The sequence below is a fragment of the Saccostrea echinata genome, unplaced genomic scaffold, assembly GCF_033153115.1.
Source record: "Saccostrea echinata isolate AGI-Se365-2 ecotype Australia unplaced genomic scaffold, CSIRO_AGI_Sech_v1 ptg000002l, whole genome shotgun sequence".
Taxonomy (NCBI): Eukaryota; Metazoa; Mollusca; class Bivalvia; order Ostreida; family Ostreidae; genus Saccostrea; species Saccostrea echinata.
The window spans coordinates 3,342,583-3,464,478 of NW_026889751.1; the positions used below are offsets into that span (position 1 = coordinate 3,342,583).

At 34.2% G+C, this 121,896-nt stretch overlaps 5 protein-coding genes across 15 annotated transcripts; 3 read left to right on the top strand and 2 right to left on the bottom strand.

Annotated features, from left to right (window-relative positions):
* Positions 1–12,773: 12,773 nt before the first annotated feature.
* On the bottom strand, positions 12,774–17,082 carry LOC133205256 (epididymal secretory glutathione peroxidase-like). The gene is made up of 3 exons (XM_061341029.1): positions 16,840–17,082; positions 15,793–16,028; positions 12,774–13,578 (listed from the first exon to the last, which is right to left on the bottom strand). The coding sequence occupies exons 1-3, from the start codon at positions 17,039–17,041 to the stop codon at positions 13,318–13,320; spliced, it is 699 nt and encodes a 232-aa protein (XP_061197013.1). The 5' UTR covers positions 17,042–17,082; the 3' UTR covers positions 12,774–13,317.
* A 12,658-nt stretch (positions 17,083–29,740) lies between these two features.
* On the top strand, positions 29,741–31,328 carry LOC133203680 (uncharacterized). The gene is made up of 4 exons (XM_061339452.1): positions 29,741–29,978; positions 30,139–30,180; positions 30,299–30,376; positions 30,891–31,328. Exons 1-4 carry the CDS (start codon positions 29,741–29,743, stop codon positions 30,929–30,931), a joined length of 399 nt encoding a protein of 132 aa, XP_061195436.1. The 3' UTR covers positions 30,932–31,328.
* A 5,858-nt stretch (positions 31,329–37,186) lies between these two features.
* LOC133205327 (protein transport protein Sec24A-like) lies at positions 37,187–51,445 on the top strand. 5 transcript variants are annotated; one of them, XM_061341133.1, is made up of 24 exons: positions 37,187–37,480; positions 37,800–38,312; positions 38,563–38,655; positions 39,880–39,975; positions 40,717–40,938; positions 40,996–41,702; positions 41,874–42,104; positions 42,218–42,327; positions 42,505–42,607; positions 43,266–43,392; positions 43,872–43,981; positions 44,344–44,410; positions 44,526–44,690; positions 44,879–45,036; positions 45,225–45,326; positions 45,504–45,627; positions 45,908–46,066; positions 46,214–46,387; positions 46,632–46,742; positions 47,728–47,906; positions 48,627–48,764; positions 48,954–49,151; positions 49,282–49,385; positions 50,204–51,445. In XM_061341133.1, the coding sequence occupies exons 1-24, from the start codon at positions 37,390–37,392 to the stop codon at positions 50,316–50,318; spliced, it is 4,197 nt and encodes a 1,398-aa protein (XP_061197117.1). In that variant the 5' UTR covers positions 37,187–37,389; the 3' UTR covers positions 50,319–51,445. The 5 variants fall into 5 exon arrangements, with proteins under 5 accessions (XP_061197117.1, XP_061197125.1, XP_061197102.1 ...); XM_061341141.1 differs by having other exon boundaries at positions 40,720–40,938; XM_061341118.1 differs by having other exon boundaries at positions 40,717–41,702.
* On the bottom strand, positions 51,393–82,618 carry LOC133205358 (meiosis inhibitor protein 1-like). Its single transcript, XM_061341160.1, has 29 exons — positions 82,369–82,618; positions 81,860–81,907; positions 79,485–79,558; positions 79,287–79,392; positions 76,242–76,442; positions 70,154–70,363; positions 69,905–69,950; positions 69,476–69,546; positions 69,283–69,386; positions 68,595–68,725; positions 67,543–67,743; positions 66,192–66,336; positions 65,858–66,012; positions 65,507–65,631; positions 65,326–65,425; positions 65,118–65,229; positions 64,897–64,942; positions 62,001–62,125; positions 58,592–58,720; positions 58,343–58,414; positions 58,160–58,262; positions 57,956–58,051; positions 54,650–54,760; positions 54,394–54,530; positions 54,016–54,261; positions 53,846–53,927; positions 53,608–53,717; positions 53,312–53,452; positions 51,393–51,582 (listed from the first exon to the last, which is right to left on the bottom strand). Exons 1-29 carry the CDS (start codon positions 82,604–82,606, stop codon positions 51,505–51,507), a joined length of 3,543 nt encoding a protein of 1,180 aa, XP_061197144.1. The 5' UTR covers positions 82,607–82,618; the 3' UTR covers positions 51,393–51,504.
* A 13,528-nt stretch (positions 82,619–96,146) lies between these two features.
* On the top strand, positions 96,147–121,539 carry LOC133205264 (myosin heavy chain, striated muscle-like). Of its 7 annotated transcripts, none has more exons than XM_061341078.1 (39): positions 96,147–96,297; positions 97,718–98,015; positions 98,282–98,425; positions 100,182–100,338; positions 100,658–100,685; positions 102,550–102,667; positions 103,482–103,577; positions 104,785–104,848; positions 105,686–105,784; positions 105,969–106,072; positions 106,184–106,322; positions 106,429–106,547; positions 106,637–106,786; positions 106,903–107,073; positions 107,184–107,366; positions 107,474–107,600; positions 108,418–108,485; positions 108,603–108,690; positions 108,775–108,892; positions 109,445–109,702; positions 109,826–109,907; positions 110,012–110,395; positions 110,667–110,876; positions 110,965–111,110; positions 111,274–111,364; positions 114,402–114,458; positions 114,627–114,713; positions 114,821–114,987; positions 115,698–115,776; positions 116,904–117,346; positions 117,462–117,811; positions 117,911–118,151; positions 118,238–118,430; positions 118,518–118,778; positions 118,887–119,126; positions 119,227–119,427; positions 119,557–119,721; positions 119,890–119,972; positions 121,104–121,539. In XM_061341078.1, exons 2-38 carry the CDS (start codon positions 97,806–97,808, stop codon positions 119,950–119,952), a joined length of 5,901 nt encoding a protein of 1,966 aa, XP_061197062.1. In that variant the 5' UTR covers positions 96,147–96,297; positions 97,718–97,805; the 3' UTR covers positions 119,953–119,972; positions 121,104–121,539. The 7 variants fall into 7 exon arrangements, with proteins under 7 accessions (XP_061197062.1, XP_061197070.1, XP_061197039.1 ...); XM_061341086.1 differs by lacking the exon at positions 119,890–119,972 and adding an exon at positions 120,617–120,639; XM_061341055.1 differs by lacking the exons at positions 102,550–102,667; positions 103,482–103,577; positions 115,698–115,776; positions 119,890–119,972 and adding exons at positions 102,123–102,243; positions 104,147–104,239; positions 115,936–116,014.
* The last annotated feature ends 357 nt before the right edge of the window (positions 121,540–121,896 follow it).

A 121,896-nucleotide genomic window follows, 5' to 3' on the forward strand; every position in this document is an offset into this window, starting at 1 on the left:
ATTAAAAATTGTGACAAAGTAAAAGTTTCGAATTACTTAGAAAATGAATTAAGTGACCCTTCTCCACTCACAAAAAGTCATTTTTCTGGCATTAAAAATCTAACGAACAATAAAATTATTTTGACGTCTTAAGCTTTTACTAAACTTAAGCAGAATGACCAAAGTAATCTTATATATTCAGAAAAGAAATATATAAGTTTGGGTCTATGATGTTATTTGTTAGATACATGTATTACTAAAAGAATTTTTTTTAAATTGGGGCTATTTGGGGGGGGGGGGGGGGATTTAACAATATATTTGTTATATTATTAACAATTTGATGATAGAATTCATAATAGTTAATTTAATATATAATTCGTGACCAGCATAATACAGTTCACTGCACTAAATTACTACAAGTGCAGTCTGCATGGAAAAATAGGAATCCAAACTAAACAGTACTGTAACAATTCGAAAGAGAAAAAAATATCATTTTCTTATTTAAAAAAAACTTCTGCCGCAAAATATAGTTCATCACTTCATCTTTATTTATGGAATGCGTGTTTTGTTTAGTGAATATAGTTGAATTGTCAAATAGAATCCATATTTATTGTAAGAACTAAAACGTGATGTACAATTTTAGAAATAAGGGTCCAGAAAACAATCTGCTCTAAAGCTCAGGATCGAACCCCTTGAACATCAACTTATTTTCCGTTGTGTGTTTTGGTTTAAAAATTGATTGTACTCAAAGTACTCTAGAGTATCGAATCAAGTAGTAGATATTTTCTTTCCCTAAAAACCGCTTCAGTAAATCTCATACCACTTAGAGGATATAGAGATACTCATGAAGTAAGCACTATGAATGACTAGAATCGATTAAAAATCAACATTTCAGTTTACCAACTCATATATATATATATATATATATATATATATATATATATATATATATATATATATATATATATATATGAATTAAGGTTTGAAAAGGATTTTTCTAATCGACAGACGAGACAGTGAAGACATCTGTTAGTTCTCAACTCCCTGGAGCATTGCTTCACTTTCGGTAATATTTTTACTTCCGTTCAATAATTTTATTTTGTGAAATATATGTCCAAAGAATGGTTTACATATATATCTTTCACGATAAACAGGCAGAAAAGTTATTTGATTCATAATTCAATCCTAATATACAGTTTTGGGACATTCACGGCTAATTGTAGTTTCTAAATTGTGCCTCTTCAATATTCATTAATTTGATGCTGTTCCTAGCTGGTTTACACGATCATTATACTATTGGCTGGCACATTCTAAATTTACTTTGTAAAACGTCATCAGATGAATTTATTTCTGTCGAAAATGTATTTTATCTGCGGAAATTCGTTTGGTAAGAAAAGAAAAATATTCTATATTCATCAGTGGCTAACTGATCAATAGTAGTGATGAAGCACTTTTTACACGCGCGTTTCAGGTATGCTGTTCTATTTCAGAGGCTTTCAGCTTTGATTACCGCAAGTAACATTAATTGTTAAGCCAGGTCTATCATTCCCCCCATCTCTCCATACACAATTCATCACCTTAATTGTTGTTTTATGTCCAAAGAAATTTTACCTTTGGAAGGTGTGAACTACAAAACGCGTCCTGTTTTAAAATTGCAGTTCATCTTCACAAAATGTTACTGACGTGTCCCGCATTTCCGTTCTTGGATATCAAATACAAAATGACAGTCGACAGCTTCCTTATTGTTATCTGTTGAAAATATTCAATAAAAAATTGAGAAGAGGAATGGACAGTAACAACAATGACGTATAAATGCATTTATAACCTTAAATTCACGTCAGCTTTCTGATTGCCGAACGCTGTAACATGACTGTCAGGCAATTTAATGGTCATCTCGAATCGAAGAAGTGTATGGCAAAGACATGCTGAATTCTAATGATATAGGGTTATTTCTATGACTGTAATGATACTTTGTGGATATCGTTGACATTTACCAGCCCAATCGTTAAGCAATAATGATCAAGACTCTCTGTATATACTATAAATGAAAAAAAAATATTTTATAGACATTAAAAAGGGTACAATTTATAAGATTGTAAATGATGAGTTTATCGTTTTCCTTTCCATGGGGCACCAGGAATATGTACGCAGAAAATTGTTCAAAAACAATGAAATATCGATCAACAGATATTTCTGTTGATTTCTTAAAAGGGGAAAATACATGCAAGTAAAGTGATTATAAATGAAACTTGGCCCAACAAAATTACAGATTGAGTAGTACATTTTAAATCCATTTTATTTCAGATTCTGGGCAGATCAATCTAACTTCATGAATGTAACACTTAAGTGTAAAGAGGTTCATTACAGGAAACGTAGAGCACTGAAATGAAATATCCCAAAATTTAAGACAAAACCTGGATAACTGTTTATTAATGAACATTAATACTTAACTTATAAAATAAATATGTATAGTTTTGTTAAAATGGTTTAAAAGACAGTTGTTCATTTTTCAAATTTTCTCAAAACCATTTCTTTACACATTAAAATATAAATATGTACATATTTTACCCTGGTAGTACATATTTTTGTTACAGAAAAATTATATATCTGCTTTCGCCTTGTTCTATTACGTGCATACGTGTGTAGAATTGCTTGTTTTGGAACAACGAATAAAATAAGTTCTCTTGGAACTACATGTAAATGGTATCAGCTGAGTTTCCCAATACATGCATGCTTCTTTGTTGTCTTAAAAGCAGTTGGATCGTGTTTAAATACGAAGCAAAATCCTGCAGAAGGTTAGGAGGGAGATAATATCCCAATCAATACATTTGTATGTTGAGCCACAACCTTTCTTTTTTTTAATATCCGGATGTTTTGAATTTTAACATATTTTAGCCCAGTTGTCTATATATGATGATACGTGTGATTATTGAAGAGTCTTCATATTTCAACGCTTGTTCTATTTCAAGGAAGGTTTTTCAAAGCACCAATGTTATCAGTGAACTGTTCTTTCGGGCGTTTAGTCATCGTTCCGGAAGACGACAAAAGTAATGTCCATATGAATGCAGTAATTTAACAAACGAGAACACTCATGAAAGCGTTTCAGTAAACAGAGCAATTTCGATGTCATAAAAATACTATTGTTTTGGCTTTGTAAAAACAAAACTGTACAAGATAATGCAGGATGCGATATATGTGACATAACTATGCATCCTCATTTTATTCTTCTTTCTTTCTTCTTTTTACAGCAGACGTCAAATTAATTCTATGCAAATTATGACGTTAATTTTTAGCGACGTTTTTTTCGATTATGACGTTATTCCAATAAGGGCCTTTTTCGCAAGGGACGGCTCATTTGATATTAAAAAAAACTAGATGAAATCCCGCGAAAGCGCGGGGAATTGAATTTATACCACTACCGACAGAAAATATATTGTAGTTTCTACCGACAGCCTACAGGCTTATAGCAGGAAGAAATACTTTGTTCAAATCCCGCATGAAGTAGATGTGCGTCTCCTTCCCCCCAAGCCTTTTTTGTAAAAACTTGAAAAATAACAATTTCATTAAATGACGTTTATTCTGAAACCAGTTATACTAGTTTATGGATATTGTACTTCAGATGCTCTTATTTCATTTCCGTCAAGGATAAAAGTATGTTGCGAATATGCACATTTTACTGATAAATTGATTTTTTTTTTGGGGGGGGGGGGGCTAAAAATTCACAGGTACTTGGGTCTTGGCTTATAAATATATATGTACCTTATTGATTTGTAAAAAATGTATTTTACTTTTTTACAAATCAATAAGGTACATACATATTTATGAACCAAATCCCAAGTATAGGGCCTGTGTTAGCTTTTAACGCCCTATGAATAGGCCGAGTATTTGATACAAAAGACTATATTCAGGAAAAAAACCCTGAAATGTATTGATTAGAGTACAAAATTTTACAGCTTTAATTATATTTGAACAATACCTTATTCATTAATTTTCTCTTTTCGTGTAAATAAGTTTATTACGAAGTACAAATTGTACTTCGGGTTCGTTGCCACGATGCTCTCAGTAGGGAATATATATACAAATTTTACCGAAAAATTTATTGGGAAAACCTTATATATATATATATATATATATATATATATATATATATATATATATATATATATATATATATATATACATATATATATATATATATATATATATATATATATATATATATATATATATATATATATATTCACAACTTATAGTGTTAACAATAATTTACCATTATATCAATGACCATTCACACAAAAGCTTTTTTTGTATGTTCATGCAGCTATTATTGCCTCGTTTTTCTTTTTAACATATTGAGCTCGATGCTATATGATGTTCTAGAAGCTTCTGTCAATATTAAGATCAATGAATGACGAAAATAATTTGCACATTTCCCTTTTTAATCGGTTATCACAACTTATTTCTTTTATATGATTTAAATCAAGTTTTTTATTGAATAATGCAGTGATGATGTTTTATGAAATAAATAAGCAATTGTTTGTTGACAGTTTCATTAATAATAAGCATTCTGAGAGTATTGCATTAGCAATACTAGTCCCCTACCGGCAAGTGTAATCTGGTTCCCGTTGAAAAGGTCGTAATTCCGTCAAAAATCGTAGAAGCGGAACGAAATGCAAACTTGATCTGTAACTCGTCAAGATACACTCACATACCAAAAATCAGCTCAATATCTGCAAGCATTTAGAAAAAAAAAGTGCAGAAAACCAAGTGGGACAGACTGACAGAGGGACAGCCAGACAGACAGACGGACAGACTCAGAGGAAACTATAGTCCCCTCCGGTTTCACCGGTAGCGGGATCAGTAACTTAGATCCGCCAACCGGAAACGCCACCGTAACCGGAATCGCCACCGTACTCACGTTTTTGCTATTCCATGGCTGTTTGTAGACAAAGAAAGTAGACTTTTAATTTAATGTACGATACTTACTATGCGAGTGAAATATAAATATAGTTTACGGACATCATCTTGTATATAGTATATTGTTAGAGGAGTAAGTAAGAACTCCTTTCGGGGTTTATTTGCAAAGGACAAGGTATGGTAAAGGCCCATTCTAGCCCCTTATTTGATGTAAAAATCAGAAAACAGTTAAAATTGTGATCGTTTGTAGTTAAGAACTTAAATGATGCTTGTTTTAAAACCAGCACTAATTTTGACTCAAAGCTTACACGGAGGCCACAAGAGGTTGCAGAAGTAGGACATTTTCCCGAATTTTATCAATTTTGGTGAAATTTCATCAAATTTGAGATACTTTTCACATAGAGCACAAGCTTGCCTATCTGAGATTTTTATACATAAGATGCATCTGATACTAGTATATGAAATATATCAATTTGGTAGATAGGCAAACTTGTGCTCTATGTTTTCTGAAACAAAATGTGCTGTAAAATTGATGAAAATTTGCATAAAAATGAAAAAATTCTGAAATTGACATATTTTCTGACCTCCCTGTGACCTCTGTGTAACCCATAACTTAGAACAAACACTCATTTTGTGGCAGGGGTAGCAACAGGTTTCTATTGATAAACTGTAGCATCATTCTAAAAGACACCCCAAACCAGGGGCCAAAAAAGGGTCTTAGCCTATCTTGTCCTTTATTAACTTATAAGTATAGATGTTTACTTACACCTTCATTAAGAAGCCTTTAATCTGTAATTTTGACTGATGAAAGTATTACATTTAAAATAACCATTGTTTTCTCAATAGAACCCTCTTAGGATTGTTAAAACAAAACCTTTTAACTTTCAATTATAATTTTACTACTAATTAGGTAATTCCATAAATTCTGTGGCTGTGTGTCCTCGTTTCTCTTTTTTTTTTTTTAATAGAAAAATACGTGAGTTATCTTTTGTTCAATGGGAAACATTCTTGGACATATGGGGTTAACTAGATGAGTTTTTTTTATATCCCCGCCACGAAATGGCCAGGCACAGTGTTGCTCCTTTCCACCCGTCATTCCGCCATAGTTTCCGAACTTTTTTGCTATATGCTAGTAGACAATGAGCTGATTTTTGGTAAGTATCTTGATATTGATGACTTGCAGATTCATGTTTTTGACATATTTTTATGACTCTAAGACTTTTAAAATTTCTAATAATTCCACAGTTTTCCGGACCTTTTTGCTATGTTCGTAGATAATGATTTTTGGGGGGTATGTCTCTTGATACTGATATCTTACAGATCAAATAGGAGTGTTGTGATGATTGGCCCACTTTTAGATCAGTCACCTAAGACAACGGTAAACTTTTCACAATATCATCTTCTTCTCCAGAACCACTGGACAAATTTCAACCAATCTTAATCAAAAGCATCCATGGGTGAAAGATATTCAAATTTGTTCAAACGAAGGGCTCTGCTTTCTTTCAAGGAGAGATAATTAAGAATTAGTCTAAATTTAATGGCATCTTGCAAAATGTTCTTCTCGGGAACCACTAGGCCAGACAAAACGAAACATATGAAAGCTTGATCACAGTGCTACTAGATTCAAGTTTGTTCATGACCCCGGGTTTAGGTCTAGGCCACAACAGGGGATCAACGTTATATACTATTTGAGGAATATATAGGAAATATCTTTGAAAATCTTCTTATGACCAGCGAAGTCACTGTTAGTCATATTAATATGGAAGCATCTTCAGTTTACAATAGAAGATAAAACACAGAAAATATATAGGGAAAAAGCCTGTAAAAATCTTTTAAAGCCATGATTAGTCTAATAAATAAATATGGAAGCATCTTCAGTTAGTATAGATTCACGTTTGTTCATCTCATGCATTTTCCTCTGCTCCCCCGTGGGTGGGGAGGGGGTAGGGGACCAAAGATATATTTAAATTTTTTTTTACACTGAACTGATCTCTGCTTTTCTCTAGCCAAAGTGTTCAGGTGAGCAATGTGGCACATTGAACTCATCTTTGAAATCACTTAGAGTTTCTAATTATACACTGTTTTCCGGACTTTTTTTGTCTGTGCTTGTAATGAGATAATTTCTGTTAAGTGGCTTTATATAATTGACTTTGATAAAGTTAAAGTTTCATGTTGTCATAAAAGAACTTTCTTTCTGAACGAGAAAATTGAATACGTTTTTGTTTCTATATCGGTGAGACCGGAGTGGACTAAAGGTTTCCTCCCTGTCTGTCCGTCAGTCTGTCCATCTGTCTGTCCCTCTATCTGTCAGTCTTTCCTACTTGGTTTTCTGCACCTTTTTCTGAACGCTTGCAGATATTGCGCTAATTTTTGGTATGTGAGTGTACCTCGATGAGTTACAGGTCAAGTTTGCATTTTGTTCCGCTTCAATGATTTTTGACGGAATTACTTTTTTTTAATTTCCATGGGAAACCAGATTACACTTAGTTGTAGGGGTGTGCAATGTATAATTTGCTTGTCCCAGTATTTTTTAAAATAATAAAAAAAAAAACTGTGGTTCATTCAATGTCACGTTGTAGATTAACCTAAAACGCATGTAAACAAGAATAGACCAGCATAGTTGCTATTTATTTAAAGGATTGACATCTGTTTTTGGTACGAGTAAAAACCACCGTGCTATATATAGAAAATAATGTACTGATATACATGGTATTTAGAAGAAACAGACTACTGCAATACCTAGACCTGTTGAATCTTCATGGTACGTAAAAGAAACAGACTATAACAATCTAATACAAAAACAGACACTCACAAGTGTCATATCTGAGTAACTTCATGTCCTAGATTCAAACAGCATATCTGAAATCTGAAACATTAAAAAACATTAAACTTCACTCTGTCCTATACCTCAAACTCAGAGGTCGCATTATGCTGATGAGATTGATTGTATGTTGTTTGAAGTCCCATTCGAGAATTTTTCACTCATATAGAGACGTCACCATATACCGGTGAAGGGCTTCAAATTTTGACCTTTACTCGGCACTTAGGGCCTTTGAGCAGTGAAGGATCCGAAGGACCCGCAACTTTCACTTCAAAGTGCCGAACGCCTGGCGAAGGGACAGTTGCTACTTATTTTTAGCTCTACTGGTCAGAGACCAGAAGAGCTTATGCGATAGTAAGGTGTCCGTCGTCCGTCCGTCTGTCTGTCTGTCTGTCTGTCTGTCTGTCCGTCTGTCTGTAAACAATTTTTCAAAACGCTACTCCTCCTACAGTTTTGGTCCGATTTCAATATAACTTGGCACACAAGTAGACTACACTAAGATACATAATCTAGTGCATCGGTTTTTGATTTCGATGGACGGTGTTGCCATGGTTACTAAAAATAGAAATTTCTGTGAAATTCCTTTAAAACGCTACTCCTCCTACAGTTTTGGTCTGATTTCAATATAACTTGGCACACAAGTAGACTACACTAAGATACATAATCTAGTGCATCGGTTTTTGATTTCGATGGACGGTGTTGCCATGGTTACTAAAAATAGAAATTTCTGTGAAATTCCTTTAAAACGCTACTCCTCCTACAGTTTTGGTCCGATTTCAATATAACTTGGCACACAAGTAGACTACACTAAGATACATAATCTAGTGCATCGGTTTTTGATTTCGATGGACGGTGTTGCCATGGTTACTAAAAATAGAAATTTCTGTGAAATTCCTTTAAAACGCTACTCCTCCTACAGTTTTGGTCCGATTTCAATATAACTTGGCACACAAGTAGACTACACTAAGATACATAATCTAGTGCATCGGTTTTTGATTTCGATGGATGGTGTTGCCATGGTTACTAAAAATAGAAATTTCTGTGAAATTCCTTTAAAACGCTACTCCTCCTACAGTTTTGGTCCGATTTCAATATAACTTGGCACACAAGTAGACTACACTAAGATACATAATCTAGTGCATCGGTTTTTGATTTCGATGGATGGTGTTGCCATGGTTACTAAAAATAGAAATTTCTGTGAAATTCCTTTAAAACGCTACTCCTCCTACAGTTTTGGTCCGATTTCAATATAACTTGGCACACAAGTAGACTACACTAAGATACATAATTTAGTGCATCGGTTTTTGATTTCGATGGACGGTGTTGCCATGGTTACTAAAAATAGAAATTTCTGTGAAATTCCTTTAAAACGATACTCCTCCTACAGTTTTGGTCCGATTTCAGTATAACTTGGCACACAAGTAGACTACACTAAGATACATAATTTAGTGCATCGGTTTTTGATTTCGATGGACGGTGTTGCCATGGTTACTAAAAATAGAAATTTCTGTGAAATTCCTTTAAAACGCTACTCCTCCTACAGTTTTGGTCCGATTTCAATATAACTTGGCACACAAGTAGACTACACTAAGATACATAATGTATTGCATCGGTTTTTGAATTCGATGGACGGTGTTGCCATGGTTACTAAAAATAGAAATTTCTGTGAAATTCCTTTAAAACGCTACTCCTCCTACAGTTTTGGTCCGATTTCAATATAACTTGGCACACAAGTAGACTACACTAAGATACATAATTTATTGCATCGGTTTTTGAATTCGATGGACGGTGTTGCCATGGTTACTAAAAATAGAAATTTCTGTGAAATTCCTTTAAAACACTACTCCTGCTACAGTTTTAGTCTGCTTCTAATATAATTAGGCATACAAGAAGACTACACTAAGATACATAATTTATTGCATTGGTTTTTGAATTCGATGAACAGTGTTGCCATGGTTACTTAAAATAGAAATTTCTTTGAAATTCCTTTAAAACGTTACTCCTCCTACAGTTTTGGTCTGATTTCAATCTAATTTGGCACACAGTTAGAATACACTACGATACATAATATGTATTTCTGTTTTTTTTTTTATTTGGATGAATGGTGTTGTCATGGTTACTAAAAATAGAAATTTCCATAAAATTCTTTCAAAACGCTACTACTCCTAGTTTTCATTTGATTTCAATATAACTTGTCACAAAAGTAGACTACATTAAGATACATAATTCTATTTATTGTTGCATGTTGCAATGTTTCAAATCCAAGTGCTACTTTTCTTTTGTTATACAAACAGACCAGTAGAGCTACAGTCTCATCAGAGACTTCTGGTTTATCGACTTAGGTCAGTCGCGCCCGAGATTTGAACTCACGGCCTTCCGATCACGGAGCGAGCTCTCTAGTGACTGAGCTACCGTGACGGCTCTATGCTGATGAGAAAGAATGTTTAGGATAAAGGGAACACTTATTGGTACCTTGAAGAATGATATCACCTATCAAGTTTTAGAATTGCTTGCATTGCTAGTCAAAAAAGTGACAGACGGAATTGAAACACGCACCATCATTAATCCTATTCTACTTCAATTGAACGAAATGATTTTTTTCAATGTCAAAGACAAACAAAAACGTCTCCATTACGAGAAAACAGTTTCCAGATCGTCTATACTGGGCATGCACTGTCCATAAAATCCAAAGACAATCTTGATGCCAGGTGTTTGTTTCATCTGATGGCAGATTCTCTGAAGGGCAAGCCTGTGTTGCATTAAGCGCATCTTGATCATTACCAAGCCTCCTTCTGCACAACTTTGACTAAAACTTTTTAAAAAAGGTCAAGTAACTTATTTAATGAAAACAGGAATGCAGCGTTTAAGGGGTACATCATGTCTGTTCTACCTTCTATATGACTTCTTAAATTATGATGAATATCTTCATTACTTTTCTGAATGCAAGATCGACAAGAACACAAAGACATTACGTTATTCACGATCCTGCAATTCTGTTTGCTCCTGTAATTTGCGTTTCTGAATCCTATATCAGACATAATGATCATCACCAACTTGATGAATACCAGTATAACTGCAGCCAACTTTTTATGAACAAGATCACCAAGACTCATAGACTTCTTAATTATACATAATCTACAATTCAAACAGATGCAAAAAGATCACTAAAGAATGAACTGACTCTGACAAGGGATACAACACCGTTTAACAATGTTGTGTTTTAAAGGTTTTCTTCCTCAGTCATCTCTACATTTACTGAAAACCAGTCTTCTTTTTTTTAAATCCGACATCAAATATTTCAACTATTAGTAGTTGGAGACTTCAATATCAACCAAATAACCATGTCGGCTGTAAAAGGACTTATAGACCACTCTTAACACTACCCATTGATACCCATGTCTCTGAACCTATTACATGTATTCAGATCACTCCGCAATAGTTATAAAGAGAAAGCTTTAAGGTTATTTCATTAAAATATCATATTTATTCTACTACAGAGATACTATGGCACACTTAACTCTAGAAAACTGCTGTGTTCAAACATCCATTGTCATTGTTAGGCCATTCCAAGTGTTTTCTCTGTTTAGCGTCCACCCATCTTTTCAAAAACCTACCTACCTATTTGCAAAAAAACACACAAGACAAAAAATAAAACACAGACTTTACAGTAATAAAAATGACATCATTCAAAGAATTTGATTTCATGAATCTATTTTTCTCATAGAAATATCTTTTGTTTTGTAAAATCAAGGTAATAAATGCTTAAAATATACATAATATGACACACTAGAGAGAAATATTTAAAGAACTTGACAAATTTTAGAGATTTTGACCAAAATAACCAATTTTAGGACTCCTGATTTTGTTTTTTTTTTTCTGAAATGGGGTGCCAAAAACCAAGGCGCACGCGGACGCTAAACATAGAAAAAAAACCTTGGAATGGCCTTATGACTATTTTAACGGAGTATATGGAATATGTATCATGAATTCAATTTGTCATTGTCTCTTGGTCATTATTTTCTAATAAGTCATTGTGTACTTTTCTGCATCCAATCAACATTGTTTATTGTGATACTCAGTTACTTAGAAGTATACAAGTATATAAGACCACTTCTCTGTTTTCGGAAAACCATACAATTCAGTTCTCTGCATAACTAATTGAAGAAAAGAAAGTAGAATGTGGTTTATCGTTTTTGTATCAAGTTGCACCAAATGTTATTTTCACAGCCTTGAAATTTTGCATATCTTGAATCTTAGCGGGGGCCTTCGTGACGTATTGGCAAATCTAGTTTAAAGTTTTTTCTTACTTGAATGTATGAAAAAGAAAATGACTTCAGCTTTTCTCTCATCAAATTTCCTTATTTATGTAGTAATATTCCGCTATCACCTGCATATGGTGTTCACGTCTCCCAGCTTATTTGATACTCTAGAGCATGCTCTGAGAACGATCTATTTTTAAACCAAGGCAGCTACAGGCAGATAAATTGATGTTACAAGGATTTCAACAGCCTTGTTTAAAGTAAGCATTTCGTAAGCTCTGTGGTCCTTATAATGACATTGTCAGCAAACCTGTTATTGGACTGTATTTCATACCAATTGTTAGTTTGTTGTTTTTATACTAAATCTGACTACGAAACATTCTGTCTACCTGATCAAAACATAGGGCTCAAGGTGGGTGTAACCGGTCGACAGGGGGTATTTACTCCTCCTAGGCACCTGATCCCACCTCTGGAATTTCCGGCGATCCGTGTTCTATGCCCTGTTTACAGATCTGTATAGTTTGCAGATTTTTTTTTTTTTGAGATCGATCTCTGTTTCCTTATCTTCACCTTTTTCATTTAAATAAAGTTTAAATGAAGGTACAACTTTTATCTATTACATCAAAATATAATAAAATGCAGTAAATATTATGGGACTTTTAGTCCAGTACTGAGCACGTTAAACGTTGGTGAAAGCATAGAATATCATAAGTGGCCTCTTTAAAGTTTTACAATGACTTTGTACAATTTACAAAATGATAGTAGTTTCAGTCATATATAATGAACTCAAAACGTGGTTTGTTTCAAGGGTTTTTATTCTCATTTAAATCAATGATGTTTGATATTCTCTAACTTTATGCTACGTCTAGCTCTGACGGTACACATTTTCATCTATGAATGCACAAGTAGATGAAAAGGTACGCTATCAAAGTACCTTCCTCCGAGTTTTGAAGATACTTGTCATGGATCAGATCATGACGTGAAAGTTAGAGAATTAAAACATTATCCTTTTTTAAACAGCACAACCAAGATATGATCTTTTTGTATAAGCATACTGTCTGATGGGATTCTATCACAATTATTTTGTTCTAGAATTAAAATATGTATATAATATGCATGTGTTCTTTAATTACTGGACACAATGTGTCTTATCATAAAATTGTTTACTAAATTGTTACAGTATAAATAAATATGCGGAAATTTATTCTACAAGTAGGTTGTCGAAAAAAAGACCACCCATCCCGACATTTAAAACACTGCCAAACACCTTATCCGATCACACGGTACACTCGTTAATGAAGATCATACCGGTATGCTGCTATATAAAACAAACGTGGCTTTTTATTTCTTTGGATATTTTGATTCCAGTTTGTATAACTCATTTTCTACACAGGAACTGTTACAGGAACTGGGATAAAGGAGAGCAGTAGAGATGTTAAGAATGTCCATGGGTTCAACATCAGACAGAAATCGGTAGATAGGAATGCCATTTCTATCTACAAGGAATTTTTCGAAGTTCCATGCAACATCTCGTGTCTTGAATTTAGACCAGAAACATTCGTGTGGAGAAAATTTTGCTTCATCTGGAAGACGACATCGTTCCTGCAGGGAAAAATGTATATTTGATCAAGTGACATTTTAAAGAGCAAGTGTACATTTTATTGAAAACGAATCTTATCTCGGGATGATGAAGATGACAGAAAATTGAGACGAATAAAATAATCTAATTTTTTTCAATTTTCTTGACTCAAGTCAGCATGCGAAAATCTAACAGAAAGAATCAATGATACAAGCTTATATGCATTAAAAGACAGATCATGTTTCCCGATCATGACAAGGAGCACACGGCGGGTGTGACCGGTCGGCAGGGGATGCTCACTCCTCCATGGTACCTGATCCCACCTCTATATTTTGAGGTCCATGTTTTGCTCTGCTCCAGATTTGTATCGTTTCATTGGACTTTCGAGATTGAATACTGTTCGTTATCTTCATATTTCATCTAAGCGGCACTTAAGTCCCATGAAATTAAAGATGTCTTTATTTGACCATGACATGGCATTAAACTATGGATAACCTTTAATTTGGTCCGATATGAAAAAAAAATTGTCTTACATAACTTCAAAAATTTTATGCCCCCGGATCGAAAGATCCCGGGGGTATATTGTTTTTGTCCTGTCTGTCTGTTTATCTGTTTGTCTGTTTATCTGTTTGTTTGTCTGTCTGTTGTCAACTTTAACCTTGCCCATAACTTTTGATTGGTTGGAGCTATGACTTTCATACTTCACATGTGTATTCCTTGTGACAAGACCTTTCTTTGGATACCATCATATTTGACCTTGACCTTGAAGTTTGACCCACTTTTGCAAAATTTTATGAGACCTTGGCCATAACTTCTGAACAGTTGGTGCTTGGGGTTTCAAACTTCACACGTGTATTCTTTAAGACAAGGCCTTCCTTTGGATACTAACAACTTTGACCTTGACCTTGGAGTTTGACCTACTTTTGAAAACTTTAACCTTGGCCATAACTTTTGAATGGTTAGAGCTAGGGCTTTCATACTTCACATATGTAATCCTTGTGACAAGACCTTCTTTTGGATACCAACCACTTTGACCTTTTGACCTTGGAGTTTGACCTACTTTTGAAAACTTTAACCTTGGCCATAACTTTTGAACAGTTGGTGCTTGTGGTTTCAAACTTCACATGTGCATTCCTTGTGACAAGACCTTCCTCTGGATATCAACCTCTTTGACTTTGACCTACTTTTGAAAAACTTTAACCTTGGCCATAACTTTTGAATGGTTAGAGCTAGGGCTTTCATACTTCACATATGTAATCCTTGTGACAAAACCTTCTTTTAGATACCAACCACTTTGACCTTTTGACCTTGACCTAGGAGTTTGACCTACTTTTGAAAAACTTTAACCTTGGCCATAACTTTTGAATGGTTGGTGCTAGGGCTTTCATACTTTACATATGTAATCCTTGTGACAAGACCTTCCTTTGGATACCAACCACTTTGACCCTTTGACCTTGACCTAGGAGTTTGACCTACTTTTGAAAAACTTTAACCTTGGCCATAACTTTTGAATGGTTGGTGGTAGGGCTTTCATACTTTACATATGTAATCCTTGTGACAAGACCTTCCTTTGGATACCAACAACTTTGACCTTGATGTTTTACTTACTTTTACAAAACTTTAACCTTCGCCATAACTTTTGAACAGTTGCAGCTAGGGCTTTCAAATTTAACATTTTTTTATCTTTTGGCCTGGATTTTGACTTGCATTTGAGAAACTTTAACCTTCGCCATAAGCTGCCATACGGGAGCATCAGTGTTTCACAAACACATCTTGTTGAACATTTTTTTTGGTGGACAACCTTAAATCCAATTATATTTCTCGCTCTTATCATGGTGTATAAAATCACCTGATCTAACGTTTCATTGTATAAATGTGAATGAAGACTACAATTCGAACAAAAAATAGACATTTTTTTCTAATTGTTTTTTCTCGCCAGCAAGAGGTTGCATTGTATATGTGTATTAAGACAACCATTTGAAGATATAGTACACTAAACACAGACAGCGTTATTTCTAAGTAGCAATTCAAACCAACATGAGATAGCTATTACTTTTATCGTATGGAGTTGTCGCCGCCATCGCTAGTATCTCTATCATTTCCGTCTGCGGTTTACTTTGAAGAGCTTCTGATTCTGTGTTCATTTCCCCAGGAAACGCAAACAGGAAATTATTTTTACATTTCAATTAACAGTCTGATTTAAACGATAATGTTTAAGTTACTGATATATTTTATACCTTTAAATACGTATAAACTGATGACTCCTTTTCTCCATTTATGTCCCCCTTTCCCATTATATCAAAAGCAGGGGTAAATCCGCTGCCGGGACGAACAAATTTCAAGCCATTTAAAAGTTCGGTTTTATTGTCCGCTGGTTCTTGGTGACCAAACTGGTTACAAGGAAATCCTAGGACTTTGAGATCGCTGTTAAAGTTGACATATGCATTCAGTTGGTGATACTGATAGGTAAACCCTGAAATGTATGCAGATATAGGCTTAATGACAGAGACATTTTACATTGCATAATCAGAAAGGTCGTGAAATTGCGCACATTGTATATTGAGTAATCCAGAGTTGTAGTTCGATAAACACACTATCGATCGTACACCTGCAGACAATAAAAAGTTTCCGCTAAAACGATCTTTTAATGTAGAGAAGGATCACTTTTGTTGCAAAAATATGATATGATAATTACTTTACACAAAGGCATTCTCTAATGAATCGTAATGAGTTAAACTGTGTGAATCTGTCCTGTGTCAGCTTGAGGGTTACAGGTTAGCGCCATCTTTCAGGTTCTTTTGTGCTATGCATTTTTTTTTTCAAATTAAATTTACAAAAAAAAAATTGATTGTATTTTTGTTAACAAATCAATATATGCGAGAATCGTATTTATAAGTAAATACGTCTACGCATTTGTAGAAGGAATCGTCATTTTTAATCTTCTGATGATACATGAATGAAGTCCTCATCCACATACAACAACATAGGCCATTGACATTTTCGTATTAGGAAGCAAGGAAATAACGGACATAGACTTTCTTCTACGTTGTCTTAATAAAACGGATTAAGTTTTTACACTCTATTTATATGCAAAGAAGAAAAGAGAACTGTATTTTTTTTTTTTTTTTTTTTTGCAAATGACGAATTAATCGAAACTATTCCGCTGTTTTGTATTGAAGTGTATCTAAAATAGGTTATTTTCCACAAAAAAGACGAACGATTTCCCGCATTGATATAATCTAAGCGAAAACTGCTTCCATTATATGTGTTGAATTACAAATTACCTCAGAAAGTAGCTAAATTTACCACCAAGGTTACATTCCCTGCAAACTCCTGCAGTGTCCGATTATTTCCCTCCAGGTCTACAGTCTGCAAGTCATAGAAACTTTCGTCGTTTGGAAGTCTGTCGCATACTGTATGCCACTTTGCACATTGTGCAGGTAAAAGGAAAGTCAGAGATAACAAGTGAAGAAGAAGAGGATTCATTTTTGTACTAAACCATGCTTCACAGATAACATCAACCGGTACAGTGAATATATACTAACATCTGTTGTCATCCGTCATTGTTTGCAATGGGGTTCAACAGAGGCTATATTGTCTATTTGTTACGTTGCTAGGTCTGTTTTCCTACATTCTGGCCCCTGGACTACTGTTTGTCGTTAATCGTTCATTATCTGAAATGTCACTTGAAGGCGCAAGCTGCCGGAGGGTTATTTAGATTTTGTTACACAATTTGTTTACGCGAACATCGTCATATGCACGTTGAAATTTGCTACAAAGGATCAGACGACTTGTACAACAAACAGAACAGAACTAACAAAATGACCTTTGTAAACATTAAATAAATTGGTATCTTTCTTCAAAGTTTAGAAAAAAAAAATGTGTTGAATATTAGGTTTTGTCAATCTGTGAATAGAATAATTGTGAATATATGTATCGTACCACTGAGACGGTATTATTACTCACAGCACACAGTTACATCGCATGAAGAACAGTTCACAATAATAGCTGAGTTTTCCTTCAAGTTGATTTTATATTTCTGCATTGACATCTTTTAACAGGTTTGTTTAACATCATGGAGGAAACAATCTCTCGGAGTGAGACTATTCTTAAACTTAGACGTTTCATATTTTTTGAATAATGTAATCGTCTGAATTCGTTTTATTTTAGGCTTTATTAGATTGATGTTATTCCATAGTGTAAAAATGCAAACTTTTTCCCCATTTTATTTTTACTTTTTTGCGAATATGTATTCTTTCATTTCCTCCGCTCCCAAAACAAAAGAATACGAAATCGACCTTGTAATGTTAGCTATGGCACTCTAATAAGGATAAAAAAAAAAAAACTCCATTGACAGAAAATCGGTTATCAATATTTGACTTCTGAATTAGCTTCTGGGAATTTTGATAACAATAAACTTCTACATGGCACATGATGACAATCTTAATTACAGGCATTCAAATTCAAAATATGATCTTTCCCATCACAATCGCTTTTCATTACTGGTCGAAATTAAAACCTACAATCATATGTACATGTATAAACAGACCACTGCAGACACATGACAAATGGAAACAAAGTGGTGTCAGGAATTTTAATTTGACATTGAACTTGTCCAAATTACTTTTGGTCATTATTTTGACAGAACTCCAAGTCACAAGCAATCCTTGTATTAAATTTATTCGTCTGTTTTTTTTTCTCACTTTCTTCTATAATCATGAACCAAATATATAAATATATGTATATATTTAGAGAGAGAGAGAGAGAGACAGACACAGACAGACAGAGGGGAGGAGGATTTCTATGGAGACCCCCTTTTTCCATGGTGCAGGGACATTGAGTTAGTTATCTGGATGTTAAACGAATTATCTTTTCCTCTTTATAAGTTTTAGTTCGCAATTTTTTTGTTTTATTTTTATTTTATCATAGAAATATATTAATTTTACGTATAGGTGTTGAGCTCTTCACTAAGTGGCCATGAATTTCTCAAAGTATTGGAAGGGGTCCGTGGCCTCTTACGTAACAACAGCAAATCTATTTTGTCACTTTAAGATTTAGTGCATTAATTTTTCATATAAATCTTAGACTCAAGGCCACTATGGAGCCTGAAACCTCCTATAAAAATGGAAATATGAATTTCGCAACGTGGTATATATTATATATACATCAGGCCCGTAGCAACGGTTACAAAGGGGCGGGGGGCAACTTCCCAAAAAATATGACAAACCAAAAAAAAAAAAGGGGGAAGAAAAAAAGAAACGAAAATTACAGTCCAAATCCTGGAACTTGCCAGTACTCGACCTAACCGTAACAAAGGAGGGGGAAGGGGGGGGGGTACAAGCATATAAAGGAAAATTTACCATAGCAAAATACACTGTACTATACTCAGAAACCCCCCCCCCCGCGTTCTGCGGGCCTGTACACTTTTCCTTACAAACAATATCTCTTCTTGATATTTGGTTGCACTTTCAACAAGAAGTACTTTCAGCTTTTTCCCATTATTGGGGTTGAAATAAATAGGGTAAGTTAACCATGGATCGGACACATACCTTGCTTCGGACAACTTCAGGCAATAAACTTTCTTTAAATCTGAGTGTTCCCGTGTTTTTACTTGTTTCTGTCTTGAAGCTGAAGATTTCAACTTTTTATTGATGCCGATTTTTATTGTCATGTTGCGATAAAAATACCCGAGAATGGCCTTGAAGTTACGTCATATTTTACATCATCGAGGGGGAGTAACCAGAATTTTATGATTTTGCAAATTTTGGCATGCTCTGTGAAGAACAAGCAGGGTTTAGAAAGGGCTATAGCACAACAGATCATATATTTAATCTTAAATGTTTAATTGATTTGTATTTACATAGAGGTAGAAAATTGTATTGTGCTTTTGTTGATTATCGTAAAGCATTTGACACTGTACGAAGGGCTTATTTATGGAAAAAAAATGTTGAAACATCCTATAGATGGAAATATGTTAAAAATAATACAAAATATATACAGTAATGCAAAGTCTTGTGTAAGGCAAGGCAGTTCTTGTTCCAATTTTTTTATTTCAAATATTGGTGTACGTCAAGGTGAAAATGTATCACCTGTTCTGTTTGCCATTTTCCTTAATGATTTGGTTGAATTTATGTCACATGCCTATAATGGTCTTGTAGATATGAACACGGCAGCTCACTTATTAGATACTGACGAGATAACTGTTTATTTACGTTTGTATTTGTTGTTGTATGCTGATGATACATGCAGTTATTTTAGCAGAGTCAGCTGCTGAATTGCAAGCTTCTTTAAATGCAATGTACTTGTACTGGCAAACTTGGAAGATGCAAGTTAATTCTCTTAAAACAAAAGTTGTTATTTTTTCTCGCTCTAACATAAACACTGATAATTTACATTTTACTTATAATGGTGATAGACTAGAAATTGTTAGAAACTTTCAATAGCTTGGAATAATTTTTTCTAGTAAAGGTACTTTTAATGACGCAAAGTCACATCTGGTACAACAAGCCAGAAAAGCTATGTATATTGTTCTTAGAAAATCCAGGAAATTAAATTTACCTATTCATATGCAACTGCAACTTTTTGACACCATGGTTGTACCTATATTGTTGTATGGTGTAGAAGTATGGGGTTTTGAAAACTGCAGCATTTTAGAATTCTTTCATATGGAATTTTGTAAGAAAATTTTGAAAGTTAAAAAAACTACTCCTCATTGTATTGTTTATAGAGAGCTGGGTAGAATACCACTTAGTATATTAGTAAAGTCTAGAATGGCTGGTTTCTGGCAAAGGATTTTGTGTGGTAAAAATGAGAAAATTTCCTTCACATTGTACTCAATTTTGTTTCAATTAGCTCAAAAGGTTTTTACCATTCAAAATGGCTCATGGAAATTAAGAATATTTTACATGATTGTAATTTGGATCTAATGTGGAATGCTCAGTATGTTGATAAATCATGCAAAATTGTTGTGTTGGTTAAGAATACTTTAAGAAATAGTTTTATCCAAGACTGGAATGTAAATGTATTAAATTTTCCAAAATGCCTTAATTATAGAATGTACAAGTGTGATTTTGGTTTTGAAAATTATCTAAACATGTTACCAAATGATCTTAGATTATATTTATGTAAATTTCGTTGTGTCAGTCATAACTTGCCAATTGAAGCTGGTAGATTTTATAGTATTGATAGATCTGAGAGACACTGTAACCTCTGCAATAACAATGAACTTGGTGATGAGTTTCATTATTTATTTAAGTGTCCTTTTTTTAAGAATGAAAGACAGAAATTTATACCTAGCAATATTTACACAAATCCAAACACAGTATCTTTTTATAATTTGATGAATACTTCTGATATATATGAACTAATAGGTTTAGCTAAGTTTTGTAAAACTGTTCTTAAATTATTTCATGCCTGAACTTCCTACAATGTAAACATTAAACGATTTTTTTTATATACAACCGTCAGTACTGTCCATATCAAAGTTCTTTTTGTGGTTCATTATGTTAACTGTTCACATGTTGATTTGTTCAATTGTTAAACTCTTATTTTACTAACATACCCCATGTGGGGGCTTTAGTGAAAATAAAAGTTTCAAAGTTTTTCATAGAGTTTTCGTTCTCTAATTAGACTTCAACGGAACGAGTCGGACTTGGTTGAAATTTGTCAATGATTGGTAATTTTACAGAACTTTTAAAGAAATTTCACTTCCATGTTTGTATATTTTTTTAGAGTTGTTTTTTTTTACTAGTATGTTCATTTCACCGTACATCGGACACAAATTAACCATGCATCGGACACTTTCCGATGCATGGGTAATCACTTCCATTTTCATACAGAACCCAACTGACATCCGTTTTTTGCGGAAATAGAAATTAAAATCTCTTATTTTTTTGTGAATATACATGTTATCGATATATGACGTCTAGAAATGGACTCAGTTTATTTTTACAAACCATAGTATGATAACCCATGAGACAAAGGTACAAGTTGACATATAAATAGCATTGTAAAGCCTTTCTAACCTGATGTGATGGAACTAAAAACTCTTCTCATTTGTGGATCGATGTAGTCATTCAAATTTAACTAGAAGGTTATATTTTAAATAAAAGATAAAAATATTTCAAGATCACCAATTTGGTCTTTTATAATGTTACTTCACTCATTATGATTTTTTACCACAATGTTTTATATATATACAATGTTTACGGCATTACATTTTATGTTTTCTATACCCTCCCATATGCTTTGCTTTTGTACAGGAATCTTCATTTGAGAATAAACATGAGTAAATCAACTCATTCTTGATAATCAATGTTAAATATTAACAACCTATATAATGTATATTGTTTTTGGTATAATTCATATATTTTCAAGGGATTTCATGTATCATATTTGCCGATTTTAGCGACATCTGCTTTAAACTGGATCTCCGCGCGTTTTTCACCGTTTAAGAGGACCAGTTTAGATGATGATAAAGAAGTTACCATTGCATAACATGAAACGACTAAGCATATAAAGAATTGACCACTTCATATAACGAATTAACAACGACATATAATTATTAACCACCTCATATAAAGATGTTACCACTGCATAGCATGATTTTAGAATATATATAATGATTTTACTACATAATATAATGATGTTAGTACTGCACATAATAATTTTTTTCAATTCATGTAAAGGTGTCGCACTGAATGAAATGAACTTGGCACTGCACATGCAGCGTGTTTCATTTAGTGTAATGATTGCACTCTCACACAAACTATGTTTATAAATGTATATATTGAACTTATCACATCATAGAAAGATTTCATTAATGTATATAATGGAGTAAACACTGCATATAATGATTTTACAGCATAATGTAACGGTGCTATCACTTCATTACATTATTTAACCACTACATATAATGACGTTGCCACTGTATATAATGATAAAACTACTGCATATAATAAAGTTATCACTGGATATAATGATTTTACCACTATATATAATGACTTCACCACTTCATATAAAGGTTATACAACCTCATATAATATGAAAGTGACCTTCAGGCAGCTATGGCGTTCCATAAATTGCTGTTATGCTTGTTATATGGTCACAAAACAAGCTTTATTGCTAGCGCTCTCGAGCGCTAGCAACTACGTTAGTCTATATTTCTGGAATACGCATGCTCGACTTCACGGTCGGGCATTCTGGGAAAATTACTGAAGACAGACTGTACGATGATAATTTCGTTTTATCATAAAAAATTGATATGATCCGAATTCTGAATTTCTTAATTTATTGTCTAACCTATGATTAAAAGTACAAGACAATTTGGGTCATATAATGCCAAGATTGTAGAGATCAACTGGTAAAACCTAGCTTTCCTTAAAGCTAACCATGTACATGTATACTACCTTCCTAGATGATTCCGGCAAGCTCAGAACCCCCCCCCCCCCCCCAGGAAATCTTTCAGAGTTTGTCGGAAAGACACGAGAAGCGATTGATACAATGCAGTAGCACTGATATAATTGTTATTCTTTAATTTTTCATTTTTTCTTTTTTGACGGAAAAGCCCGACTAATGATCCAATTGTTATTGCTAGCGCTCTCGAGCGCTAGCAACTACGTTAGTCTTTTTTACTGGAATACGTATGCTCGACTTCATGGTAGGGCATTCTGGGAATACTACTGTAGATAACTGTACCATGTCAATTTCGTTTTTTAATCTGAAAATACATATGATCTGAAGTTTCGCGTTTTGTTGTCTAACCTTAAATAAATGTACAAAAGGTAACAGTAAATGCCAAAACTGTACAGATCAGTTATAATTTCTAAAATTATAATTAAAAAAAACTAGCTATTTTTTAACTATCTTCATGGATCTTTCTGGCAATTTCGGAATAACAACCTCGGATATGTTTTTTTATAAATAGTCTGATGAATATTCTGTATTAAACACTGGATAGCTGATACATTCACCATTCTGAATTACGACACATCCCCCAACACTACCTCCACTGTACCACTGTGTCTTCCTATTAATAATTAGGGACGACCATTCGATTCTGAAGGGGGGGGGGCAGATTTTGGAAATAAATAATCTGTCCTCAAAAAAGTTGAAAATAAATAACTGTCTTTCCACGACCGGCAAGAAAATAAATAATCTGTCATTGACTATTGCTACTTAACCCCCCCCCCCTCCGGTCCCTCTTTGAACTTTGTTTTTGTTTTTGTTTTTGTCAAACTTTTCTGTGAAGAGTTCCTTGATCATCTTGAAAATAAATAATCTGTCCTTGACTGGCATGAAAATAAATAATCTGACTCGAACGATTTTGCCAGACCCCCCCCCCCTCCTCAGAATCAAATGGTCGTCCCCTTAATCGATTCAGAAAATTAATCGAATAATTCAGATATCTAATTATGTGGTTTATGATAGCTACAGCGCTAGCTCACCTATCTTTTTAAAAGTTAAGCTTGTATATAGTTTAAAATAGAAAAAATTCTGCTGGGTTAATCATTTGATTATTTCAACCTACGTGCAAAGAACAATAACTCGCTAAGGTCACACAACAGCATAACGATGGTTAAGTATGATCCGATGTAAAAATAAACAAGCATTCTGAGAGTATTGCATTAGCAATACTAGTCCCCTACCGGCAAGTGTAATCTGGTTCCGTTCCCGTTAAGAATTGAAAATGCCATAATTCCGTCAAGAATTAATGAAGCGGGACGAAATGCAAACTTGATCTGTAACTAATCAAGGTAAAGCCACATACCAAAAATCAGCTCAATATCTACAAGCGTTTAGAAGAAAATTGCGGAAAACCTGTAAAAATTGAAAAGACCGTAATTCCGTCAAAAATCAATGAAGCGGAACGAAATGCAAACTTGATCTGTAAATCATCAAAATACACTCGCATACCAAAAATCAGCTCAATATCTGCAAGCGTTTAGGAAAAAAGTGCGGAAAACCAAGTGGGACAGACTGACAGACAGACAGAGGGACAGACAGACAGACAGACGGACAGACAGACAGACAGACGGACGGACAGACTCAGAGGAAACCTATAGTCCCCTCCGGTTTCACCGGTAGGGGACTAATAAATAAAACATTTTAAAAGATTAAAAACAGAGATTTTAATATTTCCTTGATTTTTTAAAGTAGTGGAATAGTTATAAAAAAATTAATACTGATTTAGGTCGGAGCAGTCTTTAAATAAAACATGACAAAAATTGTCTGCCATTGAAATAACGGGGTGATCTTACTTTCCTATATAAATAGTCAAACATTTTTAATTGGTACCTATCTTTTACCAGGACTAATTTCCAAAATTTGCCTTTCTTTTACATGTATCATGTAAAAGATTTTTAACAAATTTTAACAATTTCAATGCGAAATTTAATGCGCCACATAGAACATTTTTTTTTATTTTTGAAACACCTTTTATTAGTCCCCTACCGGTGAAACCGGACGGGACTATAGGTTTCCTGTGAGTCTGTCCGTCCGTCTGTCTGTCTGGCTGTCCGTCCGTCCGTCCGTCTGTCTGTCTGTCCCTCTGTCTGCCTGTCAGTCTGTCCCACTTGGTTTTCCGCACTTTTTTCCTAAACGCTTGCAGATATAGAGCTGATTTTTGGTATGTGAGTGTATCTTGATGAGTTACAGATCAAGTTTGCATTTCGTTCCGCTTCATCGATTTTTGACGGAATTACGGGTTTTCCACAATTTTCTTCTAAACGGTTTTAGATATTGAGCTGATTTTTAAAATGTGACTTTACCTTGATTAGTTATAGATCAAATTTGCATTTCGTCCCGCTTCATTGGTTTTTGACGGAATTATGGCATTTTCAATTCTTATTGGGAACCAGATTACACTTGCCGGTAGGGGACTAGTATTGCTAATGCAATACTCTCAGAATGCTTGTTTAATAATCTGTTTTTTTGGGGGGGTGGGGGGTGGGGGATGGGGGTGGGGGTCATATATTCCCGAAGAATGATTCCCTGGTTAAAATCATCTACCTCATACTGCGTAAAACAACCTTTGCATGGGTCTTTATACATTTTGATACCTTTTAAATTTCCTGTTTACAGTCATAATGTTTACCTGCTTCCTTTCAAACAAGAAAGGATTATAACATAAATAGATATCCCGATTTTGTTTATGTACACGTGTACTACAAGTGATTTGGACATACTTGTATGAAATTATTAAAGACAACATTAAGCACATTTTTGGACTTCTAGAAGAGCCCTTAAAAATTAACTATTTCTCTTGATGACTGTACATGTTACACGTGTCAGATAATTATTTCCTATTTCTGTTTTAAGAAAGAAAGACTCGGGTAGATATAAATATACGTAATTGTAATATCTCGTGACATGTAAAATTTTCCTTCCTCAACAATATTTTGTCAGCGTAAAAGGTAAGAACAATTGTCAAAAGTGATGATTTGTTGTAAACTACATGAACATGATTTATTACATCGATTAAATTATTATATACATATATATATATATATATATCATGCATGTATGTTCTTATCGGTATTTTGACAAAATATTTTAGGCTTGTGACTTCATAAGTATATAAAAACAGCATTTAAAGGGTGTTAAATATCGGTGGTCGGCGCACAGCAATTTTTTTTTACTTTTACAAGTAGCATTGTCAATGAAGTTTTCTTTATTACCAGGCTATACGGAAATATAATGTCACAAAATTTACCTCCATAAATACTCTTTGACCTGGTGTACTCGTGTATAAAAATTCATTAATTTTACATCATGAATGACAAATATATGACTTTATATGCCAAAACACTTTTAATTAGATATTGTCAAAAATGGTGACGTTTTGCGATAATGTGGAGCACCAAATTATTAAGCAGTACTGTGTTGAGCAGAATATGACTCCTATCCATACAGTAAAAAAGATGTTAACGATGGAAAACAGAAATATAAGGTTTATCCCTAGTTGAAGAGGTTTGAGGATGGCTTGACGATATCCGATAGAAAAGGCGTTTTGTAGACCAACAAAATGAAGACAGACTAAAAGTCAGGAGCTGGACGTCATAGGCCTAAGTGAAGGCCGCCGTTAAACAATGCGAAGGTTTATTACCGGGATTGAGAAATTGTCTATACTTTACTTACTTATCCTCTTCGCCCCCTATGGGACATAAGGCTTCAACAAGCTGTCTCCATCTTCCTCTAGCCTTTGCCACGTACTGTGCCTGTCCCCACGAGTAGCCCATTTCCTCTAGCTCTGATGTTATAGTTCTTCTCCACGTTGTTCGTGGTCTACCTCCTTTCCTCTTTCCAGATGGTGTCCAATGTAGGGCTGTTTTAGGTATTCTACTCTGGGGCATTCTCATCACATGTCCCAGCAATCTCAATCTTCTTTGCTTGATTTCAGTTGTTATGTTCCTGCTTTTGCTTTTCTTGTGCAGATCTCTGTTAGAGATCTTGTTCGGCCAGAAGATACGGTGGATTTTTCGGAGACAGTTGTTGTGGAATACCTATATTTTTCTCATGTCGCTTTCAACAACACGCCAGCATTCAGACCCATACAGGAGAACTGATTTAACATTGCTGTTATAAAGTTGGAGTTTGGTTCTCAGACTGTAGTTGTTTGACTTCCAGATGGGCTGAGGTTTGGCAAATGCTGTTCGTGTTTTATTGAGCCGTGATTTTATGTCTTTCCAGTACCGTTGTCCTTACTTAGGATGCTGCCAAGGTAGGTAAAGTCCTCAACTTCCTCTAGTGGCTCTCCATTTAATGTGACAGGTTCTACTGGTGCATTGATTGTCATTACCTTGGTCTTCTTGGCATTGATGTTAAGCCCAGTTTGTTTGAGAAAGGAGTTTAATTTATCAGTCTTTTCTTGTAAGTGGGTGATGTTTCCTGATACTTCTGCCAGATCGTCTGCAAAGTCCAGGTCTTCTAGGTGACTGAACATTGTCCATTAAATACCCCTCTTTTTGTCATCTGTGGTGTTTCTTTGCATCCAATCAATGACCATAAGGAAGAGAATTGGTGATAATATGCATCCTTGCCTTACTCCAGATTTTACACTAAATGAGTCCGATATTCCATTTTCCAGGATGACACTACATTCGAAGTTTGAGTAAAATGTTTTCATGATATTGCAGATCTTTTCTAATATTCCATAAGATCTTACAATTTTCCAGAGTGTTTCTCTTTGCACACTGTCGAAAGCTTTCTTAAAATCAATAAAGTTGATGCACAGTGGCATTTGCCATTCTATACACTGTTCTATAATGTTACGAATGGTAAACATTTGGTCTATACACCCTCTTCCTCTTCTAAAACCAGCTTGTTCCTCTCTCAGTTTCTTTTCAATCACTTTGTCTATTCTGTACAGCAGTATTTTACAGAACACCTTGCTGGGGACTGAGAGCAGTGTTATGCCTCTCCAGTTGTCACAAATTTGGAGATCTCTCTTCTTTGGAGGGTTTACAATGAGTCCTTTACTCCAGTCATGTGGTATTGTTTCATTTTCCCAGATGTGTACGAATAGGTCTAATAGCGTTTTTGATGATGTTGTAATATCCGTTTTCAGCATTTCAGCATGTATGCAGTCATTACCTGGGGATTTACCATTCTTTAATGATTTAATACAGTTTTGGACTTCTTCCAGGGTCGGTGGTTCTAAGTTTATTTCTAAGTCTTCAACTGCGGGGTCTGGACTTGCTGGTTCATCGGGTTCTGGGCAATTTAGTATCTCCTGGAAATATTGTACCCAACGGTTGGCTTGTTCATGTTCTGTTGCCAGTGTGTGACCATCTTTATCTTTCAAAAGAGCAGATCGGGCTGTAGTGCGACCACATAGTTTTTTCGTTATTTTGAAAACGGTGCTCATTTCTCCATGTGAAGCTGCTCGTTCAGCTTCTTGTGCCAGACTGTCAACATACATTCGTCTATCCCTCCTAGCACTTCGCTTGACATCTTTATCCTTTTCTTTATAGGAAGCTTGTAGTTGTTCTTATAATCTTGCAGACTTGGTACCGATGATTTTCTGCTTTATGTTCTTTCTTTCACCTATTTTTTCCCCACGTACCAGGTGTTAGCCATTCTTTGTTCTTCTTGGTTCGGTAGCCTATAAAACTATTAAAAAAAGAAAAAAAAAGAAAACTATAAAAACTATATATCAAACAAAACAAAAAACAAAAAAAAACTATAGAAATTGTCTATGAAAAGAATTAATTCCGCAATCTTTTGGTAACACTAGTATTTGAGATGTATAACTTGGTAAATAAAAAAAATAAATACAGTGCCGAATTTATGCTTAAACGAATTTTATCAGATGCACATTTCCAGAACTTCACAAACGCCACGATTTACGTTTTGACGTCATCAGTGTTGCGCCGACAACTGATTTGTAGGATTCGTTTACCTGAGAGAAAAATTTTATTTATGGAGATATTTCATTGAAATTTTTAGGCATTATTCAAAAAATGTTGATTATGATGTATGCCAATTTTTAACTTTATAGTGTTAGTGAAACAAAAGATATTGAAAATGTTCGCGTATTTCTGGGACAACCCTCGTATTGACAATATTTGTAACGTGATTTCAACACTAACATCTTCTTGCCCTCTGACCTTCACAATATAACCGTAGGTCAAGGTCATGCCTTTAGGTCATGGACACACAACACTTTCATATGTACTAGTACCAGTTATTTACCATTACGCTTGAAATATCACTGTCTAAAGACCTTGACATGAGAGTTATGTTGACACAAAGGTCATGGACAACAACATACTGAAGCTTTAAATTATCACAATCAAGACTTCAATTCGAAAACATTTAACGTATTAATGAAATACATGTATACTGGACAACTCAGTACCTATAGACTTTTCGGGTACCACTTTGTTTCAAATGCTGTGCTGATATTCCGTCATACTTTACCTGATGATAGATTTATATGACCTTTTATAGGAAACACATGTTGTCCTTGAAAAAAATGTTTGTTTCAAAATGGTTATAAAGTATCAAGATCTAGGACTTTGCGACATATGTCTGTGTAAAGCGATTGAACATGAAAAGATCAAGTAGTAGAATTGCTAATAAAATGATAAATTCTTATATTGAATATTAATAATTCTTTGCAACAATTGCAAGTTTTATCTTATACTTGCTTTAACGAATTTATATGTCTTTTCTAGGTCAAGTATGGCGAACTATGACCTAAGTCAAAAGTATAAAGAAATTCTAAAACTAAAGGAAGATGTACGAGAAACCAATGCCAGAATTCAGAATTCTGTAGATAAGAAAGAATTTAGATTATGTAAAAAATGTGCAGAAACATATACAGAGGAATCAGAAAGACTAATTAAAGAACTGAAGAAAACAGAGAGATTCTGCAATGAACACGGATTCACAGAGGAATACGCATGCGCACACATTCATGGTAGCTTCAGTATTACTTGATTTGAAAAAAAAATGCTTCGGTATAGTGTGGGACAAAGTTCAGGGAATAATGGTTTTCGTGTTTTTTTTTTTTTAATTTATCAGTCTTCTTTATTGTTATATCTTGAAATTGAGATTAATTGAAAACATTGCGTTTTTAGCAGATGGTTCCAACATACTTCGGGCTATCAGCAGCAGAGGGCGTAAGTATTTTTTTAAGTGCGCATATATTAATTTCGTTGCTAATTAAACAAAAGGATTAAATCACAAAAATAAAATTCCATTATATATATTTAATATATAATATTATGCTTTTGTCAGGGAAAAACGGCGAACCATTTGTCTGCCAAGTATCGGATAGCGCCTACGTTAGCATGAATTCACAGGAATTAAGTCGAGGTTCGTTAAGGACGCTCTGAACACTAAGAAAAAGTGTTTTTGTTTTGTCTTTTTTTTTGTTTGGACTTGGAGAAAAATAAAAATATAAAGATGTGCATATTAAGACTATTTACCTTATTTTCAACATAGGGTACCTGTCTTATTTCCACAGGAAAAAAATGTTCAAATATAATGGACTATTCGTGAACAGAAATCACTGTTGTTTACTTACATTGAGAAAATTAATGGAAATAATGAATTCATTTTTTTTTATTCTTGTTCTAATATGATGCTAAGAATATTTTAATCTATTATAAACTGTAAATAGCCATTTTTCTATCTTACTTCTAAGGGCAGATCACTCTAACTGCATAAAACTACCCTACAAGTAGAACTCTTTAGTGTGCAGTGTTTAGAGCTGCCTGAATTGTTATCTTTAAACTTATTTCTGTTAAACTATTTAAAAATATACTGAGAATTTTTTTCAACTAGATTAATTTCCAACAGCGCTTAGATATCTATTTATATGTTGTAGACCGCGCTGGTATCCCGGAGAGTGGAGAGACAACTCATTAGAACAGTGTACTTCGGTCATGGAATGATGATCGGAATTGTGGAAAACTGCAGATAAAATGTCTTTTGAATATTAATTCTGGATAGTGCTAAAAAACTGTAGAATGCTTTATAATGAAGACCACTGTCTGGGTATCGTCGTAATAGAGATGCTGTGTCTTTTATCATGATTTTTTGGCACCAAAATGCATTGTTTACACTTGGAACGTAGATAATATCGGGTATTCCATTGACCACTTTGATTTGTAGCATTTAACTGAATCCCTTTTATAGCTCATACTAAACTTCACATTTCAATGGGTGCTGTTTTGCATGGACAAGTGGAGTTCGATTGTTAATCTTTTCATTTATTTTTGGAAACTAACTGAACCCATCTCACTAGAATGAATGAACATGTATGATACTACATATACATGTATGCTGGATTTAGGTGTATAATCGCATATTGCAATTATACAGGTTTGAACGTGATCATTGCATTGTATATATCTTGCAGACTTGTTATAAACAGATAAAATTTATTACATCTAAAAGTTTAGTGATGATGTTTTATGCTGACCCGAGAAAGGCTAAAAAGGGTGTATTTATGTGCAAAGTTAACTTTTGGCTCCTGATGTTTGCTATTTCCTATTGTTGGGGTCGTAACTTGAACAATGTTGAAAATGCGTCAAATATTTATGATGATAAAAGGATTTGCAATATTGCCTGACGCCACGTGCGTCAGGCAGTACAAGGATTAATTTTTCCAAGATCCGGAACTAAGCGATCATTCTTAATGAACTAGATTTTCTGGAAGCTGATTTACACTGGATTTTGTTACCTGCATTTAAACAAATACAGTTTGCAGAAGAAAGAATCATATTACTGATGCAAAATAATAATGTGTTTAATTCCTTCAAATTTTTTGCATGCACATATTTATTCTTTGCGATTTTTTGTACGGGCATGTCCGTGTAACATTTTTTCTGCGTTTCTAAACTACTGGATTAGTCCATTTGCCTTCCACAATCATTTCGCGCCAAATGTCACATGTAAATTATCTTCGCGCCTTTTTCTTGGATTGTTCTATTGAATGGGTGTGGTAACTTCTATGGAAATAAATAACGTTTATTCTTTTAACCTGATTCTTAAGCTTCAGATTTTTTATTAACAGTAAATTTTATCTCATTCTTAAAAGAACACATTGTATATGGGCAGGCAACACTAAAGCAATTTGCTGATTATTCTTACTATTTATCCCATAAGTGAACTTCTCCAATCATAAACAAACTCCCTCGACCTAGTAAATGGGACATCCCTTCTTGATTCAGTCTGTTTTCCACCTTTTCTCTCAATATTACATTTATTAATGATGTACGTTACAAGGTTAGGTTTTTTAAAAAGCTTAGAAAGTACAGCCAGTAGCTTATTATTTCATGCTTTGTGATGAACAAGGATAGTGAGTGAGTGACAAGAGTGTAGGTCAGTACCCATGGAGGAATGGGCTTAACTCCCGTAAGGTTCTAAGCAAAGAATCGGCAAAATGAAGAAGACATCATGATCTCTACTAGTTTTCATTTCATATAAAAGCACGTTATTATAATTATGAGAAAGGCCCTGAAATCGATTGAAAAGGAAAACTAAACAATTTTAAAACTGTACATAAAGATGTATTTTAAACTCATTTATAATACATGTACATTTATATGCTAAGACCATCAGCGCGTGAGTTTCGTCCGGTTGGGGGGGGGGGAGGGGGTGTTATTAGTATCTTGTTTTGCTCTAGCTATAATGTGTACAGTCCATTAACTTTGTATTCTAGAGCAGCATTGAAGCAGTTTTGTCTCAAACACTTCAAGACAAGGCAGTTAAAACTGTTCATAATTTACTTCGTCGTCGAGAACGACGGAAAACAGACCAGTCTATAAAAAGAGACCGTCTCATCAATCTGCATGTATCACTGACCAGAGAGTGTGCATGAAGAAGCGCGCCCTCTAGTAAGAGAGTACATGTAATATGAATTTCTTTAAAACGAATCATCGAACTGTTTTTCCAAAAAAGAGCCATAGCGCATTTGATAGGCATTTTCGCCTACTCTACTAGTGATTTCTTAAATTCATTGTTTAACCAAAATTTTGTCATACAATCTTAGTTTATACATGCGTAAAACCAAACCACACAATAATGATATTTCAATATTAATAGTTCCCTCATATGATAAATATAAAAATTATCCAGTTTGTATGGAGTATATAGTAAATATTGAGGTATCCACCTAAATATGACAAACTGTTGCCAAAGACCACCCTTAACCAGAAAAACAACTTTTGAATAATTTTATTTGGATATGACTGCACTTCATTACATTTAGATAATTCTGGTTAAAGGTGGTCTTCATATTGAAAATGATGAAAATATATAGGCCTATTCAATTTTTCTTCTCATATTATCGTAAGATTTAGCAATCTGTCTTAAATTTATCCATTCGACGTCATTGACTTCGTTGGCGCAGTGGTATGATTGCTGGAATGTAAATATGCTGATTGCGAGTTCGAGCCCCACATCTTTTCCATTTATGCTTTTTAAATGTTTTTTCTTTGTGTATCTTTTCTACGTTTTTCTTTATTACGTTTTATAAAATACACAATTTCAGAAAGTTACAATATACACATGACACTTTGAAAGTATCTCGGGAAAAGACAGTCCTAAACTATTTTACTAAAGTTTGCAAATTCATAGCTACTTGTTTTACTTTTATTGATTTTCTAAATCTTTTGTCTCAGAATTAGAGAATTGAACAAATTAAATGATTCTCATTTGACATACTTGCAACTATGAAAATATAACACTCGTCCTCAAATCATATTACATATAGTTTGATGGTATATCTATAAATAGAAACAGGTGATTTCCTTTTAAATTCTTTGAGTCGGTCGTGTTGTCGGAAAGGCAGCTATGGCTCTTATAATCTACTCTAGCGCACTTACAGTTTCATCCCAACGTAACTTGTCAGCCCGTGGGCTAACTAATAAATGATTAAATAGTGGCATGTCTTAGATATTCGTTAATCTGTAGTATTTGGTTATGAGATTTTCAAGAGAAAGTCAATTGTACATCTCGTGTAATGAATGCAACTATGTCGCTCCTTGCTGACGGACCTCTAGCACCTCTCTTGCTTATAAGTTCCATAGATATTGATTGGTTAGTCAAGCAAGCTTTTTGAAAAGCTATTACTTGTGATTGTAAAGTACTCTAGACGTGTTCTAGGCTTGTAGCTCCTATGAATTCACACAAATAAAATCTCAGATGAACACATATGAAATCTTAGATAACGCATATAGAACTTAAAGCAGATGAACACCTCCACCTCTGCTAAGAGAGATAACTCTACCATGCAGATTTGTTACATTTGCCACCAAAAAAGAAATGACCTCTTAGAGATCCCATATATTCCTTAACACTTAGTATCCATGTTACTGAGTTACTCCATGTTATGTTTGTAGCTATCACAGAGAGAAAACTGTCTTAATTTCATATACATATCTTTTTTTTCTTGCATTTGTTATTTAAGATCTTAGGAGGGGTCCACTTTTCCTGAGAAAGGGGGTGGGGTGCATGGGGCTAAGTAATTCAAGTTTGATTTGTAAGTTTAATAACACTGAAAATCGGGGGGGGGGGTTCTAACCCTCTTCTAGACTCCTCGCCCTTTTACATATTTTGGGTTTAACTTTGAAGACCTATGGAAGCCAATTTACTGTCCTTTCGACCCCTCGAAGATCGAAATGTTTATAACAATATTTAATTGCAGGGACTGTATCTTTGTAGTTCTATTACAGAAAAATTAATATTATTTGTATATTGTTCTATAAACCTGTTAACTTCTGTATGGAGAGTATCCACTAAGCTCTAGGGCTATTTGGAAAACAAATCTTCACTACTGATTCAGAACAATCTTTATGTTTCACAATTTTTCTGTGGAACCAAACTTCCTTTTCCATTTCTATTTCTTAAATAAGTGCCTATCCTTGAACAAAGGATGCTTTTTTTCATTTACACGGCTAGTGTATGTATATTTGCATAGGCTGTTCTACAGCTTAGAAATTTGTAAATAATTATAAAATCTTATTAGTATTGTAAGTTTCTCTCGATCCGAAAAGAGAGGGGTACAGAAACCTCATATATCTTGCTTGGTCAGAGTATGTTACTTTCTGGTAATGTGGTGATGAAATCTTTTATCAATTCATGTGAATAAAATTGTTACATTTAAAATTACTGTACTTGATCTACTCATCGAATTAAGAAGATAAATTTGCGAACTATACAGTTATATACATTTTAACAATTTCATAAAGTGACCAGAAAAAGGGGAGAACGCTGTCAATATTACAAATGATATATTAAACTTTATTTGAAATTGAAATGAGAATGTTCCATTGCATTAGGAACGTTTACTTATTGTGAATAAATTCAGAAATAAATAACAAATCATGAATATGCCTCACAATATTTCTATTTTTAACATTTATTTTTTGGGACATTTTCCTTTTGATTTTGATGGGCAATAGGTAACCTACAGTGTATTCTCTCTCGGTACAAAATCTGAAAAGTAATATACTCCCCTCCGTTTTTTTTTCTAAATTAATAGAACCTTCTCAGAGTTGTACATGTTTGGTAAAAATTTACCCCCCCCCCCTTAAAATAATATTGTATTGCAACTTGTAATAAACAACTAAATTTACATTACAAATGTAATGTATCTACATTTTTTATATAATGTATTCTAGTTTTCACGTTTTATGTTGCATTTTCAAAAAAACAACAACAAAAAACAAAAAACAAGGAATATTTTAAATCAAAATGGTATTCTTAGTCGTTATTTCTGTTCGTTTGATTTTAATGGTGCATGGAAAATTGGTCCAGATTTCTCTGAAATTATATATATGGTTATCAAACAATAGCCTGCATGATGTGTTGGGTTGATTAATATGTAGGAAAATTTGAAAGCACCTTCACAAATACAGACTTGCTAATATTGCTTATGCGTAAAAGATTTTAAACCCAGAAATTGATATAAATAAGAACCTAACAAGAGCAAAATAAAAATCTTTACATGCCAAGTCCAATTGAAAAAGCACGGAGGCCCATTTACATTTAGGACCTACCAAAAAATTTTTAATTCGATATAACAAACTGTCGAATTGTTAAAAAAAAATGTGATTCAATATACTGTAACTACTTTCTGAATTTGCGATGACGAGGTTAATTCTTTATAAGAAATTTGCTGAATTCATTATAGCGAATTTAAAAATATATATATTATATCGAATTAAATTCGTTTAATCGAATTCGACATTTATATAATTGCCCCTAAGAACTTGTCATTAAAGTTTAACTTCCTAAACAAGTTTCCTCACTAAAATTTGAGATGCCTTACCAGGCATTTGCGCAAGAAACCAGAGGGTGATATTTCTTCTATAATCCTTATGGGTACACTATCTTTTGAATTGCCAATGTCACAATTTTTGGTGTACTTATTTTTTTTTTTTTAAACATATTGAAAACAATTTAGAAATCACAAGAAAATGACAATTATGAATGATTTTTGATATAATACCAAGGTATACAAAATATATATTTGAGGAACGTGTCGTCTGACCTTAACCGTAATATAACAAATTTAAGAACTCGATTCAACGAATTAAATTCGGGAATTTGATCATGATATCGAATTCAAAACATTTTCGACAGATCCTAGATGGGCTTCCGTAAAAAATAATATACCCCGCCCGGAAGATTATTGTAGGAATGAAAAATTGTCCAGATTTAACGTTATATGAATAATTCAATTCACTTTATTGACAATTACCATGTCGGCATACAGTCATCAGTCATGTCATAAAACAAATTAACAAGAATAATACATACATATACAAAGTGACAAATGTGAGGTAAACAAAATAATGTAGAGTATATTCATATATTTCAAAGTATTCATTGCTGACTTTAATAATAATAAAATAATATTGCCGAAAGGAATGCCTGATTTTGAGCGGAATACATGAAAAATAAGAGATCATCTCTCTCTCTCTCTCTCTTTGCATAAGCTGATAAGAGGGAATGTGTATTCGAGTTAGTAGATCATATTCAATATTGTATAGATTCTAAACTTTTACTACAACAGAGACCGCATGATTGTTCTAAACAGAACGAAAGAGTTTCACAAAGGGAAATAATTCTTCTTGCCACGTTAGATAGCGCTGAGCGCATGACTGTCACAAAGCAACTTCCGGATCAGAAAATGGACTCGTCAAACAGCTAGGGACAACGAAAAAATTCTGTTCAGGAGGCTTATCTTGTTAAAATTTGAGATTCTTTTGTACAGATGTTGATTGGAGAATGTGATGAGAGAAAGAACAGCATACGAAACACAGTTTGCTTTGTAAAATGTTGAAATCGAAAGATATTTTATAATAGTGCGGAATATGGCGGATCAACATTCTCATTATAACAGCAGTCCAAATGGACCTCATAATTTTAATTCTTACGCACAACCAACACGCACTGGTCCCCCTGGTGAGTACATATTGAATATTCACCAACGAATAGATTGATTTGTTATCTCTTCACAAGTCAAGTGAAGAAAATGTTAACCCGGCGTATGTTGACATTATTTAAAATGACGTTTGGAAGAACACGTTGCGGGTGTTATGTCAGAGTGTCAAATATAGAACCAATATGTTTTCATTCATATACGGTAGATTTAACTTAGAGTCTCGAATACCAGCTGTACTAGAAGTTAGTTGTTTTCATCTTTTACAGCTGTAATGATTCAGCTTTTACTTATTGAAAGTGTTCAAAATTTTGAGATAAAATTTCATTTATGTCTTTTAAGGTGGAATGCAGAACAAAAACTTAGCAGGACAGATAATGAATAGACCTCCCATGAGTACCTCAGGCAATGTGTTACATACTATGCCTCCTGCGGGTTACAATGCTTCATTGAATGGACATGGCACTCCTCCTCTTAGTAAACCACCCATGCAGAGAATGCAGCCCCCAATGGGATTACCTTCAAACAGATTCCAACCTCCAATGATGAATGTGTCTGCCCCATCCCAGGCATTTATGAATGGCCCAGTAAATAGGCCTTCAAATCCAAATTCAATTCAGAAGCAGTCTCAGGCTCAAAATATGCCTGTATCTTCTATTTCATCATCTGGAAGTTTACCCACTGGGATTTCTTCAGCACCTGTTCCAGGAATGCCTTATTCAAGTTCTGCTTCTGCAGTGGACAGTTTCAATGCTGTCCAGACTTCATCTCATTCAAACAGTCCAGTTCCCCTAAATTTTTCTGCTCAACCGCCAGGCGGTTTACCAGATCAGAGAACAGATACACCACCAACAGGTTCAAATATTTGTTAATTTTTTTGTTGATGCAGTTGTAGTTTTGTTACTTAAGTATGCAATTTGCATGCAGTACAGAAAAGCATTGATTTTGTATATTTCTTTTTACAAATCATTAATTTAAAAGCTTTTTGCATGATTTGGTTTTTGTCAGCTTTACACTGTGTTCTGAAAAATCACATCAGCTTATTAGGCCACAATATTTACATTTGTAACTTTCCCTTGTATGTAAAATGTTTGTAATTTTCTAGAGGGAGGTTTGCCTGTACCTTTTCATGGACAAGGCCAATATTCTCACCAAGTGGGCATGTCACTAACTCCTGGATTAACTCCTAACAATTCAGGTATATCAGATTAGTTAACATTCAGGTGTTATTTAACTGCATTCATCTGCCATTTTAGTTTTGTATTTTGTTTTGCCTGTTATCCCTGTGCTATTTTCTGCAGCTATTTCGTATTTGTGATGTATAAAATGTTTCATCAGCAATTTTTAACACTGCCTTTTACCCAGTTATAGTATGTTGTACAAGACACCTTCTAAGTAGTACAGTTCTGATACCAAATTGGCAAAACATTCATTCTAGACATTGTCTTGAATTGTATGTATAATTTATAAAGTTCCAAATTTGCTGATAAAATTTGACTATTGAATGTAATATAACTACTTGAATAATTGGGATCTTCTAGACTTTTGATATCCAAAACTCCTAGATTTTTTAAAGACATGGAGAAGACACAGTATTCATGCATGTACTCTCATTTTCAAGTTTGTTGGTGCTCATTATGTGCATTCCTGTTTTTTGTGTTTGTTTGTTTGTGTTTTTTTTTTTTTTTTTTTTTTTGATGTTGCAATAAACAATTTAAATTGAGCCCAAACAAAAAAATATGTGTGGTTCCGGTTACACTTCCAAAAAAATCAGGGTAGGTAGGTAGGGATTTTTTTTTTTTTTTTTTTAACAAAATGATTTTCTTAATTTTTTCTAAATAATACCTATCACTGCTTTGCAAATGGCATTTGATGTGGTGTGATAATATACTAGTCAATATTGGTAGGGGACACCTACATGTACATGCTAGCTTGCTTTGGATTTAACACTATTAAACACTTGCACTATGTTTTGCAAGGAGGCCGTCATTGCTGAAACTAAAACTTAAACTGGAGCCATTGATGGAAATCGGGGGAAATTCCGGAAAAAATATGAAAATTGCCAAAAAAAAAGTTTAGGGTCGGGGGTATAAAATAGGGAAGGTCGGGTAACCGGAACCACACATATTTTTTTATTTGGCCTGACCATTTCGTATGTAATAATATTTTTTGAAAGCATGTAATGTGTTTTTAATTTATATGTTACCTAAAGTTATATAAACTACATGCATTTACAGAATTCTGCATATTATAGATGCTGTAAGGCTTTTAGTGAATAAATAACAGAAATTTTGATTTACTCCCTTCAATCTTAAGCTTGATCATTTCACCACAAATTGATGAAGAAAGTAATCTGAGTTTGCATGTTTCTTAGTTAATATTGATTGATAATTAATAATACTTTTTTGATATTGATTGACAGAACCAACATCCCGTAAATCATCCAGAGCCCCATCTCCATTGGAAACACAGTCTTATGAGGCATTAGAAGGAGGAGATTTATCCACTAAAACTGAAAGTAAGAAAGAATATCACTGAATAACTCCGTTACAAGCTTTGAAGTTTTATGTGACCAAGAGCAAAGATAAGAATACATAGGTTTTGTTAGTTTATTTTTGATGCAGCTTAAATTAATAATATAGAGATTTGTGATAAATTGAAATTGATATATGTGTTTTCTCAGTTTTAAGAAAATTTAAAGTTGTACATGTATGTAAGCATTGAATGTTTACAGTGTTTCCCTTTATTTCAAACGTAAAGGGTTAGAGATCAGTGGGTTGAGGTTTAGGAATAAAATCTTTGTGGACCTTACAACAATTATTTTTTAAATTTCTGATTTCTAAGAGGCATTTTTATGAAATGAAAGGGAATAATTTGGCCGGTAACTGGTTCTTAGGGAAAACAAGGGTTATATTTTGCACTAATTGTTGGATAAATCATACATGAATGCCAAAAAAATGTACCGATGCATATTATTCAATATGCTGAAAGTTGGATTTATGGAAGAAAGTGCTGAAAATGGTCATGCTATCTGATACTTATATTTGAGTATTAAGTGTTGTATAATCTTTTTAGAATCTATTTCCTTAACTGAGTTAGTTAACACATTTTATCACTGATGTCAAATTGCATTTCATTGACACACAAAATGTAAGAAGCTTAGGAAGCAAGAAACAGAAATGTTAATTTATTTTTATACATGTAATTTACACCTGAATGTGTTTAGAACTGAGGATTTTTTTCTGTGTTTTCCCTATAGAAGAGAGTTTCCCAGGATCAGGGGATGATAAACAGGATCAACAGATTCAAAGCCTTCCTGGTGTTAGTAATACATTCAGCCAAGGAAACAGAAATAGAGGGTCACCAGTCACTCAAGTTAATCCTTCAACTGCCATTGGAGGTCCACCTTCCACACACAGACCAAGTCCAGCAATGGGACAAGGTCCACCTAATCCTTACCAAAGCAAACCTGGACCTCAAGGTCCAATGATGGGACAACCGGGAATATCCCATATAGGAACTCCCCAGAGAACTCAAGGTCCAACGATGGGACAACCAGGAATATCCCATGCAGGAACTCCCCAGAGAACAGGGACGCCTACATCGTACAGTGGTCAGCAACCAAGACAACCTGGTCCACCTCAAACAGGATATGGACAACAAGGAATGGGGGTCCCAAGAAGTAATGTACCACCTACAGGTGTACAAAGACCCATTAGTGCACCAAGACCCCCTATGAGTGCTCAACCTAACCCATATGGATCCCCATCTTTGGGAGGCCCCACTCCAGCTGTGGGTGGTTATATGCCACCAACTTCATTTAGCGGCCAGCAACCTCAAGGGGTAATGGCACCATCATCAATGCAAGGATCATTTCCTCCCACATCTTATAGTGGTCAGCAGCCTCCAGTAGGTGGCCCCCCATCATCAGTAGCTGGAGGAATGTATAATAATCAAGGTCCTCCGTCAGGACCCACTGGTATTCCACCAATGAGAGCTCCGATGCCCCCAGTCCCAACAAGTGTACCCTCTCCTGGGATGCCACCAGTGTCGAGACCTGGGCCACCAACAGGTGGACCTCCCACGACAGGAGGTTTTCTTCATCAACCTGGAATGTCACCTGTAACTTCTGGTGCACCACCAACATCTTATGGTACAACTCAGCCACCTCCAACAGGATTTCCTCTTCAGATGCAACCAGGGCATATTGGCAGTACTCCCTCCCGACCTAAGTATCCACAAATGGTATGCCATTACTTAATAATTCTTTTGTTACTAAACTGGATTTTTTTGGATGTAGAATATTTTGTTGTTTGCTTGATCTAAAGTACATTTGTATGAAAAAATCGAAGATGTAGTTATATTTTTTGAATCCTGATGTTTGTATTGTATATGTGTTGGTCTTCACATTCGTAGCCTACTTCACCTCCAACAACTTGGCAACCACAGAGCCAAAACCCTCCACAATTTTCCCAGCCAGGTAGCTATCAGCCAAATGTACAACCTGGGGTCTACTCCCCGGGACAGCAGGGGTCAAACCAGCCAGGGGGAGGACAAGGTGGAATACCACCATCAGCCCCAGGGGGGTTCCCTACATCCTCCCAGCCAGGGAACCTTAGTGCCAGTTTTAGTTCTATGTCAGTACAGGTAGGGATTTTAAAGCTTTTTACATGCAAATGAAATAAAAGAAAATTTGTTAAATATTTTGAAATCAGGAAGTGATTACTTTAAAATCAAGACATTAACTGCTATTTTATCAGGACAGAGTAGTAAACTTATTGAACGAGAAAAACCTGCTTCCACCAGAGGGGCTAGAAGTGGTGAAACCAAGATTAAATAACGAGTACAAAAAGGTCAACTGTCAAGCAGAGTAAGTCACAATTTTTAATAATCATTATTTTATCAAAAATGTGTTGTTTGGTTTGTTTTTGTTTTTCTACCTGAAACTTAATTATAATCAAAGAAGAGATCATGTGATGTGAATGTGTTGGGAAAAATCTCTGTTTTATATCCACAGGTATATCTATGTATAGTTTGTTTGTTTCAGTGTTTTCCGATGTACATTAACTGCAATACCTCAGACTTCAAATTTACTGAACAAAGCGAGGCTGCCTTTAGGAATTCTGATTCACCCATTTAAAGATTTGTCAGTAAGTAAGATAAACATCACGGAAAATTCTCAGGTTTACATGCATTATAAGTGTATTTTTATGCTGATATAAAGAGCTTTATTACCAACTAAATCTTGGTTGCCCTCTACCCCTTCAGAATGAAGATGAGGTAATGATTTTGTTTATCGATGTACATGTAATACTCAGTTTGCTGAAATGCATGCTTTCCTTTTGGTGTATATTACTAGCAAAAAATCCAAAGCTGTTCTTAAAAATAGGAACAGTGGAATTTGGATTTTCCATTCTTTGTTGGGATATGGCTTATTGCTAGGATATTTTTTGTAACGATCTAATGGAAAGGTGTAGTTTTGAAATGCAACAAAAAGAAACATAGATTGTATTAGATAAAGATTTCCACATACAATATGATGAAAAAAACATATGTTCATATGTTGTAAAATTCTTTAGTCCTAGAGTTTAACACTATTATAATGATAAAAATATATTAATTGGGTGATATTGACCCCAAACTCATATGTCTGCCTGCTTTGTACTTTCACCTTATTAAACCTGTATCTCACAAGGAAATCTCATTGAATTTTAGAAAGAATAAACATTTTAAATTTAATTTGGTATTCTATTGTATTCTATTGCTGGATATTACAGTCCAATAAATTGAAAATTTTGTTCATTGTAGCAACTTCCTGTAATACAGTCCAGTGTGATAGTGCGTTGTCGATCCTGTAGAACGTATATCAACCCCTTCGTTTTCTTCGTGGATTCTCGGCGATGGAAATGTAACCTCTGCTACAGAGTGAATGAATGTGAGTAGTATCTCCTCTTATGAGCCATAAGTCTTCATCTACTAAAAAGAAATTAAAGTATTCTCTTCATTGGAGTAATCTTAGAGAAGAGTCAAAAGTAATTAATAATCTCTTGTAAGGAAAGAGATGGGTGGATCAATCAATATCACAATTTTTAAGAATTTAAATACTAGTATTGAATTGATCGTTTAAAACTGTTAATTATTTTTACATTAAATATTGAAGCTTAACAAGTTGTACAAAAATTAAACAAATACTGATGATTTTAACAACATTTAACACCTACATTAACAGTGAGTATGACATAGTCAATTGAGTCATGTGAGGTGTCCCATCTCCCCTTAAGGAAAAATACATTTGTTTTATCATACCTAACAAAATGATTTAAAAAAAAATCCTTGCATATTTTGTCATGTACTTGAATTTTAAAGATACCCTTTTCCCATAGTGAAAATTAATGAATTTCTGCTTGCTTACAGTGCCAGATGAATTTTCCTATGACCCAGTCAGTAAAACCTATGGTGAACCACAGAGAAGACCAGAAATCAAGTCATCTACTATAGAATTCATTGCACCCTCAGATTATATGGTAAATTCTTCTCCGATACACAGAAATGTTACATCAGATGCCAGTATTGACTGAGGGCATCTTGTATACATTATGTCAAACAACTTCTGAATTAAACTATGCTAGACTTCTTTTTTTCATTTATTTATATATTTTTGGGGAGGAGCACACAATACCGGTAATATGATACCTAATACAATATTAGCGACAAAATGCACAATTTAAACTATGAGATTTTTTCAGTGAAATTCATTTACTTTCAGTGTACACTCCTATTGAGAGTAACTGATAAATGATATGCCACATAATATGTCTGATATTTTCCCTAATTTCTCTGATTTGATTTGTTTTATAAATATTTACACAGTACCTCTCTCTTTCAGCTGCGCCCCCCTCAGCCAGCACTCTATCTATTTCTACTGGATGTCTCCTTTAATGCTGTAGAAACTGGTATGCTTATGTATGCTATAAATGACTGCAAAAATATGACTGTAAATTAGGAAATCAATATAAGGTAGGTCTCCGGGGTAATATTTTTCAAAATTTGGATGTTTTCATTTTACAGGGTATTTAAGCATTTTCTGCCAACTGTTGCTGGAAGAAATTGACAAGTTACCAAGAGATTCTAGGACCCAGATTGGATTTATTGCGTATGATAGGGCATTACACTTTTTTAACCTCGCAGAGGGACTATCCCAGCCACAGATGTTAACGGTGTCAGATATTGATGGTATGTCTTTACATGATATGTTTGTTTGTGTGTGAACATAAAAAAAATTAGTTATTGTAATTTTATTTTTTGGTAATTATGCAGTCATAAAATATGTGGAACAATTGAAAGTTTTAAAAAGATTATAATTAGTGCAGATAATGAAATTTAAGTAAATGTATACTTATATTCATTGATTTATTTTGTAGACATTTTCCTGCCGTGTCCTGATAATCTTCTAGTCAATTTAAATGAGTGCAAGGACCTGGTACTGGATTTACTGAATATGATGCCTTCTCTCTTTGAAGGAAATCTAGAGACAGGAAGTGCTCTAGGTGCAGCACTCCAGGCTGCTCACAAACTAGTGGTAATCATTCAGTAGTGTTAAAATATTTTGATGCCATTTGAAGTCTTACGCTGAATATGATGTATGGATCACTCTGGAAATATTATTAGGCATACTAATTTAAAGATTTTTTTCTCTCAGTAAACATGTTATCCTATTTACTATCTCATGGATATGTTGCTATCACTTTATTTAATTGCCTTTTGTAGAGCCCTGTTGGAGGTCGAGTTACTGTCATGCAGACAGTGCTGCCCACAGCTGGACCAGGGTCTCTACAGTCCAGAGAGGACCCCAGCCTGAGATCTGGCAAGGTAAGCCTGACACCTCCTAGTACAGTCTAGCTGGTAGAAATTCTGTAGGACTTCAATTTTACAATGCTGATACATCATGCAATGTTGTCAATGCTGAGGAGTGTTTTGTTTAAAATATTTCATGTCATAAATTTTTGATATGCTGTATGTTATATTATATGAACCCTAAAATTTCAGAATGTAACGAATCTTGGTCCAGCAACAGATTTTTACAAGAAACTGGCTCTGGATTGCTCGGCTCAACAAGTAGCAGTAGATTTGTTTATGTTAAATGGACAGTACGCTGATATAGCATCAATATGTAAGTAAATGAAAGGCTTTCATCCATAAACATTGCAAACATCTTGTGTAAAACCGCCTGATCTACGATTTTTATCTATATTTGATCATTAATGACAGTATTGATACAATGACATATAATGTAGTGCACATGCTCACTTTTTCCTCCCATTTGAAGATTGCTCAGTCTAGTGTTTCTTGATATTTAAATCTTATATGAGAAATGGGGCCATTAAAATAATGATTTACATGTAACTTATGGTACATGCATTAACATTCATTCTTCTTTTATTTTTTTTCAGCTTGTATATCTAAGTATTCAGGTGGGTGTGTCTATCAGTACCCATCATTCCATGCTGTGAAAAATCCATCATTAACAGAGAAGTTTGAAGCAGACCTGAGGCGTTATCTGACAAGGAAGATTGGATTTGAAGCTGTAATGAGAATTAGATGTACCAAAGGTACAATTTTGCAACTAATTAATCATATTGAAAAAATATATTCTCAGATTTTCTATGATATATGTAGTGAGATATATCCACAACAATCATATTCTGTATCCAATACCAGAGTTTATAAGTCATGTGACTTGTATATATGGATTACAGGTTTAAGTATCCACACGTTCCATGGCAACTTCTTTGTTCGTTCCACTGACTTGCTCTCGTTACCCAATGTTAATCCTGATGCTGGCTTTGGAATGCAAATGTCTATAGAAGATTCTTTAGTTGATACAAATACAGTGTGTTTCCAAGCAGCTTTGCTCTACACATCAAGCAAAGGTAAACATCTTAGTTTATTGAATATTTGAAATTACAAGTATGTTTTGGGACACATTATAAGGGACAGTCCATACTTGGTTAAGGTAATATTGATCAATGTAAGCTAGATTATCTGCATTTAGTAATTTACTCTGTAGAGATGAAAGTCTCTTATTTATCCATGCTATGGATGCATTGATATTTAAATGTCTCTTTTTTAATGTTTGTGAAAAAATATATACAGTGTGATATCCCTTCTCTGTAGGGGAGCGTAGAATACGAGTCCACACACTTTGTTTACCAGTGACAAATCAGCTGTCTGAAATCTACGCCGGGGCTGATCAGCAGGCTATAGTAGGACTTCTGGCCAAAATGGGTAAGAACTAAGCAATGAACTTAGCTCACCTGAGCTGAAGGCTCAAATGAGCTTTTCTGATCACATTTTGTCTGGTGTCCATCTGTTAACTTTTTCATATTTCCAACTTCTTCTCAAGAACCACTGGGCCACAAAAGATGAAACTTATGTGGAAGCATCCTCAGGTAGTTTAGATTCAAGAAAGTTTGTTTAAATCATGATCTCCCCCCATTTCTCCCAGATGTAGGTTGGGGCCAAAATGGGTGATCAAAGTTTTATATTTCCTATGTAAAACTTTGATTGCCCATTGTGGCCCCACCCTCCTCCAGGGGGACATGATATGAATAAACTTGAATCTACATTATATTGAGAATGGTTCCATATCACTGTGACTAATCATGCTAGCAAAGGTCATGTGGATGTGCTGGGATGGGGCCACAGAAGAGGATCAACATTTACTTGGAAGTATATAGGAAGAAACCTTTTAAAATCTTCTCAAGAACAGGAGGGCTATGATTGATCATTTTAATAAGGAAGCATCTTCAATTACTGCAGATTCAAGTTTGTGCAAATCATGGCCCCCAGGATTAGGATGGGGCCACAATAGGTGATCAGTTTTACATAGGAATATAGAAGAAAAATCTAAGAACTTTTTCAAGAACAGCAAAGCCATGATTAATCAAATTTTTATGGAAGCATCTACCGCTAGTGTAGATTCAAGTTTGTTCAAATCATGACCCCCTGGAAATAGGGAGAAATATATTTGTACTATTCTGGTGGTGCAAGACTTTATGCCGTAAATCAAGTGAAAACAAAACTGTTGGGGGATATATGTATACTAACATGGAGTGATGCAGGACCTCCAGTCCTAGTGGTTTGTTGCAAAGTACAGTATTGCGCAAGCTCTCGAGTAATATGTGTTAGTATTAGTTTCTAAATATGTTTGTAAAACATTCCTTGTTTATACATTTGAATGTTATATACATGTGCATGTACATTTTGACAGCTGTGGACAGAAGTGTGACCTCTTCATTAACTGATGCCAGGGAAGCCCTGATCAATGCTGCCATGGACTCTCTAGCATCCTTTGGAAGCACAATTCCTCCAGCTCAGAGAATAGGAAGCCTACCCATCTGTTACTCCCTCAGAATGTTACCAACATTTATTTTGGCTCTTCTAAAATCAGTAAGTTTTTAACTTCAATTCTTTCAAAGTAGAAGTACATGTGCAAGTATATAATTGCACATTATTTCATTTTTTTTTGGCAGGAATCTTTTTTCATACAACATAAACTATAGATGTAATGTATATACTTTACTTTTAGCTGACCTGAGTGAAAGACTCAGGTGAGCTTTTCTGATCAAAATTTGACTGTTGTCCATTCTTTTCAAGGGGCCAGAAAAGATGAAACTTGGGTGATAGTTTTATTTCATAGTGTACAATTAATTTTTTTCAAATCATGACTTCAAGGGGTAGGATGGGGTCACAAGAGATGATCGATATTTTACATAGGAATATATAGGGAATTTTAAAATTATCTCCAAGAATAGCAATGTCATCAAAGTAGTCTTATTAATAAAGAAGAATCATAAGGTGATGTAGATCCAAGTTCAGATCATAACACCCCGGATAGGGCAGGGCCAGGGAAAAAAAAATCTCCACAACTACGTTGATGGCATTGATATTAAAACTTCCAATGCTGTGTGGACTCGACTTCGATTAAATCATAGCTCACTTAGGGTTTGAGGTTGGTCCATGATATGGAGTCAAAACCTTTGTGATATTAAAGAGGGAAATATAAAAAACAAAATCCACTGATGAAGAACAGCTGGGTCAAAGTGACTCAGCAAGGTGAGTGTTGTGGCTCATGGGCCTCTTTTTATCTACAAATATGAAATTTTGCAGAAAGCTTTCCGTGTAGGCCTGAACACGCCCTTAGATGAACGCGTGTTTGCCATGCAGCAGTGCAAAAGTCTGCCAGTAGGACAGCTTCTGAAGACACTGTCTCCAGATTTATATCCAGTCCACAGCATCGAAAAATATGTAAGCTTATAGAACTGTACACAATACCTGTATAAATATAGCCTCTTCTTTTCCCAATGGTCTTCAGGTTTAGATAGTTTGGGGACAAATACCAAAAGCTTTATATGTGGTTTTGAAGAATTACATACATACCAGATCAAGGAATACATTGTATTTATCAAGTCCTTTTCTTCTCTTTGCTACTTTTAGAATACAGAAAAGAAAGGGGATATACTTGTGCCAAAGCCGCCATTACTTCACTTGTCATCTGCTAACATTGACCGTACAGGAGTTTATGTGATGGACACACTGGACACTATTTACTTGTATGTTGGCAGTGCTGCACCACAAATATTTATACAGGAGGTGTTGGATGCACCCAACTTTATGTCCATTCCTGAAGGCTTGGTAAGCAGTATATACTCACAAGTGTGATCAAAACTTTCAGTAATAAAAGTACCAAGTTGCTAGTTAGATGTTCAGATGAATTAAAAGCAGTTTTGTATGAATACTCAAGTAAATCTCTTTCAATTGACAGATTGACCTACCAGAACTTGACAATGAGAGATCAGAGCTAATGAGAAATTTCATCACTGACTTATTAGACAACAGACCAGGAGGATCTTGTTTCTATGTCATCAGGTAAACAAATTTTATTAAGGGATTCCTACAATACAGGAACATTTTTTCTCCAGCATTTATCCTAATTTTCTTGAATGCTTATGCCTACTGATACTTGCTGATAAAAAATGCTATGCATGCCGATATGCATATCCTCAATCAGCTGATTTATTTGAGTCAATGCTATTGAAGAGGCACTTATGCTAGAATTGAATTTTTAGCATTACAATTTGAGCATTTTAACTCTGGCATTGTACATGTAAATTGAAAGTAGTTTTCTGCATTATTGTATTAAAACAGAATTCCCTGTATCTGAAACAACTGATATCTCTAAAACAGCAAATATTGATATAAATGCTTGTAACGCAAGCTACTAGTATGCTGGTTGTTTATGATTTATGATTTTATTACTAGCTCAAATATTCTGATGCTGGTAATTTTTTTTTGTACCAAATGATGTTAGATATTGGCCCCTGCACTGGATCAGCCATCAGAAGTCTTCATAGATAGTTTTACTATATATTCAACACTACCTAAGCCCAATGATTTATCAGATTTTGGTTTACATTCACTATTACTGGATCTGACAGCTCTCAGGATCAAATTAAAGTTGCTGTACATTGGCAAATAATCACGATGGTTTTAATTTCACTAATTTCGCGATTCTTCATTTTTCTGCGAAATTAAACCCATAGTGAATGCTATCACTAGTTTTTAAAAACATTTAAATGCTTATACGAAATTTAAACCATCGCATTTGGTACTTTTTGAGAAATCGTGAAATTTTAACACCATGGAATTGAAATGACTTACAGTATTTATTTTGTATTAATTTTCAGAGATGATGGTAAGAGACGAATGGAGTTCTTTGAGCGGATGGTGGAGGACAGATCAGAATCCTCCATGTCTCTGTACGAGTTCCTACAGCATTTACAGAAGCAAATCAAGAGTTGATGTTTGTCTAGAGGGGACCTTCAGCCAAAATGTGTTGTGTTGATGTGATACAATTTTATACAAGGAGTAAAAAATAGGGATGTATATTTGACTGCTTACTTACTGTGTCAAAGGTCATGTAGTGTACAACTACCAAGTAGTCAAACTGTGATGGTATAAACAGATAGGTGTATTTCTGGACATTATAAAAATATCAACGTATGTTTCTACATGTGTAATCATGTACTTATATATTTGAGCTTTCAAAGCATGTGCTGGATTGAAAAATTAGAAACGTAACAATTTTTGTTGATGTGATTTTTGTCTTTCAACAAATACACATTTTATGTAGTTTAGTTGTCATCTATTAAGGTTGAGTGTATGAATGAGGGAGAAAAGGTTGTTCCAACTACAATATGATTGATAGAGAAGTCTGTCTTCTTAAATTATAGAAACCAAGTGCTTCTTGAACCCTCAAGTCTTCTGAGTTAAAGGGCACTTGCTATTCATACTACTGCTCTCTACTGTGCATAGAAACATGATGTTACAAATTATGTATGTTGCTACTATATTTATTAAATTTATAAAAATTATGATTTTTTAGATATCCGAGTGAGAGAAATTAATGTATGTATTCATGACATAATTTATCTTGTGTGTATTGTACACCTGTATTTTGAAGTTTAGACTATTCACATTTAAAACTTGCTTTGTGCAATTACAGATAGACAACTATACATTCAATTTTTTTTTAATTTGTTTAAAAAAATCTTCAGTATAACAAATTCTGCAGAATTTAAAAAAAATTGATTTTAAAACATGACTTGTTGGATTTACAAAGTGCAGAATGAGTGCAATTGCATTAAAGCTTTGTTAGGTAGCTTTGTTCTACTGATACATGGTTGGTCTTCTGCATGAGCCACATTGTGTTTGCAAGATTATTGAATGGTGTACGTCTCTGGTGCTTTTTCATGTGTATTGAATACCCTTCATTGTTGATATTCCATTTGCTTTTATGATTGGTGGAGATCTCTTAATGTAAATATTCAAGTTTACTGTATTTGACAAATGCAATCTGTGTCATGTAATTTTTTAGGGAAGAATAAATCTAATATAAAAGCCCAAAATAATAAAATAGTTCAAAAGTTTGCAGTTGTTGATTTATTTTGTAATGCAGTACCAACATACATAATAGTTAAATGATTCCTCATCTCTCTGGTTCAGTCTTGGACTCCAAGGTGACAATGATCTGTTGCTTGTACTGGACAGGAACCACTTTTAGAAACTGTAATAGTAAAGAAAGATAGCTAATTTTATTCAGTTGTGGAAGAGGTGAGCAAGGTATCTAAAGTTCCAGGATGTGTGGTTTTTTTTATCAATACAAATGTGAATGCAATAACTTGAGTGGTTTTAGGAGACCCCCTTTCATTTTGGTGTCGCTTGTCTAAAGATCATGATTATTAACGAGCCTACAGTGCTAAATTTACATGACAGGTATTAAACATCATTCAGTTTAAGGTCAGGTTAAATTATTTTCTACATTAATTTTTGGAACAAACACTAGCAAATATTTGAACCTACAAATGCCAAATTAACTCATTGCTTTTGTTGTTTGTTTAACATCCCTTTGAGATTTTTGACTCGTATTGAGATTTCACTACTTGCTGGTGGATGGTGGTCTCATCCAAAGGACCAGTCTCTGTGTCACATACTGGATTTGAAGCCTCCAGATTAACTCGTAACTCCATGACTCTAGAACAAATGCTCTAACCACTGTGCCACAACTACATGTACATTGATAACGTAATTCAAAGGCCGCTTTATCAAAATATGATCATAATTAACTATAAAATAATTAGATATGGAAGTTAGAGAGCAACAAAAGAGATCAGAGGCAAAAAGGCCCATATGTCATAGTTGAAATGACCCTTATACAATTATGTGACAAGGTTTTCATAAATCTGAACTATGTTTGACAATAGATCTGTAGAGATTTTGATATTGTTCAGTCAAGGTTTTAAAACATTTTTCCCACTTTTTTTTTTCAAAAAACCCACAAAAACTCAAGTATACTACAATCTACAAATACATTTTCCACACAGAAAAAAAAATGTTCGAAAGATTATGAAGTCTTTTGGTGAAAGGTCAAGGATTTTTAATACAACTACACAGCATGCTCTTGTGTGACTGTTTTCTACCCATCCCATTTATTATTTTAAAGAGTGCCACACACAGAAAATATGTATGCAATTAAAATTATGTGAGGCCCATGGGCTACAATGCTCATCTGAGTCACTATTGCCTTGCTCAAGTTGCTGTTCTACATCAGATTTTTTACTATATATTCCTATGTAAAACTTTTATCTCTATTGTGGCCCTACCTTATTCCCCGGGGGTCATAATTTGAACTAACTTAAAATTTGATCGACTATTTTGGCCCCACCCTATCCCCAGGGTCATGATTTAAAAAACTTGTAATGAAGCTTCCACGTTTCAACTTTTACTGGTCCAGAGGTTCTTGAGAAGATTTTTATGTATTTCTATGTAAAACTGATTGCCTATTGTGGTCCCACCCTACCCTCAAGGGTCATGATTTGAAAAAAAAACTTGAATCTACACTATGTAATGAAGCTTTCACATAAATTTTAACTTCTCTGGCTCAGAGGTTCTTGAGAAGATTTTTAAAAGCCATTGAATTTTCACCAATTCTTAATTATCTCCACTTGAAAGAGAGCATGGTCCTTCACTTGAACAATTTTAAATTCCCTTCACCCAAGGATGCTTTGTGGCAAATTTGGTTGAAATTGGCCCGTTTGTTCTGGAAAAGTAGATGAAAATGTGAAAAGTTTACGATGACAGACAATGGGCAAATTTTGATCAGAAAAGCTAACTTGAGCTTCAGTTCAGGTGAGCTAATAATAAAACATGCAGTGATTATTCTTGCAGTAGGCATGACTTGCAGTTCATAACTTTGTTGACCTGAAGTAAACATTTTACAGCCTTTACATGTATACCTTTTCAATGAGATCTAAACATTGATTCTTCAGAGGTTCTACAAGTGAATTTGCTTTCTGCTCTCTCAGGAACTGAGCAACAATCTCTATCACCTCAAATGATTCCATCACTATCCTGTTTCCAAGTTTTTCACACAAAATCTGCAATCATAATATATTTTTACTTACTGAAAACAACATATTCTCTTGCAAAGATGTGGTTCACTATAAAACAGTATAAAAAAAAATCAAAGTATTTGCTAAATGCAAAACATTTACATGTTAAAAAAAAATTGTTCTTTCTCTTTTCGACTCACAAAATGTAACATGTCAAAGGTTGTCGCTATTGCTACTGTGTCATCATCTGTCATCTGGACCATGACCTCCAACATGGCAGTGTTCCATGGATGAGTGAGCAGTTCCTCATCTTGACAAGTGAAATACAACTTAATGAAAAGGTTAAATTGTATGCAATAATGCTTTGAAGTTTTCATCAAAACCTGGTAATTAGAATACCAATATGGTGACCTATTACCTAATATGGTCTGTACTTACACAACAGAAGATCAACACTGGAAAGATAAGTCACTAATGCCTGTAGACAGTGAAGGGCAATCTGTCTAGTCTTCAAACATTCCTTTAAAAATTATACATATAATGAATAATCTGATTCATATGAATAAATGTGATAAATGGCAATACTGCAATACATATATGTGATGTACCTGTACCATAAACTGCTGAAGGTAACAAAATAGACATGTGATATCAGATGATATCAGAGGACACCTGCAATCTGGGGGGTATCTTCCTTCATTTGAAAATTCGATGATGTTATTAATAAACTTATGCTGGAAAGAAGTGGCCAGAAACTGGAGGAAGCACTGTTGCATGGTGGTAGAGCTGGTCTTCAGCCTTTTTTCCAGGGGATACAGTGGAACTTTTATCTTCACAACTGATTGTGATGATGTCTTCAAAGAAAAAAGTTTAAAGTGCATGACATGTATGTTTATATAAGTGATAAAGAAAATGAAAAAAAAAATAATGATATCAAAATCAAACATTTTTAAAAATCATTTTATAATTCGATCAAACATATATACCTGTAAATTTTGAGCAGAAAATTCCATAATGTAGGAGAGGATACAGTGAGTCAACCCAGACAAACTTTCATTCTCTGATACTATCAATCCCTCCAATGTCTTTAACAGCATTATATTTTGCATTATCATGGGCAAGACTAAAGAAGATAGTTAGATTGTAATTATGCCAATCAGCCACAAAAGATAGCAAATATTTCCATTTTTATATTTTACCTTTAAGCCAAGCTAAATTATCAAATTAATGAACTGCTTTTACCACTACTATGAAGGGAATCTGATGCCTCAATGTACTGGATAACTAGTCTCAAAATCATCTCTGTCAACTCTGAACACTTCTCTTCTGAAGACTCACACAGCCATTTAGACACTGCAATAACAACATCTCTTATTTTTAAACATAAAGAAGAGAACTATGAAAATTTAATTTAAAAAACTCCTAGAAATATGTCCATAGGAAATGAATGCTCCACCCAAGGTTCATTTGTATTGCAACAGTAACAAGATGTGTTTGTGAAACACTGATGCCCCCATATGGCAGCTCATGCCAAAAGTTAAAGGTTTCTTAATTGCAAGTGAAACTCCAAGGTCAAGAGATCAAAAATGTTGGTTCCCAAAGAAAGGTCTTGTCACAAGTATTATACCCGTGAAATTTGAAAGCCTGTTCAAAAGTTATGGCCAAGGTTAAAGTTTTATACCCGTGAAATTTGAAAGCCTGTTCAAAAGTTATGGCCAAGGTTAAAGTTTTTTAAAGTAGGTCAAAGTCCAAGGTCAAGGTGAGAATGTCAGAAATATTTGTACCAAAGTAAAGGTCTTTATCACTAGGAATACACATGTGAAGTATGAACTCTTCAAAAGTTATTGCCAAGGTTAAAGTTTGGTAAAATTTGTCAAAAGTGGGTCAAACTGCAAGATCAAGAGGTCAAACATGTTGGTACCAAGAGAAAGGTCTTGTCACAAGAATTACACATGTGAAATATGAAAGCCATAGCTCCAACCAATCAAAAGTTATGGGCAAGGTTAAAGTTTGTGCAGACAGACAGACGGCCAGTGCAAAAACTATATACACAGGAATCTTCGATTACAGGGGCATAAAAAGAAATGTACCTTCCTTCTATGGTCTGAGATTGATTCATCCCGCCTAATTTATATAACAGCTAAATAAAGTCTAATTGTTTCAAGTTCATTATATCATATTTTGCAAATTTAAATATTTCTCAAGTATGTATGATAAAAATGTTCTAACAAAGACATGCCATTGTATGGAGTTTTCTTAAGTAATCCTTAATAGACTTAAATATAAATGATGTAAGAGCAAAATAAGGAAAAAATGTGAAATAGGGAAGGTCAAGGTCAAAGAATTTTTGACACACTTTAAATGCTCTCACCAATTTGTATCAATTTACAAGTTGAAAGTTTGATGAAAAATATCTTAAACACTTTTATTAAACTTAGGTAACTGCAAAATGAAGGAAACATGAGGTCAAAATCATTAGGAAAGGTCAAGGTAAGAAATAATGACAGTTGAATTGCATTCACCAAATAAGTATCTTAGAATGTGAGGTTTGATTAAAAAATCCCCAAAAGTGAAAGTCAAATGAAATTACAATTGTAGTTGAAGAGCTCTCGTCAATTTGTATTAATGTATGAAGTTTGATGAAAATAATAGAAACAGTTTCTTCTCAATTGTGCTGATTGCAAATCAATAAATAGTGAGATCAAGGTCATATGGAAGGTCAAAGACATTTTTTTGACATGCTCAAGCAATTTGTATCTTTGTAAAAAGTTTGATGGAATATCTTGAACAGTTTCTTTGAAACTACAATAAATGCAAAATGAAGAAGTCTGGTCAAGATCATAGTAAGGTCAAAGTCAAAAATTTTTGACACTGACACAGTTGAATTACTCTCTTTGTATGAAGCTTGATAAAAAATATCTTGAACTGTTTCTTTTTAACTATGATAAATGCAAAATGACAAAAAGTGGGTTCAAGGTCATAGGTTAGGGCAAGGTCAAAAAAATATGATACAGTTGAATAATCCTCACTAATATGTATCAGTGTATGAAATTTGATGAATATATGACCAGTTCCCTTTAAACTGTGCTAAAAGCAAAGTAAGTATTAGTGAGGTAAAGGTCAAAGTGAAGGTTTAAGTCAAAAAATTATGAACAGTTGGATAGCTCAAACAAAAATGTTTCAGTGTATGAGTTTTAATAAAAATATCTAGAATGGTTACTTTAAAACTGAACTAAACACAAAATTGTGATTAGAAACCTGGAGTTCACAGGGAAGGCCAAGGTCAGAAAATTATGCTGAAATTAAATAGCCCTCATCAATATCTATCACTGTATGAATTTTGATAAAAGTATCTTGAATAGTTACTTTAAAACTGAGCTAAATACAAAACAAGAGGTGCAAGGGTTTTAACAGTCAACTGAGTTTAATACAACACTGTAAAGGATCCATAGAAGTATAAAATAAAACAAACAGATAGATGAAGCTATGTTGCCCAAAAGCAAGAGAAGTAGGATGATTATTGAGTCTAGTACTCAGTAACAAATCTTAATGTAGATCTATTTACTTGCCTGTACTTACCCCATTTGTCACTATCAAAATAATAGTGCTTGAGCATATTAGTAAACACATTTCATTCCCTCTAACATTATCCTCTCTTGGTCTTTGAAGAACATTTATTGTACAAAAATAAGGTATTTTTGTCTCATTTTTATTTATCCATTATTTACAAGTCTACCTGCCCATTAAAAACTATGAAAGTACTTACTAACTATGCACTTAGTTTATCTGCTAAATACCCAGGAGCAGAGAAAATTTCAAAGAATTAATGCACTTTCACTATATAATCAATAGAGCCCTGCCCTAACACCCAAGCCCCCAACCTAGGGGCAATTCACAATTCTAAAAGAGGCACCTTTGCTCATCATAACTATTTCACTTAGTTTGTTTGCTAAATACCCAGGGACAAAGAAAGATTTTCAAAGAATTAATGTATTTTCACTATAATTATATTCAATATAGCCTCATCCTAACACCAAATCTCCTGACCCTGGGACTATAAATTTCATAATTTTGAAAGATGCACCCTTGCTCATGCTAAATACACAGGGAGAGAGAGAGGGAGGTTCTTAAAGAATTTATGCATTTTCGAGGTATGTTCATTATAGCCCTGCCCTAACTCCAGAACTCCTGACCCTAGGGCAATGAATTTCAAATTTTGGTAGAGGATTCAATTTTAATTACAATCATTCCAAAAGTCTGACTGCTCGATGTCGAAGAGTTAAGAAAAAAGATTTTTAAAGATAGTACTAACTTTGATGGTTTTACCCCTTAGGCTCCAGGGGACAGGGACCATGAAAATCAAAATTTTTGTATTCCTTTACTTATTGATGCTATATGCCAAAATTGATTGAAACTGGTTCAGTGGCTCAAGACAAGAAGCTGAAAATGTTCAAAAGTTTACGACCAACACATGATGACAGACAAAAACTGATACATGTAGCAATAGGTCAACTGAGTGACTCTGGTAAATACTTCATTATTAATTACCATGATATAAAAGCTTCAGATCCTGACCATCAATAGTTACAGGAAAAGTATTGAAAGTTATCATCAGAATAGACAAAATGTTCTTCAAGTGGTCATCTAAAACAAAAAACATCAAGGTACAACATTTATATCATTAAAGTATTCATATTTTCCCCTTTATTCTGGTCATATGCTGAATGTCCTTATTATGTTACTCTGATGTACCCTTCAGACTTTTGTCCTCTCTGAGAAACACCTCCTGCAGGAGTTGTCTACCTTTGCCTCTTACACACAATATGAAGTTTTCTGACATGTCTGTCTCCAAAATCTGCATGGAAAAAAAATAAATACAATATATGACAATACAATTATTCATCTTGGATATATTTTTAGAAAGCACTGAGCTACCTTTGCGAGAAAATTCTTCAATATTGAACAAGACAAGGATGCAGTTTCCCTTGAGAAAGAAACCAATGTCATCTGAAATACAAAGTTTAAAATCTCTATAAAAATGTTACAACTTTTTTTTTCTACAAATTAAGTAAAAATTTTCTATTTCCCTGTTACATATACTTCTGCCAATACACTATTATAAACTGTTTTGTGCAACTGTACATTGTACAGTTTTCTTTTTTTTTGGATATGTACATTACGCACCATAAATGCCTCAGTAAACTCTGCATTAGCAAACATTTCATACAAGTGGTGGACGTCTTCCAAGTTTTCTATAAAATCATCAGAATCATCTTCTTGGGCATTAACAATGCCATTCAGCCAGCAATCAATCTGAAACAATTTAGAGACCTAGAACATTATACAATATCACACTGAAAATAGGCATTTAAACAGTTTGATTTTTAACTGTTTATGAATTGTGCACTGTTTTCTTTTTTTTGCTGAATACTTAAATATATTGTATTTAGTAGTATATGCATATATGTACATGTATCCTGATTCAAGTATTCTAAATTTACAAGCCTTCTGACAGAATTGCAAAGCAATACATGTCTTGCTTAAAAAAAAAACTACAAATATGTCCATAGGATATGATTGCCCCATCCAAGGTTCATTAGTAATGTAACATGAAAATTTGTATTAGGGTATGAAGTTTGATGAAAATAATTTGAATAGTTTCTTTGAAACTGAGCATAGCACAAATTTTTGAAAAGGTCATGGTTATAGGAAAGGTCAAGGTCAAAAAATATTGATGAAGCTGAATTGCTCTTGTCAATATGTATCAGCATAAGAAGTTTGACAAAAATATCTCGAATACTTTCTTTGAAACCAAGCCAAACAAAGCGTGATGGAAGGACAGAAGTTAAGGATGGACAGGACAAATACTATATATAGCCCTCAGGTCATGGCAGGGCATTAAACAAGAGGCCCATGGGCCACATCGCTCACCTGAGTAACTTTGGCCATGCTGTTCTTTACCAGATTCTCCTCCTTTTAATATACCTATTGTGGCTCCGCCCTACCCCCGAAGGTCATGATCTGAACAATTTAGAATCTGCACTACCCCAGGATGCTTCCAAATAAGTTTCAGCTTTATTGGTCCAGTGGTTCTTGTCAAGAAGATTTTTAAAGATTTTTCTTATATATTTCAATGTAAAACTTGGATTCCCTATTGTGGCCCCGCCCTACCCCCGGGGGTCATGATTTTTACAATTTAGAATCTACACTACCCCAAGATGCTTTCATAAAAGTTTCAGCTTTTCTGGCCCAATGGTTCTTGAGAAGAAGATTTTTAAAGATTTTTCTTATGTATTTCAATGTAAAACTTGGATTCCCTATTGTGGCCCCGCCCTACCCCCAGGGGTCATGATTTGAAAAATTTAGAATCTACACTACCCCAGGATGCTTTCATAAAAGTTTCAGCTTTTCTGGCCCAGTGGTTCTTGAGAAGAAGATTTTTAAAGATTTTTCTTATGTATTTCAATGTAAAACTTGGATTCCCTATTGTGGCCCCACCCTGCCCCCGGGGGTCATGATTTGAACAATATAGAATCTACACTACCCCAGGATGCTTCCATATAAGTTTCAGCTTTTCTGGCCCAGTGGTTCTTGAGAAGAAGATTTTTAAAAAATTTTCCTATATATTTCAATGTAAAACTCCAATTCCCTATTGTGGCCCCGCCCTACCCCCGGGGGTCATGATTTTTACAATTTAGAATCTACACTACCCCAGGATGCCTTCATAAAAGTTTCAGCTTTTCTGGCCCAGTGGTTCTTGAGAAGATTTTTAAAGATTTTTCTTATGTATTTCAATGTAAAACTTGGATTCCCTATTGTGGCCTCGCCCTGCCCCCGGGGGTTATGATTTGAACAATATAGAATCTACACTACCCCAGGATGCTTCCATAAAAGTTTCAGCTTTTCTGGCCCAGTGGTTCTTGAGAAGAAGATTTTTAAAGATTTTTCTTATGTATTTCAATGTAAAACTTGGATTCCCTATTGTGGCCCCGCCCTACCCCCGGGGGTCATGATTTTTACAATTTAGAATCTACACTACCCCAGGATGCTTCCATAAAAGTTTCAGCTTTTCTGGCCCAGTGGGTCTTGAGAAGAAGATTTTTAAAGATTTTTCTTATATATTTCAATGTAAAACTTGGATTCCCTATTGTGGCCCCGCCCTACCCCCGGGGGTCATGATTTTTACAATTTAGAATCTACACTATCCCAGGATGCTTCCACATAAGTTTCAGCTTTTCTGGCCCAGTGGTTCTTGAGAAGAAGATTTTTTAATGACCCCACCCTATTTTTGTCTTTTCTTGATTATCTCCCCTTTGAAGGGGACTTGGCCCTTTATTTTAACAATTTACACTCCCCTTCACCCAAGAATACTTTGTACCAAGTTTGGTTAAAATTGGCCCAGTGGTTCTTGAGAAGAAGTTGAAAATGTGAAAAGTTTACAGACGGACGGACAGACGGACAGACGGACGGACGGACGGACGGACAGACGGACAGACGGACGGACGACGGACAACGGGTGATCAGAAAAGCTCACTTGAGCTTTCAGCTCAGGTGAGCTAAAAATAGAAGATTTTTGTTTCTTTAAATCAATTTTCAGTGACAAAGATTAATACATGTACTCTTACAAGGAAGGTGAAATTCAAAGAAAACCAATTTTAATCTGCATCTTTAAGTTACCAGTAGTGTATGAAATCTTATCTCTCTGCTTGAAAAAGTGAATATGAAAAATGGAGATACAGTGAAATCTGTCTTATTCAACATGCTGAGGGAAATAAAATCAATGTAAGATTAGACAGTGTGTCATATTACCCAGTGTTGAATATTTATGAACACTATTAGTTTCAGATGACTTCAAACAAAAAAAAAATTTAACTAGGTTTAGAGTACAAAAGTATTCAATTGTCAAAGTGTTCACATAATTGTGTTTTTCTTTGTTGTGTAAACACATGTACATCTTTGGATGATTAGCATTTCTTTGAAAAACAGTGTTTGTGATAGCATTAATAAACTCTGTAGTAATATACGATGATTTTTTTTAAATGGACAAAACAGATGGAATTGCCGATCGCTTTGAGATGTTTCAATTTATTTTAGATTTTACTTACTGATAGTACATATTTGAGTAAATATTTTGTCTACCTTCTCTACACAGTGCTATTTTTTGCTAAATTAAGTTTTGACAAAATTTGCCTTTCATTTAGTTTTATTTGCAAAATAATTGTTTCTTCTACTGAAGAATATTATTATCTTCAAAAATCTCTTGCTTTTGGTTTTTTCATTTTTTAACACACAGTCCTTCAAAATGACACCTTAGTTCCAATCATCCAACTCTTAATTTGTGGAAAAAATGCATTATAAACTGAACAAATTTATCCTTAATTTTGTTTTGCACAGTAGTAACTAGATCTGAATTCAATAAAAGTTTAATAAAAAAAAAAACCCTCAGGAAATCAGAACTTTAATTTTTAGCCAATAAAGAGTCATGTAATGCAAGATATTTAAGGATGCAAATGTAATAACATGAGTGCACCTTTCAAATGAAGCACTATAAACCTAACATTAACATGTTACATAAAACAAAACTATAGCTTACAATTTGAGGCCCAGCTTTGTTGCAGATTTCCAAGTCCAGGAAAACCCAGTACAGAAATGCAGAGTGGTGAGTGAACCATAAACTGGGAGACTCTTCACAAACAGTTCTTAACACAAGGTCACCAGCTTAAGAACAAAACATACTCAATTTAAAACAAGAGCCCCATGGACTACACTGCTCACCTTTGTTAATTTTTACAATATGTAGGAATGCAGGCATACATGTTCATTTAATAGAGAGATTTAGCAAACTCACCTGTACATCAAAGTACTTGTAAACTACAAGTTATTAGAATTACATGTATACGTTTACATTATTTTTCTTGTTTAGCAATGTATAACCTGTACGTGTACTTGTGTTTGAAATGTAGAAGTCCTTATCATTAGAGAGGTTTAGCAAACCAACGTGTACGTGTACATGTACTGTGATGTAGAAGGGGATTCCCCGAAGATTTAATGCAAATGCCCATATAAAGAACAAAACATCTACCATAAAAACATTTTCAGAAAGTATTTTCTATATGTTCTCCTGATAAACTTTGATTTCCATTAGTTGTCAAAAAAAACAAAAAAAAAAACAAAACAGCAAGGCTTTGTAATTAAAGAGGTTTAGCAAACCAACTTGTAGGTGTATGTATAGCAGGGGATTCCCCCTGGAAATCTGTGCATTACGTCATCAGTTTTGCATCATTGGAAACCCACGATTGATTACGCTTCATTCCTCTCTCCATCATGGTGAGGGAGAGAGGATCGAAGCATAATCAGTCGTGGGTTTCCAACGACACAGTTTTGCAACTGACAAATTTCTACATGCATCCACTTCCGTGTAGATGGCTGAGTACGTATAAGTCCAAACTTGTAGCTTAAACAGTGAATTAAGCCTCATTTATCTAAACACTTAAGTTCCCAGTCAAAATTGTCCAGATAGGTGAAGCATCCGGATACCTGAATTGCCTTGATTTTAGTTATATGGCCTACCATTGGCAATAGTGAAAAATTCTGCTTTATATCAATATGTTTTATTGTTTAAATACTTTAATATAGATTAGCACTACTAAATAACACCTGTTTAAATAAAATAACAAGAGGCCCAGGGGCCACATCGCTCATCTGAGCACTGTGGCTAGGAAAAAAGCAAAAATCAGTTTAGTATTGCAATGCTTAAATGCATAAGTGGTTCTGACCTACCCCTAAAAGGGAGGGGGTATGATTTGAACAAATTGAACCTACACTAACTAAGGATGCTTACATATTTTTTTTGACTAACTGTGACTTTTTTCCTACAAGTTTAAACTTTCATTGTGGCCCCTACCTACCCCTGAGGGTCATGATTTGATCAAACTTGAATGTACACTATCTGAGGATGCTTCCATATAAATATGACCAATCATGGCTTTGCTGTTCTTGAGAAGAAGATTTTTTAAGATTTCTCCTATATATTCATATGTAAAACTTTGATTGTCCATTGTGGCCCCACCCTACCCCGGGGATCATGATTTGATCAAATTTTAATCTACACCACCTGAGGATGCTTCCATATAAATATGACCAATCATAGCTTTGTTATTCTTGAGAGAATTTTTTGCAATTTTTCTTATATACTCCTATGTAAATCTTTGATCGCCCACTGTGACCCCACCCTACCCCCAGGAGTCATGATTTGAACAAACTTGAATCTACACTACCTGAGGATGCTTCCATATAAATATGACCAATCATGGCTTTGTTGTTCTTGAGAAGAAGGTTTTTTAAAGATGTTCCCTATGTTTTCCTATGTAAAACTTTGATCGCCCACTGTGGCCCCACCCTACCCATGGGGGTCATTATTTGAACAAACTTGAATCTACATTACCTCAGGATGCTTCCATGTAAATATGACCAATCAAGGTTTTGCTGTTCTTGAGAAGGTTTTTAAAGATGCTCCCTATGTATTCCTTTGTAAAACATTGATTGCCCACTGTGGCCCCACCCTACCCCCTGGGGTCATGATTTGAACAAACTTAAATCTTCACTACCTGAGGATGCTTCCATATAAATATGACCAATCAAGGCTTTGCTGTTCTTGAGTAGAAGATTTTTAAAGATGTTCCCTATGTACTCCTATGTAAAACTTTGATTGCCCACTGTGGCCCCTACCTACCCCTGAGGGTCATGATTTAATCAAACTTGAATCTACACTACCTGAGGATGCTTCCACATAAGTTTCATATTTTCTAACACAGTGGTTCTTGAGAAGAAGATTTTTGAAAGATGCCATAAATTTTTCATGAATTCGCAATTATCTCCCCTTGGAAGAAGGCTTGAGCCTTTGGCTCAGGTGAGCTAAAAAGTACATTGGATGTAACGTTGTTTACATGGCCATATTAATTATTTCTGCTACTAAGTTTCTAATGAATGAACTTCCCCTAGCAAACTGCAAAAGTAAAGGACAATGTTTGAATGTAATAGTGCATCAATGGGGAATATGATAACCTGACAAGAACTATACAATGCTATTTATACATCTTTTTATGTATATATTCATAGTCACAAGCTGTGACCCTGTCATTTGTACCTATACACTGGAATACTTTCTGAGTTTTGACACACCTTCCTTCCAAAATGCATCAACTGACAAGGTTTGATGGTCCTAGCCTCACAGTGTACATGATATGATGCAGACATGATTTGACTACTAAAGCCATAAAATTCTGAAATGAGGTCCTGGCACAGTGACCTAATGTTGGTTTGTAAGACATCCTCTTCCTGACAAGGGTTGATGGTACCTCACATAGTGCAAGATATAAGATATGAAAAAGCTTACAGAACTACAGACAGAAGGATGGACAGGAAAGCCTATACTTCAAAAGGACTCATCATATGATTGGCAAATAAAAAGTATAAGAACAAATAATTACCTAGATTATGTTTCTCAATGTTGTTTTGGAGAAGGGACACTGAAAACTAAATGTCAAAACTACAGGTTATGTTCTAACTGAAATAGTTAACACTGTAAATAATAAGGTGACTGTTTATAGGAAAACATTATCTATTCAAATGAATTTCATGAAGGTTAAGTGATATTTAAAGGGGGCTCATTATTTTTTTCCCCAATATATTTTAAACTTGTCAAACTCACAGCCCACAAAAAGACTAGCTGCTTCTTCTCCAGGGGGGATAACTGCATCTGACTATAAATACTCTCTACATAACCATTGGTAATAGTTAGAATTTCTTGTCCACTTAAAGGTCTGAAAGTACATAACTTACTTTATATGGTTGAAATTTAGAATATCACACAAATATTTAGCTATATATTCTTCTTTGCTATAAAACTGCATACTTACATATCATCTAATTTGCACATATGGTAAATGAGGAAAAGGTAGAGATTTCTTGTTGCATCACTCATATGCTGCAGTGTTATCTGATATTCATTCAGATTATCTGAAAAGTTTAAGTTTAAACTAATTAAAAATTTCAAACCCAAAGTTCAGCTCTGAGTTTATAGTTTTCAAAACTGAGTACTTTTTAAATTCAAAATGCCAGTGTCAACCCAATCAGGAAAAGGTAACTCTGGAGTGTCCTCCTCATGAAGAACATGACAAAGTTGTAACATGAACTTGTTCTCTGAATCCAGCATCTCTGAAGATCTGGAAAGAATTAACATTAACAGCAATATAACCCTAGGTTCAATAACCATTGGTTACATATCACCAGATCTATTTTATGTTGGGTTTTTTGTCATTCATTTCATAAATTAATTCAGAAAAAAGTTTTCCCCTGGAAAAAAAAATTATTTGGATAGTTTGGAAGTGACCTTTCAATCACCATAACAGAAATTAATGCATTATGTTAAACAATTCTTTATGTACAAACTCTTGTCTCCTGTTGATGACGGTAGACAGAAATCCTTCTGATATCATCTGTATCAAGAGCTGGGTACATTGACCATGGTCAGCACTGTACAGTTCTAGCAACAACTTCTGGAGCTGTCGACATAGTAATGGGTTACCTCCCTTGATCATACTTTTCTGTTAGGTAAAAGAGACATTAGGAAAACATAAAAAACAAGAAAATATGATAAATTGATGGCATAACAATGCGCAGTAATTCCGTTAGGAGCAATTTGCAACCCTCAATACATTACATAATTGAAGAAAAAAGTTGACAAATCAGTGCAAAAACCACTTTCTCTTTTAAGTTTCCTTACCATTGCTAAAGGTACAACATTGTCAATGACAGAATTGATAATAAATTTCTTAAACTGCTGCAGAGAAGTTTCCTTGGATTGGGAATCAGTAGACACATAGTTTGTAGCACAGGTCAAAGGGTCATCCCAGCACTCCTCCAGCAATCTATAGATGATGTAAATATTATCCAGTATACTGGTAAAATATACTTAAGTTCAAGGGTAAAACAGATGGAAGTAATTGCAATGCTACAATAACTCTAAAGCAGAAACATAGGTAATCAGATATTACAGAGCTCACCTCAACGAATGTTGTCTTTAAGTAAGGCAAAGTCCTACACTAAACTAATAATCTAGTAGTGTGCATCCCTAGATGCAACATTTATGCAATTTTGGTCTGATAGGGCTTGCAGTTACTTGGGAATGGACTTATCTAAAAACTTTAAACTAGTCACTCATCCAGAAAATGTAAGTCAAATCCAGCATCTGAAGCAAGTTTGAGAGTGTTCGTCCCTTGATGCATCATCCATGCAAGTTTGGTTCAGATAGGCCTTATAGTTACTTGGAAATGAGATCTGCTCCAAAAACTTTAACCTGGTCACTCATCCGGAAAATATAGGTCAGATCCAGCATCTGAAGCAAGTCCAGTAGTGTGCATCCTTAGATGTATCATCCATGCAAGTTTGGTCAAGATAGGACTTAAAGTTACTTGGAATGAGATCTGCTCCAAAAACTTTAACCTGGTCACTCATCCGGAAAATATAGGTCAGATCCAGCATCTGAAGCAAGTCCAGTAGTTTGCATCCTTAGATGTATCATCCATGCAAGTTTGGTCAACATAGGACTTAAAGTTACTTGGATATGAGATCTGCTCCAAAAACTTTAACCTGCATGGTCACTCATCTGGAAAATGTAGGTCAGATCCAGCATCTGAAGCAAGTTCAGTAGTGTGCATCCTTAGATGTGTCATCCATGCAAGTTTGGTCAATATAGGGCCTATAGTTACTTGGAAATGAGACCTGCTCCAAAAACTTTAACCTGCTCCAAAAACATTAACCTGGTCATTCTTTAGCTGAAATTGCAGCATCTGAAACCTTGACTGGTACAATGAAACAGACTAGAAGCATCCTTCATGCATCTCTGATTAATATATGGCATAGAAGTTCTTGAAAAGAAAACTGCTCCAAAAACTTTAACCTGGGACGCTGACGCCTAGGGTATTAGATAAGCTCCCCCAACTTCGTTGAGGCGAGCTTAAAAAGGAAACAAATCTGAGTACATGTATGCATAGATAATCAGAAGAAATACAAATAATAGAAATTACTTAGTTGATATCAAACAAAACTGGAAGCAAAAGTATCAATAACTATACTGGAAACATGCTCCATGAATAAGAATGACAATTTCTATTGGATCCTTCCATTTCTTTTCCTCAGAACTCTGCAATACTCCATTTTTGTCTCTGAAGACAATGGAACCCAAAGACATGTCCACTTTTAAGAGTTTGTTGATCATCAATTCAATTATTCTCTTCAAGACCTCAAACGGGACTGGCAACAGAAGATGGTTTTTCCTGGTTCAAAAAAGAAAAGGAATCCTCATCTTGGCTGGATGATGTACTTATAAGACGGAGAGGAGCAGATAAAGAGTATATAGAGGAAGACATTTAATTTAACTCAGTTATCTCTCTTGAAAATCAGACTGCATTCAAAATATATTTCTATAAGATCATGCATAATGTAATATATCATTATTATATAGCTAATAAATTGTCTACTATAAAAACTTCTATAAGTCTAGAGAATTTTAGCGGTCAATATCTTGACATTTTAATGAAAGCTGAGTATGCAATACATATAGGAATATTCCCTGAGACTTTCTGAATGCGAGCATTCAATATTGAATGCCCCAGTTAAACAAAAAATGTCTGGTCAACCGCTCAATGGTTATATTTATGATGGCAGCTAGGTAAAATGTGTTTCTTTTCACACAAAATTGAAATAATCAATAAGTTGGTACCAATAAGCCTCAATAAAAATCTCAATAAGCAAATCATAACACTTGGTAGGGTCATTGGAATGATGTGATATTGAACACTTCCAGGATCGACATCGATATTGCACAGTTTAAATACCAATACTGAAAAAAACTCTCATTAATTCTGAGTTATATTTATTTAAATAATTGATATATATCTACTGGAAAATGTTTTAGCTATATAATAAAGGTAGTTATTGAACTTATATTGGTGAATATTGTCACTCTTGGCTGTACAAATGCACTCCCAAGCTCATGCATTTGCACAGCCAACTCGTGCCAATATTCACCAATATAAATTCATCAACCCTATACTATCGAGACTTTCTTTTTCATATTTAATTTAAAAATTCATCATAAGCATGATTGTAGCTAAACAGGACTGACTTAATGACTGCACAAAGGGACTGCATACTGCTGACAAAGACCTCAGGGTGCTGCTCTTGAATTCCCAAACTGATCAATTCCAAACAAGAGGTCAAGGTGGGGGTGTTGATGAATAAAGGTACACTGCTTGGCTGTCTAAAAATATAAATATACTGGAAGTACTGTAAATTGTGTCCATTCATAATTACCATCTTAATACTTAGATTCCTATACATGTACTCAGTTCCCTACATATGTATTTTTTTAAATATTGAGTTACCAGTAAGTTCCGATCACAAAATCCTATTTTCTCTCTAAATTCTACTAACTGCAAGTTACTCTTCTGAGAGTAAAATGAAAGATGCAATCCATAGACTGGGTTCTATTAAGATGCACTTTTTTTCATCTTTTAAGATTGAATTTCAGGAAGATCATTAGGATCAAGGCTTGAGGAAAATAAAGTGGATGTTTCTATTAGAAGCAGAAGTAAAATAGAACTATCAGCATGTTAGAAGCCCATATGCCTTCCAAATTAACAGATCTGCTCAGCTAAATGATAGCTGCAATTAGTTGTTTTCTCATATATCTATATAGGATGCACCAAAATGTGCTAAACGTTATCTCAGAATAGATACTTGAACAGCAAGCATGAAATGCACACTGATACGATTTCCCTTAACATAACTTACAAGTTTACATGAATTTAAACTTGCCTCGTCAGTAGAGCTGCCAAGATATCAAAACCAGTTTTACAGAGCTCAAAATTCTTCTTCTCTAGCAGACTTTCCAAGGCATAAAATATAGATTCTAACCCTGAAATCAACTGTCATGTAGAGTTTTTTCAAAAAAGATGTAATAACCCATATACAAGTATATACTAATAGTGATAAAATAGAACATACCATAGACAGCATGGCATTTGGTGTAGAACAGATCTGAATGACACAACGACTCCAGAGAATCTAGGACAAATCTACAAATATAAAGCTCCTGAGTGTCATTAAGGATACAAATTCAAGAGAACATAGCATAATTATAAGTTCAATGGAAAACTTTGAAAATGCAGTTTACATATTAGAAATGGAAATACAAAAATGATGAAATCTGATCTTTGTTAACATTAGAACATGTGTTACATTAAAAGTTTAAATCTAAAGTTTAAATGTAACACATGTACAATACAATTATGAAAGTAGCATGCATCTTAACTTGAAAACCTAAAGTACAAAACATTGAACAAAGGCATGTGCAGCATTTCTATGCCCTTGGTAAAAATCTAGAAGGCAATGTCAGAAAAGGAAAAAATAAAATGAATATAGACATTTTCTTACTTCAACTGATCAGGACTTTGACAATGTAAAGCTTCAAACATAAACTCTGGATACAACATTAAAAGGAATAAGCATGAAAGAAGGATAATAAAATAAACTAATCTGCATAGATTCAAGATTTATTGACAATATAAAAAATGATTTTGGATCTAATTAAATTATATTTTGCAATACAACGTATTTAGTTTTAAATCCTTTCATTTATAATATATTACAGCATAAGGAATAAAAAGAAAAAAGTTTGCATACCAATAATGTCACAGTTAAGAACTGTTCGGCAATAATCTTCATTTTCCTGTGACAATATGCATGATAGAACATAGAGAGCTGACCTCTGAAGGTCAGAGTTCTTGCTAATGATTAGCTTCTTCAGAGAGGTCAAAAGGTTTAAATTGTTCAGGTCAAGGGTCATCAGGATCTGTGTCAGTTCTGCACTGCTGATCAATTTCTTCAGTAAGGCTAAAATGAATTTTAAATTTTTTTTTAAATTTGTTTTTTGTTTGTTTGTTTGATTGTTTATTGTTTAACGTCCCTCTCGAGAATTTTTCACTCATATGGAGACGCCACCACTTGCTGGTGGAGAGCTACAAATTTCGACCTATACTCGGCACTCAGGGCCGTTGAGCATTGAGGGATCTTTTTCGTGCCAGCACATACTGTGACACGGGACCTCGGTTTATACGGTCTCATCCCAAAGACCGGTCTCCATGTCCCACAATGGGATTCGAACCCGCGACGTAAGGATCAACTCCTTACTTCGCGACTCTAGAGTGAATGCTCTAATCACAGCACCATGCGGGTGACCTTTTAAATTTGAACATACTCTTAACTATTTATTTTGCTACTTTGATTTTAGAAACAGTAAAATATCCATAACAAAGTGCCGGGGACAGACAATTTTGCTTCAATATAACCAGAAGTCTCTGTCAAGACTGTAGCTCTACTGGTTTGTACTTATAACAAAGGAAGAGAAAAGTAGCACTTGGACTTGAAAATTTGCAACATCAATAAATAAATAATAATCCTTGTTTTACTCTCTTTTTGTAGCAAGATGAATTGCAATCAGACTAAAACTGTAGAAGGAGTAGCCTTTTAAAAGAATTTTAGAGAAATTTTGATTTTTAGTTACCATGGCAACATCATTCATCAAAATCAAAAAACAATAAAGACAATTATGAATAATATATCTCAGTGTAGTCTACTTGCATGTCATGTTATATTAAAATCAGACCAAACTGTAGGCGAAGTAATGTTTTGAAAGTATATCAAAGAAATTTCAATTTTTTGTAACCATGGCAACACTTCACCAAAATGAAAAAATGGGTATACAGAATTATGTATCTCAGTGTAATCTACTTTTATGCCAAGTTATATTGAAATCAGACCAAAACTGTAGGAGGAGTAGCATTTTGAAAGTATTTCACAGAAATTTCTATTTTTAGTAACCATGACAACACTGTTCATTGAAATCAAAAACTGATATATAGAATTATGTATCTTAGTGTAGTCTACTTGTGTGCCAAGTTATATTGAAATCAGACCAAAACTGTAGGAGGAGTAGCATTTTGAATGTATTTCACAGAAATTTCTATTTTTAGAAACCATGGCAACACTGTTCACCGAAATCAAAAACCGAAATACAGAATAATGTATCTTAGTGTAGTCTACTTGTGTGCCAAGTTATATTGTGTCATGGAGGTGACCGGAAATTATAACTTTTTTTGATTCCAAAATACATGTCAGTATAAATCCGTGGTTAATAAATCCTTGTAACTCTTGTAATTCTCAATCCAATAAAAAGTCAGTAAACAATGCACTAATTTATTTACATATATACAATGAGGAGGCACAGTACAAAGGAAAGATGTTACATTTATGCTAGCAAACATACTGTCTAAATCCACCTATTATATACGAATCTTGGCTCCAATAGATGATTATCTGAAACATTAGCTCCATTCTATTGATTAACTTAAACTCCAACTCTACATATATCTTTATCAAACTGTCCTCACGCTAACTTGACCTTAACTCAATACAGGGCTCTCAGTTCTATGAACAATAGCTCCCATTGCTCCACTAATTAAAAGCTCATTATTCTTGACCACACTTAGACATTGCTCTACTCTTAATAACCCTAACACAGCTTGAATAGTCTGGGCAACACATCCTTATGTCTGTAACTCTAAGCATTTAATCATAAATCACTTCTTTACTTTTGAACCTAAAATTACTACTCATCAATTGAAATCAGACCAAAACTGTAGGAGGAGTAGCATTTTGAAAGTATTTCACAGAAATTTCTATTTTAGTAACCATGGCAACACTGTTCATTGAAATCAAAAACTGATATACAGATGCATCTTAGTGTAGTCTACTTGTGTTCCAAGTTATATTAAAATCAGATTAAAACTATGGAGGAGTAGCATTTTGAAAAATTGTTTACAGACAGACGGACGACGGATACCTTACTATCGCATAAGCTCTTCTGGTCTCTGACCAGTAGAGCTAAAAATGTAATACATTATATCTGTTAAATTCACAATATATTTTAATGCTGGGAATGAAAATTACTTTGCTGTAAGAGTCAATTCATTATAAGCATGTTTTACTGTGTGTGACTAGTTACATTGCTGATGACCTGGATGGTATATTTTTGCTTTACATCTCACACTTATATAGTACATGCATATTTAATTTCAATGTGACTAGATGAAATCCCGCGCAAGCGCGGGGAATTGAATTTATACCACTACCGACAGAAAAAATCTAATAATATATATATTGTAGTTTCTACTGACAGTCTACAGGCTTATAGCAGGAAGAAATACTTTGTTCAAAATCCCGCATAAAGTAGAAGTACGTTTCCACCCCCTCCCCGTTAAACTTAAATAACAATATCATTAATTGACGTTTATTGTGAAACCTGTTATATACAATGTACTATGTTATGGATATTGTACTTCAAATGCTCTTATTTCATTTCCGTCACGAATAAAAGCAGTGAATATGCACATTTTACCGAGAAATAGATTTTTTTTTTTTTTTGTAAAAATTCACAGGTACTTGGATCTTGGTTTATAAATATGTATGTACCTTATTGATATGTAAAAACTGTACCTTACCTCTTTCTTTTTTTACATATCAATAAGGTACATGTATACATATTTATAATCCAAGACCTAAAAGTACCTGTGTAAAAATTAGCTTTTATTTAACGCCCTATGAATACACTGGCGGATTTAGAGGGGGGCCCAACCCCCCTCCCGTTTTGTGTCCAAAATATACATAAAATTGAATAAATCTTTTTTTTTTTGGTGTGTCCATGGCCCCCTACCCCAATCCCAAACTGGTCCCCCCTTTTAAGATTCCTGGATCCGCCACTGGAATATAGGCCGAGTATTTGATACAAAAGACTGTATTCAGAAAAAAAACTGAGATGTATTAATTAAAGCACAAAATTATACAACATAATTGTATTTGAATAATGCCTTATTCATTGATATTCTCTTTTCATGTAAGCAAGTTTATTACAAAGTACAAATTGTACTTCGGGTTCGTTGCCACGATGCTCTCAGTGAGGAATCTATACAAATTTTACCGATAAATTTATTAGGAAAACCTACTACATATATGTAATAGTCTTTCGATATATAAATATATTCACAACTTACAGTGTTATCAATGATTTACCATTATTTCAATGACCATTCACACAAAAGCTTTTTTTTTTTCTTTTTAACATCGGGCTCGATGCTATATGATGTTCTAGAAGCTTCTGTCAATATTACGATCGGTGAATGACGAAAATAATTTGCACATTTCCCTTTTTAATAGGTTATCACAACTTATTTCTTTTATATCATTTAAATCAAGTTTTGATTGAATAATTCAGTAATGACGTTTAATGAAATAAATAAACGATTGCTTGTTGTCAGTTTCATTAAAAATTGCCAGTAACTTTGATCCGCCAACCGGAAACGCCACTGTACTCACGTTTTTGCTATTTCATGGCTGTTTATAGAAAATAAAAGTAGACTTTTAATTTAATGTACGATACTTACAATGCAAGTGAAATCTAGATATAGTTTACGGACATCATCTTGTATCGTGTGTATTCTTAGAGGAGTAAGTAAGAACTCTGGTGCATCCGTTTCGGAGTTTATTTGCAAAATTTATTAATTTATAAGTATATAGATACAAGAAAAACATAATGCAGGTCGAACCTTACATATTTGTGAGTGATGTGTTAATTCATTTTTAAGATACTTAATGGTCCCCTAAATACATTTCACAAGTTTCCTCCCTCTTGCATGTAAAATAAAATTTTATAATAAAATTTCATTATCTAATGTTTAAAAAGCCATTACTTAAAAGAATTGGGTGATATAACTTTGATCCTATCCATACATCAACAAGCAAGTATGATTATGTAAACCTAAGGAGAAATCTTGCCAAATATAAAAATTACTCTCAGCACGAAACAGGTCTAGCACAAAGCATACATTGAAAAAAAAAAGTCCTTAATAATACTTTTGCTGCAGATATATCAGAATGTTGCATAATATTACATGGAATATTTACAATACATAAATAAACAAAATGCATGTCTGAAGTATGATCAAGATAAAAAGAGAAATGTTGAAATTTCCTTAACATATTGGCTTAAAAGTACAGATAGCATCTCCAACCTGGCTCCCTAACACACACCTGTTATTTGAGCATGAATTCCCTAAAATTCTTCAACAAAAAAATAGGTAAAGCCTCAAATGTTATATGCAATGCAATCACTAGCAGTTGAAAAATCTTGAATTCCGAAAATTTACGAGGGTTGATCCAAAAGTAATGTCACAACTGCTATAAAATCTTTAATAATCGAATGTTATCAACAAAATTTTATATAGTCTACAGTCAAACCTCGTTATCTCAAACTCGAAGGGACCGAGAAAAAACTTCCAGATATCCAAGGATTCGAGATATCGAGGGTAAAATACTTTAAGAATAAGTGCTTGTGATATACAAATCACTTCGACATGGTATTCGAGATATCAGTGTTCGAGATAACGAAGTTCAACTGTAATTACTCTTTCTATTTTGACTTTTGCCTTAAAATTTCATTCAGATATATGCAGTACTTTTTAAAATATTGAAATAAACACAACACTGGGTCTCATCTATCACAACACGGCAAGAATGTACCGAGATTGTTATGACGTTTCTCTTCAGCACTCATTTTCAGTTCGTCCACAACTTAGATCTATGCAAAAAGGAATGAATTTAGAAATAACATTTGGACAAAGTTCAAATAATTTTAATACAACAACTAAAAAAAAAGATGCTTTAGATTACAGAAAAATAGAAGCTAAGATTATTAAAAAGAAGTATGGGAGAAGTTTAAAAAGATATGCGCCAGATGATCTGAAAATGAGTGTCGAAAAGTAACGTCATAACGACGTCAGTAACATTCTTGCCGTGAGGCGATAGACAAAAACCTAATGTTGTGTTTGTCTTAATATCTTAAAAAATATTTAATATATTAAACTGAATGAAATTTTAAGGCAAAAATCGAAATAGATAGGGGAATTAGTAAAATTTTGTTGATAAAATTTGATTATTAATGATTTTATCACATTTGTGACATTAGATTTGGATCAACCCTCATACATCTGCATGCATCATGTATCCCAAAGGCTCACCTGCTACTTAGCATATACATAAAATAAATCACATTATTTCATTGTTGAAGATGTAATAAATCTCTGAATACAATGAGGAGTGATGAGGATTGAATGTTTATATGTAACATATGTATAAGTGTTTTGAGTTTTGATAAAAAAAAAAATCTCAAATAGTTACTTTGAAACTGAACTAAATACAAAATAGGGAATGGTGATCAAGGTCACTGGAAAAGTCAAGGTTAGAAAATTATGCCAAAGTTGAGTAGCTCTCACCAATATGTATCAGTGTATGAAGTTTGGTTAATACATCTTGAACAGTTTTTTTGAAACTGAGCTACATGCAAAGTGAGAGATGGAAGGACAGAAGAATGCATGGAAAGGTCAGAAGGTTAGAAGGATGGAAGACAGACATAACAAACACTATATGTCCAGGCCATATGTCCAGGCCATATTCATGACGGGGCATAAAAATCCTATAACTGTAATGGTTTGTATGGATAACCCCATGAAAAAGTGGTTCATTATTCTTTAAATCTCCAACTTGAACATTTTACAATTTTACATTGTATAAATTACCATATCATTATCAATGTGACAAACTTTGTATTGTATTGTGGCTGAAGAACTGCTACACCCCAAACTGTTCTATAAATGCTTACCCATGAGATTCCTAAGGAGGTATGGGGCCTTGGCTGTATGAAGAAGACAGACCACTTCTTGGGCCAGTGCATGCTGGACACTGACAGGCATGACAGCCTCCCATGGACCCACCAGAACATAGACAAACAGATAGACTGTGTTACTCTGGAATTCCTCATCAGGGTTACTAAGACCATTCACCAAGCACTGCAGCACTTGCTCTGCAAGGATAAAATACTCATACATGAAAATAATTGAAGTCATTAATAATATATTCAGTCATTATTTATAACATTTCAAATTTTTTTTTAAAAATTTCATTGAAAATAAAAGGAGTTTATGATCAGTCAGATGTGTACATGATTGGGCAACAGCCATAGCCAATGGAAAGTTCATTACAGATGAAATGAGACACAGCAACAGTTATATAGCATATATGTATAGTAAAACCTTACAGAATAAAAGTACCTGGTATTCATGCCACATATTAACCTTGAGGTTCCAAGTAAATCAACCTTACCCCTGTTTGTAATGAGAAACCGAGAAATGACAAACACCATTACAATCAGGCATAATAGAGATTAGGAACCGAGATACTGAGGCTCAGAGAGATGAGAGGGGAGATAAAAACAGTTAATGAATAGGATTATAACTAATCAATCAGAAACAGTTATAAATTTCTACAATTCAAATGAACTTGTAACAAAAGTACTAACAGATAAAGCCTGTGTTTATTGTACTGTAAAAAGCAACACTATCTTTCTCTTGGCAGGCTTGAAGAGAATTTCACCTGATAATACAAACATTTTCAGAATCATAAAGATCACATCAGATAATCACGAATCATACAGCTAATTTTAGCTTTTCGGCATTTAGAACGATGTTGTCTGTAGAATGTTTCCTATGCTATGTTTCTTCTCCAGACAGGTTGAACCAAAAAAACCTTTGATCTGAATAGAATGCAATTAAAGCTGTACTTTAAAAAATTGTCAGAGATAATAGAACTTATACATGTACATTCTTATGATGGTTTTCATTCACCTCATGTAGAAGTCATGTTTTATTACAGAGTAATATTTACATGCATGAAACTTAGTAACAGAGATGTGGTGATTACATGTATCTCAAATGTACTGACAATATTTTCTGCATTTTTTTTTACTTCAATCTATAAATTCAGATCTTATTTTTGCAATTCAATACATTCTCTTTCATAATGGAGACATCTTAAAGTTTGGATTTTGATTGAAAATGCATTCTGAGAGTACTGCATAAATATATTAACTCTTCTATTAGTTTGGCCATAATTCCATCAAAAATTATTGAAGTGGAACAAAATGAAGACTCATATACCAAAACTCAATATATGCAAGTATCTGAAAGAGAGATCAGGAAAACAAGCGTGACAGACTAACAGACAGAGAGACAGACAGGAAACATGTCATCCTCTCCAGTTAATTTTATTGAAAAACTACATGTACATGTAGAAGAGCCAAATATCTGGCTCAATCATATTCAAGGGTTAAATGCACAATATAGTATATAGTTGAAAGTGACATGCACTAGGTGAATTTATATAGACATCAAAATATGGGAGATTTCTCTAGGCAGAGGAGTATAAGATTAACTTCAAATGAACTACAAAATATGAAATACCAGGTAGCTTGCAAAATTACAATCTGAGATGGTTAATATAAATAATTGGATCAGAAAACATTTAAGAAATTTGTGTTACTCACACTATAAGTATGGCATGCCATATAAACAGCAGGCATTGAGTTTTATAATTATGTAAACAGAAATGCTACATAGACAATTTTCTCCTGATACATCATTAAGCCTAAAGGGATCAGTGAGGAGAATAAAAAAAAAAAAAACAGGTGTGAAAACAACCTTTAGGACTCAGTCCCACCTTAGCAGATAGCTCTAACGGATGTCAAATGGATGAAGAAATGGGGACAGAACACATTTTATTGGTAATACGTTACTGAAAATTGTCTCGATTGAATGAGTGAGTACCATGCTTAACAAACGTGCAATGCATGAGAAGCAGACAAAACAGTCAATGAACATTAGACTAAAAGACAATACGGTCAGTGTCCACTGCACATAGTTTATTTGTTTCACTACCGGTTAACGACCAATTGTGACTTAGGTCCAATGGACATCATTGTAAGTAGACTGTAAAAGTCCAGGGAAAGAAGTGCATGAGTTCTGTATAAAACATAAGCAAATGGAAACCTATTACTTACTGTACTTTAAACGGAAACACTACACTTAAAGAGGACACCTTAGTCCAATGGCGTCCATTCCAAGTTTTGAACATGCTCAAAACTTTGTTCCGGATAAAATGAATTTCATCGAACATTAACCATATTTACTATGGTTAATGGACAAGAAATTTATGCAAACGGAGATGAACTGATTGAAAATTTTGCCATCAGTTTTGTCTGTTAGTGCTATCTGGTAAGATGTGACTGAGCCCTTAAAAGCAACTTCCTTTTAACATCAGGTGATTTTTCAAAACAAAAAACATATTATTTTGTAATTTATTGAACACAATATGAGATAAGAGATTACATAAACAGAAAAAAGTGCATATTGCATGTTCAATAGAACATCTTCTGTCTGATCCTGCTTTTGCAATATCCTCTCAATCTAATGTGCATGCAAAGAGCACCTGCATAAAAATTGAAGAGTATGCTGTGAAATTAATCTTTGGAGATGCAACTCTCCAAACCAAACAAGTAAGTCCTAGAAATGTGAAATGTTAAGTACAAACTGGTAAAATGACTGTTTCCATTACTTGACCCCTGAATCTAAAATCAAAATAAGTTTTCTCCTCAAACCAATTGTCTCTGTAGCAAATAAAAATAAATGTTTACTTCTTCACCTGGACATATAGTATCTATGTTCACTAGTAAGTATGAGACTAAAAGATTACATGGTATCCATTTTAAATACATGATGTCCCAAAATTTGCTATAGATCTACATCACACATGCCATTTACTATTTAGTTGATGCAAGTGGACAATAAAATTTTTGAAAGCACAGAGATCTTACCATACTCCTGACAGAGTATCCTAGACAAAGGAGCAAATGCCTTCACCAGCCTTCCTAGGAGTACTATCAAGGGATGTAACTCTTTGGGATTTTCTGTTTGGAACATCTGTTTTGCAAATAGTGAAAACAATACTTTAAAAGAGATAAATGTCAGGTGTTTATGATTAAATCAGAAAACTAACAGATGAACATTATTACCTTCCTCTGGATGTGATCTAAGACATTCTCCAATAAATCTCGAGAATCCATTTTGCTCATCAACTTCAAAAAAACTGCAAAGAAGATTATAAAAAGGGAATAGCAGAGGATGCTTTCTGCCTTTATCTAACATTTACCTGTAAAAATGCTGTACATTACTCTGCTGCTCAACAAAAATACATCTCAGGAGAAGAAACATTCCTTTCTAATGTATTTTTAAAAATTAATGGAGTAAAACGCACACCTTCTCTATTCAATTTTTAATTCACATGATCATTTTGTAAACTTGAAACTCAAGTGTAGTCTTCCTTTGTTGAAATTTGTTTGTGTGTGTTGGTCTTAATTAAACTCTTATTTCCTACAATACCAATTTGAAATTCATAGCATTTATAGTTATCTTAATACTGTAAAATTTTCATTATTGCATATATTTTTAATAGACTAAGTATAAATTTTATACATTCAGCAATAACCAGAATTTGTAAAACTTTTGCTTATAAATGCTTAATACTTATCTCGCAAAAATATGGTGTCACAAAAAATTGGTGATTAATAGTATTTGAAATGTGCAATAATTAAAAGGTGACATAAATGTACATTGTAATTTTGTTATCATTATTACAAAAATGCAGAAACATGTTAGGTAGACCAGCAAATTATCTACACTTGTATTGTGAAATTCATATACTGGCTTTGCAGTCAAAATGATGAGCAGTATATACTGACATAAACATACTTCAAGTATTTATAAGCAGTGTCATAGCCAGCACTTTTCAAAAAAATATTCATTCATGGTGTTAGGGATGCAAGGATTTAGGACATTGATCATGTTCATCAATATTTCAACCACAACACATAAATTTCATCACTTTATCCTAATAGTCCAATCCACACTTTGCAAAAGTTGTGTCGCTATGTGGGGTCAAAGGGAAAGAAATGATGTTTCTCCTTTTTATGCTTAACCAACCATTTGGGCATACTCTGATAAATCCACTGTGTTAAAAAAAATTTCTTTCAATGTATGGGTAGCCCCATCCTCGGGCAATCAATATATAGGATGCACAGATTTTTTCCAGTCAAATGACAAAGTTACACACCAGAAAACTACAAAGGCTATGGTGAGGATTCTAATATGGGTTTTCCCCCAAAGATGGTGACCAAGGGACATAACTTTTGAATAGTGTAGATTCAACTACAGTGTATATGGTAATGAAAATGAAAGGGGGTGGGGGTGGGGTGATGGCAATTTCAATCACACATCAATACATGCCCAAGGTCTCCAAGTATTTGTATATATTAGTATTGAATTTTTATCAATTTTTTGTTTTGTTTTTGTTTTTGTTTTTTTTTTTTTGAAAACTGAAAAAACTTGCATTCTGCTTCTATAGAGCCTTTTTATATCAGAAAAAAAAATCTGTATATTACGTAATTGTGCATAATGTTAATGTCTTTGTTAACAGTGACATATGGCTGATATACAATGTAGGTCAAATCGGCTGGCCTGGTGTTTAAATTTTCATTATGATATTTTAATACATTCTACTACTGTAACAGTAACATGTATAATAAATCACTTACTTATAACTTTACCTACTTGTATATGGTGTCCCCATAAGTCACATACAAATTATGTAATTCATAAAAAGAACAATTACATGTATAAGAGAAAATAAATGTACAGTGTACTTAAATTCCTCTTATTTTTTCAGTGTCAAAGACTGATACAGTATTATCCTGGAAATATACAGATAATTTTTTTTAATTTCATTTTCATATATGACTATAACAAATTATATTTCCCTGTGTACTGCAAATTACTTGTGCACATGTAAAGTATTCAGCTAAACAATTAACATTATAACTTTGTATTTGAATCACATTACTTTGACACTGATATGGTATTATCCTAGCATAAAATATGATATAAATTATTCCTTGTATTGGTTATCATATTTATTAGGCTGTTGCATTATTTTTCTAACATTTACACAGCATAGACATTACATATAATTAAAACAGACCAATTATAATAATCTTATTTCAAATGAGGTTAACATGTCTGTATTATAATACTGTAATCTACTTGGTCCACATGGACTACAAATGAACAATTTTCACTTTTCAGGGAATAAAACACAAATAAATGGGACTTCATCTTTGTGATGTAACTGATGCCATAAAATTAATCCAAAGTGCACAAAACTAATTCAAATGCTCAAATCATAGAAATTGGGTATCAAAATTGATGATTAAAGAAAACCCATGATGCACCTTAATCACACTGCAGACAGCAAATGAATTTTTAAAATTAACATTTAGAATTTAACACTTTGAAACTTGGACCATTTAAACAATGCTAAAATATATCTATATACCTTCTACAGCACTGGATGCAAATGATGATTCTGCACTTTCCATTATATCTAAAATACAATGTATGCACAGCATTGCTATGATGTTTCTACTCAACTGTCAGTGTCATCATTCAAGATAAACAAAATCAAGGATTAAATTATTCTTTTTAAGTCTGTTTGCCATCGCTATCATACTACACTTTGATTTTTGTATTGTTTAAATTCTAATATTTTTAAGCAAATGTTCTGATGGAATAAATCAAATATGGCAAAACTCATAATGTAAAATATGTTTAATTATTGCAATTTTTGCAAATAAATTAATCATTGCAATTTATGAATATTATAACCATAATTTCTCATGGAAGAGTTGGCAAAACATTCTCCAAAAAGGAAAGAAATGAGACTGTTATTTAGATAAAATGCCCCCCCCCCCCCATTGATTCTCAAGTTGAGCAGTTAGCCTAGGTCAGTCGTTCAAGATGGCCTTTCATTAGGATTTTAACAGTTTAATTTTAGGAACAGATTACCTATCAATACAAAGGAAAAGTGGATTGGTACTTCAATGTTGCCTTGTAAGTCAGAGATAAAATCATGATGGTGGATTAAGTGAAGTGCTTCTGCAAGGGCAGGTCTTTTCTTAACCATAATAATCTCGTCATCCTCCAAAATTTCAGACAAGCATGCAAAACACACAAGTTCTTCTCTGTGAGGAACTTTGTAGCTCCAGGTGTTTCCGTGGAACTTGTGATTCTCTGTCTGGTTCATCGATCTTCTTGTTTAAAAACAGTATGCTAATACAAGTGTCTGTACGGATGAAGATTTGTCGTTTGGTATAATATGTGTCTAAAACTCACTAGCACTAATGATACTGTATGCACCTCTAACATTGAAGAGTTCTTGAACGGCTGTTGCCCTTGTCTTGTACTAATATATTTCCAAAAAAAAAAAACCAGTGGCCATATCAAGGGACCCACATTTTTTCTTCGCTTTCCTGGCAGAAAACTTTCTGCCCATCATGCATCATTTCAAAATTACGAATACCACTAAAATTAAGGTATTTTATAAGGGGCGGATCCCGGAGTGGGGCGAAAGCAGGGGGTATAGTTAGAATAGTCTACTGTGTCTTGGGACAGGCCCTCACCACTATTAAACCGGGTCTGTAAAACATTTATCATTTTAACGATAGAACATTCTATCTAGAGGGGGTTTAGCTGGCCCGCCATGAAGCCCTCAAGTGGTCCAAGGGGCGCCCCCAAAGTTCTTGAATTTTAGAGATTTTGATAGTAAAATCACAATGTATCCATATGATTATCATGGTTATATCGGCATTGTCGTAGACGGGGGGTTGGGGGGTTGGGGTTGCATCCTCGCAATGTCAGGGGTCCTGTGTCAAGTCGTTGTCGTGGGACCCCTGACAAATTTCATTTTTTTCCCTATAGGGCTTGCTTCTCTCATTGAAAAGCACCAAATAAATGAGATAGACAGACAATGTTCACAGATAGGAATCAGTTGACACCTCAAATGCACGCGTTACACGTTGTTTATGACCGAAATTTGTCGAGGAATCTGAAAAATAATCAAGATTTGTAATTTGTAATCAAGGCGTCGCTGCATAAAGCCATTCAGCCGGTAAGATATGGGATGAAGTCAATCAGGGATCCCTCGGCAACGAGTTGATACCAGAATCCCTGCAGACGTTGTGAGGAGAGGGGCCTCCTCACATTTTATCTAAAACAACCAAGTTATACAATATTTCTCATCAGAAGATTTCTGTATGCCCGTCAACTCTAATTGCTCGTCAATGTGTTGCGATTCGAATCCCTCTTCTTTTATTTCTTGTATTTAAGGCCCCTGTAAGATACAATTTTTGACAAAGACAAAGACAGCTATCAATTAGGAAATAAAATAAAATCGCATAAAATAAAATACATTACAGAGTAAGTTGCTGAGCTTTTCAAATGTTACATTAAGGTCATCTTTAAAAGAGTGTTTGTTTGCCCTCTCCCGACTCAGAGTAAAAAAAAAATGGGTCTGTAGGTAGATGGGAATTTTTTTAAAAGAAAATTTCAACATTCACTGCCCAAAGAAAGGTCTTGTCACAAGGAATACACCTGCGAAAGATGAAGCCCTAGCACCAACCATTCAAAGGCTATGACCATTTTTTCAAAATGGGTCGAACTCCAAGGACAAGGTCAAAATTAATGATTTTTTTAAACACTGATGCCCCCGTATTGCAGCCTATGGCGAAGGTTAAAGTTTCTCAAATGCAAGTCAAACTCCAGTTCAAAAGATAAAAAATGTTGGTACCCAAAGAAAGGTCTTGTCTCGAGGAATATATCTGTGAAATATGAAAGCCCTAACACCAGCCATTGATAAGTTATGGTGAAGGTTTGTTTTTCAAAAGTAAGTAAAACATCGAGGTCAAGGTCAAATGGTGCCCAAGGGAAGGTCTTGTCACAAGTGATACACATGTATGTGAAATATGAAAGCCCTAAAACCAAATGTTCAAATGTTATGACCAAGGTTAAATTTTTTTAAAGTAGGTCAAACATCAAGGTCAATGGGCCAAAATTGTTGGTATCCAAAGGAAGGTCTTGTCACAAGGAATGCACTTGTGAAGTATGAAAGCCTTAGCACCAATTGTTCAAAAGTTACGGCCAAGGTTAAAGTTTTTCAAAAGTAGGCTAAACTCCAAGGTCTAGGTCAAAGGGTAAAAACTAGGGATGTCAAAATATTTATTTTCCTTAGTCGATCATTCGATTGCATTATTCGAACGATAGTCGAATATTCGGAACATTTTCCGAAAATAAAATTTTATTTCATACTTCATTGGTAAATACTCAGAAACCTTTTTACTTAAATCTATTTAAAAAGTAACATCGAAATTAATGCAACGTAACGCGTGGATAGCATGATTCTATGAAATAAATCTAGAAACCTAATTCTCCAAAAATTATTATTTTCTCGTAAATAGAATTCATAAATCGGCCTGTACATGCAGTCATTTTTTATTTAGTGAGCATTAAAAAATTGCCAGCCGATATTTTTTAAAGCTTATTATTAAATAAAATGGAAGGGGGGGGGGGCTAACAAAATGTCTTCAAACAGTTAACTTAAAATAACAAAAGATAATTGGTACATGGTATAAGATCAAGTCCAATTAATAATTTTACAAACAAAGCCCATTATATTGGTTGGTAATTTATTACAACACAACAAAGACAGTTACTGACAATTAATTCTCGCAGTAGTGAAGCACTTATAATTGCTGTACTTTCTATACGTACATGGAAAATCTACCGTTTTTGTTGAGGAAAATTATCGACTGTCTTTGAGAAAAAACTGTTTCTCATTTTTTTGATGAGAATTCCATCTCATCTATCACTCATTTATTTAGTTGAAATAATATTCGAATGTCGTTTCATTATTCGATCGTCGGTCCATTCGACTTCGACTGATAGTCGAATAGTCGACTATTCGTTGACATCCCTAGTAAAAACTGTTGGTATATAAAGGAATGTCTTGTCACAAGGAATACACATGTGAAGTATGAGAACCCTAGCACCAACTGTTCAAAAGTTATGGCAAAGGTTAACATTTTTCATTAGTAGGTCAAACTTCAAGGTCAAGGAAAAAAGGACGTGAAGGTCAATGGGCCAAAGTTGTTGGTATCCAAAGGAAGGTCTTGTCACAAGCAATGCACAATGTGAAGTATTAAAGCCTTAGCACCAATTGTTCAAAGGTTACGGCCACGGTTAAAGTTTTTCAAAAGTAGGTCAAACTCCAAGGTCAATTGTCAAAGTTGTTGGTATCCATAAGAAGGTCTTGTCACAAGGAATACACATGTGAAGTATGAAAGCCCTAGGACCAACTGTACAAAAGTTATGGCCAAGGTTAACGTTTTTTCATAAGTAGGTCAAGCTTCAAGGTCAAGAAAAAAAAGGACAAAATTGTTGGTCTCCGAAGGAAAGTCTTGTCACAAGGAATATACAAGTGAAATATGAAAATCATAGCTTCAACCAAACAAAAGTTATGGGCAAGGTTTAAGTTTTTGAGGACAAACAGACAGACAGACAGAGAAACGGACAGGGTAAAAACTATATGCCCCCAAATCTTCGATTACGGGGACATAAATATTGAATTTTCTGTTTATTGCATTGTCTTTGATTTTCCCTTTGCCTCTGTTTAGTCATAGAGTCATAAACCCTGTAGGGCTGGGACGATATATCGAGATATAGATAAAATCGATTCTGTGTGAGGACGATACGCATATCGATACGTATGAGGAAATATCGAAATATCGCAAAAAAATTCTATCAGTAGTGACTTAATATTTTTCTTTGTTCACTTAACTCTTTGGGTTTAATGTATAAAATAAATATGCTAAAAATATAAATATGAAATACATAATTATAATAAACACCACTTGTGTAAAATAATTTTGTTTTACAACGGATATACAACTTCTTTGAATAAATTATTCCTATTTGTGAAGAAACGTTTTGTTCATTTCAATACAAAAAGATTTTTTATAACCAATTAAACATATCTTGATACATATCGTATCGTGGCTCAAATATCGTAATACGCATCGATATAGAAAATTTGTATCGTCCCAGCCCTAGTCATAGGCTGTGAAGTCCTACTAGTACTAGTAGTTGAGCGGTTGAGACGTCATAGCTTAGCGATTGTGAGATTAAAAGCATTGTAAACATGATTTCAACAACATATTTGGAGAAACTTCGGCAGATTTTTCTTCTGTTAGGATGGTTGATCTATTATTCTTTCTATCTTACAACAGACCTCGGAGTATTTTTTACAGCACTCTTCGTGAAAGGAACGAAAATCTCGAGTTTTGTCCTACTTCTGATATTCTTTCACACTGTGACAAAGTATCACTTTGATATTCATTCACACTGTGACAAAATACATGTAACACATTTATTCAACAAAAAATTACAATATTTCACTGTTGAAAATTTAACAATCTATAAGAAAATATATTTCATTTTCCACTACATTCAAATTACATTTTTCACATAGTTTTGTCCCCCGCTTTCGCGAAAGCGAAGGGACATTAAATCTCATTCGTCTGTCAGTCAGTCTGTCTGTCAGTCAGTCCGTTTGTCACTCTGTCACAAAAACTTTAACCTTAGTCATAACCTTTAAATGAGAACAGATAAGGCTTTCATATTTCACATGTACATTACCTGTGACAAGACCTTTCCAAATATACTATGATTTTTTACCCCGTGACCTAGACCTTGAAGTTTGACCTACTTTTCAAAAAATTATCTTTCTTATAACTTTTTACTGAGAAAAGATAGGGCTTTAATATTATATATGTACATTACCTGTGTCAAGGCCTTCCAAATAATTAATGATTTTTGACCCCGTGACCTTGACCTTGAAGTTTGATCTACTTTTCAGAAATTTTATCTTTGCTTATAACTTTTGATTGAGAAAAGATAGGGCTTTCATATTAAATATGTGCATTACTTGTGACAAAATGTTTCCGAGCATATTTTAATTTTTTACCCTTGACCTTGACCTTCATGTCTGACATAATTTTCAAAAAAAATAACTTTGGTGATTACTTTTGAATGACGTGATAGGGCGTTCATATTTGACAAGTGCATTACCTGTGTCAAAATGTTGAATGTGCTATGATATTTGATCCTGCGACCTTGACCTTCAAGTTTGACCTAATTTTCAAAAATGTTAACATTGCTGATAACTTTTGATTTAGAGAAGATATGGCATTTACATTTGACAAATCTTTGCCATAACTATTGTTAATTCAAAAAATTATGTCTTTTTTGTATGATGCACAGACAAGACAGGACACACAAACAAGACATTTACAATATGCCATAAATAATAGCATCCCATCCACTAAGACACCGAAAGCGGGGGGAAAATTCTCTGAATTTGCTTGCTTTTTTTGCCCGGCCGTCCGTCTGTTTGTCACACTTTTTTCTTCCTCACAATTCGCTTTCATCAGCTCGTCTTTTGAAATTCATATGAATGGATGTGTAGTAAGGTTTTTCACCAACCTAGGGGTCAATTGGGTGTCGAAAAAACATTTTTTTTCATATGAAAACACGCTTCCCAGAACTCCTCCAATATGTTTTAGAATATGATTGGTGGTGTCCTGTAGATGTGCAATGAGGTTTTGGAATTTCCTTTTCTATCCAGGAGGCCGGGATGTGGGGGTCGAAAAACGACGTTTGCTACAAAGATCTGGTTCCCAGAATTGTTCTTACATTTTCTGCAGTAGCGAAATCATCTTCTGGAATAGGATTGGTGTTTCATAGTTGTACAGTAAGGTTTTGGATTTTTCATTTTCATATGGGAGGCCATTTAGGGACACACCCCCATGACATTTTCTACAAAAACCATGTTTCCAGAACTTCTCTTACATTTTACGCAGAAGCCAAATAATCATTTCGGAATGTGATTGATGGTGTCCTGCAGATGTGCAATAAGGTTTTTCGAATTTTTATTTTCTACCAAAACTTCATTTCCAAAACGTCCTTACAATTTAAAAATAAGAGGCGCGTGGGACACATGCTCACCTAAAGATTTTATGCTCAAATTAATAGATGTATATTTAAATATTTTGGGTAAATTTTAGCAAAAATGAATAAATGAATAAAATAATTATATAATAGAATAGATAAATAAATAAAATAAAATAAATAAATTTGCATGTATCAAAAGATTTTGGGGTCAGAAAAACTCCGCTATGCAAACTATGAAGATATGTTTTCTTTTCTTTTTTCCCTTCTTTTTTTAGGGGGTGGGGGGCTTCCACTCCCGTTAAAACTATAATGTTATACATTTACAGATTTTGGAATCTGATATTTCTATCTGTACCTAGTAAAGAAATTGAAAGTACCACAATCTAATATGTAACAATTTTTCTTCAGTAGTTAACTACCCTGCCGGGCAGTACACTGTAACTTATTATGTTAACATGCTGGAAAAAACATACAATACATGGACGCCGATCGAGGTTATGATCTCAGTAAGATACTAGGGCTTGACCACCGATACCCATTTGCTAATGTCGACCAATGCTTTCTGACGCATCTAATCAAAATATTTTGCCGTTCGACTCTTGTAAGTGGTCAGCTAACATAAACTTAAAGCCCCTCTCTCCTTTTGATGTTCGATAACAATCACCCCTTCTCTCTCTCTCTCTCTCTCTCTTCAAAACAGTGCACCGAAACGTTTAATTTCTACATGTATATTAAGCTGCATTAAAACAATATCCTTATGACACTGATGTTAATCGAGTACATGTATTTTCATTGACAGTTGAATGTAGACCATCGTTGTTCGTCTCGTAATATTAGCACAAATGACGGAAACAGACTTTAATTTGTATTAGAAAATGTTAGAAGTGACGATTTTATTGCAAAACAGAAATAAATCAGTTTCTCATTTTCAGAGGTAACATCTAATAGGCCCCTATCTCTCTTTTCCATAGAAACAATACGTGAATACATGTATCAGTTTGAATTTTTCAAGAAGTATCAAAGAATTAAGAATGGAATGATTAGCTCTCTAATTAAAAAGCTTACAGAAAATTCATTTGCAACTTCGCCAATTAATTAGCAACCTTGAGTAGCAAGTGAATTCATAGTTTTATGAATTCTACAGAGGCTAAGAACAGAAGTCAGAGAACATACTTTATAACATAACAAAAAAGTCTTGATTGCTTGTAATAAACATTTTCCATTTATTATTATTGAATAGTATTTATTTTGGGGTGTGGGTGGGTGAGGTGGGGTAAAATAATTGTATTTATAGTTAATGTTCTAGCGTTATGTTTTATTATAAAACACACAGAAGATGCAAACAAACTTGAAAGTGATTCCTGATCCCCATAGGAATGATGCTAACCGGTAAGACTACTACAGCCAATCACGCTACTAGAGCACCAAGGCTCTGGGACTCTAGTACACCACCATTTTGTTAAAGAGGCTTTTCATCAGAGTAATGTATGTACTTGACTATTGTAAAGTAATGTTTCAAAGGAATCTTTAACTCAATAAGGACAGACAAGACGTTCCTTGAATATTTTAATTTGTATCTCTTTGTAATAAACCATAAACATTTATAATCATTATTATCTTGTGATTTCTAAACTATTTTCAAAATGTCTTGAAAGATATATACACCAAAAATTATGATATAAGAAATTTGAGTAATGGTATCTTGCAAAAATGCCTGGTAATGCATCTCATTTTTTTTGCGAGGAAACTTGTCAAAGTAGCAATATGTCAATCACAAAATCTTGGGAAAAAATTATATATTATTGAGAAACGTCTCGTATGACCTTAAGGTTTTCCATCCCTAATATAAAATGTCTTCCTTTGTTTGAGAATGCAGGATTAAAGATTGCAACCTTTCCCACATTAACGAACAAAGAAACCACTTTATTGCTTAAATTACTCTCAAACCATCGACGAATACTCTCATAATGATATTATGAACATGCAAGGATTCATTACATTTCAAGTTATTTTATATTATTTAGATAAAAATGATATAAATCATATTTTAAAAAAAATATAGCATTTTGAAATGTACTAAATGCAGTTTTTTTTGTTGAACATTGTTCTTCTTATTTTTTTTATATTACTTTCTGTTATGACAAATATGGCATGTAAAATGTTGCATTATTATACTTTTTTTGTTATTCTTATTCAAAGAAGTAATTATTCCTATTCTAAAACATATCATTCATATAAGATAAAATATGATTCCTCTTTGATAAGTTGTTATTCCTATTCGAATAAGTTGTTATTCCTATTCGATAATTTGTCATTTCAATTCGATAAATTGTTATTCCTATTGGAAGAAATATAATTTATATTTCCTATTCGATTATTTTGTAATTCTTATTCGATAATTATGTGATTCATACCCAATAAACTTGTTATTCCTATTCGAAAACATATTATTCCTATTCGATAATCTTGTTATTCTTATTCGATAATTTTATCATTCATATGCGATGTTTTGTTATTCTTTTTCAACAATTGCATTTTAGGTAGTATGTCAAAAATAGAACTTCAATCGATTTATGGAATAGAAATACCAAGATTATCAAATAGGAATTGCATGTTTTCGAATAGGAATGATATGATTTTCAATAGGAATAACATGTTTATCGAATATAAATCATTTAATTATCAAATAAGAATGACAAAATTATCGAATAGGAATGACAAAATTATCGAATAGGAATAACAAAATTATCGAATAGGAATCACATGATTTCGAATAGGAATAACAACTTATCAAATAGGAATGATAAATTAATCAAAAAGAGATCACATTTTTTCGCATAAGAATAACAACTTATCGAATGGGAATGATATGTTTTAGAATAACAAAATTTTTGAACAGGAATAACAAAAAAATAAAGTATAACAATGCAAAGTTTTACACGCCATAGACTAAATTGTACAGACTTTTTTATACCTCAATGCATATCAAATATTATATCTAGAAAGAAAAAAAACCCATTGCAGATACGCAGTAACCCATTTAAGATTGACAAATATAAAAAAGAATTTGGTAACGTAAAGCGCATATTCATGATCTCCAGTGGGTTATACATGATCTGAATTACACACACATTCACGGCAAGTAAGGTGCCATTATTCTATTACAACTTCAAGTACTTCATTCATGTAAGAAAAAAATAACCAGTTCAAGTTAAACCGAATATCTCTGCGTGGGTTGTTTTCTAGGAGATTTACTTCAGCAGCTAATTAACTTCTTGAAGCTTCTTCCCTGAACCCTCCACACAAGTGCCAGCTCCTCAATCAAAGCGGAAAATACTGAAAATGAAAAGCAAAACTGAACTTTACAGCACAGGAATACTTTCTGTAGATATAACAAGATCTTTAGTCCGACCGCAGCTTTGAAACTGCTTGAATAAGTTTGCTGCTTAAATCAGGCAGTTTTTGTTCACCTGAAGACACTCCAACTAGCTAGACGGATAATTTCCTTTAGGTGGAAAAAATATTTTATAACTTATGCATTAAATCAAAACTGTGGTTGTTTTATATAGCTAAATGCTTTCAAAAGGGCGCAGCAATAAAGATTTTGCCGACTTTTAATGCTGAGTAATGAGACAAACAATTATATAAAATAAGCCATTACAGTGCGAAGTGAATGAACTCTTTTATTATTTCTCTATAATAAATGAACTTCAATATGTCACAAGTAATAGTTGACAGAATAAAGTGAATATACATGTACCTGTACATATATCTGAACGAACAGTTACAAAACTACTGCTTTGACTATAGGGTTTCACTCTGTTCACGCTTTGACCTTTGAGGCTTGATTTCGACTTAGGATAGTGAGACAGCTTAGGATCATTGGACAACAACATGCTTAAGATGAAATTAATACCCAAACATGCGAGGGTTTATAAAACGAACAACATAGTAAACAATGCTTTCAAGCTAAAGCACAGTGTTTTCCATTAGAGATATCCAATATAACATAATCAATGGGCAATACCTATATAACAAGATGTGTTTGTGAAACACTTATGCCCCCGTATGACAACTCATAACAAAGGTCAAACTTTCTCAAATGCAAATCAAATATGTTGGTACCCAAAGTAAGGTCTTGTCTAGAGGAATATACCTCTGAAATATGAAAATCTTAGCAGCAACCATTGAATAGATATGGAAAAGGTTTCCAAAAGTAGGTCAAACATCAAGATCAAGTTCAAATGGTCAAAATTAATGGTGCCCAAGGAAAGGCCTTCTGACAAGAAAAACATATTTGAAATATCAAAGCCCTAGAACCAACTGTTCAAAAGTTATGGCCAAGGTTAAAGTTTTTCAAAAGTTGGTCAAACTCCAAGGTCAAGGTCAAAGGGTCAAAGTTGTTGGTATCCAAATGAAGGCCTTGTCACAAGGATTACATATGAAAAGTATGAAAGCCCTAGCACCAACTGTTCAAAAGTTATGGCCAAGGTTAAAGTTTTCCAAAAGTAGGTCAAACTCCAAGGTCAAGGTCAAAGGGTCAAAATTGTTGGTATCCAAAGGATGGCCTTGTCACAAGGATTACATATGTGAAGTATGAAAGCCCTAGGACCAACTGTTCAAAGTTATGGCCAAGGTTAAAGTTTTTCAAAAGTTGGTCAAACTCCAAGGTCAAGGTCAAAGGGTCAAAGTTGTTGGTATCCAAAAGAAGGCCTTGTCACAAGGATTACATATGTGAAGTATGAAAGCCCTAGCACCAACTGTTCAAAAGTTATGGCCAAGCTTAAAGTTTTACAGAAGAAGGTCAAACTCCAAGGTCAAGGTCAAACGATCAAAGTTGTTGGTATCCGAAGGAAGGTCTTATCACAAGGTATACACTTGTGAAGATTGAAAGCACTAGCGCCAACTATTCAAAAGTTATGGCCAAGGTTAATGTCTGAAAAAATTTGCAAAAGTGGGTCAAACTCCAAGGTCAAGGTCAAAAGGTCAAATTTTATGGTACCCAAAGAAAGGTCTTGTCACAAGGAATACACATGTGAAATATGAAAGCCATAGCTCCAACCAATCAAACGTTATGGGCAAGGTTAAAGTTTTTGCGGACAAACAGACAGACAGACAGACAGATAGACAGACAGACAGACGGACGGACAGGGGAAAAACTATATGCCCCCGAATCTTCGCTTACGGGGGCATAATAACTATCTGAACCTTAACTTTGGAAGCTTTGACTGGAATGAAATTCAAAGTTGACTACGTGTATGTCATTTTGCGATTCTGAACGAAGATCACATCTCAAATATGAGGGCTATAAACAACAAAAGAGTATTGGGTTATACCTTTTGAACCCTCTGGGATTTATTCCTATCTGAGCAAACATTTGTATGCTGTTTTCCTAGAATTTAAAAGATTCCCTTCTGTAAATGGTTAACCAGGGAAATTGATTTATACCAAAAAAGGGTTTCAAAGTTATGTACATTTGCTTCAAGGACAAAATAGACAAGACTCCCTTTTTGCTCCTGGTTTGGGGTTTCTCTTAGAAAGATGCAGTAGTTCATAATCAATAACATGTGTCATTCCTGTCACAAAATGACTATTGACTCAGTGATAGGATACAAAGAGGTCACAGGAAGTTCACAAAATATGTCAATTTCCAATTATTCTCATTTTATTCAAATTTTCATCAATTTTAAAGCACATTTCGTTTCAGAAAATACAAAGCACAAGCTTGCCTAGCTACCAAATTGTGTACTTCATGCACAATTATGAGATAGATCTTGTGCATAAAAATCTCAGATAGGCAAGCTTATACTCTATGTTTCCCGAACTGAAAAGTATTTAATTTAAAAAAAAAAATTCCGTTAGAATTGAGGAAATTCGGTAAAATGTTCTACTTCATCATTCTCTTTTGGCCTCCATGTTCTATTTGAATCAAAATTAATGCTGGATTTAAAACAAGCATCGTTTAAATTTCTTTATTGCAAACTATCACAATTTTAACGGTGTTTTGTTTTTAGGAATATGTACGTTGCTTAATTTTATAGATAATATTCATGTAGATACATGTATGTACATTAGATATTCTAAATATACTCAGTATACTTAATTAGCTATTATTTCATGTAATTTTTCTCTTGCCAATATAACTCAATAATATAACCCATAGAAAAGAAAGTGATAGAGATAAAGATAGGGTTATAAATTAACCATGCTGATATTGCGCAATAAAGGTTTGATGACGTCATCTGCTTCTACTAATGGATGATCAAGAGCTGTTTTAATTATTTTGCTTTTTTAAATGTAATTTTTAGTCATACATGTACGTTTATTTTCTGTAACTTAAGTTTTTTTCCTCTGCTTTGCATAGTACAGAGTACTATAGTCATAAGACACCTCTAACTAGTGTGACATACATGTATAATTTTTTGAAAATGCATTTTTCTATGTCTCCAATTTGGAGGACATGTTTATATATGTTTTTTTTTCTTGTTAAAAATCATTAGATGTACAAAAAAATACATGGGAATATATATTATATGTCCTTTCAAGATAGCCAGTTGGCTGTCAAGCGCATTGTGATCATTCTTGGAAACCTCTTTCTCAATATTCAGGTATAGAATTATATCCCCATTCTTCTCTGTAACTTTTTTTAGGAACTGCTTAAAGTTGTGATATACTAATTTTACTTTGATTTTCAAGACTTTTGAAAATTTACCAATTTGCAGTGGTTGTGTAAAGAGATAAAAAGTTTTTACAATGTGACTCCCAACTCCATATCATTGAGCAGGGAAAAAAAAATACACCATTGATAAGTGTGACACTTTAAAATCCAATTACAAATATTGAAATATCGATTAACTTACTGTTTTGTGGAAAAGGTCAATTAAGGAAGGAGTAATTATGTTAAATAAATATTCTAAATCTCTTATTATTAATTGTTTTTTAATGGGAAACATTTGCAGATATGGCAATTGCAAAAATGCAAAGAATCAAGAGCTGTACGCGAGTCTAATGGGCCGCGAGCATAAACAACCGCGATATATTTGCTCTTCATCAGACACCGAGTTAACCAGCGGTATGCGACGAGTGTCTTTCAATTTTTATCGCATTACTTTTTCACGTAATAACATGCAAAAACAACAATGAAAAACTCTTTTCTACTAAAGTTGAAAATCCAGTGTAATTATCGTAAAGCATTTCCATCATAGGGTTGGCACTTTGGCAACGAAAAACAGAAGTTGAAGATGAGTGCAAAGGATTAATATCCGTAATAGCGAGTGATAAGAAGTTAATATAACATGGGCGAGCTGTAAAGTGAAAAGTCGTTTATCGCTATTTAAAACTTAACGTTTTTCCAAGTAATCAAAATGCTTTTGAGGCAATAGGGAAAAACACACAGACTTTCGCAAATATTACATAACACGACATATTATTAAAACGAATAAATCAACTACTTAATAGATAAATCATAAAATTAAATAATTTCTGAGGAGTGTATGGTTCCCTAAATTACTGGAACTATGTGAAGGAGCGTGATAAAGCTTCTATACATATTAGCTCTTCCAGAGAAGTCATTCATTTACGGGTGATCATGACAGTAAAAGTATGAGAGTGTTTGATGTTATCTAAAACACAAACAAAGCAAATGCTGTCAGAATCCTTAAAGTTCCGGAGGCAGTAACAAGGCTCTCCAGCCCCTCACTATCTGTCGCGTTTTATCACCACGGGGCGCTTACCCATCTTGGATTCCTTTTGCCGCAGCTTTTTTAGGGCTTCCGACTCCTTTACAACAAAGAATTTGATTGGTTGCTTAGAAACTTTACAAAAAGTTTCATCCAATAAGCATCAATGTAGCTAAAAATTGTCGACTGCTTCAATGATTATAAATCTGTACAGAAGCTGAGCATCTTTATCAGAACAGCCTCTTCACTTACTGTAAGTATGTGTGTGATTTCTTTTATTTGAGTTTTATTTTTTAAAATAATTAATTATTCATGAATGTGTTGATGTGTTTGACAAGAGGACAATATTGGAGTATCTCGATCATCAATTGTCTGGAAATAGACTTTTGAGATTTTTTTTGAAGTGCTAGATGTAATTAGCTGACCTTGTATCTATTATACTTTATATGGGGACTTCAGGCATGGATACATTTTTTAAGAATGCGAAATCTTGTGCCAAGGTCATTATAATTTGCAAAAGACTTTTTTCTTTAAGAAGGAATTCAAACTTGTTATGCATTTTAATGTCCTTAAGATTTTTGATGAGGAGATAGGCTACATATGTACTAGGAATATAAGATTACACTTTTGTTGATGTGAGAAATTTGTGTTACGAAATCCTTGGATTCCAGTTCACTGACAATGCCTGTCTGCCGTTATCTAGCACAGCCAGGAAACATCTGCAAAAATAATTTCTCCTCCATGCAATGCAAGTAAACTTTAACGTCTGAAGCATTTGCTTCTTCTCAAATTCGATCAAAACACCATAGGTCCCAAACGTAGTGATCACTGCCAGCAAGTCGGTATATTTATAGATAATTTCTTAAAGCCTGATTCCTGGAACAGGTTTTTGTTTGCTGCTAGAGAACGTTTTTTTATTTCGTTTTTATCACCTTGAAGAAGGTCAAATTGTAAAAATGGCAGACATCATTGGAAGAAAAGTATAACGGATAATTTTGGCATATAGATATAATCGGATGCAATGAGAGTCAAAGAATCGTTGTTATAGATCTTGAGATATATCTGTTAGTAGAGAAACCGATTAACATGTACAAATTAATCAGATAAAACTTGCACCATACCTATGTGCCAATGTGTTCCATGCTGGTTAGCACAAAAGATTTGCTGTGCCTGACGTGGAACTATACAAATGTTTTTACGAGTTACTAAGTGGATCAATGATGGAATAGGTGTTCTTAACCGTGTTACCCACATCATTAAATAAACACCACCTTTGCTATGTCCATTTCACAAATATTGTCAATGCTTTTTGAGTGAATTTATGCAGTTTTTATAAATTTGTATTTGACTTTCTGATACACTTTATGTAATTTATTCAAGTAAATGGTAAATAGATAAAATAAATAAACAAATAAAATGAAATAAAAGTTTGCAACACTCCTACCTCTGTGCAGAGACTCTTGATTCTGGAATCTTAACTAGTTTTCAAGTATATATTTATGAAATTATGCATAGCAAGTACATGTTTAAATATATTTTGATCCACCTTCTCAACCTTTTTAAAAGCAATTCTAGACTAAAAGGTGACGGGCTATAAAAAGAACGTATCAAAAAATATTTGCACACACATATAAATTATCTTCTGAATCAAAAATATATTCTTTTAATTCCAGGCTGTCTGCTCGCTGTTGGCCGAGTTGTTGTGTATCAAATCTAGACAATTTCTCCTTGATTTCGTGAAAAGTTAGAAAAACAGCAGCCATGTCTGGACACGGAGGAGCCTACGACCCCTCAGACCCGGATTTCCAGTATCTGGCCGTCGACAGAAAAAAGATGCTTCAGGAACAGAATCAGCCTTTTGATGGCAAAAAGATGTGCTGGGTCCCTGATGAGAAGGAGGGGTTTGTAGGTGCAGAAATCCAGTCCTCAAAGGGAGATGAGATCACAGTCAAGACCATTGAAAAGCAAGAGGTATGTGAAACGCAGAGATATGAACAAGGACACACACTTTTCCATTTATTGTTTACACAGCATTTACATTTATAAGAGAACTATTTTTCAAAGTTGCTTAATTACTTAAAACAGAACAATATTCAAATAAAGACACTTGAGCATATTTACAAGATAGTACATGTTTATCTTTTTAAAGATAAATCAATAATAACAAGAAAGCAAATGTACTAATATCAAAGGTATAACAACATGAACAACCAATTGGTTTTAATTTTTTTCTACAGAACCGAACAGTGAAGAAGGATGATATTCAACAAATGAATCCACCCAAGTTTGAGAAGATTGAAGATATGGCCAACATGACCTACCTGAACGAAGCCTCTGTTTTACATAACTTAAGATCTCGTTATTACAATGGGATGATCTACGTAAGCATTGCATGTTTTAGAAAGTACAATACTCATTGTGTAAAACATAGTATAGTGTATACAAGTGCAAAACATTTTATTCTTAATCAGAACTAGTTTGAAGCATAACAATGTTTAGTTTAATGCAATACAATTTCCCTCTCTCATAAAACCATGAACGATTGAATAAAAAAAATCCACAACTTAAATAATACGGAAAGCAACCCCTGTATGCTTAGTTCTATGAACAATTAATATCCTTGTCTTTTTTAAATGGCTTCAGGAAACGGGTAGGGGAGAGCTCCATTTACTTTTTCTTTTCGTTGATTTGAGGATATAGTATATAGTATTTATAACATTCCACTTTTCCCATCAAAATGCATCATACAGAATGTTTTTCTTGAATTCCAAACCAATCATAAAAATAAATTAAGATGCATTGAATCAAATGACCATTCAGACAAAATATGATTTTTGAGAACTGACATAGTCATAAGCTACGATAAAGTAAAACACATTGTCTGGACTAAACATATTATTTTAAGCAGCGATGTATTTTACAAAATAAGCTTATTTTGTTGTTTGAGTCTGGTTAATTGTTGCTTTAAATTCTCAGAAGAAAACTTTTTGTTGTATTGACTTGTAAGTGGGCTCTGCTTCAGATTATAAGTGCGTATGGTTTTGATTTCAGGGTTAATGATAATACCTTAAATTTCTAAACAAATTATCCATTTCAAAGCTGATCCAAACATATCAACCACAGAGATAAATACTACTCTATGCATTGTAAAGTACAGTGTTTTAAGATAAAATATCAACATTTACAAACAAAAATTGCAAGCCAGACCCCCTTTCATAAATACACACATGAGCAACATAAGAAGAGCCGAAGAATGCCATGGAATCCACAAGCTTTCACGTTCAAAGCACTTATTCTAGCAAATTTATCTTTTCATCGAAGATATCAGATTACTTTTATATTTCACGAGTTGCATCTTCCCACTCAAAACATTTGCAATGTTGAAGAGCAGATAGCGCCGCTTACTTACGATGTGTTCGCTCACCTAAAGCAAATACTTATATGGTATAGGAAAGATAGCTAAAAATAGCTCACCAGCCCGTAACCCGACTCCCTGACGTAGAATCTGCAAGTTTGCATATACACAACCATACTGTGCTTTGCTGTTTGGCAGTTATACAGATATGATGTAGACTCGCACATAGCGCGGAATGTGCCCTTCAAAATAGATATTCTTTTTTGATAATAGATCGGTTCCTTACATTTTTTGCCGATCCTCTGACAGACTCCTTTGGCTTGGGCACTAACGATCCAAATTTTGTCAAATTGCCCATTTTTTTTTACAACACAATTTTTTCTCAATGTCAAATACTCAGTGCTCAATGTCACCAGAAAAGCTCGGAAATATTAAGTAATCATTCCATAGAATTATGCCTACTATAGTATCTTCTTAACAACAAAAAAAGACATACATGAATTTCGCATAGAAACAACTATAAATACATTATCTTAATAAATCTGCTTTGTAAAAGTCTCAGGGTTTTCGGTATATTGTTGAGCTTGAAAACTTTCTGCTATAGTACAAGTATGCAGCTAAAGTAAATGAACGTGTTTAATTTAGAATAAGTAAAGTTTTATGTTTTAATTAATCCTTTGTTCAGCATGTTGTTGCCAGTCCACTCAACATTTTAATATACTGTTCTATGTACTAGTGAATTTATTTTATGACTTGTAATCGTTGAATTTATTTATGTCTAGACTTACTCTGGACTGTTCTGTGTTGCCATCAACCCCTACCGTCGTCTTCCAATCTACACAGAGAGCATTATCGCCAAATACAGGGGGAAAAGGAGGATGGAAATGCCCCCGCATTTGTTCTCCATCGCAGACAATGCCTACCAATTCATGGTACAAGGTAGGCACACTTTTATCCTGGTCACTTACAAGACGACTCATAAGAAGTAGAATTAAAATGAAATCAGCTGTTGATCATCCTCATCTCTCTGTACCTTACCATCAAGAAAAGGAATCAAGTTTATTTGTAACATCATTACTAAGAATATAAATAAATACCAATGCATACTACAATTACTATATTATTGACCATTTTTAACTATTTATTCAAACCTACAAGCATTAAATCAGATTGTACACTACTATATAAAAATTGTCACCTAATGTGAGTTATGAAATGTTCATAGCATTCTGATGTTTTTCTGTTATTTTGTTTTCAGATCGTGAAAATCAATCTATGCTTATCACGTAAGTAAAACACTAGCATTTTAATTCAGACCCAGGACATAATTCATATCTTATCAACCTTCACAACATGATTAGGGCGTCATCACTCAGTTGCTCTTTCCTAGAAAAAAAACTAATAACATTCCAAGACTTTTTGATAAATCGACCAAAAATAAGACCATTGGAAGAATGTTAAAAACTATCTGTTAAAGATTAAGACAAGATGGAAATTTATTTTTTTTTAACAATGAATATTTATGCCAGATGCCAAAATTTCTTTCTCTTTTTTTTTGGCTCGATTTTTGGATTGTGCTTTGTCCTTTTTTCGCCAGAATATATTCCAACATAAAGTTATATGCTAAATGTAGAAGAAATTGAAATGATGTATGCACATATTGTCCTAAGAAGTATAAAACAATGAATATATATCATATACTTTTGGTAAAACAACAGCTAATGTCATCCTAAATTAGATAAACAAGAGAACTCTACAACCCACAGATAATCTAAAATTCTAAATTTATCTACCATTCTAGTATATTAAAATTTTGAAAGAGCAGAAACATACTTTGAATCATCAGTAATAAGATACATGTTGGCTTATCTTCATGCTAAGTCAATGTTGACCTCACATTGTGTTTGGATTCTTCAAAATATATTTTGATAAGTAGAGGGAGTACATATGATTTGTTACAATGACCAACATTATGAGTAATCACAATGTATTTATGCAACACTTCAGAGATACGAGATAAAAACGTCTAGTTATCAATGTGAACTTAGCCATCTGTGACATTCAGGAAAACTGAAATGTTAACAAAAAAAATATTACGAAGCTCATGCAGATTTGCTAAAAGATGAAGAGGGCATTCCATCAATTAATATCACTTCTTCTTATTATAAGTTAAAGAAAGAAGAGTTAACATCTGCCATCTATAAATTGTGATTAAGGAAATGTTCCGTTTGTAATTGCGGTCAATGGTAACAAGCTGTTTCCCTGTAGTGATAAGAAAAACAGATGTGAAAGAAACTTATTTTATCACGTCATTAAAACACAAAATCAAGAATTTACCATTTTTACAACTTATAATTCACTTTTGAAAAAAATTTACATTAACATACAAACACAAGTTTAGCAAGGATCATCCCAGTGAAATAGATAAATTTAACTTTCTGTTGTATATTTTGCATTACAAGTGTTGAGGGTTTCCTCCCTAAAATCAAGCAGGTATTAAAGTACACATGTATACCGGGTAATCACACAGTATACTTAATAAAGCGTTTGTCATAAGTTATATTTTAACGCTATTGATGCGTAAATTTGTTATCTGCACAATTTTGGGTTTTGAAAGGTTTCAAATTGACCAATATGTCCTTTAAAACATCCCACTCGGAAATAACCCCCAGGTATCTATGTACATATAAAATATTGCGCTGATTGTTTATTTTTGAACATAGAGGTGAATCTGGAGCAGGGAAGACGGAAAGTACCAAGAAAGTAATTCAGTACTTTGCTCGAGTGGCAGCTAATATCTACCGCGAATCTCAAAAGCGGGGACACGATGGTGGCCCGTATGTTGTAAGTGTTAAGGGTATTAGTTAGTATGCTAAGTGAGGAATCTTGACAAGAGTTCTCAAAGGAATCGCCGCACATTTAAATGGAGAAGTGTTTCTCCTGGTAAAATTAGCCAGTGAGGAACAATCTTCAGTGAAATGATAAGAACCTTTGAAAACTTGATGATTTGGGTTCCTTCACTTTCAGTTGTAGTGGATGGTTATGGACTCCGACATTGGAGTTTGGTAACGCATGTCCACACACAGCTAGCTTTCTTTGTTGTATTATTTAAAAAAAAATCAATAGATTTTGTTAAATATTTTGATACAGAGGAGAATCTGGAGCTGGTAAAACTGAAAATACGAAAAAGGTCATCCAGTACTTTGCCCATGTTGCTGCAAGTTTACAAAAGAAGGATGGCGGCGAGGAGAAGAAAGATTCGAAGAAGGTTGTACGGGAGACACCTCTTTCAATGAGAACATGATGTCACAAATATATTTCTGTTAATTTAAGAACTTTTCTTAACATAGAAAATATTTTAAAACCGAAATTCGGAGACTTGCCTCCCTAAACAAGTTCAGACCACAGTCTAATGGCATGCGTTTGGATCCTATTTAACAGATTTCAAATGGATGTCCAAAATTGCATTATGAAAAAGATTTGAACGTCCTTTTGAAATGTTTTCATCACAATTGCGAAGCGTAACATTAGTGAATAGGTAGTTTTGTTTCAGTCCTCTGAAGACCACTTTGCAGTTTACCTCTCACTCTATCCACCCTTTCCTTTTTGTCCATTCTTTTCACTTTTCACTTTGTGACGTCATAAATGAGAATTCTTAGTTTCCTTGCATGGTGTGCAAACTCCCAGGTTTTGGCAAGTCTCCCGTGACATCATGTGATCAAAAAGACAGGGCGACCCTTGATGTGACTCCTGTTTGCTGTGTATATTGAAACCCACCCTCCACAACGGAATCGTCACTAACCTTTGAACTTAACCTAGTAACCAACTCACATTTTGAACTAGCTTAGATTTTTCATTAAATATGTTGACAGGGATATTTAAAGTATTTGAGAAGTCATGAAAGAAAATTTGAAGATTACGTATATAATTTTATTTATGCTGAAGTGTGTTAAACATTTGCTGTTTTTATGAGCTCATATTTAATAGTTAATTATGTGGACAAGCATATAACATATTTTTCTTCTTTTTCCCCCTCCTCCAATACCCATCCATCCCCTATCCCTTAACATTCCCACAAACAGCCAACTACGCTTGAGGACCAGATTGTACAGGCTAATCCTGTACTTGAGGCGTATGGTAATGCCAAAACCACTAGAAACAACAACTCCTCTCGATTTGTAAGTAAATAAAATAGTGGTTTCTCCTCCTTCCCTGGTTGGACCCTACCTTTGCACTGCTTGCGCGTGTTTTGTTTCAGTTTTTGATCTCCACCACCGGACGCAGACCTCCATCAACCCAGATCCAGTGTTTTGTTTCTTTACCTTTATGTCTAGTTATCTGTCATTTCTATACACTTCTTCAACTTTACAAATTTATTATGACTAATTAAATGATTAAAGGAATCATTTATGTGAGATTAATTGATTATTATTGTTTAACGCCGAGTCGGCAATATTTCAGCCATATTTCGGCGATCATTTGTGTGTGAGAGAGAAACAAGTTAGTTAAAAGCAGTTATTCCCTAATCATCTTTTTCTGTAAAATTTATGAAATTATTATTATACAATAAAATTCGTTCAATCCAAACTTATCATTTGAAAAAAACTTTATAAATCACACGAATGTAGTTGATCAAGTCGAAGATGTGTATAGGTTTGGAGGATAACTTTTCATCAGTTAACCACCTATCAGTTAATTAGTTGATAACACTGTGTGATAACCTTCCTTTTATATCCCCGGTGCACAGGGAAATCTGGAAGACCAGATCATTCAGGCTAACCCTGTTTTAGAAGCTTTTGGTAATGCCAAGACGGTTCGAAACAACAATTCCTCTCGATTCGTAAGTAACAACCAACAACGTCTCCAAAAATAAAAACAATATATGGATACAAGATAACCTTGTATGCATGTATTTGTAATTTGTATAATTTTTATCAATACAGTATTTGCAAGATTTCTAGATGTATTTTCAAAACAAAATGGAGAGGTAAATCTATTCTTTTTGACTTTCCCATTTCCAATTAGCATGAATTTTCCATTCCTGTTTGAACTTTTCAAATTCAATTTTCATACGTGTGACTTTGCCTCTAGACATTTAACATGTTTTTATCTTAGAAACATACCATATTAGTTTATTCCCAACTTGTTATATAATTCTACACCTTTTCATGTATCATTTTCCACGTCCATACTTTACCTAAATCACCTGCAATTCTCTAAAATCTGACAGTGCAATAACACGAATAAAAAAAATTATGTGTATCACTTCATGTCAGTAATTGTCAAAAAAAGGTTTGAAATTTTTCAATATGAAATTTTTAATTTTAAAAATCGAATTAACCAATGCTCCCACTTCTTGCTGAGATTTACTCCACAATTTTGTAGGGAAAATTTATCCGAATTCACTTCGGGCCTACTGGAAAAATCGCTGGAGCAGATATTGAAACATGTACGTATTTTCTTATTTCAATAAATATTTTAAGAGATTATTGTTTTTAGGAAATTTTTTTAACGTATATTTTAATTCTGATTTCATCAAAATCAGTTTGATTTACATGTGAATTATATTTTCAGCGATCTTCAGTCCTATGGTTTTGAAACTTCATAAGAAAATGGTTATTGTTTTCTACCTCCTTATAACCATTCACACCAAACCCTTGTCAGAAAATATTTTTTATCCATATCTCATCATGTTTACAGCATTTTCAATTTCCTCCTTACCTTTGCCTTTTAATATTTTGTAAATTTTATCTGAATTAGCAGAAAAAAACATAGTTTGAATCTTCTAACAACGTCCTCCGTTACACACCCGTCTCGTTTTCGTGTGTTACTCTCTTCAAATCCTCATCAAAACAAGTCGATTAAACTGATCCCTATTGCAGATTGATCTTGAAACCACTCCTATTACCCAAAGAAAAACTTTTCCTGGTAAATTGCATGCTCCTATACCATAAAAAACAATTCAAAGGACTATTAATAAAATGTGACTTTCCTTTACACGCCATCCTTCACCCGACTATGAGGTAGGTCTATCCCTAGACCCTGGGTTTCCCCGTTTGAGTTTATCCCATAATTAACACGAAAAAAACATTTAAGAGATACAATTCGAAAATGAATATTTCGAATATACATATCTGAAAGAGAAACTATGAGTAGAAGAAGGATAATTTGGTGTTCTACCTGTAGTTCTTATATAAAGTAATATAGACAACTCTTTATACTATCTGGTTAAATATAGCATATTTGTTTTCTTTAAGGCATGTTTTTGTTCTTTTCATTTGAATAGATCTGCTTGAGAAATCCCGTGTGACATTCCAACAACCAGCTGAGAGAGATTACCATATCTTCTACCAGCTGTTGTCTGGGGGACTGAAGGACGTCAAAGGTGCCTTTTACTTCTTATGAACGAATTCTAATTAATCTGCTTTACGCTACTAATTCAGAGTTTCTTAATTATTTCTTGAAGAATTCTTTTTTATGTCAAAACTACATAGAACAGGAATAATATGACCACAAGACTTGTTTTCGATGTTATTGTCATGTAACGGTAATTTCTACAATTTTAACAGAGAGATTGTTGTGCGACTCTGACCCTGCCCTCTACTCCTTTATCAACCAAGGAGCCCTCACCGTCGATGGAATTGACGACATTGAAGAAATGCGAATAACTGATGTATGTTTTCAATACTGTTGTTGAAAAAAAGCAGTAAAAGAACAGATTTGAATTTTATTTCTGTTACAGTGAAATAATCCATCACATTGATCTGTCATTTCTTTTTTATAGGAAGCTTTTGATATTCTTGGATTTACGTATGAAGAAAAGAACAGTATGTATAAATGTACAGGTGCTATCCTCCACATGGGAGAGATGAAATTCAAACAGAGACCTCGTGAGGAGCAGGCTGAAGCAGATGGTACTGCCGGTAAGTGACCTTCCACTCCCAGAAACATATTTACCATCATATCAAGGAAAAATTATTTTTCTGTTAAATTTAATTATATGTACAAATTGCCACTGTATACATACAGAGGCTGAAAAGGTTGCTTTTCTGCTGGGTGTCAATGCTGGAGATTTGCTGAAAGCTCTCCTGAAACCCAAGATTAAGGTCGGAACCGAAATCGTCACACAGGGTAGAAACAAAGATCAGGTAGGTGTCTCTCTTTATTTCACAATTCATATACAGTTTCATAACGGCAGACTTCTGCTACTTTCATTTCTGGAATTTTTCTTTGATAGGTGATCTACTCTGTTGGCGCTCTGGCCAAATCTCTTTACGACCGTATGTTCAAGTGGCTTGTCTCACGTGTCAACAAGACCCTCGATACCAAAGCCAAAAGAAACTACTATATCGGTGTCTTGGATATTGCTGGTTTCGAAATCTTCGACGTAAGCTGTTTACCAGAAAACAAATGACTATATTTATACTGATGATATTATATATATATTTGAATAACTGTAGTATTTGACACCATTAAATATTATGGTTCATTTCAATTTTGCAGTTTAACAGTTTTGAACAACTGTGTATCAACTACACAAATGAAAGGCTTCAACAATTCTTTAACCATCACATGTTCATTCTGGAACAAGAGGAATACAAGAAAGAGGGAATTCAATGGGAATTTATCGACTTTGGAATGGATCTACAAGCCTGTATTGATCTTATTGAAAAGGTTCACAATTTTATATATTCAGTGGCTTGTAGGTTCAAATTGTACATTTTAGTCGGTACTTATTGCCTCAGTGTAACGTCACTCTAAGAATATGCACGATATGTTTACAGCCTATGGGCATTTTGTCCATTCTGGAGGAAGAGTGTATGTTCCCAAAAGCAAACGACAACACCTTCAAGGAGAAGCTGTACGCAAACCACATGGGCAAGTCTCCCAACTTCGGAAAACCTGGAAAATCTGCAAAACCTGGTCTTCCTGCTCCTCACTTCGAACTTCATCACTACGCTGGAAGTGTAAGTATCAAATCTGAATCTTATTGCAACTCACAGTTGTTGATAGAAAACATACAACGGAATTCCCTAGGAAATAACCTAATGCTGCAAAATTTTTGTTTACTTAGGTACCATACAACATTACTGGTTGGCTAGAAAAGAACAAAGATCCAATCAACGAGACTGTGGTAGAGCTGCTCAGTCACTCTAAGGAACATCTGGTGCAGACCCTCTTTGCTGCTCCTTCTGATCCAGGTTAAAACATATTTTGTATATCTTTACGTTATATTTGAAAAATGAAACCTCACATTACTTACAAACGTTAAAACGATCTTTTTATCTAGAATAGATTTGATGTTCACTAATCCATATTTAATATCCCTTTTTGCAGAGAGCAATGAATAAATATTTTCTATCTAACAAAATAATGCCATCATCCTGAATATCCGTATTTGTGTTGATTCCCTTTTTTCAATATTATTTCACATAACTTACAGAGGATGTAAGATACAAATGTAAGTACCAGTGGTATATCTGGATCAGTAGTGTCGTTAGCTGCTATCATTGTAGAGTAGTATCAATATTACAAGCTGGTTCAAACTTATTGCTTTTGATAGTGAAATATAGAAAAATTCATGGCCTCTCTAGAGGGTAAGAATGCAAGCATCGCTGCCTTGCGTTTGTAGATAAATATAAGTCTATTAGGAAACGCTCTTTTAATTTTTTTGCAGAAGTAAATAAACAAATTTAACTTTTTAAAGTTGAAACTGAAATCTAAACATTTTAGAAAATATTGAGCTCAGGCAGAATTATGTAGATCATATGAGATTCCACTTGGTTGTTTTGATTGTACATTGATTTGAATATTTGTCATATCGTGTAATGTGATGTGTGATGTCCTTATCTGGATTGTGTTATATGTATTGTTTGTTTTATCGTTTTTCAATAGTGTTAAATATGTCCCTTCTCGGTGTATAAATCAGAATGGAATGATAATGTTATTGGAATGCTTTCCTGGTCATTGAAGAATTTTGTTTTCTCCATGTTTTCATTAAGACTTGTTCTTCCACAGCTGAATCTGGAGGAACCAAGAAAAAGAAGAAGTCCGCTTCCTTCCAGACTATTTCCGCTCTCCACAGGGTGACTATCATTACTCATTTCCTTCCTTCATTATTCTTCTTTATAGAAAAGAGTCGAGACGAGAGTCAAGTAATCATATGGCAACGGATTTTTCTTATGTCCATAATCTTTTTTCAGGAATCTCTGAACAAACTGATGAAGAATCTGTACAGCACACATCCTCACTTTGTCCGCTGTATCATTCCCAACGAATTCAAACAACCAGGTAAATAATAGATTTCACAAGAAAAGTTCGTCAGTTCAGAATTCGTTTTGAAAAAAATTTTAATAAGGAAATTTCCATCTGTAGGTGTCATTGATGCTGGATTGGTTCTCAACCAACTGCAATGTAATGGTGTGCTTGAAGGCATCCGTATTTGCAGAAAGGGATTTCCTAGCAGAGTTATCTACTCTGAGTTTAAACAGAGGTGAGCAGTTGTTAACGCACATTAAGACCCTTTATATACTTCATACTAGAGACTTCTAATTCTGTTAAGTACATTTACGCAGTTAGGGTGATCTGCCTTTAGAACTTAAATGAAATAATTTGAAATCCGTAGTGTACATGTAATCCTCAATGGGTAATTAATTTTAGCATTCTTTATATCAATTAGGCCAAGATTATTAATCAAATACTTTATTTTCAAGTATTTCCCCATTGAAGCAATAGTGATTTCTCTTTAACTCTGAGAACATTTTTCCCATTGGTAAATGACCGTAATATACCCTTAGTTGAAAATAAAATAGAAAAAGTTAATGTTTACACCTCTAGTTAAAAATATTCTGATTGTCCAAATCACATTTTTCATCAGTGAAAAGAGGAACCTTAACTTCTGACAGCTTTACAACTCGATGACATTACGAATTATGTATTTTTGTCATACATTTCTTTCTATTTAGAAATAATTATACCCTTACATATACATAAAGGAATAACTGAATCTTTACTACTGCTTATCAAGATCTTTTAATACTTCTAGATATTCCATCCTGGCCCCGAATGCTATCCCACAAGGATTTGCTGATGGTAAGGTCGTAACTGAAAAGATTTTGCTAGCTCTCCAACTGGACCCTGCAGAGTACAGACTGGGTAACACCAAGGTCTTCTTCAAGGCTGGTGTGCTTGGTATGTTGGAAGAAATGAGAGACGAACGTCTTGGAAAAATCATTTCCATGTTCCAAGCTCATATCCGTGGATACCTTGTTCGCAAACAATACAAGAAGCTCCAGGATCAGAGGTATATCCATATTCATGTCTGTGATTCAGTAATACATTTGATAAAATTTGAAATTTATAGAGTGCTTAAGAAGGAACAGGGGGTTAGTCTATTGTATAATTACACTAATTTTTTTATTACCAGAGTTGGACTTTCCATCATTCAGAGGAATATCAGAAAGTGGTTGATGCTCCGCAACTGGCAATGGTGGAGACTGTATTGCAAAGTGAGTTATATTTAGAGAAATAATGGAACAAAGTGTCACTTAGATTAAGAGATTGAAATATTCATGTGATATGAATACATAATACATAACACCTCATACTGTAGGTCAAGCCGTTGTTGAACATTGCTCGGGCTGAAGAGGAAATGAAGAAAAAACTGGAGGAAATGGAAAAAATGAAGGAAGAACTCGAAAAGGTCAACCGTATCAAGAAAGAGTTGGAGGAACAAAATGTTACTCTTCTGGAACAGAAAAATGACATTTATCTTCAGCTCCAAACTGAACAAGACAGTTTAGTAGATGCTGAGGATAGAATTGAGAAACTTGTGAACCAGAAAGGTGATCTTGAAAGTCAACTGAAAGAGATGGAAGAAAGACTCCTGGATGAAGAAGATGCTGCAGCAGAATTGGAAAATTTGAAAAGGAAAATGGAGTCAGAGAATGACGAATTGAAGAAGGACATTGAGGATTTGGAAAACTCTTTAGCTAAAGTAGGATATTTTTAAAACCCGTCTGTAAATTGTGTTTTCATTGTAAAAGCGTATCTGTGTAAATTAGGTATTTACAAGCAGGACAAAATTTTCATGAATTCTGTTTATTGCTTTATATAACCTACAATAACAAAAATGAACTCGAGAATAATATTTTCGCGAGCAGACCATCTGGAGAAATCACGTGAAAATATTTTTGTGTGTGAAAATAAAGTGATTAAAAGTATTCGAAAAGTAAAATTAATAAGCCACATTCATGATTCTGCTTTAGGCTGAACAAGAAAAGGCAACAAGAGACAACCAGATCAAGACTCTGCAGGATGAGATGGCAGCACAAGACGACCTCATCGCTCGCCTTAACAGAGAAAAGAAGAGCATGGATGAGGGCACCAAACAACTCAGTGAGAAACTCCAAGCTGAGGAGGACAAAGTCAACCACCTAAACAAACTTAAACAGAAACTGGAATCAACTCTTGATGAGGTACGTTTTTGCACTGTGCACAACGATTCTTTCTAAAGAGAATTCTCAGACATGCATGACTGAATATTTGTTTTATAACTGTCTTTAGCTGGAGGATAATCTTGAGAGGGAGAAGAAGGTCAGGAACGACGTTGAGAAAGCTAAGAGAAAACTTGAGCAAGATCTGAAATCTACCCAAGGTGCTGTTGAGGATCTCGAACGCATCAAACGCGAATTGGAAGAGGCCAACAGAAAGTAATTAAAATTAATATATTTGTTTCGGTTCCAACAATGTGAAACATAGCATCTGATATACTGTATAATGTATTGTAATATGAATTATTATTGGTTTCTTTACAAAGGTGAGTCATAATTTGATAGATTAGTTGTACTCAGTATATCAAATTAACCATTTTAGGAAGGATGCTGAAGTTGCTAACCTTAATGCTCGCCTTGAAGATGAATCAGGACTTGTTGCATCTCTGCAAAGAAAAATCAAGGAGCTGCAGGTTAGTCTGAGAGACCAGGAACACCTTGATTTTAGGGGTTTTTTTTCTTTTAAAAAAGTACAGAAACACTGTGATGGTAAAGCAACACCATTAAACACCAAAATATCCTTTCTTGCAATAATGATGATAGATTTTGTAGTTGTAGCTGCTTTTAGAAGGTTTTGGAATAAGAGATATTGGCACATATGCAGAAAATAATTGAAATCTTTCAATTTAGACTTAAACATGTACATTTTCATTGTCAAGAGAAAAGGAGTTGAAAAGTATTCAGTAGAATTGTCAAAAGAAGATTTTTTACGAAATGTAGATTTCTTTACATTGTAAAAATGATGAAAAAAAATTCCCATGAAAAATAAATGTTTTCTTCATCGCAAATAGTCTTCTACAATATTTTAGCAAACTGTGGCGTAGTAGTTTCCAAATGAAATGACAAATTCGCTAAAAACTTTTATCAAATATATATATATTTATATTTCGACAAAGCGATCAATAAAACCACAAATAAAACCATCATTGAAATATTTTTGATTTGAAAATGGAAACCCCATTTCTTTTAAAAACATAAAGAACATATTAACAGACAGAAAACAATGCGGTCTTACATCATGAAAATTGCACGTAACATTTGTTGACTCTGCAGAAAGTACAAAAATTGTCAGCGTTCCAAGAATTTTTGGCATGCGGAAATCATTATGACATGTTACATAACAAGCTTGCGGAAAAAGGTAATGATAAAGGTAGCAGCCAATCATATTTTTAGCAACTTAGTAAATTGATATATCTATAACTATCTACGTATCCTATGTTTTGTTTCCTGCAATGTGTTAAGTAGTTGATTGTACATCAGAGAGATACATGAAAGCATGTTTTCTAGGGTCTCAGACTCTGAATCGGTTGTAAATGATGTACGGTATGTTACAAACCACATAAATTTGCTGGAAGCCAGGTCACTCTATAAAACACTAACGTTTCTAACATACACTAATGTCTTTGACATTTGCTCCTCTGTATAAAAGCTTATCCTATACCTTGTCGACATCAGTCCTTTGCAAGCCGTTGGAGTAGGCATTGAGAGGGGTATTCTCCTGTATTCGATCACAGTCGCTTGTGTCGTTGGCATAGTTCCAGAAGATAACACCACTGATTAGTGAGAGACAATAACAGATGATCCCTTTAAAGGCCGGCTGCTGTGAGAGTGATTCAGTTCTTACGCCTCCTTGTCTGCGCAAACATCATTGAGTCTTGGTAGATTCGGTACTTCTCTGGTACAGGATCTTGTCTTCGGAAGGAGGTGAAGGGCTCAGTCAGCCATCTTGACTCTAGGTAGTGGAGGCTTAACTTCCTTGTGTCACGTGTTTCTTCTTGCAACTTAGTTTTACTTTCGGACTTCATCACAATGGCCGAACAACCACCATTCAAGATTACTACGAGTGTGGATGTATCAGAAACACAAAGAGCAGAGGAGGTTTCCACCCCAGCCCCTGTAGCAGCAACGGTCACTTCAGTAAAAAGCACAACAACCAAAGCAAAAACTGAACCCCAAAAGACTAAGGAAACAACTGATACATCACAGGTAAAGACAACATCGACGAAAACGACAACGAGCACAGCGCCAAAGAAAGTGGAGACAATTACAACAGAAACTACAACACCGAGGAAAGTACAGACAATTACGACTGAGACAGCAACGCCAAGGAGAACTGCATCCAGCTCGAAGAGGACAGTCCAGTATCAGGCGGACGATATATACAGCGAACTTTCGCGTAACTATCGAGGAACAAGTCCTGCTGTCTTAGAAGGAATAGCTCACCATCCAGCATTATTTAGCAGAGCCTACGAACCTGTGAATCCTCGACTCAGTGCAAAAAGCAAGAAAATTATCAGGGAAACATCCGACCTGGCTATGTTCTCGCCAGGACTGAAAAATTTGCTTGAAGTAGAGTATACAGATTTTACAACTCGTTGGCTTCACATTCATTGCTTATTTGTGTTCTGGCTATGTGTGTTGTGGCATGGCAGATGAATGTCTACCATCTGCTTTATATGCTGCTTTGTGAAAAGGATGTTGTATCTCTCTGCAGGTAAATAATGAACTATATGTATAGTTAGCAATAAGTATGTGTCTAATGCAAGTGCAAATTCTTTTGTTAATGTATCTGGAAAAAGAGATTCTAAAGGATATTGCCAATAAAAAAATAAATTGACAAGGGGGTCCTTTTGTTAAATTCTTCAAGACAAAAGTGATCCAACAGTATGGCACAAATCAAGCTTTAGTCTATATGAAAATGAGATTTTAAAGATACAAATTTATTTATAAATTCTTTTTGGAATTATTGCTCATTATTTAGCGTACATTCATTCTCTTGTTCATATGGGAAGTACACAAACTATTACGAACGTATAGTCCACAAAGTTTCTGTAGAACATTCCAGACCACCAAAAAACAATTCTGTTTTCATGTAAGCCGAGGTATGATGAAGATACTGAGGCATTACTGACCATGTAACTGTCACTTGAACACGTGCATGTACAAAATCAAAGAAAATCGTATAGGCATAGATACTTCAAGCTTTTGCATGTCAGCATTTACTGTTTCATTCTCTACACAAGTAGTCGCAATTTGTTGATGCCTCAGAATTATGCTGAATGGTGGCAATCTTGACTGATGGAAATTCTATTTGACATCTTTCACATTCACTCCAACACTTATCAGATCATGCATGTGCGTCAGATACACAAATTTGTAAAGCAAAACTACACAGCGCTCGCCAAACTTAATGAGTCATGCTTTGAAAATGCACTCACTAACAGTTCTTCAAGTATTTCAAATAGCTACTGATAATCCGACAGAATTAGTCTAGAACATCTCCGAGGAGTTTACATCGCTTTGTTCTCTCTTTTTATTCAGAAAACTTTCGTTGCTTTTTATTGTAGATAGTTTGTGTTTAGATTATTTCAGGTTCTTCTGGAGTTTGAAAATTTTCTTGTGTTATTGGATTAAACACTGTGATTCATTATGTCTGTTCGCGAATTACAGGCTAGAATTGAAGAACTGGAAGAAGAACTTGAAGCGGAACGAGCTGCTAGAGCTAAGGTAAGAAACATCGCTGATAATTTATATGATAATGATAATTATCGATGACGTACCCAATTGCTAAGAAAATCTTTGTTAGATAATTAAAGGATATTGTTGCTGAATTTCTTTTTCTTTTGTAGTTATAACTATAATTACAAATGAATTTAAAAAAAAATCTCTCTTTAGGTTGATAAACAAAGAGCTGAACTTGCCAGAGAACTGGAAGATCTTAGCGAACGTTTGGACGAGGCTGGTGGTGCCACCTCCGCACAGGTTAACAATTTTACATTAATTATCATTGAACAAATCGCTAATGAGGTTTCTCAATTAGTTTGCATTTTTCAAATATCTGAATTTTTTTCTTTGTTTACCTTGTGCAGATTGAGTTGAACAAAAAGAGAGAACAGGAACTGTTGAAGCTTCGTCGTGACTTGGAAGAACAGACCCTTCAACATGAAGCACAGGTGTCCAGTCTCCGCAAGAAGCAAACCGATACCGCTAATGAAATGGCTGACCAAATTGACCAACTCCAGAAAGCGAAGTCAAGGTGATTCATTGTTTCTACATTAAATTGATAATGATTTTACTTTGAGCAATCACTACCAACATGGACATTTGGAAGTAGTTACACGAATGGATAGTATTTACTTTAATTCTGATAAATGAATTTGGATGCCTTTGATTAAAGATCAGACATTTACCTTTTACTGCTGTCATGGACATTTAAATGTCGAAAATGGATACCAAAGAATAACCGCTGACTGACACGTAATTGTTGATGACTTGGTACCAAGGAACCACTGCTGACATGGATATTAAACTGTTACAGTTGTATGCCATGACATCAGGCCATTACTACTGATATGGACAATTTAATAAGTACTAGTAAATTTGGAAGTAAATTTGGACATTGAACTAAAATTACTGACAGGCATTTGAATCGAAAATAAATGACTGGACACTAAGCAATTTCTACTGACTTGGACATCTTAAAATATAAGTAAATTACTAAACTTTAAACAATTACTATATATTGTCATAGCAATTAATTTTTTAATGTGAGCGAAATGGTTTATAAGAATATGTAAGATAACTTACAATCATCATCATCTGTAAATCCCAACGCCATCATTATCGATTTGTAGTTTGACTGTTGATATAAAAGATCATAAGTAGCAATGGGGAGCTGAATGGTTTCTCTTTTACTCAAAAGTTGAGTAGTCTTTCAAAAGATAAATTTAAAAACGGGCATTACAGATACGAAAAGGAGAAAAAGGATCTCCATAGAGAATGTGAAGATCTGCAAGCACAGTTACAACACGTAACAAAACAAAAGGTACCTAGGTTTCCGGTGGCGCATGCTCTCCGTAGTGACCTTAGTACTACTCGATAGATTAGTGCTTCTCTTCACTCCCTTTGTTTCTCTACCCTTTTGTTGTCCTATCCTTCTACCTTGTTATTCCTTTTGTTTTCTATCTTGATGTATACCTCTTAGAGCTGAGAAAGAAAAGACCCAGTTGAAGAGTGAAGTTGAGGACCTCCAGGCTCAGATTCAAAATATCGTGAAAAATAAGGTACAAGAGGAATTCAGCTGGTTTTGCTGTTTGGCTGAAACGTTTGGCTTTCGTTCAGAAATAAAATATAAATCGACAGAAAGCATTGTCTGCATATTTTGGTTGAAATGCGATAAACGCATTATGTAAAAAAGCATTTTTAAAATAAAACTTGTCTTATTTAGTCAAGGTTGGTTGAATAATATTATAAGTTTGTTGTCAAAGCTTTGAACAAGAAAAGGTAGATAAATGTCTGCTGTTTCCAGACTTAAATAGTTTGAGATATATTCCTTCTGGCTTCATATAAAACTTGAAATACAGGACTAAAGGTATCGCTCAGGCTAAAAAAAATTTCCGATCTTTTCTTAATTGAAAATGCTGCAAATTAAAACATTTACTAACGCTTGCCTTGGTAATGCATGTTCAGAATTGACCGAGAAAGACGGGAGCTATTGGAGGAGTGCGAAGACCTGTTCATTTCCTTGGAGCTAGCTGAAAAGGAGCGGGTATAATGGCGATTGCTGACTATAATCCTTATTTTTTATTCACTTCCTTCACTAGCACTCAAGATTTTTGCATGTTATATATGATATTAATTTGCTTATTTCAGTTCACCGCAGAAAATGCAGAAACAATTATGCTAAATATATTACTTGTATTTATATATGTATTATTCACACAACGTATAATTGTCTGACTTTCGTATATCCATTTAATGTTTCATTTCTTAAAGATTAAATGATCTTGCACAATACCAGAGTTTTCTTTCAAATCTAATTATGTAGTACCAACAATTAAAAATTTATCTTTTTTATGATAATCAGTGTAGTTTTGTAAATGATAATAATTTATTATATTTCTGTCACATCGATTCGTAAATTCCATTCTCAAATGCAATTTGCTGATTTAGGGATCTGTCGATAAAGTTACTAAACAACTTGAAAGCCAACTCGCTGAGGCCAACGCAAAGATCGAGGAAGCCAACAGACAGATTCAGGATCTCGGCAACCAAAAATCTAGGTTGGGCCAGGAGTCTTCAGACGTCCACGCTCAGCTTGAAGATGCTGAACACCGTATTGGTACTCTCACTAAAGAAAAAGCAGCCCTGGCAAGCCAGTTGGAGGAAGTCAGGCGTTCTCTGGAAGAAGAAACTAGAGCTAGACAGAAATTGCAGAGCGACCTCAGAAATCTAAATGCAGACATTGATACTCTTCGTGAACAGCTTGAAGAGGAGCAAGAATCTAAGGCTGATATTCAGCGCCAATTGTCCAAAGCCAACAGCGAGGTGCAGCAGTGGAGAGCAAAGTTCGAAGGAGAGGGAACAGCTCGTGCTGAAGAACTTGAGGAGGCAAAGTACGTACTAATCATATAAATATTCAAGCGATAGTGTTAAAAAATTATCTGAAATATATACCAACTTGATGGAAAAAATCAACTTATTGCTAAAATTTGTATTCATATTCATCAGGAGAAAGCTCATGGCCAAACTTCAAGAAGCCGAACAAAATGCAGAGGCAGCTAACGCTAAAGTCAGTGCACTGGAGAAGGCCAAAGCAAGACTTCAGGGTGAGATGGAAGATTTGATGATTGACGTTGAAAGAGCCAACGCCAATGCCAACGCCCTAGAAAAGAAGCAACGCGCTTTCGACAAGACTATCCAGGAATGGCAGCAGAAGGTGAATGATCTCCAGATGGAACTGGAAAATGCCCAGAAGGAGGCCCGTGGATACTCTGCTGAACTGTTCCGTGTCAAGGCTCAGTATGAAGAAAGCCAGGACTCCATTGAACAGTTGAGAAGAGAAAACAAGAACCTTGCTGGTAAGGTGATCACTGTGAACAAAACATTAAGTCTTCAATTGTTTAATAATGACAGTTAAGGCATAATTTTGATATTAATTGAACATATTTTGTTCGTAGATGAGATCCATGAACTGACAGATCAACTCTCTGAGGGAGGCAGAAGCGTCCATGAAGTTGAAAAGGCTAAGCGCCGTCTTGAAATGGAAAAGGAAGAACTTCAGGCCGCCTTGGAAGAAGCAGAGGCTGCACTTGAACAAGAGGAGGCTAAAGTCATGAGGTCTCAACTTGAGATTTCCACCGTCCGTGCTGAAATTGACCGTAGGCTTCAAGAAAAGGAAGAAGAATTCGAAAATACACGGTAGGTTATCTTTGATTTACAGATAGAGAAAGAAAATTTGCAACAATGTTTGATTTACGAATTTGAATGTCGACTTTATTTTTCAGTCGCAACCACCAGCGTGCCATGGACTCCATGCAGGCAAGTCTTGAAGCTGAGGCCAAGGGCAAAGCTGAGAACATGAGAATCAAGAAGAAATTGGAACAGGACATCAATGAACTTGAAATTGCTCTGGATGCTGCTAACAGGGGCAAAGCCGACTTGGAGAAGAACATTAAGAAATACCAACAACAAATCAAGGTGAGAAAAATGTTTCTGTTAATCTATTTTGAAACATTGAGGAATATGTAATATTAAATCTACAAACATTACCCTATTTTATAACAGGAAATGCAGACTCAACTTGAGGAGGAACAACGCCAGAGAGAGGAGGCCCGTGAATCCTACAACATGGCTGAGCGTCGCTGCCTTATGCTTCAAGGAGAGGTTGAGGAACTGAGAACAGCTCTCGAACAAGCCGAGAGAGCTAGAAAGGCAGCTGAAAACGAGCTCTCGGAGGCCAACGAGCGTGTGAATGAGCTCTCCGCCCAAGTTTCCTCTTTCCAGGGACAGAAGAGGAAGCTTGAAAGCGATATCCAAGCTATGCAGGTAAGTTGGTGAAGCGTGTAATTGGTTATACAGACGATAAAGTAGCCTTTAATTTAATTTGAAAACTTTAAAAAATATAATGATTTATTCATTGTGATTTACTTTTAGACCGATCTTGATGAAATGAACAATGAAGTTAAAGCTGCCGATGAGCGAGCAAAGAAAGCAGTGGCTGATGCTGCTCGTCTCACTGATGAACTTCGTGCTGAACAAGAGCACAGCCAACAGATCGAGAAATTCCGCAAGGGATTGGAAGGCCAAATTAAAGAACTTCAGGTCAGGCTTGAGGAAGCTGAGGCTCAAGCACTGAAGGGAGGAAAGAAGATGATTGCTAAACTTGAACAGAGAGTAAGTGACATTAGTTACAGAGAATCTAAAAATTCAATCATTACTTCATATAGTTTAATTATAACTTTTACATGAATTTGCTAATATGTGACTTTAATAGGTAAGAGAACTTGAAGGAGAGCTTGACAGTGAACAACGCAGACATGCCGAAACACAGAAGAACATGCGCAAGGCTGATCGTCGTATGAAGGAACTTGCCTTCCAAGCTGATGAAGACCGTAAGAACCAGGAAAGACTTCAGGAACTCATTGACAAACTGCAGAACAAGATCAAAACATACAAAAGACAAGTCGAGGAAGCTGTGCGTATTTCTGCGTTCATTATCCTTATGTCTTATTTTATTTTAATGTGGAATATCTCTTTGTATACATACCAACATTTTATAACTAGAATATAATTCAGTTATACATATTTGATTTGTAATTAACAGGAAGAAATTGCTGCTATCAATCTTGCCAAATACCGTAAAGTTCAGCATGAATTGGAGGACGCCGAGGAGAGAGCCGACACAGCTGAGGGTTCTCTGACCAAACTCCGCGCTAAGAACAGGAGCTCTGTTTCTGTAACACGCACCTCTGCCACCTCGTCTTCACTGGTAAGTCAATCTCATTCTGAAATCTAACTGTTATATAAAATTAACGATTTAATTTATATTACTATAGTATTATTAGGAATAGATAACATATATAGTATGACAAATTAATATTTATTATTTAATGTTGTATTTATTATGTTTGCCCTCTTATAAAACAACGTTTTCCAGACCCCAGTCGGCAGAGGGGGTAGTGTTGCCAGGACCGATAGGGGATCTGTTGCCCCTAAATAAATGATCGGTTCTTTTGTAAGGTAACAATGCTAGAAATGTAGGAGTCGATAGAGTATGAAACCTTGTGTCTAGACATAATTTCGTTTGATGTCGTTTGGATTTGGCGTGGAACTAGATTAGTTTTAGATTTAGTATTTGATGACTTTTCATGATGATAATTGGGCATTGAAACAGTGTATAATGAATTGATTTATTTTCATCCTACAATTTTGACGGAGAATGGTGAATAAATTCCATACTAGAGTAAGTTTTAGTTGGTTGACCCTTTAGTGATCCCAAACCCAAACCATTCCAACCTTGTAACTTTCAGGTGTCTAAAAAAAAAAGCATGTCAAGCAAAAATAGGTTCTCATTGCAGTACCTACCAATTCTGTTTCCACTTTTAAAGTTTGGCATGACAAAATTAAAAATGTCATCCTTTTGGTCATGACAGAAAGTAATATTCTTCCTGTTTTCAACATTAAAAATATCCGTTTTACATTACCCATGAACTTAACACGTGAACCTCAGATTCACCGAAACGAGAACCCAGTTAAGTTTATTCAATTTATGAGAAACAATCACCTATTTAAAAAATCAAGGCATGCATTCAGAGAACAATGAAAATTCTTGCTTTTTATAAACAATATTCCTACCAAATATAATTTATCCTCCTCCTTCACAGACCAGACAGACTGTCGAGTAATCGTAAGTTTTCCATCTGTTGATTGGTTGGTTGTTTTATGACCTCCATGAGTTCATTTCCGCCTCACAACAACATGGCGTTTCTTTTCATAACTTTACTTCATCTTCATGCTTATAACATATTCATGCTAAAGCATGGTTTTTTAATTGTTGTTATTCTCATTAAAGTTAATTTTTTTCTCTTTTGTTACGAAAAAAAAGAAAGATTTAAAATAAATTGCTATTATACACACATCGAGTGAAACAAAATTGTGTTTGACATCTGAGCATGTGCCTCTATTCCTTTGTTGTGAGAACAGTTTTGAAATTATAAAACAAAGTCATTGTATACATTGCTTGTTGGCGGTTGAATGGTTTTAAAATATAACTTTATAAGATATGTGTTTTCACATCAACTTATTCAGTGCGTGAAACGAGTTTCTACTACTGATATATTATTTCATGCTATTTATTTGTTTTTTTTTCAGGGGCCAAGTTCGAACCCAAATCTTCTGTCACCACGTGTGCGCGCATCTTCTTCTTATCGCTCTGTCACACCCTCTTTTGATATTAATGACAGCTATTAAATGAATGTGCCGGAATTGTGCAATAATCTGTAGCTTTAGCAATTGATTGCGCCTCCATCTTAAAAAATTAACATTTTTACGTTTATCATTGGGAAGAATGGACAATAAAGTAATTATATAGTTCTTAGGATGGAACTTCTGTGAACGTGCAATTTGTTTATTTATATACATTGTTCATTTTGTCTTAAAGTCTTATTTATTTAACCTCGAGTACAGCGTCTATCATTTTAATCTAGGTTTGAGTGTACTCGATATAATAGCACAATGAAACACCGAACTATATTTTTTTGGTTTCTGTTGTGTTTTGTGACATAGACATTAAAGCTATTGTATTTATTATTTATCTTTTGTTGTTTTTTGGTGAAAAAGAGTATACTCGTATGTCAAAAACCTCAATATATAACTGAGCTGTCATATAAGCTGGAGAATGATCTGTTTATATTAACTGTGGTTTCCGTACAAACAGAATTGTTTATCACATTATAAAGTGCTTGGTCTATTATACGCCTTTTGAAGTTTCTGAACAGATTTTTTAATCTTATTGCAAAGATAAGATTCCAGAGATTAGATGCAATTTAAACTATTGTTTATCAGTTAGACTGATATGGACGACCAGAGAGTTAAACTTTCAGAAGTACAAAACAGAGGAATTTACGCGCAACTTATTTTGCGTAGATATGTCAGTTTGTCCTTC

Bases quoted from the DNA above. Each gene is read 5' to 3' on its own strand.
- LOC133203680 (XM_061339452.1), top strand. From the start codon at position 29,741: ATGGCGAACTATGACCTAAGTCAAAAGTATAAAGAAATTCTAAAACTA. The intron at 29,979-30,138 runs GTAGCTTCAGTA...TTGCGTTTTTAG, and splicing joins CGCATGCGCACACATTCATG to CAGATGGTTCCAACATACTT. The intron at 30,377-30,890 runs GTTCGTTAAGGA...TATATGTTGTAG, and splicing joins TTCACAGGAATTAAGTCGAG to ACCGCGCTGGTATCCCGGAG.
- LOC133205327 (XM_061341118.1), top strand. From the start codon at position 37,390: ATGGCGGATCAACATTCTCATTATAACAGCAGTCCAAATGGACCTCAT. The intron at 44,691-44,878 runs GTATGTCTTTAC...TTTATTTTGTAG, and splicing joins AACGGTGTCAGATATTGATG to ACATTTTCCTGCCGTGTCCT. The intron at 46,743-47,727 runs GTAAGAACTAAG...ACATTTTGACAG, and splicing joins AGGACTTCTGGCCAAAATGG to CTGTGGACAGAAGTGTGACC.
- LOC133205358 (XM_061341160.1), bottom strand. From the start codon at position 82,606: ATGAACCAGACAGAGAATCACAAGTTCCACGGAAACACCTGGAGCTAC. The intron at 65,632-65,857 runs GTTTGTACATAA...AATTCTTTCCAG, and splicing joins GTCATCAACAGGAGACAAGA to ATCTTCAGAGATGCTGGATT. The intron at 54,531-54,649 runs GTAAAAGCAGTT...TATCTTCTTTAG, and splicing joins AGATTCCCTTCATAGTAGTG to TCTTGCCCATGATAATGCAA.
- LOC133205264 (XM_061341055.1), top strand. From the start codon at position 97,806: ATGTCTGGACACGGAGGAGCCTACGACCCCTCAGACCCGGATTTCCAG. The intron at 111,111-111,273 runs GTAATTAAAATT...TAACCATTTTAG, and splicing joins TTGGAAGAGGCCAACAGAAA to GAAGGATGCTGAAGTTGCTA. The intron at 116,015-116,903 runs GTACAAGAGGAA...TTGCTGATTTAG, and splicing joins AAAATATCGTGAAAAATAAG to GGATCTGTCGATAAAGTTAC.